The 144,179-nt window shown below is 44.1% G+C and overlaps 1 protein-coding gene and 1 long non-coding RNA gene across 7 annotated transcripts in view; one reads left to right on the top strand and one right to left on the bottom strand.

Annotated features, from left to right (window-relative positions):
- LOC144888677 (uncharacterized) overlaps window positions 1–22,660 on the top strand; it is a 26,689-nt gene extending 4,029 nt beyond the window's left edge. Inside the window, exons 2-6 of the long non-coding RNA XR_013621213.1 lie at window positions 7,216–7,238; window positions 10,000–10,137; window positions 14,411–14,467; window positions 21,318–21,364; window positions 22,030–22,660. This is a non-coding gene — a long non-coding RNA (uncharacterized LOC144888677). The remainder of the gene's footprint in view (window positions 1–7,215; window positions 7,239–9,999; window positions 10,138–14,410; window positions 14,468–21,317; window positions 21,365–22,029) is intronic.
- Window positions 22,661–39,883: 17,223 nt separating this feature from the next.
- On the bottom strand, window positions 39,884–129,832 carry LOC137438673 (myelin protein zero-like protein 3). 6 transcript variants are annotated; one of them, XR_013621214.1, is made up of 7 exons: window positions 128,660–128,807; window positions 128,337–128,515; window positions 58,089–58,150; window positions 50,634–50,785; window positions 48,155–48,383; window positions 43,796–44,571; window positions 39,884–43,669 (listed from the first exon to the last, which is right to left on the bottom strand). XR_013621214.1 is itself a non-coding variant. In XM_078767497.1 (6 exons), exons 3-6 carry the CDS (start codon window positions 110,048–110,050, stop codon window positions 44,321–44,323), a joined length of 684 nt encoding a protein of 227 aa, XP_078623623.1. In that variant the 5' UTR covers window positions 110,051–110,060; window positions 128,337–128,515; window positions 128,660–129,832; the 3' UTR covers window positions 39,884–44,320. The 6 variants fall into 6 exon arrangements, 4 of the variants coding, with proteins under 4 accessions (XP_078623623.1, XP_078623622.1, XP_078623621.1 ...); XR_013621215.1 differs by having other exon boundaries at window positions 39,884–43,768; window positions 43,937–44,571; XM_078767497.1 differs by lacking the exon at window positions 58,089–58,150 and adding an exon at window positions 109,999–110,060 and having other exon boundaries at window positions 39,884–44,571; window positions 128,660–129,832.
- Window positions 129,833–144,179: the final 14,347 nt, after the last annotated feature.

Below are 144,179 nucleotides of genomic sequence, written 5' to 3'. Positions count from 1 at the left end.
GCATTCATGGCTTGGCTTTACGAAGCCGGGCTTTGGACAGGAATTGGCGCACCGAGAGGCATTAGTGAGTAGACTGGGTGATGAGGTTAGTGTTTTGGACCCAAAATTAGAGAAAAACAAAATTTGATGATTGGCAAGGGATTGGCAGTAGTGATTGGCAGATGATGGGCAGTGATTGGCAAATTTTTGATTTGTTGAAATTTGATGTGCAAAATTGGTAGTGAGCGATGGGCCCGGTGGGTAAGGGTGGCATCCCTGCCACCCTTCCCAGTGGGGCAAAGGAGCAATAGATTATGGGGTGTATGGCAGTGAAAACTAGCCCGGGTGGGTTAGGTTATATGGATAGGGCCCTAGAAGATGACAGTAGGTAACGTTAAGTTTAGTTAGTGACTGATACCTGTAGTGGGGACGCAGGTAGATTAGTGTGGATGATAATGACGTGGGAGCGCAATAGTTTAAAGGGACGACTGGGAAGCGCAAGTTTCAGAGGGGAGTAGTTAGCTGAGATGATGCCGTGTGTGTGAGAATTGAACAGGTGTGATTGCACAGGTGTGTGGAGCAGTGTGTGAGTAGTGAGTGTTGTGGATCAGCGCGAATGCGCTTGGGGAGAGAAGGGTGCAGGTGGCACCAGGTGTGAGAGCACAGGTGTGCAAGTACAGGTGTGTGGAATACATGGAGCAGAGAATGAGTGGTGTGGAGAGAGTTGGAGTAAGTGGTACGGAGTGGTGTGCATGGTGCGAAGGTGTGGATGGGGGAAGAGTGGACCCCTTTCACGAGTACCCGGGGCGGGTAGTGTAAGTGTTAGGTAGAGGGTATAGGTAAATGGTGGTTGGATATTGGCATTTGTGGTGCGGTTGCAGAATGGTATTGTGGATGGGTGCATTAGTGTCGTGGAAATGGCTGGGCGTGTAGCCTGTTAGTGTGTGTAGTTGGTTGGGCACTCCACCACTGTGAGGATGTCGGCCAGGTGAGGCCGCAGGTGGGCTCTGGGAGCCGGTAGTTGTGAGTGGGTGCCTGAGGATCCCGGGTGTGGATCGGGCAGCCCAGTGCCAGAGAGGGCACCGAGTGGGGAGAGCGCCAGAGGGCCTTCCCCAGGTAGTTAGGTTAGGGTAAGGAGCAGGTAAGCTCGGAGGCAACTGCAGTGGTGGAGGTGTGCAGGTGGGTAGACCCGCTGGGAGAGGTACACGCCACAGCCCAGAAATTGTGCGAGGGCACCGGGAGATGAATCGGGGGAGTGAGACCCCAAATTGAAAAGCACCACAGTTTGGCCAATGGGAATTGGTTTTTAGAACCCATAGTGTAAGAGGGCCAATGGTTTGGCCGGAGAAAGACCCCGGGTAGTGTAAAATTGTTAAAGTCATTTAGGAGATAGGTAGGATTGATGAACCTGTCGCACCATACGCAGCCACTTACCTGTGGTGATGATGATGACTCCACACCTGTGTTTTCTTTGTTTGTGTTGCAGAAATGAGAATTGCTGTGAGGATTTGTGAGACGCATCACGACGTGGATGAGACATTGGGGTGATTCCATCTCTCCCTCCCTAGGAGGGACTGATGATGAATTGGTGATAGCAAATTATGATGTTGAGTTGGAAATGGCAAATTATGATGTTGAGTTGAAAATGGCAAATTTGATTGGTGAGGAGGGAGAGAAGACGAATTTGGTATATGGGAGGAACGGGGAAGACAGTAGGGATGGTTGTTGATTTGTAAAGTAGATGTTTATGGGTAGTGTTGTGTTTTGTGGATACAGTAAGGGGTAAGGGAGGGGCCATGTAGGTTACCTGGTGGGGGGGGGTGGGGGAGCGTACGGTAGGAACGTACCTGTCTCACCTGGTTCCCATGTGCCCCCAGTGTGCATTACCTTGCATTGCGTGCACTTTTGCGCCCTTACCACCTTACTCACTTGTCTGCTTCTTTTGTCTCCCACTTCCGAGGATCTGGCTTTGGGGCAGAGAGAGAGAGGAGAGAGAGGTGCTGGCTTCGCAGTTGTGGGCCTGCACTTTCGCTGCTTGCTGCTTGGATCGATACACCATATGGACCGCAATGTTTGTGGCCACCCACAATGGACCGCAGTTCTTTTGCGGCCAAGCACCACCCATGGATGGACCTATGGGTCAACGTGGCACCTATGCCATACAAGGTGAACCACTAACAGTTGGCCCCCTGACGGCCACAATAGAGAAATGGACGCGGTTGGCGCCTTTCTTTATTTTTTTGAAAGAGGCAAGAACACCAAGTGCACCACACGAAGGCAAGACCAGCGGCAGAACATCGGCCGGCTGCGACACCACCGGTGATTTATAAACACTTTATTGGTGCACCGGATGGTGCTGACTGTGTGATGGGGTGGTGCTTTTGGTGCTGGGAAGGGGTGCTCTGCACATTATTAAAGGCCGTAGGCCACAGAGCACTCGTGGGTTGGTGTATCGATGCTGGCATGCGTGCTCTCTCTATGCATAACATCTGCATGTGTCCCTCCAAAAACAGGTCCTGGATCGTAGTGTAAATATCAGCGTAGTCTTGTAAATAATGCTCCCTACCGGCTGTATGTTTAGTTTGCGAATTCTTTCCGGATTCGGTTATCCTGTGGGTGTGTTTCTGAGAGGAGAAGGGTGCAACGTCGCAGGGGGACATATTTACTCATTTGTGAATATCTGTAAAACTGTCGCACTCAGGGTAGAGTTAATAGTAGAGGGAACTACATCTGCGTGCCACACTAAAATAGGTAAAAATTTATCGGGTCGGGACGCCCGAGGGTAGAGAAGGGTGCAATGTTGCGAATATGGCATTTGGCCTCCATATCCGCTTGTAAATATTCCCCTATTTCCCCAATACTCCCCAACTATCCCCAATCCCCCATTCCCTAGTCCCATTGCCTGTAAACAACACTCTGTAGAACCGACCTTCCCCTTTTTCCCCCATTAAATGTCGTGCCCAGGTCCACCGCATCTCACGTAGACAACTTTCGGACATCTTGCTAGTTATTCTTAGTCTATGTCAGTTAAGGACTCGTTCCATTAATTCTGACTCTTCGTTGCACCAGAATGTGATTATATGGCACCAGTAGTGAGTTTAGGACCTTCCCATACCTCCTCCCATCTTCTTCCCCAAACAACAACAACTACAACAACAACGGCGCGCGGGGGGAGTGTGCGTCCTCACACCGGCTCGGTTAGCCGCCATGACCATGCGCTCCGACGGGGTTACCACGAAGGGGCTCCTTGTCAGCCCCTCGTCAAGGGGGGAGCCGGTAACCCCCCCGCACGCACCCAATGAGAAGCAACGTGCCGATTCCATCTGGGGCGGAGCTAACGAGCCGAGGGCGTGTCACTCCCCGCCGGATATACGCAGCGACTCACCGGATGTGAGGTCAGATGCGCCTGAACTACGGAGAGCAGAGGAAGCCACCGCCACCCCCAGCGCGACGATACCTCCCCGCATCTTTGGACCGGACCGAACCGGGTCGATTCTGCCCTGAGCCCAGGTGCACCTGGAGCCATCGACTGCCTGCCTTTCCTTGCCATCAATCCCCGTGTGAGTCAGCCTTTTGTCCCGTTTATCTGTCGTCTGTTGGGGTTAATATAAGAGTGTGTCTAAGTGCTTGTCTTTCTATGCTGTACCTCTCATCCCTGTAATCTGAACCTTCCGCACTAATATAACCTCCTCCGGAGGTCTTGAGAACTGAACCCTTGGTGTCGTGTCATTTGAATCCAGCAGTTGTGTCCTTTTCCTTCATTGATCTAGCGTAGCGCGACTAGTCAACGTTCGAGCCTAATCGGGTAAACTGTGCAGACGTGGTCATACCAAACCGCTCGGTAAACTAACATCCACCACCGCGTCTGTAACAATATATATGTGTGTGTGTATTTATTATGTATCCCATTGCCTGTCCGAATTTCTGAGCCATCAGATTATATGTGAACTGCATATAGATTGTTTATAACTCTGCATATGTGATTTCTCCTGGCCATGGCTTCAAGTGTGATTTGTAATATTGCCTTCGATACCCATATGGCCCAATTGTTACCTTTATTCAATACATAACCCATTTACTAACGGTCCCTGCCATTGTTTAATACTCGTCTGAGGGAAATGTGGAGACATTTGAACGTACTATATATAATACTTATGGTGGGTGGTATGGAGAATACACCAGAGACAGACTTAAGAAGGCACCACCAGGTTTTAGAGGAGGGAGACAAGTTTGAAAGTTCATTCTTGAGATTGGACGGATGTTGTTTTCTGAATCTCCTGGGAGTAGACACATTTGAGGGTATACACATCTTACAGGTTATTCTCCTAATTTCTGCTAATTTCTGGAAGGTTCGAATTGGGTGTTTATGCACTTCAAGAAAAGTGATATGAACACATCAGAATGGTATTTGATGACTCAACTGTGCAGTAAAAACCAGTTCTGACTCATGTTGAGAAAAATGAAGAATTGCCTAAAAATAGCATAAAACGGCAAAAGCAATGATGATCAGTGAGTAACAAAGGAAGCAGATTACGCATTGACTATGATAACGTGGCATTTGCAATGGAGATAATTACTGCTGATAATGTGATGCCAAAAGTTTCAGTCATTATAGACGATCATAGTCATGACCTCTGCCACCGTAGGTGGATGGAGGTTATGTTTTCACCCCTGTCTGTTTGTTTGTCTGTCTGTGAACAAGATATCTCAAAAAGTTGTGCACGGATTCGGTGGAAATTTGGCAGAGAGGTATTGTATGTGACAAGGACGAAATGATTAGATTTTGGTGAAGATTCAGATTCGGATCCGGCTAGTAGAATTTTTTATATCTAAATATATAAATATAAACGATCATAGTCATTTCTGACAGTAATTGTGCAACAAAATGGCGCACTGAACTGTATGTCTATGGACAGCGTTTTCCATTGGTTGGAAACTCAGCTGTTTTGACGAGGGACCCGTCTAATTACTTTGTTAAAAATAAATATTCTTTCTAGAAATATTTTAAAACGTGAGATTTCAGTTGTTGGGTGTGAGAGCATGACCCGAGTTAAGCGTGAGTCTTGTGCTAAACGCGTGAGAGTTCACAGGTAAGACTTTGGCAAATTTGAGGATACTTTTCAAAGTTTCTGGAGATTTTGTCACAACAAAAATATTTCCAATCACGAGCCACACATACATTTTTTTCTAGTCAATCTGTACCTTGCTGGAATGTGGACGTACAGGTGTCAGGAGTACACTTATCGTTGTTACACCATTACCATTCCAGTGCGGTAGTTGTTTTGCTGCCACTTCCTTCCACTCTACTCATCTCTTATCTCCGTCTCTCTCTCTCTCCATCTAAATACAATGGGCTTCACTTAAATCAATGCCAAGCTTTCTCAAATCACGATTTCAAACACAAATCTGTTGTAATATTGAAGAAATTTTGATGGTTTTCAGAGACTCTCCAGAGGGACATGCCAAAACATAAGGGAGTCTTGGTGTAGTAATCTCTGTAGTATATTGTCGAGCCAAATCACATCTTCCCCTCATATCAGTGGAAAGGAAAGATGCGTTGTGAGTGTAGTTAGAGCAATCCCATTGTTGTTTCCCTAAATCCCAAACTCCATTCCCAAACTCCATTCCCAAACTCCATTCCCAAACTCCATCCTCAAACTACATTCCCAAACTACATTTCCAAACTCCATTCCCAAACTCCATTCCCAAACTCTATCCTCAAACTCCATCCTCAAACTCCATTCCCAAACTCCATTCCCAAACTCCATTCCCAAACTACATTCCCAAACTACATTCCAAAACTACATTTCCAAACTCCATTCCCAAACTCCATTCCCAAACTCCATTCTCAAACTCCATTCTCAAACTCCATTCCCAAACTCCATTCCCAAACTCCATTCCCAAACTCCATCTTCAAACTCCATTCCCAAACTCCATTCCCAAACTCCATTCCCAAACTCCATCCTCAAACTCCATTCCCAAACTCCATTCCCAAACTCCATTCGCAAACTCCATCCTCAAACTCCATTACCAAACCCCATTCCCAAACTCCATCCCCAAACTCCATCCCCAAACTCCATTCCCAAACTCCATTCCCAAACTCCATCCTCAAACTCCATTCCGAAACTACATTTCCAAACTCCATTCCCAAACTCCATTCCCAAACTCCATTCCCACACACACACACACACACACACACACAAGCTCAACCGACACCGTTCGACGTGCCTCCATAAACTTCCTCCATATCCAAAATGAGCCTTTCAAGGCAACCTCGGCCACCTTGTCACACATCCTCCTTCTTTCTGTCCCACACACTCCCAGCCTAGCAAGAAATGCAGAAAAGGAATTGCCAATATACCCTCTACACCCCACCTCAAATGGCTGACACGAAACGCACCAACCCTTCTCCCGGCACTCTGCCTCCAGCTCACTGTACTTTCCTCCCTTCCTTTCGTGCACCTGCTCCATGTTCTCTTCCCAAGGTACCGACAACTTCCCTAAGATGACCTGTCTTGTTGCACTTGACCAAATGACAATGTCAGGCCGCAACCTTGTCACACAGATCTCCTCTGGGAATACCAATTGTGGCTTTAGGTCTGCCACCACCTGCCAATCACAAGCATCTGACAGCCCTCTTGCTTTCCACCTCCTCCTCCTCCTCCTCTTTCCACCTCTTTCCACTTGGCCCTCTTTGACAAACCACACCTCTCCCCCATCAGTCTCCTTCTCCACTCTTCTCTCTCTCTCGATCTCAGCACCTCTTGTTGCACCATCTGCACCACCACCGCCAGCACCTGATCATGTCGCCACCTGTATCTTCCTGCTGCCAATGCTACTGAGCATGCACTCAGTGCATGCTGCACCGTTCCCACACCTCCAAACAAATAAAATCTCTCCTCCTGCAACAACCCCCACAATCTCAAGTTTACTGGTGACGGAAGCACATCATACGTTGCCCGCAACAGGAAATTCAACAATATTGGCTCCATCCTCCAAATCTCTTGCCACTTCAATATCTTCACCCGCACACCTTCCCACATATATATATATATCTATATATATCTATCTATATATATATTCTTTTCAAATAGAAAACAGTCTTTTCAAATACTCTTCTATCCACTTCTCTAAGAAAGCTGTACCTGGGATGGCATGAACGAGATGCAAATATATTTATCATGGAAAAAAGTAAACGATTTAACTCGTCTTTCTCTTCCCACGATCTCTCCCCAGTGTCTGTGGTGGAGAAATCCTCGGTGAGTGTTTCCCTACCCCCCAACCCCCTTTCCCCTTTGTTTTGTTTAAAATTGCAATTTGCATTGCCCTGCATGTATTCACAGCATGAATTTTGTTTTGATCAAACCTTCTCTCCCTCCCCCTTTCAGTCATGCCATGTGTTGTTTTTTTAATGTCCTTGTTGTGTCATCTTGTACAGACATTTTCAGTTCAATTGTCGTGCAATGGATTTGTGGAGTGCACGTTGTGGCTATTTTATTTATTTATTCATTTTCTTTCTATTAGCCTTACCTCTTCCAGAAGAATGGAAGGCTGTTGTAATTTGTTTGCATCACTGAGCTCGTGAGTCTGTGAGTCTGCAAATTGATCACCTTTAATGTAGATTATTCATTCTCCGATCTCAGTTGATCCTCTGTATACCCTGGCGAAGCTCTGCTGTTAATAGCTCATTCTTTTTTTCTTTCTTTTTATCGATAATGGAATTGAAATAAAGCTGTCTAATTTATCCATAAGCAAGGGAAGGATGCATGGGTTCTGTGCAGCAACTGTGGCGTGCTCATCAACCATCCTGTGAAGCACCTGCGGCGTGCAAATTAATAGGTGCTCTGCAAGGCTTGTGGACTCTATTAGTGCACCAGGGCTGATGGCCTTAGACACAGTTTCACAAAGTTGTCTAATTTAACCCCAAGTTGATTTTGTACCTCGAATGTGGATTTCATCAAAGTTCGGTGAGCCCATTCCCGACTGAAGGCGTGTTTTTCTGCACCGAGATGGGCGAGGTCTACTCTAGTCTAAAGTGCCTTCAGAAAGTATTCACACCCCTTTACTTTTTCACATTTTGTTGTGATGCAGCCTCAATTTAAAATGGATTAAATAAAAAAAGATTCTCACCAATCTACACCTACACAAAAAAACCCGTAATGACAAAGTGAAAAAATGTTTTTAGAAATTTTTACAATATTATTGAAAATGAAATCCAGAAATATCAAATTTACGTAAGTATTCAGCCCCTTGAGTCAATACTTCGTAGAAGCACCCTTGGCAGTGACTACAGCTTTGAGTCTTCTTGGGGATGTCTGTATCAGCTTTGCACATCTGGATTTGGGGAGTTTCTCCCATTCTTCTTTGCAGATTTGCTCAAGCTCTGTCAAGTTGGATGGGGAGCGTCGAGCGTCGCAATCTTCAAGTCTTTCCACAGATTATCAATGGGATTCAAGTCTGGGGTTTGGCTGGGTCACTCAAAGACTTTCACATTCTTGTAAGGAAGCCATTCCAGTGTTGCTTTGGCTGTATGCTTGGGGTCATTGTCCTGGTGGAACGTAAATCTTCGCCTCAGTATAAGGTCTTTTGGATTCTCAAGCAGGTTCTCCTCAAGGATTTGCCTGTGTATGGGTCCATTCATTGTTCCCTCCAACCTTACAAGTCTCGCAGTCCCTGCCACTGAAAAGCATCCCAATAGCATGATGTTGCATCCACCATGCTTCACGGTAGGTATGCTGTTTGATGGGTGATGAGTTGTGCTCGGTTTCCGCCAGAGATAGTGCATTGCATTCAGGCCAGAGAGTTTATTTTTCGTCTCATCAGACCACTGTATCTTTTGCCTCATGGGCTGAGTCTTTCACTTGCCTTTTTTTTACAAACTCGAGGCATGCTGTCCTTTTTCTTCCGTATGGCCCCTCTCCCATAAAGCCTCGAGTAGTGAAGTGTTGCATAGATTGTTGTCTTTTTGGCAGATTCTCCCATTTCAGCCGTCGAACTCTGTAGTTCTGTCAGAGTGGTCATTGGGTTCTTGGTCACCTCCTTGACCAAGGTCCTGCTTGTCTGGTTCTCAGTTAGGTCAGACGGCCAGCTCTAGGAGGAGTCTGGGTTGTTCCATATTCTTTCCATTTCCTAATGATGGAGCTCACTGTGCTCTTGGGGACTTTCAACACTCGATAAATTGTTTTATACCCTTCCCCAGATCTATGCCTCCTCACAATTCTATCTCGAGTTATACAGACAGTTCCTTGGACTTCATGGTAGAGTTTCTGCTCTGACATGCACTGTCAACTGTGGGACCTTGTATAGAAAGGTGTGTTTCTTTGTAAATCATGTCCATTCATTGAATTGGCTACAGGTTGACTTCAATCAAGTTGTAGAGACATCTCAATGATGATCAAAGGAAATTGGATGCACCTGAGCTCAATTTGGAGTGTCATCGCAAAGGAGTTGAATACTTATTGACTCAGAACATTTCAGCTTTTAATTTTTAATTGTTTTGTAACAATTTCAAAATAATAATAAATTCCACTTTGACATTAATGGGGTATTATGTGTAGATCAGTGACAAAAAACAAATTCAATCCATTTCATATTCAGTCTGTAACACAACAAAATGTGAAAAAGTCAAGGGGTGTGAATACTTTCTGAAGGCACTGTTCAGAATTCAGGAAGTTCAGGAAGTCGTTTATTCCAAGGCCTTTATAAATTACATCACACGCAAGCAGCTTGTCACCCATTTTGTTTCTTTGTTACGATGAATACCGACTTTGTTTTTATTTTATTTTATTCTTTAGACCTTTAACCTATTGTTTCTTATTCTGATGTTTTCATCTGATGTCTTTCATATTCTGATATCTTTAAATATATATATTTAGTTGAGCTCTTTTGGAAATGTGTTGATTTGAAATGTAATGTATTTGTTTCGTTTAGATTTTTATTGTTTCCCCACACCTCTTTCCCCAAAACAAAATATTTTTTGTGTTGTTTTGCTTGTTTATTCATTTTCACACATTATCTCAGGATGTTGAAGATGCTATGATCCTGGAAGTGGATTATCAAATAGGTCAATTTTTACGGGAGCAAGTCGTGCCCAAAGCTGTCTTCTACTATACTGGGGAGGCGACGGCACATGAGGCCGACGAGGAAGAACTGGAAGAAGTGAGTATGACAAATTAGTAATCTATATATAATGGAGCAAGCGTTTGTATGTCCACTCAAAACCCACTGGTTGGACAGCTGAGCTAACGCCACCACAATTTTAACTTTTAAAAAATCATACATCTACCATGTTGGTGCTATGGTAAGCCTAAGTCCTCTTCGGAAGTGTCGTATTCACAATCGCCAAAGCCTCTGTATAAGTTTTCAGCTCCGTGTAAAACAACCAAAGTGACAGTTAAAAGGTATCTCCTTTGGAGGCCATTTTTCCCCGCACAGCGGGGGTTGGCCTTTTTTGGGCACCGTGGTCCCCTTTTTGAAGCAATGTTTTTCTGCCGGCTGCCCTTCCTGCCGCCAACCCTGTTAATTGCCTCTTGCGACACAGGGAATTACCAGTGTACTGGTACTCAATTTGCCGACCTCAGAAGGATGACAGGCTGAGTCAACCCCCCTGGCGTTAATTCAGCGATCGACTGGGATTCGAACCCAGGATCCTAGGATCCCAAGCTGGCACCCTAACCGCTAAGCCAACACCAGGCTCAAAGTGACAGTTAAAAGGATCATCAATTATCGAAAGTTTGGAGCCGATAGGCGTAAAGGGCTTTGTGAAGGTGACGGTGCATACTGGCTTCAGGCCTCTGGTATCAGCCTATTGCCCAGTGCAATTGGGAATATCTGAGCTATATAACTATGATGTAATATATGTGCACATTAAGTAGTACGGATATTTTTGCTTCATGTACGTAACCCAGGTTTAAAAAAAAAATTTTTTGGGAGCAATCGAGGCAGCGGTCTGTTGCTTATACATCACCCAAATAAACGGATGTCAGAAGAACAGGTGTTGCATGCTGGAACAAGATCACCCACAAGGTGGATACTCTCCAGTGAATAGAATTGACTTGATGTATATCCATGTATGTTAACCGTTGTGGAAAGCAAGGAGAAACTACCATTTCAGGTGTTAACCCTCCACCGAAGCAAAAGAGTCTATGGCCTCTTTTGCTCCAACAAAGGGTTAACATCCGAAACATCAGCTTCTCCTTCCTTCCCATAGCAGTTAACATACTTGGATAAACATTATGTTAATTCCATACATTGTTGCACCTGTCCCTCCCCAACAACACAGATAGAGACCAGCCTTCACAAGTAAGACTAGTTATTCATTCTGCAAGAAATCATTATCACCTTTTGAGTACGATTCCCTTTTGAGTATGATTGGATGTTTACAATGGTGAAGATTGGATTTTATAAAATTGTGTAAAGAAAGAAGAGCTTGGTCTGCTTTGTTTGACATGGTACGTTGACGTTTTTCTTGCGTAATGTAGTCTTTTGGGGATTACATTTTCTCACGACTTTTCAAAGACTGATAGGGCTCTGCTGCAACTAAAAACAAGAAAGAGCAATCAGATTGCAGAATCAGATTGCAGAATATCATTGGTCACATGGTGTGGCAGCCATATTAGATTTAAGGAAAATATTAATGATATCTCTGAAACTGCCTACCCTATCAATGTGAAATTTTACATATATCATCTAACACCAGTGTTGCATATAGTTTGAAAATGATGACGTCGTAGGTCATGTGGTTTGGCAACCTTCTTGGATGGAAAAAGGAATCTTATCCGATCAACATGAAACTTCAAAACGTGATCCCCTACCCATACATATGCAGAGTGTACATTTTTTAAGGTCATATGTCATGTGATATGTTAGCCATATTAGCTTGAAAGCCGGTAATTAAAAAAGTCCCTTCTGTGAAACCGCTTCACCGATCGATGTGAAACCTCTCATGGCTGGTGAAAATGTGATACTTGAAAACAGCTAAAGGGATTTGAATCAAAATTGTTTATTTTTAGGATGGTGAACGAGGGCATCTACCCGCTGTGGGACTATGCGGAGACATATTGGCGACACAGTCGCATTGCTCTCGTCATATATGACCCTAAGCATGCTGGAATGCAATTTGCTTATTTAACACAAGGGCCACACCTGTGTGGAAGCTGTTGCTTGATGTTCCTCATTTACTCAGGTGTTTCCATTTTTTTGTCCACGACCTGTATGTATTTATTGATGTGTATGTGCGTTTGAAAATCATAGAAAAGAAAAAAAACAGGGCTGGGCTACTTTCCACCAAACATTGCATACAAACTGGATAGTGGTGTATCCCGACCTCTTATTCAGGTTCACTATGTTAACAAATATAATTTCGTTCAAAATTTTGGTAGATTAGCAAAACTATACATTTTTGGAATATTCAGAGCATGAGGAATCCAAAAATTAATGTTTACATTTGCGTAGACACCTTTGCGAAAATGACACTCAGGACAGTGATGAAGATAGTCAGGTTCACTACGTTAACAAATATAATTTCTTTCAAAATTTTGGGATAAGCAAACCTGTACATTTTTGGAATCTTCAGAGCATGGAGAATCTGAAAATCAATGTTGGCATTTGCACAGACACCTGCATGGCCGCCATTTTGGATTTTGAAAATGGCCGCCATAAAATACATATTTTGCGCGACCTCGGCTTCTAGTCAACCTAGAGACTTAATTAAATATGCTAATCCTATGTTTTCTGGGTCAAGGAATCCAATAAAGGCCTCAAAATAATGCTCAGGATTATAGAAAAGCAACAAACAAATTTTGTTACAACAAAATATAACTGTATTACATAATACATGATATTGCAAGTCCTTTGAAGTTATAGGTTGTTATAGGAAGTTATAGGTAGTATCAGATTGAACTATAAATCCTATACACAGGATCTACTAGGTCTATACCGTTCAGGAATATGCTTTTACAGATCTTCATCACTGTCCTGAGTGTCATTTTCGCAAAGGTGTCTACGCAAATGTAAACATTAATTTTTGGATTCCTCGTGCTCTGAATATTCCAAAAATCTATAGTGTTGCTAATCTCCAAAAAATTTGAACGAAAAAACATAGTGAACCTGACTATTTGCATCAAGGAGTTCAAAAAGGGAGGGCGAAATCCTGAGAATTTATACATCTTAGCACAGAAGCCGATATCGCATGTTCATTTGGCCAGATGTTACTTGTATTGTTTTCAACCATCAACCACCTAGACTACGGCAAAATATAACCATTATGGAATGAGTACATTAATGCTGCTGTTTGCGTACTAACTCAGGAATAGTTTAGCAGTTAAATTATCACCATGTGATCAATCCATTAAGGGGGTGGAGGAGGAGGGGATTAGGATTAGTTCCACCTTCTGGCCTGATGATGCCTGCAGTCCAGATGTGGAGGTTTGTGGACAGCATGATGTCCTGTTCACCTTTACCTCTCTGAAGATCTCTCTACCTGTATCTCTTCTCTTGTTTGCCCTTTTTCTTCCTCTTTCTCATCTATTATTCGTTGTAGTACATGTTTATATCAAATTTTAACCTAGAAAAGTTTATTTGATGACTGAGGTTGTAAAAAAAAAACCTTTTTTTTAATACAGATGTAACAGTAGTTGTTTTTTTGTTTTTTTGTTTGTTTGTTTTTAATCCTCTTTTCATTCCGACTGAAATTTCTCGAAATTTGTGACAGATGTAACACAACGAGTTTAGTTTGAATACGAAGCGGATGCGGACGGGATTTTGATGCTTTCTAGTTGTCCCTTTTTGGGTGGTAGGGAGTTGGTGTTCTCAATTGAGCACATCGATCCATGATGCTCAGATCTAAAATTCAAAACTCATTTGAGGTTGTGTCCATCGTCTCCTGATGTATGTGCATGTGTGTTTTTTCGTCGATTTCTCATCATGTCCTTGTTGTGCACTTGATGTGGTGGTGGTGGTTCATGTGCAGCCACCCGGCTTCTGGTTGCATCATTTTCAGTGGGCACGTCTGCCGCTGATGCAATGCCTCTCTATAACCAGTTATCTGGTACTCATTTTGCCGACCTCGGAAGGATGACAGGCTGAGTCAATCGCACCTGGTGTTAATTCAACGGGATTCGAACTCGGGACCTTAGGATCCCAAGCCCACCGTCATAACCATTAGGCCAACACCAGGTATGTGCACTTGATTATATGTGCAATCTTCTGAGCCATAAGCCATTGACAACAAAATTAAAAAAAAGAAAACAAAGCTCAAGGAGGAGCTTGTGCATGGAACCACGTTTGAAAGGATGGTGAGAGCCATGTTTGAAAGTCAAAATCTTGTTTAAATCTGGCAAAGTGTTTTCAAAAGGGATTTGAAGAACTCAAAGGAAAGTTGGTTTGCTGAGATTGTCTTAAATTTATTTGCTGTTTGAATGTTTTGCTGCAGCTTGAATACGAATCAGAAAGTGAAGACTATGAAAGTGATGAATATGATTACGATGAGGTGAGACACAACAACAACACAACATGCATTTTAAAGGCCATTTTCCCAACTAGAGCGGGGGTTAGCCTTGCGGTCCACATGACAATCTTCTCCATTTTGCCCTATTTTCTGCATCTCTCCTTGTTAACCCCCTTGCCCGCATTTCTTCTTCCACCATCTTCAGCCAAGTCTTTCTCGGTCTTCCCCGTCCTCTACTTCCTTCTACATTCATTTCCATCACTCTTCTCAACCAATCACTTTCATCCTTCCTCAACACATGACCAAACCATCTCAACCTGCTCCTCTTCACAACATCAATCACAGGCTCTATTCCCATCATTTTTCGCAATTCATAATTTGTCTTCCTCTCTCTCAACGATACTCCGCACATCCATCGAACCATTCGCATTTCCACCCTTTCCAACCTTCGTTGCTGCTCTACGTTCATTACCCATGTCTCGCTCCCATAAATCATAACACTTCTCACACATGCAGCATACACCTTTCCCTTCAGCTTCAACGACACTCCCCTCATCATCAGCACGCCACTCAGTTCCCGAAACTTATTCCATGCACATCTCACTCCAGCAACCATTGCCGAGTCTGAACCACCTTCTCCATTCAGCATGTCTCCGAGGTAGCAAAATGTTTTCACACCTTCCAGCTTCACGCCGTCTCCAAGATCCAACTCAACATTTCCTCCATCTGCAGCTCCCTCTGTGCACACCTTACATTTGAATGTAGCTGCCACACTGGTTAATGACCCTCTCAGACCACTACATTTTTGATGAACCCACTCAGCGCACATTGTACATTGAATGGGGTTCACTCCGACACCCTTCCTACACACAGCACAGGGCCACTTCCCAGTTCTTTCCACCTCACCACATGCTTTACCACTTGTCATCACCTTCGTCTTTCCGATATTCACCTTCAGACCTTTTGCCTCCATACATTCCTTCCACTTGTTCATCTTTTCCTTCAGTCCATCCATACTTTCCGCAATCAACACCAGATCATCTGCATACAACAACTCCCACGGTAAACCCTCCTTTACGTTCTGAGCCAGCACCTCCATCACAGCTACAAATAGTAGTGGACTCAGTACCGACCCCTGATGCACTCCCACCTTCACCTCAAACTCACCACTGTTCCCGTCCTTCGTCCTTACAGCTGTGCGCGCTCTTTTGTACATTGCCATCACTACTCTGATCAACCATTCCTCCACTCCTAACTTCCTCATTGCCCATGTCAATACTTTGCGTGGAACCCTATTGAATGCTTTCTCCAGATCAACAAACCCAAGAAACAACTTCTTCCTCTTCTCCATGTACTTCTCCTGCAACTGCCTCACAATGAAAAGCGCGTCTGTCGTTCCTCTTCCTGGCATAAATCCAAACTGCATTTCGTCGATTTTCACTTTCTTCCTTATCCTCCTCTCCATCACCCTTTCCAATACCTTCATTCCATGCTCCAATAACTTTATCGCTCGGTACGAGCTACACTCCAGAGGGTCACCTTTCCCCTTGTATAGAGGGACGAGGGTACTCAGTTCCCAATCCACTGGAATGCCACCTTCTTTCACCACCAGATTACAGATCTCTGTCAATCTCTTCACACCCCAACTTCCTGCTGCCTTCAACATATCTCCCACAACTCCCGTCGGCCCTCCCGCTTTTCTGCCCTTCATTGCTTTTATCGCTTCCTCAACTTCCTTCTCAGTTATCTTCTCTGCCGGTCCTAAAACTGGGTTACTCTCTATGTTGCCATCCCATTCATTCTCTGAATTCAACAGCATTTCCATATATCTTTTCCATCTTCCTTTAATTCCATCTGGGTCGACAACGATTTGTCCCACTTCATCCTTCAAGCACCTCATCCCCATCACATCACACCTCTCTTTCGCTATCTGCTTTGCAATCCTGAATACTGCTTTCTGACCCTCTTCCGAATCCAAGCGTTCTCCGAGCATTTTCCTACATGCCTCCTGCGCCTTTGCTACCTCTTTCTTTGCAGCCTTCCTGGCTGCCTTATAACTTTCATGCTCTGCTGTTTCTGCTCCCGTACCCTTCGCCTTCTGCCACTCCTTGAACTTCTACCTCTTCTCGTCAATCCTCTTTCCAACTTCATCATCCCACCACCATGTTTCCGAGTGCCTCGGTGGTCCTTTTGTCCATCCACACACCTCACCAACGGCTCCCAACAAACTAGCTTTCATTGACATCCAACCACTTTCAAGCTCAACCACATCATCCTCGACCCTACTCAGCCTCTCTTTTAATGCCTCCCTTACTGTCACCTCTTTCAACCTCCACACCTTCATTCTCGGTTGGTACTTCACCCGCCGAGCTCTCCTTGCACCTTTCACCCTTGTGTCGCAGACAACCAAGTGGTGCTGTGAAACAGCCTCCTCCCCCGGGATCACCTTTTTGTCCCGGAGGTGCCCCCTGTCTAGCCTACGCACCATCAGGTAGTCAACGGTTGTCGTCGACCCACCTGACGTGTATGTAACAAGCTTATTATCCTCTTTCTGGAACTGAGTATTACAAATCAACAAATCAGCTCCATCAGCAAACTCCAAAATCCTTTCACCTTCTCCATTTTTCACACCATATCCGTAACCCCCATGAACTCCGTCAAAACCATCCATACTCCTTCCCACATGTCCATTTAGGTCTCCTCCTACCACAACACCTTCCTCATCTTTCACGTTTTCCATCAGCTTCTCTATCGCACACCAGAACTTGTCCTTCTCTTCATCGCTTTGACCAACCTGCGGAGCATATCCCGAGATGACGTTCACCAAGAGCTTTCCAATCATCATTTTCACCATCATCAACCTATCACTCACTCTAGTCACACTCACCACACTGTCTACAAACTCCTCAGAAAACAGGACACCAACACCATTCACGCCCTCCAGGCACCCTTGCCACATAAACTTGTATTTCTGTCCCTGCCTACCCTTCACCATTCTCACACCACTTCCCTTCCATCTCATCTCTTGCACACAACATATGTCCACTCTTCTTATGACCAATACTTCCACCACTTCTCCTGATCTCCCTGTCATTGTCCCTACATTCCATGTCCCAAACCTCAGAAACCGATCTCCACTTCGGGCTGTACCCTGCCCATATGTAGTTGTAATTGTCATGGTTCTCTTTTTGAGGCAATGTTTTTATGGCCAGATGCCCTTCCTGACGCCAACCCTCTTAGTCGTCTCTTACGACACGCAGGGATGCGGTGTACCTATTCTAATCCAGGGTAAACACTGGGAAACGTTTAAAACATGGAAATTCTGGGGGGGGGGGGGGGGGGGGGGGAGGGCGTCGTCAGCATCACGGCTGCGGTTTAAACATATTTAAATAATATTTAAACAACACCATGAAAAACAATCTGGGAAAAGTCTCTAAGTGAGAACGTGGATTTGAGAAAGCAGGAGCAGAGGTGGAAGAAAAACGAGATATAGGGGGCGGGGCACAAGTCGAGACGAGGAGGAGAGCGAACAAGCACGTGTCCGGGAGGAGAGAAAGAATTAATATAGAAATTTTTTTTTTGTTTGTTTTGTTTATTTGTTTGTTCTGTTTTCAAAATGCTGGACAAAGAGTAAGATGTTCGTGAGAGGTAGGGGGAAGAAAAGAAAATCAAAGAAACAAGCAAATACTATGAAGGAAAGAACCCATATTCACAAAACACTGACGGAGGGGGGGGGGGGGGGGGGGAGGAAGCCTGGAGAGACCAGGCCGCACGAGGCGCGAACAAAAACACGACTAATTCCACACAAATTTGCAACAACTACAAAACCAAAACCAAATAGAAACACACAATAACACATACACAACAAAATACCCAGCGCAAATTTGACAAAGAAACGAACGGGAAAACACTCAAACTTTGATGCCGTGGAGAGATCGAAGCAAGCCTCGTCGCTCGAGGGACCGGGGACCGGAAGATGAGGTGAGAGCATTCTTTAATTTCACCGCATGCAAAGCAGGGTTGAGCAATTGGCTCGCTCTGTCTACAAACGTCGGTCTATGATCGAGGAACTACTTAATTACAATTTAGTTTTATCTTTTAGGCTGGTTAAAAAAAATTACTGTTTATCATCGCCGCCCGCCCCATAAAAGTCGTCCCCCCTAAAAATCTCTTTTTTTTTTTTTTTTTGCTCGCGAAGTCAGTAAAATCCGTTCCCTGTGTTGAGGAGCTGAGGTACCACAGATGAGTCATATCATATATGCAGTACCTGCAGTAAGAGTCGTACTGCCGAGAAGAGGCCCACTCGGAAGTTCAAGAAGTAGTTGGTATTCTGAAGGAGATGCCAAATATCATCGGCAAACGGGAGAGCCTTACGTGATTATTATTGCTGTGGATTTCTCGTCAAAAATTAAACGAGCGCTACACTACATGTAGTCGTAGGTGATGATAGATACATGAATAAACGGCAACCAACATTCTCTTGGTGTTGAACTCTACTCAACATGTATGAGTGCTATAATAGCAGTAGCTGCTGATTGATAGGTGTATAAACGCGAATGTGGAACTCTAGTCAGTAGCTGCTGATAGATAGATACATCTATGAGTGTTATAATATCAGCAGCTGCTGATAGATAGATACATCTATGAGTGCTATAATAGCAGTAGCTGCTGATAGATAGATACATCTATGAGTGCTATAATAGCAGTAGCTGCTGATTGATAGGTGTATAAACGCGAATGTGGAACTCTAGTCAGTAGCTGCTGATAGATAGATGTATAAATGCGAATCAGACATCCTTTTGATGTGGTTAATGTCCTCTTCCATGTCTGCCAAACTGCTCAATATGCATGTACCGGTACCATGAAGTGATATTTCGTGGCGAGGAATTCTAGTCAAATATGTATGAATGCTATGGCAATAGCTGCTGATAGATACATGTATGGCAACCGGACATTATTCTTAAAAGCCGAAGTTTTGGTCTACCATTGTTATATGTATCAGCAAATATTAAAAGTAAACAGAACTCAATGTGACATACTATAGGTTTCTTAATTTTTTTATTTGAATCGTATCAGTGCATACATACGAAGGTTTACTTGTTTAGAAATCATAACATGATTCATCATATATGTCCGATCAAGTATATTTAAGAAAAAAACATATTGTGCGGTGAATAATCCATTAAAATTTCACTCTGAAAAAAAACAAAAAAACCCTCCCTCCCTACCCACTTTTTTGAAAAAACGTGATGATAAACACGAATTTTTTTTTAACCAGCCTTAAACAATGTGGAACATGAATCGGAACACAAACCTGCAGTTTAGCTGTACTTTGCATCTGAATTTGGCATATTGTATGGAATTTCGTCCTGAGCGCACATGCTCTGACGAGTAAGGTAATTATTTTATTCTGTCTGCCTGTCAAACGACATTCAAAATGATTTTGAACAGGAAACTTAGTGTTTTTAGGGACGTCATAAAGGACACAAACAAGAAGCACGAATAACTAATGTAATGTGTTAAATAAGGTGGTATAAAAGACGGTGTATCAACGGCCTTGAACTTTCGAAAAAGCTTTTTTTTTGACAACCTTTAAAACCTCTTTTTATTTCAATTGAATGATATACGTGAACACCGTAGAATGCAAAATGCCTTATCGGCACTTCCAAAAACCTTTAGTTCAGCAGTACATACTTGGAGAAAATATTATGCCATTTTACACGATCTCAACCAATCAAATGTGCTGCTCGTGCTTAACACTGAGGAATATCGATATTCAGACAAAATCGCAGGTCGAAGGAAATGTAGATAATGCTCAGTAACACGAAGCGAGCGTTGAGAAGACCCTTTTCTGGCCTTTTTCTCAAGACTTTGTGGGGGTAAGGTGTTTGATGAACTCTCTAGTTTAAAAGTGATTTTTTTTGGCATACAAATTATATCCTAATGGAAGGGTGACATGACGGGGCAGAAGACAAATGCTGACATTGGGGATATATATAATCACAACGGGATTGAATGAGCAACAGGATTGGAGTAGGGGGTGGTGAGAGCTTGGAGATGCTTGGGGGGGGGGGGGGGGGCGGGTATGACTACAAAATAATGTGAAGCAGATTTGGTTGTTGTACCTTGACAACCTCTGCAAACTGGACTTCTCAAGGTTCCCAAATTTAAAATTCTGAGATAAGGACCGTGGGATGGGTGTAATGAGCTGCTGTTGAAGGCATGGGGAAAAGTCGTGTTGTTGGAATCGGCCGATGGATGATAGACCACGTGCTTCGGTGAGAAACAAGTTTGCAAAATATGCCTTGTGAAGAAGAAGGTGAAGAATATATCATGATGAAGAATGTGGTATTGCTGATGCCAGAGAAGTAAGGAAATTTAAACATTTTAATCTTTTCAAAAGCTTTTGAAGGAAGAAGCATTTTCTGCAATGAAGATGCGAAAATGATGGAAGAAAAGGATCTACAGGAAATACGGGGTATAAGGCAGAAAGAAAATCATGTCCGAGTGAATTTTTTTGGAAGGGGAGGAGGGGGGGGGGGGGGCGGGCGGATGGGATAACGTTTAAAAGACAAAGCAGAAATTTTTTGGTGAAACGGGATGATAAAACAATCTCAAAACCGAGACAATTAAGCTCTGGCTATGCGAGAAGGCCCAAAGTTGCACGAAAAAGCGAATTCAGTAATTATCGACACGAATCACAATTTATCACGGAAGTGTTTCAATGAAAGCGCAAACAGCTCAAAGAAACGAAGGTATCACAGAAAAACACGATGGGTCCGGTTCAGGAAAACTTGCTCGCTTAGCTTATGGTATTCCCTTTGGTTTTCTTCTCTGGTTTAAAATTCCACCATTCCTGTTGCATAACTTCCTGAAACCGTTTTGATTGCAGGACGTCACAGTGGAAGAAGGCTGTGAAGAGGATAGCTGATCGAAAAGGTAATCCAGCTGTAATTTTCTCATGTTGATAACATCATGCTTGATTGCCAAAATGATTCCTGCGAATCATGGGAAATGATAAAGGGAAATCTTCTCCACTCTTCGGTGAAACCTGGAGGGGCAGGGACGAAGCTGGGGGGTGAGGGGATTGAGAGGGGGCAGGACGAGGTGGAAGTTATGGTGGGAAGGGGTGATGGTGCTGACATGTAGGGTTTTGACACCATAAATGAATGTGAAGGGGAATTATTGTCATGTGCACACAGCCTTTGCAAAATTGATGCCTCAGGATTCCAAGACTGTATAACCTGTGACAGACTTCCTGAGTGGGGTGGTGTTGAGTGTTTTTGGTTGAAGGCATGGAGGAAAGTTTGGCGGTAAGTGAAAGAGGAGGTTGGATGAACTATGTGTTAAGGAGTGAGGAGAGTTTGGGGGAATAAGCCTTGTCTAGGAGGTAAAGGAAGATATTTTGAAGATGATGATGAAGAAGAATGAATGGATATGTTGTTCCTGCTGGAGTAATATACAGAGTAAGGCATTTTACAATACATTTTGGGAGCGTTATTATATTGTTTTTAATGTTGATTTTGACAATGGAGAGTGTACTCACTCTAAAGAAGCCTCATCAATATTTTTCTGCTCGTTTCTTATTCCCTCCCCCATGGCAGATGGAGTTGCTTTTGCATCCTTTGTATTCCCGTGACGTGGATTTTCCATCATAAAAGTTTGTGAAGCATAGGTTTTGGCAGGATATGGGATGGACAATGGACAGATGAGTCATATGGGGTACAAATGTGATTTTTTTTGTTGTTGTTGTTATTTCTCTGCCTGTCATTACTCATTAATCACATTTCCCATTCATAAATGTTGCAATATTGGCTGCTTTGTTAATTACACAATTTGTTTCTTGTTGGAAGGAGAGATGTATTTTTGCAGTGTCTACCTATATTGCTGTCTGGAAAGACAGCTTCGTTGTTTTGAAACCCAAGCTGCTCGTCGTGTATTTGAAAACAAACGGGGTCGTAACCTGGTTTCACCAAAACTAAATATCTGCTTTCATTATTTCGTGTTAATATTTTGAGAACAATTGTTTTGCGTAATCTTGCAATTTGTGCACACATTTTTGTTTGCCATCTCCTTTTCATCTTTTTAGTGGTCTAATATATACAAAGAGAGGCCCGCTATTGTTCTAGTTTGTTCCAAATTCGTGCTTCTTTGTGGGGTTGGCACAGGAGAGAGCATTCTTGGAAAACTTGTGGAGTGAGGTTGTTTGACATGAAATACAAAACTATTTCTCTACCTTGCCTCTCACATTTGTGTCACAATGTAAGTGATTTTCTTCCTTTTCTTCGATATCATTTGACACGGTTTGTGAAGGGAGTGACGAAATGATTGGGGGGGAATTATTTTTGAATGTAATCAAGTGGAGTATTTGAAGTGGGTGGAAAGGGGGTGGGATTAGGGGGGAGGGACTAGGAATGGGAATAGTTGGGGTTGGGGAAGTGGGAAGCAAGGAGTAAACAAACCGAACACACTTGTGCATTGACGGGTATGCTAACGCTTCTCCACCTTGCCGAAGCAATGTGCTTTATGAATGGCTGAGTTAAATGAAACCACGTTTGAGGGAAAATGTAGCTTCTTCCTCTTTCCCCTCCACCCCCACCCTCATTGTATCCTGCCGCCTCTTAAACCGAGTCACTTTTACCGATTTAATCTCCCCCAGGGATTTATCAATCGGGCCAAAATGGTTCACGCAAGTGAGAAGGAGTGAATCAGGCAACACGTGTCTTAAGACTCCGACTGAGTCTGACTTCTCCACCCAACTGCTGAGGGTCACTCCGCTTCAAAGGGAGCGAGACCGTGATTGTCCAGTCTTCAGACATAGAAAAGAGTGAATATGGCCGTGTACAGTTTTTGTCACTTCCCCTGTGGCCATGCACTGTGCCTTACAACGTTCTTCGTTCATGCCACGGCACCAGCAAATGAGGTGGCATGTTGCAGCTGAAGCAATGTCATGTCGGCATGGTATTGCCACCAGTGCCCTCCAAACTAATTATGCGACACCTTGCAGATATCAACTCAAGACCCGGTGTATACCCCGGTTGAGAATAGATCATCCACACAGGAGAGTATGGATCATCTGAGTGGATGATCTGAGATTCTGAGTCCATGTGAGATGGACTCAGATCCATCTGAGTGGATGGTTTAGAATAGGTACACCGTATCCCTGCATGTTGTAAGAGGCGACGAAAAAGGTTGGCGTCAGGAAGTGCATCCGGCCATAAAACATTGCCTCAAAAAGGGATCCATGACAATTACATATGGGCAGGGCACAGCCCGAAGTACCCCGTGGGGGTCCTCACCTCCTCTCGTCAAACATCAAGGTGGGGAACCCGATCGAAGCAAGGGTGGAAATCACTCCATTTATGACCACGAACCGTCTGATGCCCCACGTGGAGATCGGTTTCTGAGGTTTGGGACATGGAATGTAGGGACAAGGACGGAGTTCAGGAGAAGTGGTGGAAGTATTGGTCAGAAGAAGACTGGACATATGTTGTGTGCAGGAGACTAGATGGAAGGGAAGTGGTGTGAGAATGGTGAAGGGTGGGCAGGGACAGAAATACAAGTTTGTGTGGCAAGGGTGCCCAGAAGGCGTGCATGGTGTTGGTGTCCTGTTTTCTGAGGAGTTTGTAGACAGTGTGACTAGAGTGAGTGAAAGGTTGATGATGGTGAAAATGATGATTGGAAAGCTCTTGGCGAACGTCATCTCGGGATATGCTCAGCAGGTCGGTCAGAGCGATGAAGAGGACAAGTTCTGGGATGCAATAGAGAAGCTGATGGAAAACGTGAAAGATGAGGAAGTTGTTGTGGTAGGAGGAGACCTAAATGGACATGTGGGAAGGATTCTAGACAGTTTGGAGGGAGTCCATGGGGGTTACAGATATGGTGTGAGGAATGGAGAAGGTGAAAGGATTTTGGAGTTTGCTGATGGAGCTGGTTTGTTGATTTGTAATACTCAGTTCCAGAAAGCGGACAATAAGCTTGTTATGTACACGTCAGGTGGGTCGACGACAATCGTTGACTACCTGATGGTGTGTAGGCGAGGGGGAACCTCCGGGACACAAAGGTGATCCCGGGGAGGAGGCTGTTTCACAGCACCACTTGGTTGTCTGCGACATAAGGGTGAAAGGTGCGAGGAGAGCTCGGCGGTGAAGTACCAACCGAGAATGAAGGTGTGGAGGTTGAAAGAGGTGACAGTGAGGGAGGCATTAAAAGAGAGGCTGAGTAGGGTAGAGGATGATGTGGTTGAGCTTGAACGTGGTTGGATGTCAATAATAGATAGTCTGTTGGGAGCCGTTGGTGAGGTATGTGGATGGACAAAAGGACCACCAAGGCACTCGGAAACATGGTGGTGGGATGTTGAGGTTGGAAAGAGGATTGACGAGAAGAGGAAGGAGTTCAAGGAATGGCAGAAGGCGAAGGGTACGGGGGCAGACGAGGCAGAGCATGAAAGTTAGAAGGCTGCAAAGAAAGGTACCAAAGGCGCAGGAGGCACATAGGAAAATGTTCGGAGAACGCTTGGATTCCGAAGAGGGTCAGAGAGCGGTATTCAGGATTACAAACCAGATAGCGAAAGAGAGGTGCGATGTGATGTGTGCGAGTTGCTTGAAAGTGCAAGTAAAGTGACAATGTATATTGGGCCTTATTAGGGAGAATTATGTTCATTTTTAACATTTATTTGGCAATACACAATATTTAGTGATTATAGTTAACATAATTAGCATATTTTTGCCATTTTTCAACACATATCTTCATATACAATAAACCGGAAGCGTTCGGCATTTTCCAGAATGTGACGTCACGAAAAGACTTCGCCTGCGAACAGATGATTTATCGCCATCACAAAGCTATCGCGTTGATTTGCCGTGTGATGTTTACCTGATTATTTTTACTTATTGCGTGTTTTTACAATTGTGTAAAATTTACAATTTACAATTTACAAACGTGTAATTTACAATTGACAATGGTACGGAAGTGTGTGGCGTACGGCTGTTCTGCCAGTTATTGTGTGTTATTGTGTGAAGTGTGTTATTGTGATATGTGTGATTATTGTGATACCTGCGCAGTCGTTGCCGACACCAATGACTTTATCAACCCTATGACATCAATATATCCGGAGGAAAGCAGACCATCTATATATCAAGGATCATTTTACCTGTGGCACCTGCATTGGAATCTACTGTTTCACGGTCACTTTATAAAAACCTACCGACATCAACCATCCTACATCATCGGTGAAACCATCCTACAACCAACCTACATCATCGGTGAAACCATCCTACAACCATCCTACATCCATCCTACATCATCGGTGAAACCATCCTACAACCATCCTTTAACCATCCTACATCATCGGTGAAACCATCCTACAACCAACCTACATCATCGGTGAAACCATCCTACAACCATCCTACAACCATCCTACATCCATCCTACATCATCGGTGAAACCATCCTACAACCATGCTTTAACCATCCTACAACCATCCTTTAACCATCCTACATCATCGGTGAAACCATCCTACAACCATCCTACAACCATCCTACATCATCGGTGAAACCATCCTACAACCATCTTACAACCATCCTACATCCATCCTACATCATCGGTGAAACCATCCTACAACCATCCTACATCATCGGTGAAACCATCCTACAACCATCCTACAACCATTGATCCTACATCCATCCTACATCCATCCTACATCATCGGTGAAACCATCCTACAACCATCCTACAACCATCCTACATCCATCCTACAACCATCCTACATCATCGGTGAAACCATCCTACAACCATCCTACAACCATCCTACATCCATCCTACAACCATCCTACATCCATCCTACAACCATCCTACATCCATCCTACATCCATCCTACAACCATCCTACATCCATCCTACAACCATCCTACATCCATCCGACATCATCGGTGAAACTGGACGACAGTTTGGTCAAAGAATCCTTCAGGTAAACCCGTTCCTCATCACTTTAACCAGGTAGGACACACTATTCATCATCACGTGACATTCTGTTTGTGGTTGGGTTCTCCAACTCGAACATGGAGGAGGAACAACTCCCGGAAACTCAACGAACAGGATTTCATCCACAAACTTGGAACGTCCATTGATCAGTGCAAAAGAGTTTGAATGAATTATTCTTTCTGTTTCAATATGACATTACCAATCGGTTCATGACGTATTACCAATCAATACTCATCCTTCGCCATCTTTTCTTTCAGTCTCTTCAATTAATTTCCATCATGATTCTTCTTCCTCCTCTCTCTCCCCATTTCAATCTATTCCCTTCATGATTCTTCCTCCTCTCCTCTCCTTCCCCTTTTCAATCTGTTCCCTTCATGATTCTTCCTCCTCTCCTCTCCCTCCCCTTTTCAATCTGTTCCCTTCAGGATTCTTCCTCCTCTCCTCTCCCTCCCCTTTTAAATCTGTTCCCTTTATAATTCTTCCTCCTCTGCAATTAATTTCCGTCATGATTCTTCTTCCTCCTCTCCCTCCCCCTTTCAATCTATTTCCTTCATAATTCTTCCTCCTCTGCAATTAATTTCCATCATGATTCTTCTTCCTCCTCTCCCTCCCCTTTTCAATCTGAAATCCCAGGTGTTGTGTTATGCAGTTCACATCCATCATTCCCTGAATTCGACGTGCTGTCTGTCCAATCTCGTGACGACACGTCGATTCCCTGACTTTGGCCATTGCTTGGCAGTGACCACATGTACACCTACAACAAAACATGACACTCATCAACACATTATGTTATGTCCATAAGCGGCGATACTTAAAATACTTGTCATTCATGAAAGTATGTACATTTATATTTAGTTAAGAACTCACCAGTCACTGTTTCCCATTTTGGATGCTTCTTCCTCGACATTTGTGTTTCGCGGTCCGCCATTAGCCTGATTAGCGTCGCGCTCCGGCTCGAACATATCGGGTTTAATCCCAGCAAAATCCACATTAAATTCCTCAATCTCTTCTCTGACAAATCCATCGCAAGAACTTCCTCCGAAAATTCCAGCACAAACTCGCTCTCACTCCCACTCAAATCCTCAAATTCCACAAGTATTTCTGCACTCGCTGATGCCATAGTTGTTGACCTCGATAAGCCTATTGTCTTTTCGTGACGTCACAGATGCGCCCCGCCAACTTTTGAAATTCATTCGGGAAATTTCCAGGAAAAAGTGTTTTTCTCATAGCTAAAATAATATTTCAAAGATTTCATTTCAGTAAAACATAACTTCAGGATATATTATATAATAAGGCCCAATATATATTATCACTTTACTTGCACTTGAAGGATGAAGTGGGACAAATCGTTGTGGACCCAGATGGAAAAATGCGGTTCAATGCAGAGAATGAATGGGACGGCAACATAGAGAGTAACCCAGTTTTAGGACCGGCAGAGAAGATAACTGAGAAGGAAGTTGACGAAGTGATAAAAGCAATGAAGAGTAGAAAAGTGGGAGGGCCGACGTGAGTTGTGGGAGATATGTTGAAGGCAGCGGGAAGTTGGGGTGTGAAGAGAATGACAGAGATCTGTAATCTGGTGGTGAAAGAACGCCGCATTCCAGTGGATTGGGAACTGAGTACCCTCGTCCCTCTATACAAGGGGAAAGGTGACCCTCTGGACTGTGGCTCGTATAGAGCGATAAGGTTATTGGAGCATGGAATGAAGGTATTGGAAAGGCTGTTGGAGCAGAGGTTAAGGAAGAAAGTGAAGATCGACGAAATGCAGTTTGGATTTATGTCAGGAAGAGGAACGACAGACGCGCTTTTTATTGTAAGGCTGTTGCAGGAGAAGTACATGGAGAAGAGGAAGAAGTTGTTTCTTGGTTATATTGATCTGGAGAAAGCATTCGATAGGGTTCCACGTGAAGTAGTGACATGGGCATTGAGGAAGTTGGGAGTGGAGGAATGGTTGATCAGAGTAGTGATGGCAATGTACGAGAGAGCGCGCACAGCTGTAAGGACGAAGGACGGGAACAGTGGTGAGTTTGAGTTGATGGTGGGAGTGCATCAGCGGTCGGTACTAAGTCCACAACTATTTGTAGCTGTGATGGAGGTGCTGGCTCGGGACGTAAAGGAGGGTTTACCGTGGGAGTTGTTGTATGCAGATGATCTGGTGTTGATTGGGGAGAGTGTAGCTGGACTGAAGGAGAAGATGAACAAGTGGAAGGAATGTATGGAGGCAAAATGTCTGAAGGTGAATATCGGAAAGACGAAGGTGATGGCAAGTGGTAAAGCATGTGGTGAGGTGGAAAGAACTGGGAAGTGGCCGTGTGCTGTGTGCAGGAAGGGTGTCGAAGTGAACTCCATTCAATGTACAATGTGCGCTGAGTGGGTTCATCAAAAATGTAGTGCTTTCAGAGGGTCATTAACCAGTGTGGCAGCTACATTCAAGTGTAAGGTGTGCACAGAGGGAGCTGCAAATGGAGGAAATGTTGAGTTGGATCTTGGAGACGGCGTGAAGCTGGAAGGTGTGAAAACATTTTGCTACCTCGGAGACAGGCTGAATGGAGAAGGTGGATCAGACTCAGCAACGGTTGCTGGAGTGAGATGTGCATGGAAGAAGTTTCGGGAACTGAGTGGCGTGCTGACGAGGAGGGGAGTGTCGTTGAAGCCGAAGGGAAAGGTGTATGCTGCATGCGTGAGAAGCGTTGTGATTTATGGGAGCGAGACATGGGTAATGAATGTAGAGCAGCAACGAAGGCTGGAAAGGGTGGAAATGCGAATGGTTCGGTGGATGTGTGGAGTATCGTTGAGAGAATGAATGAATGAATGAATTGCGAAAGATGATGGGAATAGAGCCTGTGATGGATGCTGTGAAGAGAAACAGGTCGAGATGGTTTGGTCATGTGTTGAGGAAGGATGAAAGTGACTGGTTGAGAAGAGTGATGGAAATGAATGTAGAAGGGAGTAGAGGACGGGGAAGACCAAGAAAGACTTGGCTAATGGTGGTGGAAGAAGAAATGCGGGCAAGGGGGTTAACAAGGGGAGATGCAGAAAATAGGGCAAAATGGAGAAGATTGTCATGGGCCCGCAAGGCTAACCCTCGCTCTAGCAGGGAAAATGGCCTTAAAATGCCTGTTGTTGTTGTTGTTTGCAGATGTCAACTACTCCATCACCCAAAACCCAATTATAAAATATATCCTTGCCAAATTAATGGGCTATATGCCTTCCAGGGCAGATGTGAAGTCGCATGTGACTAGGTGGAGCATTCAAACATTAACAACAAACATTACAAATGTTTTCATTCCTGCAAGCCCATGGTTTCACTTTTACCTGGAAGGTGTGGTCAGCTAACCCGGCTACCAGGTAGCCCTATGATGAGTTGGTGGGGGTGTTGCAGTGTGTTGTGCACAGTGCAAAACAGTCACAAATTGAGGGTTTCCTGCTCCCAGTACCACATTAGCTCCCTTCTCTGTATCCCTGTCGGAGGGGATCACACAAATGGTCACCACGGGGGTCCTCCTACGCTGTGGCCAACAGATTCTGACCCTCTCTGCGAGTTCTCATCCCAGTCACTCGCTGGACTGCTGGGTGTGAGGCAGGGTGAGGGGCTGCTGTCCTCACTCTCTTTAAGAGCCTCATCCACCTGTGGACACACAACTTCCATCCCCATAAACCCTTCACAAAATACAACTTCCATACCCACAAACCCTACACCAAATATTCCATCCATGGCTGCCATTAATTTGACCTATGTAGTATGTATACTTTCTTTACCTCACCTGATGTGGCTTATAGTAAGGTGGCTTAATGAAATATTTTGGAAATACCATTTCCTGGTGGACAAATGTGAAAAAATTCCCATGAATGTTCATCATGTCATATTGATTAATTCCATAAGGTTTGCCACGCAGAAATAGTACAATGAAACCTTAGTGGGAGATACTGAAATTCAACATAGGATATTACCCACAGATATGACAAATGTCCTCAGTCAGTCTTTTCATAACAAGTTATTGGAAATAAAGCTCTCTGTCTGCGGCTCTTCTCACATCAGACGAACAGGGGAACGAGGATACGATGCCGGCCCACAACCGCTTCCACCAGAACCGAGGTCCAGAACGTCAAGACAGGGGGGAAATCGTCAGCGCTCAACCATCTTTCACCAAAGTCCGATACCAAAGGGGTCAGATGTCGGTTAGCGCGTTCTTTTATCGGCCGTCTCGTGACGTCATCTGTGCCTCTCCACCAATGCCCGCAGGCCACCACTGCATGCTCAGCTCTCCATCAATCCACACACAGGCCGCTTCTGACATCATCAGTCGAACCCGCTTACCGTTGGTCAACTCCCACCCAATCACTGTCCTGGGCGTGGATCTCGGCCTGCCTGAGCAATGTGTGCCTGCCAAGTGGGATTGTCAATCCTTGTGCTTGATGCCTGGCTTCCGGTTGGTTTTTATTATTAAGTGTGGTTTAATGGGCACTTTCTCACTAGTGTCTATGCTCTATGGTGTGGTGCCATAAAGGACAAAGGATAGATCACATCGGGAACGACGAACAGGGAAGTACTTAACTTAATCCCTGAGCTAAATAACATGCCCCGCCCCCTCGTGACGAGACGAAGATACACCTTAATCTGACATCCGAGCTAAACAGGTCCTCTACTAATATACTGGTGGTGGTTCTTCTTCACGACAGTCGGGGCATGTTACCTACACAAATATACCTGACTCTACATATCACTACCCCACCGACATAACAATATTCATATGTGATGACTGTAAATAGGGAGACAATGGCAGACAATATCTCTAGTCTTAATGTTTTAGGCATTTTTATTCATAGTTGCTGTTCAATATTTCAATTATCTTGTGAAAATTTTGGACCTTTAGTAATTGCTAAGTGATTTGTAAGATGTATGAATTCATCTATCTTCTATCTATCTATCTTTCTATATATATATAAAACATTAAAAGAAAGTTTTTGTTTGTTACTTGCCGGAAAAGATTCCGGCAAGTATGTTGATCGGTTGGTTTGTCTGTCTGTTTGTCTGTGCGCAGCACTACGTCTACACCGTTGCACATAGAATCGCCAAACTTTACACACATATTTGTCTTGCCCTGGAATAGACCGTGCCCAATTTTTAACTCTCTCGGCCCGAGGCGTCCATTATGACATCATAATTTGACTAGTACAAAACTTCATCCAATCAAGATGCAATTTCTTGAGCGACATGATGGCATAAACTGGTGGAGGAAAAAAAAAAATCATGACGTCATCGGTCACGTGGTTTGGCCGCCATCTTGGAAAAACCGAAAAACTTTGCACCTCTATTTCTCTGAAAGTGCTGAATAGAAAAAATTGAGACATGGCTCATTGTAAAGAACTCTTCATGGGGAATAAAATATGTTAATGATGATGTCATTGGTGCCTCCATTATGACATAATTCGACAAGTTCAAAACTTCATTCGATCAAGATGAAATTTCTTGAGCATCATCGAGGAATAAATTAGTTTAGAAAACAAATAATGATGACGTCATCAGTCACGTGGTTCGGCCGTCATATTTGTCCAAAATGGCCAATAAAAAAGTACATTCCGGCAAGTCCTCGGTCTCTGACCGATTTTTCATTTGTTTCTTTGTTTGTTTGTCCACACGCTAATCTCCTGAACGGTGAAAGATAGGAGAAAACCTCTTTAACAAAAAATGTTGGGACGGCCCCCGGGAAGGTTATAGGCTAGGTGGCGAAGCCGCTTCGGCCGGGCTGAGCCCATTTCGCAATTAAAAGCTAAGCTGAATTATAGGAGTCGATCTTCTACGACTGCGAGTAAAAGCTGAATTACAGTAGTAAATTCATTCAAAAAGAGCAAAAAATGTCAGTACGGGCCCCAGGAAGGTTATAGGCTAGGTGGCGAGGCCGGTCGAGGCCGCTTCGGCCGGGCTGGGTCCATTTTGCAATTAAAAGCGAAGCTGAATTATTGTAGTCAATTTTCTACGGCCGTGAGTAAAAGTTGAATTATAGTAGTAAATTCATTCAAAAAGAACTCGGGCAACGCCTGATGCTTTCGGCTGGTCTACTGTATAAGAGAGATGTCTATCTGTGTGTGTGTCTGTCTGTCTGTGTGTCGCCTTTTCTCTCAGAGATGGCTGAACGGATCTTCGTCAAACTTTCAGAGGTTCATCAGTGAGTGCCTGGGAGTGTGTTAGGCAAAAAAAAAAAAAAAAAAAAATTGAAAAATAAAATCGTTTTTTTGGAGTTAAAAAAGAAAAATCTTTCGATAGTACCTAAGCTTTTAAAAATTTGTCAGTTATATACAAGTACACATTCGCATAAATAAATACAAAACAATTACCAGGCATTTGAACACAAATAAATCAAACAATTCCGGAAGTGTACGAAGTTGGTAGTACGGCTTCTTCTTCTTCCTGTTTGTCGTCACACTTAATGCAGAAATGGGTTGAACGCCACATTCACCAGCATATATTTAATGAAAAGGTGATGAAACCCCTTCCTCCCCTTCCTCTCCTGCCTCCCTTCCTCCCCCCTTCCCTCCTCCCTCACTTCCCTCCTCCTTCCCCCCTCCCCCCCTCCTCTCCCCCCGCACTCCCCTTCCCCCCCATCCCCCTCCTCCCTTCACCCCCTATCTTCCCCTCCCCCATCCGGCAACACCGTACTTCTGCTGGTCATATATAATTTAGAGCAGTATCGTTTTTGGAATTTTTTTTATTTTCCATTTTTGATGGCTAACCTTTTGAAATTAATCATCGTACCGTAATGAAATTCTGTGGAATATTTGGTGCGTTTTTGTATACTATGTCGAGGCTTGTAAAAGAGTAACACACAGAACATATAACAAAGGAAGCAGGAGACACGAGAGGGCGAGAGAGAGAAGAACAACAACACTGAGGAACATGGACATCAGGAGATCTGTGGAAGAGAGAGTGCTGCGGAGAGGTACATGGGATAAACAAGATGGACACTACAGGGGATTTCAGGAAAGAAAACAGGGAATTTGATGGAGGTGGATTTGGGGTGGATTAATGGGGGTAGAAAAGATCATGGGTTCGGATGGGGGATCATCATATGAGATGGTGGTGAACAGCTGTTGGACCTGGGGGAAAGAGTGGGATTGAAGAGAGTGAGGGAGTTTGTGCCAGAGGTGGGAAAAAGAGGAATGGAAGAGTGAAGGTGAGCAGAGAGTCTTGATTTTGGCATTTTCACCAAAAGAGGGTTGCCAATATCTCAATCGGTAACTATGGGTGGAAACACAAAATCTCAATTTTATTGAGCTATTACCGAACCCGCGAATGTTTCCACATACATTAATTAGCGAAACTTCAAAGGCCGAACCCGTGAATGTGCTTACATGTGGAGAGCGAACAGTTTTGTATGGGTGGAAACTCATCATTGTATTGAGAAATTTATGAAACCTATGAAAATTTATGATGAGTGAGGTGTGGAGAGGAGATGGGTGAGGGGTGGAGAGGAGATGAGTGATGGGTGGAGAGGATATGAGTGAGGGGTGAAGAGATGAGTGAGGGGTGGAGAGGAGATGAGGGAGGGGTGGAGAGGATATGAGTGAGGGGTGAAGAGATGAGTGAGGAGAGGAGAGGAGATGAGTGAGGAGAGGAGATGAGTGAGGGGTGGAGAGGAGATGAGTGAGGGGTCACATATTATGTGAAGTAAATAAATTGTGTAGATTAACTCATTTCTGGATCTGATGAATTGGCAGTAGCCATTTTGGAAAACTGAAAGTGCAGCATCTAACTCGAGTCCAAATGTCATACATGTCCCTGGGAGCCCGTGGGTTTCCCATGGGTGCCTCACGAGTCCATATTATAAAAGGTGTTGTGCCTGACTGTCTGTTTGCTTGTTTGTCATGTTATGACTTGAGAACAGATAAACGGATTTCATTAAATCCAACTACGAAGCCTGGTGTTGGCTTAGCGGTTAGGGTGCCGGCTTGGGATCCTATGATCCTGGGTTCGAATACCGGTCGATCACTGAATTAACACCAGGTGGGTTGACTCAGCCTGTCATCCTTCCGAGGTCGGCAAATTGAGGACCAGTTCACTGGTAATTCCCTGTGTCGCAAGAGGCGACTAACAGGGTTGGCGGCAGGAAGGGCATCCGGCCATAAAACATTGCTTCAAAAAGGGGACTACGGTGCCCAAAAAAGGCCAATCCCTGCTCTGTGGGGAAAAATGGCCTCTAAAAGGTGGTTTGTATTAAATCCAACTACGGTGGATTCAAGGAACTTCCGGGTAGGTTCGTGACGCAATTAAAAAAAATTGTTCTTTGGGCACACGTGACGAAACTGCAAATGCCAACTTGCGACATTGGTTATCCCCAAAATCCCCACACATATGGCAGGATCTTCCAGGATTCCTTTTTTGTTCTTGCTCCATAGGTTAGCCATCACAGCTATGCAGAGGAAAGAGAAAGCCCCGTTTTTTAGCATCTACACAAAGGCAGAGACGAGGAGGCCTCAGAGTATGTTTCCTGGCATGGCCCGTTCCTAACATGTACCCGAGACAGTTTCATCAACAGAAACAAGAGGCGGGAGGGTGAGAAATTGTTTTTATTTTGATCTTCTTGGTGTGCTGTCGTATATTATTCACAATTCAGCATCTACAAAGGCCGTGATGAATATATCATTAACACTCTTCGCTTCCTGAGTGTGCAGCTCGGCCAATACCTATCTATACACTGCCTAATTTTATTTTTTCTTATTAACAAAGTCTGTTTTTTTTGCAATTACACAAAGATTGGTATTCCTGTCAGCGAAGCAACGGGTTTTATATTCTCGTATATATAATAGCCGGCGAAGCCGGTGTTGTGAATGAACGCGTACGTATTATGTTGAAAAGCCAGATGTTGCTGGATCCTTTGAGAATTTCGAAGCTTTGACGCACCAAATCGCTCCATGGAGGCCGCCATCTTGCGGATGCGGAAGTATGCATAAACAATATTGCGAAAAAGTTCAAAAGGAGTTTGTTTCACCCCTCTTTTTTTGATTCACAATCTTATGTTGAAAAGCCAGATTTTTCTGGATCCTTTGAGAATTTCGAAGCTTTGACGCACCAAATCGCTCCATGGAGGCCGCCATCTTGCGGATGCAGAAGTTTGCATAAACAATTGCGAAAAAGTTCAATAGGTGTTTGTTTCACCCGTCTTTTTTTGATTCACAATCTTGTGTTGAAAAGCCAGATTTTGCTGGATCCTTTGAGAATTTCGAAGCTTTGCCGCACCAAATCGCTCCATGGAGGTCGCCATCTTGCGGATGCGGAAGTATGTATAAAAAATTGCGAAAAAGTTCAATAGGCGCCCACAGAACTACGCAACTTCCGGTTATTGTACCCTTCGCGACAACAGTTGCTCCATGGAGGAGTTGGTTATACAACAGTCGTGACTCTGGGGCATTTTCGAAATTTTTCTCTTCTTTAGTGGTAGACCTAAAAAGCCGAACTAGGCTTCAATCCCATGCTCCCATGCTCAGTAAGTTTGTCTGATTTATGATGTTGTCCTGCACCTACCGGTATAAGCGGCTTACATAAAGAAAGAAAGCTCGGTTTGATTAACGACAGTCACACATTGCCGTTGAAACGGCGCTATCGTCTGATCTGTCGGCACTGATCTTACTGCAAGCTAACTTCTTCTGGTGGAGGAAGCCGCAGTGCCCGGAGAGAACCAGCCCTGACAGCGACTGAAGTTAGAGGACGACACACATTCTGTGAAAACGTATGTTAAGCCCAGTTAAAATTTCTTAAAATAGGCCCGAAGCTGGCACATCGTATAGTTACTTCCTTTAGCTTCTTGTGACATTTATTGTATGTAGGTATTGGGGAGGACTGTCTGCTCTTCTCTTTTACCAAGTCTTACCAGGTAGGGCAAAGGGGGGCATTAAGCTCCAGGGGGCATTAGGCTCCACTACATTGTAAATGCATTATATTTATCTTCAAGATTTACAATGTAGTGGAGCCTAATGCCCCCAGGAGCTTAATGCCCCCCTTTGTCCTACAGTACCTACTACACCTACCTACTCCCAACTACCTAACCTACTTATGCCATACTGATGGGTAAAATAGTGGCAAGAGGCTTTGGCTTCGCCGGCTCATTGCGGCTTTGCAGTCGGGTACGAGTATATATTGCCCGCCCAGACCGATTCCACATAATGACCCAAATTCAGTCACAATTCTTTAAGATATGTTTTGTGAAAGTCTCTCTTCAAGGAGCACAATCATGAATTTTTTTTGAAGAGATATGTTTTTGAAAATGATATCTCTGAACCATTAGTACAAAATAACTTTTTTGGGGAGAATAATAAGCTGGATAAATCGTGTTTTAAAATCAGACTATTTTCACTTCCGTTAGGCAAGCTACTTCCTTCTGGCTATTCGTGTGATGTCACAGCCGCACAACCCATTGACGGATGTGTACGTCTGCTTTCATCACAAGTTATTCTCGTGTTCAAGATGCCGATGTGCCAACCGTTTAACTGTTCCAATCATAAGAACTCAGAAGCCGTTTTTTTACATCCCTGACCCACAAAAACATCGTCAATGATCTTATACTTTGTGGTTGAAAATCCTAGGAGCAACCAAATTCAACATCAAAACGTATGTTCATTCAAAATATCGTGTTGTTTGCGAAGACCACTTCGAGCCATCAGCGTTCGTATTTGATCACCAGACGATCACTAACTGGGAAACGAGCCTCGGAAATCGCTGAAACACGATGCCATACCGACACTTTTCAGCCACAAATCCTACACAGTTGCCCCATCACGACCCTCTATGGTTCAGAAACATGCTCAAATACAAAGACAGGTAAGTCTTTTTATTTTCACTATTTTTCCATAATATTATCTTTTATAACTTTGTCGATGTCGCTAGTTGCGTAGAGACATTCCACTAGTATTGTACATACTATTTTATATTCAGCGAGTATAATACAGAGGTACCGCTACGCCTTCTCCCCACACGTCTCCTTGCCTCCGCTCAATCAACTAGACACATTTTATTCATGATTTTTTACAATAAACCATTTCTTTTCCATAAAGATATATGATCAAAAGGGTTCTTCCCCTTTCTCTACCAGTAAGTAAAAGTCGTCATTGATTGGTTGGGATATTATTGCTTTTAGCTTCTACAACTACAGCTTCCAGAGCTGTCTGCCCAGCCTACCAGCTCGTATTCTACCATTGCTGGTGGAGTGTACTGGGCTATACACGGGCGAGAGTTACGTGTTGATTTGAAGCCAGGCCCATGTGAGCCAAGCTCAGAGCTAATCCGCAAATAGTTATCTTCGTTCTGATCCGGAAGTAAACACACGATCACGAACATTCACTGGTTTGATAATATCTCAATAAAATCGTGATTTTGAGTTGCCACCTGAAGAATGCTGCTTTTATCCATCCAAAGATGGGTGGGAAGTGTTAATTTGTGATTGGAATGATGCTGTTTAGGATTAAAATATAGAGACATTGAGTTTAAAGCAGAGTTGGGAAATGATATGAGGGTTTCCACCTATGACATTCGCAGTTTCGTAATTTGGCAAATTTTATGAACAATTCTGAAATTATACCTTTAGAAACAAAATATTTTGTAATGCGAAATTTACAAGGAATGTGTATGTGCTAATTTGCCGGGTAAATTGACGGTGTATGTGCTGTGGCGTCATGCGTATAGACTGAAGTAGCTCACTTGCATAACGGACGTGAAAATAGTCCGATTTTAAAACACGATTATCCAGCTTATTAACCTCCCCCAAAAAATTATTTTTGTGCTAATGGGTCAAGGATATAATCCTCCAAAACATCTGTTCAAAAAATTTCATGATTGTGTCCCTTTGAACACCCTCAGTAATTATGTGAATGAATTGAACATCGAACTTTCAAATCGAGGGATACAGTACACAAGATGGATGGGTAGTGATGAGAGTGGAAATGATGTGATTATGAACTCTCACCTTTACTGAAGGGAAGATTGAGGTGGAATGCAGTAATAAGGAAGTAATTTATCAGCTGTGTGAAAAGGAGCCATAAGGACAAAGGATTGGAGGTGATTAGAAGCCATTTTGTTTTGTGTAGCTTCGGAGGAGCAGGTAACTATAAAAAGGTTGTGAGAGAAAAACCAGGTGAGATGCACAGTAGGCTTGAGGATGCCGACCTGTTTGAATTGAAGGATGACCAGACCTTGTGCATTGGGCCTGTTGATAGTCCTAATTGTAGTGCAAAGAAATTTGAAAAATTATTTGAAAGTACAATTACGTTTAATTAATGAACGTTTAATTAATGAGAGTTGTTTTTTCTTGAATGAATATATTAAAATGAAGATTTAAATGTTTTTTGTGTCCTTGTGTGCTGGATTGGCCCCCACCACCCCTCCCCCCCCCCCCCAAAAACAGCGATGTGATTGTCATATATCACGTGACCCGCCACGTCATCTCGAGGATACTTTTGCTGCGGACTTATGTCCTTATGTTTATGTGTGGCTTACGTACGCTCTGAACTCTGAAAAAGTATAAAAAGTACAGTAAAAAAAAAAGTAATTGGAATGCCAGCTCTGATTTAGATTCTAGATGTGTTGTTGCTGGTTCTAGCAATACTGTACATCCAAAGATGGTGTGAGTATACATGTTTTCCCACAATATCCAGCTGTAAGGAAAATATGAATAGCCAAGGTAAAACTTACCAGAGGAAGGTGGCGTGGCCCAACTGCTTCAAGCACCATTTGCAGCATCCATTTTCAAGATGATTCGTACGACACCAGCCTGTATTCCCAGTTTGAGATTATTTTTATTTTTATTTTTTTTTTTTTGTATACAAGATCGAGGCTCGTGAAAGAGCAATGAGTAAATTGAAGCGGTTAAAAGCCGACGCGATCCCCACGAAGGTTGGAGATCATTTCAATCGCAGGGAAAATAAGAAAATGGACAGAAAATCCATGAAAAAGGGGCCATTCAAAAATTACGTAACGCATGGGGGGGGGGGGGGGGGAGGAGGAGGTGTATGTCCAAATGTTACGGAGTGTAACAGGGGGTGTGTGACCAGGTGTTACAGGAGAGGTTGTCCAAGCATTATGGAATGTTATGGGGGTATGGAGGTGTATGAGTGTTACCCAGGGGGAGGGGGTGGGTGGAGTTATGGAGTGTTACCCAGGGGGGAGGGGGTGGGTGAGGTTATGGAGTGTTACCCAGGGGGGAGGGGTGGGTGGAGTTATGGAGTGTTACCCAGGGGGGAGGGGTGGGTGGAGTTATGGAGTGTTACCCAGGGGGGAGGGGGTGGGTGAAGTTATGGAGTGTTACCCAGGGGGGAGGGGGTGGGTGGAGTTATGGAGTGTTACCCAGGGGGGAGGGGGTGGGTGGAGTTATGGAGTGTTACCCAGGGGGAGGGGGTGGGTGGAATGCATGTCCAGGCATTATGGAGTGTTACGTTGAGAGGGGATGTTTCCAGTGCTTTTATGTAACGCAAATTAATCAATCAATGACGACTTTGTTCCAGGTACCCTTTATTTGAAGATAAAAATATTTAATGATACATGTATTATATTCAATACATTAACGTCCTGCTCGACTGCAGTTTCATGGTCTGATTTGTGTTCAAAATATAACCTTCAGTTGAAATCAAATTGTTCATCAATTATACATTAATATTCTTTGTTGTGATCCACGTAAAAACATCGAAATTGTCTTGGAAATTCTTACGTTTGTACACAGACAGACAGACAGACAGACAAATTGAACCAATTTCTTAACCCCGGTTTTCAATTTGCGAGCTCAGGATAATTATTTTCTTTATCCTAAAGCAATGTACGTAATATCAAATTAAAATACACCAATTCTATGTATACGGTATATGCATGTATGTAATATATGTATTATATTTATTTATGTATTTTATATAACTATGCAACAGAAAAACAACAATTACATCAATGTTTACAGTCTTTGTTTACAAAAGTTTACAATGTTCTTTCGCGAATTTACAAGTTTATCAAAAACAACAATCCCTTTATTATCAAATGTTATTATTATTATCAAATGTTTTACAAGTTTGTTCTGTTTACAGTTTACAATGTTTCGCACTGATATCGGCTTTCCATAAGGAGTAAAATTAACGTAGGACACAGGTAATCAACTTCAACTTGTCATCATGACATCAATATACGTATAATATGAAACCAGAACCATGATGCTGCTGGTTGTTCATGTGCAGCCTTGGTTGCATCATTTTTCCACTGATGCAGTGTCCCAGTCACCTGGTACTCATTTTGCTGACCTCAGAAGGATGACACGCTGAGTCGACCCATCTAGTGTTAATTCAACGGCACGACAGGGGGCTCGAACTCAGGGCCTTAACATCTCAAGCCAACCACCTTAACCATTAAGCCAACACCGGGTAAAACCATGATGACACTCTGGCTGTAGTGGGTGGCAAAAGGTTCTGAGGAGTTTCCAATGGACGGTTCAAAAGTTCACAGCTGCGAGATTTGCTGATGGGAAGACGTACTCGGGAAGACGATGTAAGAGACCGACGTCCAAGCTCACAATTGTAATTTGTTTTTGTTCAAATGCTTCCCTAACCATTCATTCATGTCTCCAACACCTTTCCTACAACTGAGGTCAAGCCAACAAGTTTATAGTTTCTCAATTCTTATCCAATATAATTCGATTATTCGTGGTGGTCCGGTGGGGTCAGCCTCCGGCCAAGGTTATATCAAAACGAGCCGATTCGTCACACGGTCTTTTAATTTTCCTTCTTCTTTTGAGTTTTATAACGTTTTCAAAGGCACGACGCTCTCCACCTGGTCTCTGCGGGCCAACTGAGGGAGCCAAAGAGGGGGGGGGGGGCGGTCACGTCCGGATTCACCCTGTAACAGAACCTACCCTTCGTGGTGGTGTCCCACTGGGATTGCCATTTTTTAACGATCTTGTCCCTGCCCGCATTCACAATTTCAGACGGTCCCAAAGGGATTTGGGTGACACATTCGGATGTGATTGCACACTTGGCTGCAAGATCGCAGGCCTCGTTCCCTCCGATGCACACATGAGCGGGGATCCAGCACAGATTGACTACAGATCCTCTCCAACTAGCAATGTTGATCAGGTGCAGTACTTCGAGCACCGGGTCAAATCTGCATCCTTCCTGCAGAGACTCTAGTGCCTTAAGTGCAGAGAGGGAATCAGAAAAGATCACAGCACTGAGAGGGTTCAACTCGATTATCCATTCGAGTGCCAATACGATAGCAAAGAGTTCCGCTGCGAAGACGGAGAGATGATCAGATAACCTCTTAGCCTTTGTCACCTAAACATCAGGGATACATATTGCCGCCGCAGTTCTCCCAAGGGAAGGGACTTTGGAACCATCCGTGTAAACGTGGAGAGATTGACTCCAAACCGAATGGATGGATGAACTCGATCGCCTGGATGCATGAAGCAGAGGGGTTATCCTTGTCAACTCCACCCCCATAGATCCAGGTGGATTTGAGGCAGAGTAAGAGTCCAGGGGGCCAGATTGGAACTTTATTGACGGACTCAATGGGCAAGGAGTCCGGACCCATTTCACCCGCTATCCGTCTGCAGGCCATCCCGAAGGGAGCGGAATTTAGATTTTGGCCCCATGCCTCATATTCCCAACAGTCTGCAAAAACAGCTTGGACTGGGTGATTGGTCCCAGAGGATATAGATTTGGCCCAGAATTTTAGCCGGGACACCTCCCAGCAGAGGGAGAGAGGCATCTCCCTGGCCTCCACCAAAAGGGCAGAGATCGGTGAACTCACGAAAGCGCCCAGACAGACACGCAGGGATTCAGCCTGAATGGCTTCAAGTTTGCTGCTTTTTGTTTTGACATGTCAGAAAAAAACATCATCCAGATGAGGGTGGATAAGGGCTTTGTACAGGAGAAAAAGACTTCCCTGGTGGGCTCCCCAGGAAGTGCCAGTGAGGCATCGAATTAGATTTAGGCCCTTGGCGCATTTGACTGCGACCTTCTTAACGTGGGAGCTCCACCATCACGGATTGTTGAACCCAATATGAGGCCGTGAAAAATTACCTAACGCTATTTTTTAGTAATGTAAGCTCAATAGGCAAGTAGTTATAATATGTAAGGATAATAGTTAGTTACTTATTCGAATTCCCGGATCTTCATGGAGGAACTTCTGGTGGTTGGATTTTAGGCGCGAAGAGGAACCGGAAGTGTGGCCTTGAGGCGCTAATTTCAAGTTCAACTCGCTTGACGCCCCCCCCCCCTCCCCAACCCCCTCGAGTCTGCCTATATATAGTACTGGTGTTACATTTGCTATTCTCCAATCCAATGGTACCTGTCCTGACTCCGTTTACATCCCGCTTATCTATGCTGCCATCAATATATTTTCTCTCTGTTTAAGTTGCTTCTTGCACTCAGCTACCATGATTTTTAATGCAACTGTAGTGGTTACCTTATTCACATGTCGCGGTTACCTTATTCACTTGTCGCGGTTAACTTATCCGCATGTGACGGTTACCATTACGATGGGTTTGGTCTAACCCACGGACACCGGTTTTTGGCTGTGTCGTCGTGACGCACGCGCGGCTGTTGGAGCCACGCCCTCCGAAGAGGGTTCTTGGTTTTATATAAGCCATTACGACTTCCGTCCGCGAGCAGTTGCTGGAGATTTCTGTACAATAAACAACCTTTTGTACCCAACGAAATGGCCTCTTCTTGTCGTCCTCGGCAACCGCTAAACTGGTGACCCCGTTGCCCCCAAACATATTCGGGGGCCAAATGAACAGGGCAGGATTGCGACCGCAATTTCTTCCACAAGACCTAAACTCGAACTGCCGGAGTTTTAGCAACGACGAGCGGCCATGTGGTTCGCGCATCGCGCTCGGTTCCTCCTCTACGACTAGAGGGGCGAACCAGCTCCGGGACCCTCCGAAGGAACGCCGTTACGGGGTGTTGGCGGCATGGCTACTTCGTCGCCTTCGCGCACACAGGCCGAGTACTGCTGCTCGTCGCCTCCGTGCACACAGGCCGGGCACGGCTACTTCGTCGCCTTCGCGCACATAGGCCGAGCACCGCTGCTCGTCGCCTCCGCGCACACAGGCCGAGTACTGCTGCTCGTCACCTTCGCACACACAGGCCGAGTACTGCTACTTCGTCGCCTCCGCGCACACAGGCCGAGTACTGCTGCTCGCCACTCCTACTACTGCTCCTACGGCGCATCCCGAGGCTGATGCTCCTGCAACTACAGCTACTACCGCTGCTCATCTCTTGCGCACGCCTGGCTGCTTTGTTACCTCTGCGCGCACTGGAGCCTCGTTGTCTTCGCATGCACTGCTGCTCGCCACTCCCGCAATTCCTACTGCTGCAACTACAGCTACTACCGCTGCTCATCTCTTGCGCACGCCTGGCTGCTTTGTTACCTTCGCACGCACTGGAGCCTCGTCTTCGCGCGCACTGCTGCTTGCCACTCCCGCAATTCCTACTGCTGCAACTACAACTGCCACCGCTGCTCAGCACCCGCGGCCCGGCTCTGTTCCACCCGCGGCCCGGCTCTGTTCCACCCGCGGCCCGGCTCTGTTCCACCCGCGGCCCGGCTCTGTTCCACCCGCGAACTACGTACACGCCCATGGCGTGCCTTCTGGGGGGGCGCATGTAGTGGTTACCTTATTCACATGTCGCGGTTACCTTATTCACTTGTCGCGGTTAACTTATCCGCATGTGCCGGTTACCATTACGATGGGTTTGGTCTAACCCACGCACACGGGTTTTTGGCTGTGTCGTCGTGACGCACGCGCGACTGTTGGAGCCACGCCCTCCGAAGAGGGTTCTTGGTTTTATATAAGCTGTTACGACTTCCGTTCGCGAGCAGTTGCTGGAGATTTCTGTACAATAAACAACCTTTTGTACCCAACGAAATGGCCTCTTCTTGTCGTCTTCGGCAACCGCTAAACAACAAACTTTTCAGGTGGAATTAGTTCCTTTTCAACGTCTTTTTGATTTGTTGATTCATTGTTGCAACCCCCACTCTGGTTTTCCTGTTCCTTGGTACTCGGTCTTTGATCCCTTCTCTTTTTGCGGATTGTTTTTATGATAATCACACGTAGAATGATGGTGATGCAGACGACTGGAAGACAGAGACCACTCAGCAGAAACAGCAACAACAATGGAGGTCTGGAAACCTTGTCCTGTCCATTATCTGAGGAAAGAATAAAAAGATGTTAATGCTCATCAAGCCATGGTAGGTAATACAGCATTTGTGAATAAGGATTAAAATCAGCTTTGATGACCATCTGATTGGTAAATTATGATGCTCACTGCCAAATGCTAAAATTGTGAGTGTTTTTATTCTTTCTATGCAATAACATCTTTGCTGATATTGAGCAGATCTTTTTGGGGGGACGAGGGACATTGAGTTTGCATCTCGCCACGTCTTGATGAGGGACATTGACTTTGTATCTAACCACGTCTTGATGAGGGACATTGAGTTTGCATCTAACCACGTCTTGATGAGGGACATTCATTTTGCATCTAACCACGTCTTAATGAGGGACATTGAGTTTGCATCTCGCCACGTCTTGATGAGGGACATTGAGTTTGCATCTAACCACGTCTTGATGATGGACATTGGGTTTGCATATAACCACGTCTTGATGAGGGACATTGAGTTTGCATCTAACCACGTCTTGATGAGGGACATTGGGTTTGCATCTAACCACGTCTTGATGAGGGACATTGAGTTTGCATCTAATCATGTCTTGATGAGGGACATTGAGTTTGCATCTAACCACGTCTTGATGAGGGACATTGAGTTTGCATCTAACCACGTCTTGATGAGGGACATTGGGTTTGCATCTAACCACATCTTGATGAGGGACATTGAGTTTGCATCTAACCACGTCTTGATGATGGACATTGGGTTTGCATATAACCATGTCTTGATGAGGGACATTGAGTTTGCATCTAACCACGTCTTGATGAGGGACATTGAGTTTGCATCTAATCATGTCTTGATGAGGGACATTGAGTTTGCATATAACCACGTCTTGATGATGGACATTGGGTTTGCATATAATCACGTCTTGATGAGGGACATTGAGTTTGCATCTAACCACGTCTTGATGAGGGACATTGGGTTTGCATCTAACCACGTCTTGATGAGGGACATTGAGTTTGCATCTAACCATGTCTTCTGGTCACTCAGTTTAACAGTAAAATATTTTATGTTCATTTCCACTTGTAAAATTTGGGAAATAGTTGGACCAATTTATTGACATCCCAAGTTGGAATTGAAATTGTAACATTTGATTAACATAGGGACCGGGTTTGTAGTATTGTGCGGGATGTTTTTTATAACTATGATTTTGTTGTTTGTCTTTCTAATGATTTTTTACTGTTATTCTCAAGTACATGCATTGACGTACTGGATGACTGTTTAACCGGGTAACAGAGGTAATGATGACATGTTTGCAAAATGAAACAGGAGTGCACAATATATTGTTATGTCGGTAGGGTAGAACAATATCTAGAGTCAGGTAGATCTGAATAGGTAACATGCTTCGTCTGTCGCGATAGGGAATCTACCTGTAATAAGTTCCATGTGTAGTCCGGTTTGTCGGGTAAGAGTATACCTGTGAACATACCAGGATGTTCGGGTGTTAGATAGTGTAGGGATTAAGAATAAACCCCTGTGTGTCACACCTGGTAAACAAACCTTTGTCCCTTATGGCAATGCACACCTGTAGACACTTAGACAGACCCTTTAGTACACGCAGTAATTAAATTCCCTTCCCTGACAATGACTTTGGAAGAAAACGGACAGGAAACCAGGCCAGGACACCGCCGATGATGGCTGCCGCCGGTCGCATCACGAACTTGCATAGCAACTAAGAAGGAGGTTCGGTGGAAGGCGCTGATTGGGTGGAGCGCCAAGGCTGACGTCGTAACCCAGGTTATATAAGGGCGCGCCGAACGACATTTTCTCTCTTGCTCTTGCTCTAGGCTCTTGCGCAGCTCGAACCCTTGTGCTGTTTGGGTCTGGACGTGCTTGAAGCTCTTGCGCTTATTCTTGGTCTTGAGAGGTCCTATTGGTCGTTGGTTCACCATCTGCGTGGTGCTTGGAGCGGTGCTCGGTGCTTTCGGTGCTGTGAACGGGCGGGACCTCGTGTGCTCACGGAGAGGGCGTTGGCTCGGGCCTGCGTGGTGCTTTGGAGCTTGGAGCGAGGGACCTCGTGGTGTGCAGCGGAGCTTGGAGCCAAGTGGGGACGACAGACCACAGACAGATAAGGACGCACCACAGAACATTACATGACGATTCTTTTCCTTTAATTCATTTTCCTGTGTCTCGTTTCTGAAGTGAGGTGTCTGGGATCCCAATTTAGGCCCATTATTTGATTACCGTCGCGTTTCTTGTTATCGGGTGCCGTGAATAAATCTCTATTTTTATACCTTCTAATCTTGCTTGTTCGAGTTAATTAATTCCCTGCAGCTGCCGTCGGTCCGCTGAAGTTAAGCGCTTTTACCACAGCTTCCAATTCCCTTCTTCCTCCCGCGTTTTATAGCTGAATCCGTGTTTGGTCGTCGCCTCAAGTAAATCCGTTCTGATCCATCCGTGGTCCCTGGTGTTAACCGGAAGGGTCCGCGCGACAATATTTTCCACAGCCCTGTTCCAGTGAGTAAAGGATTTACTCCCAGGGAAATGGGTTAATAAGTTAAAACAAATGGAGAGTCATTTTATTCTTCTTCTTTTCGGGCACAATTATTCTCACGTTCTTGTGGGGTTGCCAATGGGAGGTTTTCGGCAAACGTTTTGTCGTCCTTGTCCAGGCGTGATGCTCGACTAAGTACTGTAGTTCTCTCTTTCTCCCTTTCTGATGTATCATACTCTTCACAGAGCATCAGTGCTGCTGAAGCAGCTTCCTGAGCAAGAGTTATGCTGGATGGTTTGCCATTGCCTTCCCAGTAGTTAGGGCAGGAATTTGTAATTTGTTCATGATACTGATGATAGGTCATCTACTCTTCGCGAAGGACACTGTGAGATCTTTAACATCCACCAATGAATGCTGCCAGATCAGATGGGGCGCCCAGTTTAATGTCCATCAGAGGGACGACACACACACACACATCGATGATCATTGGGATGACAGTTTATAGCTGAGCAGTGGTTCGAACCCAGGGGAGACAGTTTAGAGTTGAGCGTGCGTACCTCCACAGTCTGGAGTCCAGAGTCGAGAACATTCTGCCAGCCCATCCATAAATGGAATGCACATAGTTCAAATGCATATTTCATTAAAAAAATTACTTTATCTAAATTTTAGAATAAAACTAGAACGCCACTCTGTAGAGCGCATACTCCCGCCGTGGGTGGCCGCTGCTGAGCCCTATCTTCCAATGGTAAAAAAATCCTTCAAAAAATTCCTGGATCCGGAATAATATCCTGAGGTTCACCAAAAACTAATCAATTCTTCCTTATCCAAAGGGCAATCATCCCACCAACTTTCATCCAAATCCGTTCAGAACTTTTCCAGATATCTTGTTCACAAACACACGAACATATGAACACACATACACACACACGGACGGACACGATCGAATGCATTACTCCCTCGTGGGAGTAAGATCGAGATTTTGGGAAAGAATTTATTGTGATTGAATGAATATGTATGAATGAAGAAATGTTAATGGAAGATGACATGATGAAGAAGGCAATACAATGATTAGGGTTGATGGGGCATGTGGGGAGACTTTAGGTTTGAAGTTCAGTATCTTGATTAAACACTGACCTGGAGATTGAGGAACACCACGCGTGCCCTTGGTAACGTTTAGAACCACGCTGTGAAACAAGATGTCCTGGTATTTTTGAACTTGACAGAAAAATGACCCCGAGTCTTGCTTGGTGATGTTAGAAATCACAAGAGATGCATTCCCAGCAAGAAAGTTTCCAGGACAAGACAACCTGCCAGAGAACTGCCTGTCCAGGTTATCCACAGGCCAACCAAAGTCCATGAATATCTGAAGGAAATTCAGGAGAAAGAGAGACTTATCAAACAATGTAAAGAATGACAGTTGACTTCGAAGAAAGGATAATCTCATAAACCCTTGAATAGTTTTATATATAATTTAATCTGGTACTCGTAATGTTACATTCTCCTCATCCCAACCTGTTGACAGGTGTGAAAACATAACCTCAATCCAACTTCGGTGACACAGGTAACAAGACGCATGCTTATATGGTTACCTTTGTTCAAGCTCTTCATAATGAGATGCTGATCCACATGGAATTTTGTGAGTGTAATGCATAGACCTGATGTGGAACCAACATGATTAGCTCATCTGGACTTTAGTCTGGTGAGCTTATGCGATCAAGCAGTGTCTACAGGTAAGTCAGTAAGTGAGTGAGCAGGTGAATGAGTGTGTAAACAGTTCAGTCATTAATTATCGCTTGAACCAAACACACAATTTCGATTAAACTTGGCCACAAGCTTCATATCTGATGCCAAACGAAGATGTATTGACCACATAAAAATCTGCGCTCATTAAGAGGGTCTACAGGGGAGGGGGTTTGATCCCCTCCAAAATAGGTATTTGCTCTCTTCTCTCAAACTACACACATGAGTTTGATGAAACTGGACTACAACCTTCATCAAAAGTTTGTTCACGGCATTAAAAAAATCTGGGGTTTGGCCCCCAAAATATGTATTTACTTTCTTCTCCATTACATATGTTGTGCGTCATCCACACCGAGTAGTCGTTCCCTGGTTCTACTTGGTGAACCCATGGGCAGGGGCACCGCCAGGGATTTTGGGCCCCATGAAAAGATATCACAATCACAATGGGCCCCTATGAAGCACGCGCGCACATTTTTCCCCCGACTTTTTGCCAGGAGGTTGAAGCAATGCTTATATTTCTGCATACAGTATGGAATTCACTATTTGATGCAAGACGGATACCCACACAAGAAATGTGCTAAAGGCCATCTTTTACAGTCTAAATGTCATTTTAATGGTAAGAATTACAACATACATTAACCTCTTCAATTAAAATAAATTAACATTATCATCTTGACAATGATATAAAAAACAAAATAATAAAATCAGCAGCAGAGTATACATACAAGTATACATAGTAAGTGTAGTGATCCAATATCCATAGCCATGCCATTTAGTTATCACTGGTCCTTGCTCAGCCTCACACACCAAGAGTCCAGCGCCGAGCCTTGTTGCTGGCAAAGTCACTGATCAAGACTTTGAAGTCCAGCTTTCTGGCCAACTGACTTTCAATGGACAGCATGGCAAGACTGCAAAGCCTGGTTAATAATTTAATATTGAGAATTTTTACCTAATGTTCGAATACTTTTTAGGGCCCTTGTCAGTGCAGGGCCCTTGGAATCAACCTAACTTCCCCCCCCCCCCCTTACAGCACTCCTGCCCATGGGTATTGGCCCTATTTTTATCTGACTTCAACCTCCGTGATTCGCCCTCGTTCCTTTTGATCTGGAGAGTCTTCCATCATAATTACCGATATTGGAGTGATGAGAATCCCAATTGAACTGATGCATCTCATCTTCAGCACGGTCCAATAATTATGGTGTGGTGTGCTGTCCATGGTGACGTTGTTCGGCCATTACTTTTAAGAAGAGAAAAATAAATTTCCGGTACTATCTGGCTTTGTTAGAAGGCGGTTTTGCTTCCTTAATTGGATGTTTTGGTTCCTTTTCTCAATCACAGCTTAAGCACAAATGAGAAAAGTGTGGTTTCTACAGGATGGGGGCACCACCACATTATCCCACGACTGTCCAAAACCAGCTGGATGAAACAATACCTCTGAGGTGATATGATACCGTAGCCGGTAGAATGGCCCCTACGTAGTCAATATCGAACAGCATTAGACTTTTACCTTTGGGAACACTGAAATATGTGGTTTATAGCATGAGATCAAGCAGTGTAGCAGATTTGAAGGAAAACATTCGGAAGGAATGTGCTGACATCCGTCTTTCCTTCTTAAGAAATGTTCAGAGAAACATACGTGCAATAATTATGTGTGTGCAAGTTAGTGGGAATCAATTTTAATATTTAATAAATAAAATGTAAAAGGTGTATTTTTTTTGTGGGTCGAGTAATTCTGAGACACCCAACTGGTGAGAAATGTATTACTGTGCAAATTTATCATTGCAGATAACCAGCATGGATACCACAATCAAATCAATCATTTGTACTCATTCATGAAACATTTCAAATCTTCATTCATATACATAACACTGACCTCTCTGCGATCTCCCGTTTCTGGCTCCCATAGCCAGATTACACTTGGCTTTTCAGATTCCGGTTCGAAAAGGCACTCGATTGTGATACGTGTACCTTCAATTACATTCATTTTATCATTTCTGCTTCCCTTATTTGCCAGAGTCAAAGAAGCTGTGGAGCACACAAATGAAGTGCAATTTAATAAAGGCTCAATTAGTAATCCTACCAAGCAATTTTAATTACTCATGTCCTTCCTTACAGTTGTTTGTAGACAGTGTGGTGAGTGTGACTAGAGTGAGTGATAGGTTGATGATGGTGAGAATGATGATTGGAAAGCTCTTGGTGAACGTCATCTCGGGATATGCTCCGCAGGTTGGTCGGAGCGATGAAGAGAAGGACAAGTTCTGGTGTGCAATAGAGAAGCTGATGGAAAACGTGAAAGATAAGGAAGTTGTTGTGGTAGGAGGAGACCTAAATGGACATGTGGGAAGGAGTATGGATGGTTTTGAGGGAGTTCATGGGGGTTACGGATATGGTGTGAGAAATGGAGAAGGTGAAAGGATTTTGGAGTTTGCTGATGGAGCTGATTTGTTGATTTGTAATACTCAGTTCCAGAAAGAGGATAATAAGCTTGTTACATACACTTCAGGTGGGTTGACGACAACAGTTGACTACCTGATGGTGCATAGGCGAGAAAGGGGGCACCTCCGGGACACAAAGGTGATCCCGGGGGAGGAGGCTGTTTCACCGCACCACTTGGTTGTCTTCGACATAAGGTTGAAAGGTGCGAGGAGAGCTCGGCAGGTGGAGTACCAACCGAGAATGAAGGTGTGGAGGTTGAAAGAGGTGACAGTGAGGGAGGCTTTAAAAGAGAGGCTGAGTAGGGCAGAGGATGATGTGGTTGAGCTTGAAAGTGGTTGGATGTCAATGAAACATAGTCTGTTGGGAGCCATTGGTGAGGTATGTGGATGGACAAAAGGACCACCGAGGGACTCGGAAACATGGTGGTGGGATGATGAAGTTGGAAAGAAGATTGACGAGAAGAGGAAGAAGTTCAAGGAGTGGCAGAAGGCGAAAGGTACGGGGGCAGAAAAGGAAGAGCATGAAAGTTATAAGGCAGCCAAGAAGGCTGCAAAGAAAGAGGTAGCAAAGGCGCAGGAGGCATGTAGAAAAATGTTCGGAGAAAGCTTGGATTTGGAAGGGAGTCAGAGAGCGGTATTCAGGATTGCAAAGCAGATAGCGAAAGAGAGGTGTGATGTGATGGGGGTGAGTTGCTTGAAGGATGAAGTGGGACAAATCGTTGTGGACCCAGATGGAATTAAAGGAAGATGGAAGAGATATATGGAAATACTGTTGAATGCAGAGAATGAATGGGATGGCAACATAGAGAGTAACCCAGTTTTAGGACCGGCAGAGAAGATAACCGAGAAGGAAGTTGAGGAAGCGATTAAAGCAATGAAGAGTAGAAAAGTGGGAGGGCCGACGGGAGTTGTGGGAGATATGTTGAAGGCAGCAGGAAATTGGGGTGTGAAGAGAATGACAGAGACCTGCAATCTGGTGGTGAAAGAAGGCCGCATTCCAGTGGATTGGGAACTGAGTACCCTTGTCCCTCTATACAAGGGGAAAGGTGACCCTCTGGACTGTGTCTCGTATCGAGCGATAAAGTTATTGGAGCATGGAATGAAGGTATTGGAAAGGTTGTTGGAGAGGAGGATAAGGAAGAAAGTAAAGATTGACGAAATGCAGTTTGGATTTATGCCAGGAAGAGGAACGACAGATGCACTTTTTATTGTGAGGCAGTTGCAGGAGAAGTACATGGAGAAGAGGAAGAAGTTGTTTCTTGGGTTTGTTGATCTGGAGAAAGCAGTCGACAGGGTTCCACGTGAAGTAGTGACATGGGCATTGAGGAAGTTAGGAGTGGAGGAATGGTTGATCAGAGTAGTGATGGCAATGTACAAAAGAGCGCGCACAGCTGTAAGGACGAAGGACGGGAACAGTGGTGAGTTTGAGGTGAAGGTGGGAGTGCATCAGGGGTCGGTACTAAGTCCACTACTATTTGTAGCTGTGATGGAGGTGCTGGCTCGGAACGTAAAGGAGGGTTTACCGTGGGAGTTGTTGTATGCAGATGATCTGGTGTTGATTGCAGAAAGTATGGATGGACTGAAGGAGAAGATGAACAAGTGGAAGGAATGTATGGAGACGAAAGGTCTGAAGGTGAATATCGGAAAAACAAAGGTGATGGCAAGTGGTAAAGCATGTGGTGAGGTGGAAAGAACTGGGAAGTGGCCATGTGCTGTGTGCAGGAAGGGTGTCGGAGTGAACCCCATTCAATGTACAATGTGCGCTGAGTGGGTTCATCAAAAATGTAGTGGTTTGAGAGGGTCATTAACCAGTGTGGCAGCTACATTCAAGTGCAAGGTGTGCACAGAGGGAGCTGCAGATGGAGGAAATGTTGAGTTGCATCTTGGAGATGGCGTGAAGCTGAAAGGTGTGAAAACATTTTGTTACCTAGGAGATATGCTGAATGGAGAAGGTGGATCAGACTCAGCAACGGTTACTAGAGTGAGATGTGCATGGAAGAAGTTTCGGGAACTGAGTGGCATGCTGACGAGGAGGGGAGTGTCGTTGAAGCTGAAGGGAAAGGTGTATGCTGCATGTGTGAGAAGTGTTATGATTTATGGGAGCGAGACATTTGTAATGAACGTAGAGCAGCAACGAAGGCTGGAAAGGGTGGAAATGCGAATGGTTTGGTGGATGTGTGGAGTATCGTTGAGAGAGAGGAAGCCGAAAGATGATGGGAATAGAGCCTGTGATGGATGCTGTGAAGAGAAACAGTTTGAGATGGTTTGGTCACGTGTTGAGGAAGGATGAAAGTGACTGGTTGAAAAGAGTGATGGAAATGAATGTGGAAGGAAGTAGAGGAAGGGGAAGACCGAGAAAGACTTGGCTGAAGATGGTGGAAGAAGAAATGCGGGCAAGGGGGTTAACAAGGGGAGATGCAGAAAATAGGGCAAAATGGAGAAGATTGTCATGGGGACCGCAAGGCTCACCCCCGCTCTTGCAGGGAAAATGGCCTTTAAAATGCCTGTTGTTGTGTTGTTGTGTACTTCTTTAAAGTCATTTCGGTATATAGAGTACATCATCCTACCAGCTGTATGTTGGTAACAGTTTTTCTTTTCTTTTTGCTTTTCAATTCCTTCAAGCTTTCAAACAATGAATCAAAATGCCACATGCCTAACGCTGCTTTACAGAGTCGGAAATTGTACTCCAACTCAGTTATCTGACCAAGTTTGTCGAGAAACCCGAACTTCTCCGAGGTATTCAAGGACACACCTGCACTTTGAGAAGATGTGTCTTGAGTAAAGTTCATCAAACAATAATTATGAAATTTTTTCGAATAATGTGGGAATTTCTAATGTTTGGGTCTAAGTTTTAAAATCCAAACGCATTATTCGACTTTAACTGTGGGCTGGAAATTATCTTCAATGGTTTGAAACATTACCAAGTGAATTATTGCACATATAATTGCTTATACAAATATCAATCATATAAAACAAGATTGGAAGCAGTTTCGGCAATATAACATTTCACTCTGGAAAGCTACATATACATGCGGATGGATGAGTTGTCAATTTGATATCAGAGAAAATGAATAACATTTCTCCGATTTGTTCAATAAATCACGATGCTCCAGGTATATGGTGTCATGTGGGGGTGTGGATCCTCGGTGGTGTATTAGGGTAATTTTGCAACAGGTTCTCCAAAGCCATTAGTGCCTTTGGAGACTCCTTAAGCATGTCTGGAAAAACACAACCCATGTATGCAAACCAAAGTCAAGGTTTACACAGTTGTTGTCATCCCCAGCCCCTTTATGGTGCTGACTCATGAGTCACAATTATTATTATTATTATTATTATTATTTTTTTGTATGCAAGATCGAGGCTCGTGAAAGAGCTAACATTAATCACACAAAAAGTCAAACCGACACAAACCGACACATAAAACACAAAATAAGGGGAGTGGTAGACAAGATGGGGAGAGAGGTGGAAGGACACAAACACAACATTTGAGAGCAGGGACATCGAGAGAACTGGGAGGGAGAGGGCTTGGTGGGAGGTGGGAGAGGTATAAAACATATGGACACTGCAAGGACTTCCAGGAAAGAAGTTGGAATTTCGAAAAAAATGGATCTGGGGTGAATTAGCGGGGGTAGAAAAGATCAAGGTTTTGGATGGGGGAAGATAAGAGATGGTGGTGAACAGCTGTTTTAAAGACCTGGAGGGAGGAGTGGGATTGAAGGGAATGGGGGAGTTTGTTCCAGAGGCGGGAAAAAAGGGGAATGAAAGAGTGAAGGTGAGCAGAGAGCCTAGATTTTGGCAGTTTATCCATAAGAGGGTTGCTGGCAGATCTTGTGTGACCTGTAGGAATATTTGGGGGACACAGCACAGAGAGAGCTGGGGGAGCAAGGCCGGAGAGGAGTCGGTAGAAGACAGAAAGACCACCAACCTGCCTGCGGTGAGTCAGTGAAAGGCCCTCGGAGTTAGCTTCTCCGCAGGAGATTCCAATGATTCTGAAAGCTTTGGCTTCAACAGCGTGAAGACGAGCTAGGTGTGAGGCAGGAGCACCAGCCCAGAGGGGGGAGCAGTATTCCATTGAGCTGCGGATGAAAGCCTTGTATGTGGTGAGGAGCTCAGGTGTGCCAAGGAAGGACTTCACACGATGCAGGATGCCCAGTCGGCGACTGGCTTTGGAGGCCAGCTTGGCAATGTGGTTTTCCAAGAAAGATCATGGCAGATAGTGAGACCCAAAAGTTTGAGCGACAGAACTTCTTGGAGAGGATTGTTGAGAAAGTAGATGGGATAGTGGGGCGGCTTAGCCCAAATATTCAAAAGAATTGTGCATTTTGTGATACAAGCACCAAATTTGGCACAAATGTACATTAATATGTTGCGAACATTTTCAGATATTGGGCCACTTGAAATTCCGTAATTTTTTTTTTCAAATTTTTTCAAATTTCGTAATTTCAAATTTTTCGGGTGACACCGTCACAATTTCGGTCTTCGAGGCCGGCCGATAGGCAAAGTGTGACCGGAAGGGACGAGGTTCTCCTGACCACGTGGCCCTCGATCTGGGAAGCGAGAGGCGTTCCATTAGTGGACGCGCCCCTCACGCCCGACTTTTGGGCGGCCCCGGCAGGCCGTTTGTTTTGACGTTCCGTGACAGGCCCCGCACCCCCACCTCCGGGCCGACCGGAAGCTTGTGCTGAGTACATCATACCTGAACAACTCAGTGAGGCAGAACACAGCAGTGCACACCAGGGTGACCCCTTCAGTGCATAAACCAATTAACCTGTCCACTGCAGGGCATATAGAAATGAAGTTATTTTCTGCATATAATAATAATATAAGTTCAGTTCTATATAACAATTTCTGTTATCACCACTACCACTACAACTACCACTACTACAAGCTTTGTCTGGAATTTTGTGGACTAACAGACAAACAGACATACAGACAAGCTGGGATCAAAACATTACCTCCTTCCACCATTGAGTGTAGAGGTAAACATCATGGAAATTATATCATGCCCTAGATTTAATTAATGCTTACCCGTGTATTTGCTTCACTGGTTCACAAGGTCTTTTGCATACATGTAATTCAGACTCTCGTCTTCATTGCTGACCACACAATGTTCGCAACATATTAATGTACATTTGTGCCAAATTTGGTGCTTGTATCACAAAATGCACAATTCTTTTGAATATTTGGGCTAAGCCGCCCCACTATATCGGCCGGCCTCGAAGACCGAAATTGTGACGGTGTCACCCGAAAAATTTGAAATTACGAAATTTGAAAAAAAAAATTACGGAATTTCAAGTGGCCCAATATCTGAAAATGTTCGCAACATATTAATGTACATTTGTGCCAAATTTGGTGCTTGTATCACAAAATGCACAACAGGTTTGCTATGCTGCTACACTAGGAGGGTTTCCCAGTCGGTCTTTTCGGAGAGACATAGTAAGAGTGTGAGATTTGTCAGGATTGAAAGACAGCACATTGCTGGCATTGTGCCTCCTTGACTGCTTCCTTCAACGCTGTCTCCGCACCATTCTCAAAATCCGATGGCAATACTTTGACAATGTGGAGGTGCTAATAAAGATCCAACAACACCAGCATAGAGGCCATTCTCCTGCAGCTCAGCTGAGTTAGGCAGGCCATGTGGTCCAGATGGACGAAGATCTCCTGTCCAAGGTTGTGCTGCATTGGGAGTTGAGCACTGGAAAATGCTGTCGAGGGGCTCCATATAAATGTTAAAAAAATTCACTGAAGAAGTCTCTCTCGATCTGAAATATCAACCATCAACTATGGAAAACACAGGCTGTAGACCATGCTGCCTGGCAACTTCATATCAAGTGTGCAACAGTCCACTTTGAAAACGAGAGAGCTGTGATCTGAGATCGCTGATGGTTCCCACTTTAGCCAGCTCGTAGTATTAGCCAATTGGTCCAACTTGAAATTATTCCTTGTAATGAAAACAAGCGTATCTTTTTTTTCAAAAAGCGGGCAACCACGGACATCAAGACTAAAAATGCTTAATGCCTCCCTCTGGGAACCATAATAATAGGAAATGAAATAATGGAAAAATGAAACAATGAAAAATGGAAAACTAATTAAATAATAAAAATGCTGTTATTGAAATTTTTTTATTTTAAATAATTGATTTTTTTTTAAATAAATAATAAAAAATTTAATATTTGAAACTTGAAATTTCTTAATTGGAAAATCAAATGATTGAATAAAAAATCATTAAAATGAAATTTAAAAAATTATTCTTCAAAAGGTGGGACACCAAGACAACACTTAATGACTCCCTCCGGGAACCAGAAATAACTAAATAATTGAAATTAACATGCTTGGAATTTGGGGAAAAAAAATACATAATTATAATTTTTTTACAAAGATATAAATACAAAGACCCTCGGTCTTTCAAGGGAAACTTAAATAAATGATAAATTACATAATTCCTTAAAAACAATTAAATTATGGATCTTCAAAAAGCAGGACACCACAAACACCAAGACTAAACACTTCAAGCAGACGTACAGGTTCAGCCTTTGCGGTCAGATTTGTCTCAAGTCTCAAGAATTTGTCATGTCAGTCACCTTCGGGGCCTGCCATTGCCAACCACTTTCCTCATATCTTTGTCTGCTAAGAACTACCAACAACAAGTGTAATGGGGATTACTATTGTTCATCTCCTTGGCTTCGTGGTAATGTGGTAATGACGTGGTAATGGTAATGCTTCGTGGTAATGACGGTATGGCAGGCAGGACTTCCATTGACACCTGTCAATCATTTTGAGCTGCAAGTCATCCCTCCTTTTAAACCAATCACTCAACTACCCCCTTCTTTTTATGATGCATTGATTCAACTTATTTATATTTTAAAAAACATACCAGTTATTCAAATTCTTACCACATTGAAGAAGAAAAGCGGTTGATATTGTGATGAGCATCCACCATTCCATATTGCGTTCCCTGCAATCAGAATAGCAGTTAGATTGCTGTTAATCTTTCTTTGAGCCCCCACACTCTCCCATTTTCCACCACATAATTTATTGTCCCCCGTCGCACCACGAAGCGAAAGGGGGACTATGGTTTTCCCGTCCGTCCGTGCGTGCGGACGTGCGTGCGTGCGTGCATACGTGCGTGCGTAAGCGAAGGACCGAATTCTAATTTGGTGTGTGGGTGCAACCCACGTCAAAATCCAAGATGGCCGCCGCCACGTATGTCTGAACCTTGTGAGCGGAATATCTTGAAAAATAAGCGAAGTACCAACTTCTAATCTGGTGTGTGGGTGTATCGGCATAAGGGAGAACGCTATTGAAAATTGGGTCGCCACATCAAAATCCAAGATGGCCGCCTCCATGTATGTCTGAACCCTGTGAGCAGCCCATTGTGGGCGGAGCCACGCCCGAAAAAGATGTCTTTTTAGGGGGTAATCGAGTTCAAGCCACATCTTCTCCGAGGGGTTTGGTGGAATCTGACAGGGGTTTCGATATTTGGTTAGGCGAATGTCATGTGTCTAGTCCCACGGAGCTCAAATTTTTTTTCTTTTTTTAAATTTATTTATTTCTTTTATGTTTTTCATTTCATTTTTCACCGAATTTTCGGTATTGTGTAGCTAACCAACCTCAGAACTGATTATACATTATTTTCTATCATTTCAAGGTCAGTAACCTTCGTTTTGACATTTCCAGGCCTGGCCTGTCCGGGCCTGTTTCGGTTATAGTCCGTCCTTTGTCATTGAATACCGCTCGCTCGTGAACCATCGTCGTCTCCTGACTTATCTCTCATTTGCATCACTTTGTAAATACCAGCTTCAGAGATGAGGTTTGAGAAATGCTTTATCCTGTCTTACTGACGACTCGTGGTGCCTCAATGATGCAATTCCCATTGTGTTTCTTGCTGGCCAACTGGTAAAAGAATGTCTGACTCTGTGTTGTCAGGAGCTCTTTGTCCCCCTATCTTCTCCCTCCCTTCACACTTCCACTTCAAAGACAGCCCGACCCTGCTTTGTCCTTTGTCCTCATTCACTATAAAGGGAGTAAAGTCAGCCGAATTGACAGAAGATTTTGTGGATACGTTTGTGTTGAGTCCTGTTTGGGTACGCCTTTATTCTACTGCTAAACTGTGTTTTAATCCTTATTATATTCGAGTGAATCTTCTCCAGAGAATTGAATCTTTGAAAGTGTTCTTGATGTGTGGACATTCAATCTGTTTACATCTCCGACAGACATCTGTTTTCAGACTGGGTCTGGATTTCGCTTCTGAGGAAATATCCCAATGGATTCACATTGACATTGAGAATTATATTCCTTCACGTACCTATCAGATAAAGGCTCATTTTCAACCCTAGTTCATTCCTGCTTGTGCGGCAGCAATTGCTCATCGTAACCATTTTTTCAAGCAGTACCATTTGCTGTGGACCTTTGATTCAAAGGTGCTGTTTTGTGAAGCTAGCAATTGCTGTAAGATACTTCTGCCGGATTGCCAACAATGTTGTTAACCACAACAACTCCTCTATGCTGCCTCTCTTTCATGGTCCTGAGGTTCTTTCCGCCCCTTTGGATGAGGCCAATTTTTTGCAGAGCAATTTTCCTTGAACTCCTCACTTAACGATGATGGACATTCCCTTCCTGGTTTTTTTTTATCCGACACAGATAAGGTTATTTCTGGCCCCCTTGTCACTCCTGAGAATGATGCCATAATTATTCATTCGATGGATGTCACAAAAGCTACTGGTCCTGATGAGATTCCTGTAGTTGTATTGCAAAGGTGTGCCCTGAACCTGTACCAATTCTTGCCAAGCTGTATAATATGTGCTTGGCCGACTCGGTGTTTGCCTCATCATGGAAAATGGCTTCTGTTGTCCCTGCTTTTAAGGCAGTTGGTGAGCGTTCTCTGGCTATTATTTACCACTCCATTAGTCTTCTTCCTGTGATTTATATGATCTTTCAATGCTTTATCAATCACCAGTGGGCCCGTCGATCCGTTGGACCAAATTTTCCAATTGTCTTTCACCACCTTGTAGCATACCTGCCTGCCGTACTGTGGGGATATTTTGGCTCTTCGGGGTCTTTTGGATCCTTCTTAACTTTTGGGTCCTCAGGGACTTTTGTGTCGTTGGGGACTTTTGGGTCTTTTGGATTCTCAGTCTTTTGGGTCATCAGGGACTTTTGGATCATCTGGGTCTTTTGAGTCCTCGTGGACTTTTGGGTCTTCAGGGACTTTTGGGTCATCTGGTTTTTTCGGTCCTCATGGACTTTGGGATCTTGTGAGTATTTTGGGTCATCTGGGTCTTTTGGGTCCTTGGGGACTTTTGGGGCATCTGGGTCTTTTGAGTCCTTGGGGACTTTTGGGCCATCTGGGTGTTTTGGTCCTTGGTGTCTTTTGGGTTATCTGGGTCTTTTGGGTCCTCTGGACTTTTGGGTCCTCTGGACATTTGGGTCTTCGGGGACCTTTGGGTCTTTTGGGGCCTCAGGGACTTTTTCGGTCTTCTGGGAGTTTTTTGGTCTTCTGGTCTTTGGGTTTTCAGTGTCTTTTGGGTCTTAAGGGTATTTTGCGGCCTAAAGGATCTTGGGATTCTTGCGTGGGGCGCTAAGGGGGTTTAAAGGGTGTTGAAAGGTCGCAGGGGTGTATTGTAGATAAGCTTCTTTCTCACCTTGAGGACAATGAACTTCTTACTGACCGTTTGTATGACTTTCGCCATTCTAGGTCGACGGGCGACTTGTTCTCCCGATCATTTTGACAGAGCCTTAGATTTTATGGGTGAGACCTGCTGAGTAGCTTTGAATATTCCAAATGCCTTGTTAAGGGTGTGGCATGAGAGACATACAGTATTGTACTGTGCAAGTTATATGGTGTGTCGGGTGGAATGTTCTTCATAATTTCTGCTTTCCTTTGTGACCGAAAGTTGAAGGTGGGCCTTGATGGCCAATCATCCTATATTTGCTCTGGAAATTCTGGTGTTCCTCAAGGTTCTGTTGTTGGTCCTACCCTCTTCATGGTATATATGGACTTGGACTTGTCTGATAATGACTTGACTTCATGGACTTGTCTGATAATGTTCCATCGCAGCTTACCATATATGCCGATGATTCCACAGTCTACCTTGTATCCCCGAAACAAGTAACACTTCTCGTAGTGAGGTTTGTACTTCACTAAATAATGATTTAGAGAACGTGTTGAAGTGGTATCATGAGTGACTGGTAACCTTCAATGCCAAGAGAATAAATTGCTGTCCCTGTCTCGTTTTCGACTCAGGTTTTTTTTCCTCCTGTGCACATTGGTCCTTTGATCTTGCTGGAAGCATGAAACCTGTGTCTCCTTGGTCTTGATATCTTCCCCAATCTCAGCTGGAAGAAGTATATATCAGGCATTGCAGAGTGCTTCCATGCGACTTGGTTGTCTCTATCAAGCGTACAAATATCGACCTCCAGATGCTATCCTCTATTTGTATAAAATAACTATACACCCCCTTATGGGTTCCTGTTGCCACATTTGGGCTGGAGCACCAGCCTGTCATCTGTCCTTATTTGACAGGCTCCAGAAGTGTGTAGTCAATTTGATTGGAGTAGAGCTCGACTCCTCCCTACAAGCCTTTCACATCGTAGGTCTGTTGCTACTCTAAGTTTGTTTTACAGATATTTTCATGGTAATTGTTGCTCTGCTCTTTCCAACCTGGTACCCTCTGTCAGGGTCTTTGGTCTGGAGACCCCTCTTCCCACCACTTCGCACCTATACACTCTGGCCACACCTAGGTGTAGAACAAAGAGTTCTGGACACATTCTCGGTTTCTGCTCAGGTTTGTCGCATTTTCCCACTTGCTGTATCAATTTGGAATTCTTTGCCGGTCACTTTCTTCCCACATCTTCTGATCCATTTTCTTTCAATAACTATAATAATATAAATTTCTACCTCCTTCATCTTTGATCGTTATTTTTTCTTTTCTTTTGTAGCCCGAAGCATATAGTAACTTTAGCCTTGTGTAGGACAAATTTCAATAACAACAAACAAAATCGTAATGCCATCGCCCAATGTAAATACAGGTTCAGGTAACTAAATCTACAACTACATATATAACCATAACAGGTATGGGTATTGGAAATTCCAAAATATCATTATTTACCAGAAATACCTTTAAAATAGAAAGAACGAGCTTTGTTTGTGCAGGATAGAGCACTTTGTTCCGAGGAAGGGTTAACACCCGAAACGTGAGATTATCCTTTCTTCCCATTCTGGTTACATTACCTCGATCAATGTTCTATTAATTCCATTCCATCCATTGTTCTACTTTTAAAATACCTCTCTGAATCACGTCGTACCACTTGATTGCATCAATGTTGGTCTTACCAACAATCTTTCTCCTGTGGGAACCTGAACATCAATCATGTGTGGACAAAACATGAGATTTTTATTTTTTTTTGTATACAAGATCGAGGCTCGTGTAAGAGCTAACATCAATCACACAAAAAACAAACGTACACACAAAACATACAATAGAGGGAGCGGGAGACAATATGGGGGGAGAGAAGGAAGCACACAAGTACAACAGCAGATAACAGGGACATCGGGAGATCTGTAGGAGGGAGAGGGCTTGGGGGGAAGAGGCATGGGAAGGGGTTGGGGGGTGGGAGAGGCATAAAACACATGGACACTGCTAGAACTTCCAGGAAAGAAGTCGGAATTTCCAAAAAAGTGGATGTGGTGGTGAAATAACGGGGGCAGAATTTAACCCGATTGACCTAAAATTTAAAGATTTTGCATCCCAGGTCACTTAATTGGTTCACTAATCAAAAGGTAAGAGTCGATTATTTTATGCCTCCGCCCACGAAGGTGGCCTGAGGCATTATGTTTTTGGATGTCCGTCCATCCTTACGTCCGTACGTCTGTACAGGCTAAACCTCGTTTTTCTCAGCAACCACATGTCCGATTGAGATAAAACTTTCAGGGTAGGAGTGACACCGACGCAGAATGTTTTATTGCTAATTCTGATGCCATAGGTCACGTGGTATGGCAGCCATCTTGGATTAAATGCAAATGATTAAAAAATTATTTCTTGGAAACTGCTGAATGGAAAAACTTGAAATTTGGCACACTGTCAAGTACTCCCAATGGGGAACAAAAGCATGATAATGATGACATCATCGGTGAAGTGGTATACCAGCCAAAAATGTTTCAATTGAATGCCTTATTCTAAAAATCTGAAATTGCATGCACATGATCTGTGACCCATTTTTATTGAAATATGAAATTCATGACATTGTAGGTCACATGGTTTGGCAGCCATATTGGATTTAACCTAAAACCTTACAAAAACATATTCTCCTAAACCACCAAAGCGACCAACTCAAAGCTTTACGTGTGTCATTGACTAGGCATAGCGATTAAAGATGACCACGAAAACGTCATTGGTCACATGTTGTGGCAGTCACATTGGATTGAAGGAAAATATTAAATAATTGTATCTCTGAAACCGCTTACCCTATCGATGTGAAATTTTACAAATATCATCTAACATCATTGTTGCATATAGTTTGAAAATGATGTCGTAGGTCACGTGGTTTGGCAACCATCTTCGATAGAAAAATGAACCTTATCCAATCAACATGAAACTTCACAAACGTGATCCCCTACCCATACATATGCAGAGTCTACATTTTTAAGGTCATCTGTCACGTGGTGTGGCAGCCATATTAGCTTGAAAGCCGATAACTAAAAAAGTCCCTTCTCTGAAACCACTTCACCGATCGATGTGAAACCTGTCATGGCTGGTGAAAATGTGATACTTGAAAACAAATAGCTGAAGAGATTTAAATCAAAATTGTTCATTTTTAGTACAGTGAACGAGGACATCTACCCGTTGTGTGACTATGCAGAGGCATATTGGCTCACAGTCGCATTGCTCTAGTTTTCAGATCAAAAGGTCAAAGATCAAGGTTGCATAAAATCCTCAAAATAAAGTTTAAGAATTTGCATTGGGTCACAGAATTGGTTCACCTTGAGAACGGCTGAAGGGATCTTAGTCGAACTTGGTGCAGGTATGTATAATGAGGTAAAGATGAACTGATTCGATTTTGGGGTCACAAGGTCAAAGGTCAGAGGTCATGTTAGGTAAAAATCCTGTTACCGCGATAATGTGTGAACCAGTGATGGGATTTTGACTAAAGTTGGTACAAGTATGTATTATGATGCTAAGATGACCTGACTAGATTTTGGCGTCAAGAGGTCAAAGGTCAAAGTCTGTAATAGGCCTATTACTTGAAAACAGCTGAATGGATCTAATTCAAACTTGGTACAAGTATGTATAATGATGTAAAGATTAACTGATTCGATTGTGGGGTCAAGAGGTCGAAGGTCAAATTTCAGATATCCCTCCAGGTAAATATTCTGTTACCGAGCTAACTTGTGAACCAGTCATGGGATTTTCACTAAATTTAGTATAATTATATATTATGATGCAAAGATAAACTGATTCAATTTCGGGGTCATGAGGTCAAAAAGCAGAGGTCGTGTTAAGTTACAATTACTTTGTTACCATGATAACTTAAGAACGGCTGATGGGATCTTAGTCAAACTTGGAGTAGGTATATTTAATGAGGTAAAGATGAACTGATTATATTTTGGGGTCATGAGGTCAAAAAGCAGAGGTCGTGTTAAGTTACAATTACTTTGTTACCATGATAACTTAAGAACGGCTGATGGGATCTTAGTCAAACTTGGAGTAGGTATATTTAATGAGGTAAAGATGAACTGATTATATTTTGGGGGCATGAGGTTAAAGGTCAGATGTCATGTTAAGTAAAAATTATGTTGCCACGCCAAGTCCTGAACCAGTGATGGGATTTTGAACAAACTTTGTATAAGTATATATGACGCAAAGATTAGCTGATTGGATTATGGCATCAACAGATCAAAGGTCAGAGGTCATGTCAGGTAAAAATTGAATAACTTGAGAAAAGCTGAATTGATTCAAATCAAATTAGTACAGCTATTATAATGATGTAATAATGTGGGCGGAGGCATATCGGTCGACGTCATGACGTCAAAGAGTGTCGTTCTACTTTTCAAACTGTTTCTGTTATTTAAGCATACGGAAGAAGACATCTGAGTACAAACGGACGCGGACGTGCTTTGCATTTTCAGATGCTTTCAAGTTAGTATTGTACAACTTCTCCCATGGTTTAGCTTCCTCTGATCTCTCAGCCCTTGGACTTTACCCAGCTCCTCCAGTAATCTCTTCCTAAAGTCCTTAGTGCACACTTCCGCTCTTTTGTTCCTCTTTTCTCCTGCTTGTGGAACCAGTTTCCTGAGGCTGTTCTCGTCTGCAAGACGAGACTAGCTTTCCAGCTGCCAGTTCATAGCCTCAGTCAGCTTGCGCTTCCAGGAGCCTCCAGGGGAGACGCACAAAGGCACAGAAACAAAGCTAAACAAGTGAAAGCATTTTATCGTAAGGGAATCGTCCTGTTATGAGGTCCTACTGGGGAGGTTCAGGCGCACAAAAACGTGTTCGGTAACTTCAGTTGTAGAAAACATGAATTCACTGTGCAACATGACCTTCATTTAACTAATTTAACCTGTGTGTGTGTATATATATATATATATCATATAATTATTGAAAGTCTTAATATCTACATTTTTTCCAAACGTGTAGGGGATATACAATGACTTACCAGAACTCTATCCGAAGTTCCTTTCTTGGGAGATTCTATAGATTTCGACTCCGCTTCGCACCTGACTCGATAATCTCGATCTTTGTACTTTCAGCAATCTTGACAATCGCAGCCGCAAGGGAGATGCGTGGGTTGATACAGAACCACAATGGGGTTCGAACCAGTCCTGGGACCTCCGAACCTTTCCACTGCGAGCAATATGCAATATCTGCCGAGGATTCAAAGAACGCAAACTACTGATTCACCCGTTGACGATGGACCAGTGTTTATCATGTGATGTGGGAGAGTGTTGTGGACGTGAGACATTGGCGCACGGCCACGCCCACCGCTCGTCACCAATGTTATGATGTGAAATAAGTCATGAAGTCCTTTCCCCGAAATTATGCTGGCCTAACATTTCAAGGACATTGCAATGTTTTTGTAGGTACAGCATCATACTATCATAATATATCAGAGGCTAGTATGTCATTAAAGTAATTCTAGGCCCTTAATGCAATGTGATGGACGCCGCTCAGTTGCATATTCCAGCCTTAGTGTCAAATAGTGAACTTTGAAGTCCAAAAGGGCATTCTGAAAGTTCAATGTAGAATCCTGAACCTGACATCTGGTTCCTTAAGTTTTTGGCAAACCTTCAGAAACAATAAAAAGGTCCATTCTGGGTACATTGTGTTTATAATGTGTCCATTCTGGGTATTTACTGTTGTACTTGTGTGCTTTCCTCTGTCTCCCGCTCCCTTTATTGTATGTTTTGTGTGTCCGTTTGTTGTTGGTGTTTTTTGTGATTGATGTTAGCTCTTACACGAACCTCGATCTCGTACAAAAAAAAAAAAAGGTAAAAACTTTAAATCCCAAAGTCAACCGAGTTCCACTGGTAAGTATATGACAGCTTCGATGTGCATACCTGTACGTTCTCCTGCCAGTCCTCCAGCATAAATACCCGTGAATGAACAACATCGCACAAAATATTTCGAATAAAATGAAAAGAGGAAATGAAACTTGTGACGTCATCATCCCAGCTTCCTAAGCATTGTCATTGAAGACTGGAAAAACGATCTGGCTGGGATTTACTAACCCAGAAAACACTTACAATAGTTACTTCCTGGTGTTGCTGGAAATTCTAACCTCAGACACATTTAAAACCAGAGCTCTTTCACGAGCCTCGATTCAGTATATATATTTTAAAAAAGGACATTAAAAAAAAAACGACGTCATGCTGGTTTGTGTTTATGTTTCTGTACCAAGCATGGCGTAAGCAATACCCTGATCCTTCCTGTTCCACTTACATGTAAATGTCAACCAGAAACCTATTTCCTGCTTCGTTTTGTGTCGGCTTGTTCGTTTGGTCAACAAATCAATGTCAAGGGTGAACTGGGAAGTAAAATCATGTCTTTGTGAGCTGTGGTGGAAAGAATGAAATGAGTAGAACAGAAACAAGTACAGATACATTCAAAGTACACCGCCCCCATGCCAAATAATTAAATATCCAACAGCGCGGCATTGCCGGGGCGCCTCCGGAGCCCGGCAATACCGAAGTGCAGCTCATTGAGGCTGCATTGGGAGGGAGAGGTGGACACTAATTGATTGATTAATTGTATAATTAAAATCGATAAAAGATTATCACAAAATATTTTCTTAATCAATTGGCTAATAGCATAACTAAACCACTAGTGCTTCATCCGAAGATGTATCTTATAGAAATTTAATCAAATAAGTCATTAATAAAAAATTAAAAAATTAATTGATTAATCAATAAGTAATTCATCGATTAATCAATAAATAATGAATCGATTAAATGATTAATCAATAAATCAAAAATATCCTTGAGAGCTACATCACGTGGTCACTGTCATGTCCAAATATTAGCTTCCCAGCTCAAAAGGTGCCTGAGATATTGGCCAAATGAGAAAGAAAATAAATAAATGATTAATAATGAAAATAAATAAATAATAATCATTAAAAAATTAAATTATCAATCAATTCGGTCACAGAACACATAAACCACCACCTTTCATCAGAATCTGTAACTGGAATATTTTTATTTTTTTTAGTAATTAATCTAATAATTAAATAATTAATCGATTAATTGATTAATCAATAAATCAAAAATATCCTTGATAGCCACATCACTTGGTCACTCATGTCCAAATATTAGCTTCTGAGCTCAAAAGGTGCCTCAGATATTGGCCAAATGAGAAAGAAAATAAATAAATGATTAATAATGAAAATAAATAAATAATAATCATAAAATCATTAAATTATTAATCAATTCGGTCAGAGAACACATAAACCACCACCATTTCATCAGAATCTGTAACTTAAAAAAAAATTTTTTTGTCATTAATCAAATAATAAAATAATTAATCGATTAATGGATTAATTAATAAATTAAAAAAAGCCTTTGCAGCCAAATCACCTGGTCATTGGCATGTCCAAATATCAGCTTCCTAACTCAAAAGGTGCCTGAGTCAATGGTCAGAAGAGAAAGGAAATTTGATTAATTAAATAAGTACTTCATTAATCGCTAATAAATAATTAAATAACTCCTCAATTAATTGATTAATCAAAAAACAAAAAATACCGTGTTTGACAAAGGACTTCCTCACTATTGTGCCGAAATTTAAGCTTCCTAGCTCAAAGGATGGCTGAGATATCGCCCGGACAAACAAACAAACAAACAAGAAAGAAAGAAAACAAGTACAGATACATTCAAAGTACACCGCCCCCATGCCAAATAATTAAATATCCTACAGCGCGGCATTGCCGGGGCGCCTCCGGCGCCCGGCAATACCGCAGTGCAGCTCATTGAGGCTGCATTGGGAGGGAGAGGTGTACACTAATTGATTGATTAATTGTATAATTAAAATCAATAAAAGATTATCACAAAATATTTTCATAATCAAATCAATTGGCTAATAGCATAACTAAACCACTAGTGCTTCATCCGAAGATGTATCTTTTAGAAATTTAATTAAATGTCATTTATAAATAATTAAATAATTAATTGATTACTCAATAAATAATAATTAATCGATTAATCAATAAATAATTAATAGATTAAATGATTAATCAATAAATCAAAAAATATCCTTGATAGCCACATCACTTGGTCACTGTCATGTCCAAATATTAGCTTCCCAGCTCAAAAGGTGCCTGAGATATTGGTCAAATGAGAAAGAAAATAAATAAATGATTAATAATGAAAATAAACAAATAATAATCATTAAAAAATTTAATTATTAATCCATTTGGTCAGAGAACACATAAACTACCACTATTTCATCAGAATCTGTAACTAAAAAAAAAAAAATTTTTTAGTCATTAATCGAATAATTAAATAATTAATCGATTACTTGATAAATTAATAAATCATGAATAGCCTTTGCAGCCAAATCACCTGGTCATTGGCATGTCCAAATATCAGCTTCCTAACTCAAAAGGTGCCTGAGTTAATGGTCAGAAGAGAAAGGAAATTTGATTAATTAAATAAGTACTTAATTAATCGCTAATAATTAAATAACTCCTCAATTTATTGATTAATCAAAAAAATATATATACTGTTTTTGACAAAGGACTTGCTCACTATTGTGCCGAAATTTCAGCTTCCTAGCTCAAAGGATGGCTGAGATATCGTCCGGACAACCAAGAAAGAAAACAAACAAACAAGAAAGCAAGAAACCAGAGTGAAAACTGAGTACTCTCTTTCAGCGTGCGTTACTGCCGAGCCCCCTTTGGTGCCCGGCAATGACGATTTGCAATGCCTGGAGATGGCATAGGAAAGGAGCGGTGTACAACAAGAAAACAAGAAACCAGAGTGAAAACTGAGTACTCTCTTTCAGCGTGCGTCACTGCCGAGCCCCCTTTGGTGCCTGGCAGTGACGATTTGCAATGCCTGGAGATGGCATAGGAAAGGAGCGGTGTACAACAAGAAAACAAGAAACCAGAGTGAAAACTGAGTACTCTCTTTCAGCGTGCGTCACTGCCGAGCCCCCTTTGGTGCCCGGCAATGACGATTTGCAATGCCTGGAGATGGCATAGGAAAGGAGCGGTGTACAACAAACAATCAGAGTGAAAACTGAGTGCTCCCTTTCAGCATGCGTCACTGCTGAGCCCCCTTCGGTGCCCAGCAATGACGATTTGCAATGCCTGGAGATGGCATAGGAAAGGAGCAGTGTACAACAAGTACAGATACATTCAAAGTACACCGCCCCCTTGCCAAATAATTAAATATCCTACAGCGCGGCATTGTCGGGGCGCTTCCGGCGCCCGGCAATACCGCAGTGCAGCTCATCGAGGCTGCATTGCGAGGGAGAGGTGTAGGCTAATTGATGGATTAATTGTATAATTAAAATCAATAAAAGATTATCACAAAATATTTTCTTAATCAATTGGCTAATAGCATAACGAAACCACTAGTGCTTCATCCGAAGATGTATCTTTTTGAAATTTAATTAAATAAGTCATATTTAATCTTATTTAAACCACTAGTGCCTCCCTGCTCTCTCTCCACTTATCATTGCAACAATAAACTCCTCCCTGTCTACAGGCATCGTCCCACCTTCCCTCAAAATTGCTGCTGTTACCCCCATTCTAAAAAAACCTGGTCTAAACCCTGACACCCTAAACAACTTCAGACCCATCTCCAACCTACCCTTTCTGTCAAAAGTTTTGGAACGCGCTGTAGCCACTCAACTCAAACATCATCTCTCTGCCAATAACTTGTATGAAACATTCCAATCCGGATTCCGCTCCAACCACAGTACTGAAACTGCTCTCCTCAAAATCACCAACGACCTTCTCCTCTCCTCTGACGCTGGCAACCTCAACATTCTCGTCCTCCTCGACCTCAGCGCTGCCTTTGACACCATCGATCACACTATCCTCCTCACCCGACTTGAATCCACCTTTAACGTCACCGGCACTGCCCTCTCTTGGATTAAATCATACCTCTCTGACAGATGCCAGTTCATCTCCATCAATAACTGCAAATCCCCCACTGCTCCCCTCCCCCAAGGTGTCCCCCAAGGTTCAGTTCTTGGCCCCCTCCTCTTCATCCTTTACCTGTCCCCGCTCGGTCACTTAATCCGCCGTCATGGTCTCCAATTCCACTGCTTCGCCGATGACATCCAGCTTTTCATCTCCACCAAGTCCGTCTCCACCGACACCCACTCTATCCTGACAAACTGCATCACTGAAATTAAATCCTGGCTTCAAATCAACTTCCTCAAGCTTAACTGTGATAAATCTGAAATAATCATCATTGGCCCAAAAACGCTCACAAAATCCACCCATAACTTTGCCCTCAACATCGACGGTATCCCAGTATCCACCTCCCCTCACATCCGGAATCTTGGCGTCATCTTTGACCAAACCCTTTCCTTCGACAAATACACTAAACAGATCACAAAGTCAGCCTTCTTTCACCTGAAAAACATTGCCCGTCTCCGCTCATCCCTCTCCTCCACGGCTGCAGAAACCCTCATCCACGCCTTCATCACCTCCCGTCTGGACTACTGCAATAGCCTCCTCTATGGTTCACCCTCAAAAATCACCAATAAACTCCAATACATTCAGAACTCCGCTGCCCGTCTACTCACTCATTCCCGGACCCGTGACCACATCACCCCCGTCCTTTACAAGCTTCACTGGCTCCCCATCCCCCAGAGAATCCAGTACAAAATCCTCCTCTTGACATACAAAGCCCTCCATAACCTGGCCCCATCCTACCTGGCTGACCTCCTCTCCAGACACACTCCCACCCGCAACCTCCGCTCTGCTGGTACCAACCTCCTGACCCCCTCCATCCGGACCAAATTCAGATCCTGGGGGGACAGGGCCTTCTCCATCGCTGCTCCCACCCTCTGGAACTCACTACCTCACACCATCAGAGACTCCTCCTCACTCACCACATTCAAAACATCACTAAAGACCCACCTGTTCAACGCTGCATTCAACATTCAACCCACAGCATTTAACCCCTGACTATCTCTTCTCCTTCTCCCTCCTTTTGCTTTAAATATTTCCCTATTGATTCTTGTCTTGTCTTTTTGATTCTTGTCTTATATATATGCCGTATATCGCTGCTGTTTGTTTTCTTGATTCTTGTCTTTTTGCAATTGTTGTTTTCATGTATTGTTATGCATTATGTTTTCCACTCTGTCAAAGCGCCTTTGGGCTTCTGGAAAAGCGCTATACAAAATAAATGAATTATTATTATTATTATTAATAAAAAATTAAAAAATTAATTGATTAATCAATAAATAATTAATCGATTAATCAATAAATAATTAATCGATTAAATGATTAATCAATAAATCAAAATAATCTTTATAGCCACATACTTGGTCACTGTCTTGTCCAAATATTAGCTTCCCAGCTCAAAAGGTGCCTGAGACATTGGCCAAATGAGAAAGAAAATAAATAAATGATTAATAATGAAAATAAACAAATAATAATCATTAAAAAATTAAATAATTAATCATTTCGGTCACAGAACACGAAAACCACCACCATTTCTTCAGAATCTGTGACTTAAAAAAAAATTTTTTAGTCATTAATCAAATAATTAAATAATTAATCGATTAATTGATTGATTAATTAATAAATCAAAAATAGCCTTTGCAGCCAAATCACCTGGTCATTGGCATGTCCAAATATCAGCTTCCTAACTCAAAAGGTGCCTGAGTTAATGGTCAGAAGAGAAAGGAAATTTAATTAATTAAATAAGTACTTAATTAATCGCTAATAATTAAATAACTCCTCAATTAATTGATTAATCAAAAAACAAAAAATACTGTTTTTGACAAAGGACTTGCTCACTACTGTGCCGAAATTTCAGCTTCCAAGCTTAAAGGATGGCTGAGATATCGTCCGGACAAACAAACAAGAAAACAAGAAAACAAGAAAGCAAGAAAGAAAACAACCAGAGTGAAAACTGAGTACTCCCTTTCAGCGTGCGTCACTGCCGAGACCCCTTCGGTGCCCAGCAATGACGATTTGCAATGCCTGGAGATGGCATAGGAAAGGTGCGGTGTACAACAAGAAAGAAAACAACCAGAGTGAAAACTGAGTACACCCTTTCAGCGGGCGTCACTGCCGAGCCCCATTCGGTGCCCGGCAATGACGATTTGCAATGCCTGGAGATGGCATAGGAAAGGTGCGGTGTACAACAACCAGAGTGAAAACTGAGTACTCCCTTTCAGCGTGCGTCACTGCCGAGCCCCATTCGGTGCCCGGAAATGACGATTTGCAATGCCTGGAGATGGCATAGGAAAGGTGCGGTGTACAACAACCAGAGTGAAAACTGAGTACTCCCTTTCAGCGTCCGTCACTGCCGAGCCCCCTTCAGTGCCCTGCAATGACGATTTGCAATGCCTGGAGATGGCATAGGAAAGGTGCAGTGTACAACAATCATGTTAAATATAAACTCACCTGCAGGGCATTACATTACAGGCATACTCAGATGTCGCACCAGATTAGGTTTACTATTCCTTCCAAATGTATCTTGTTTATTCAGTCAACCAATAATTTGAAAAAGTTGTTATTTGTCTTTTCAGTTTTTCTTGCTTCCTTTGATGTGAATGATTAGCTCATGGGTTGCACTTAGCAATTCACAATAATTCATTATTAAATCATATTTTCACTTCCAGAATAAACTTATTCTCACTTTCTTTTGTTTACATGAGGTGGCTTTTACTTCCTGAGAATCTCGAGGGGTTAAAAGGTCTAAAAAGTATTGAGGGTCTAAAGTAAAAGTTCTAAGAGGTCTAGGGTTTTAAGGGTCTGAATGTCAGAAGGGTCTAAAGTCCAAGGTCTGTATGGGTCTAAATTCTCTAAAAGGTCTGAGGGATCTTAAAGGTTTCAAAGGTACGTTGCAATAGTACATAGTTAACGCGACACCACACGTGAACAGTCAGGTGACAAGATGGCACCTGCTAAGTTAACAAACTCCAGTATTTCATGGCTCAGCTAATATTCAGCCTCCCCCAAAAGGAAGTAATCCATCAAATGTGACAGGTGAGGCCACCACCACGTTCTCGCCCCTCCCCACTTCCCGGACAAAACCCTGCAAAGACCCTACTTCGCCAATCTACTCAGCTTTGGGGCAGAGGGATGGGATATATGTGTGCAGTGTGTATGAATAATAATATGATATACATATATATTGTTACGGAACCCAACGTCGGCCTCTTTCCCCCTTATCGAGGGGGGATTAATCCCCTCGTCTATGACTGACCGACGTGGTGTTAATTAATTTGATTATTAATTTTAATGTTAATGTTAATTAATTATTAATCCCCGTGCCAACATCCCACCACGGTGACCCCCAGTCCTACGTCCCCCCAGCACTTCGCACAGCGGAGTATGTTTTTGTGCGTCACGACGCACATCGGGGGCCACTCAGGCCGCCGTACGACGGGCCCTTCCAGGTGCTGCGACGGGATGACAAGTCGTTCGTCATCGACATCGGCGGCAGGTCGGACCGGATTGCGGTGGACCGCCTCAAGCCGGCGCACGTGGACGTCGACCACCCACCACGGGTGGCCCTTCCGCCGCAGCGAGGCCGCCCCCCGTCCACGGTGCCCCCCACTCGACCGCCCACCACCACACCAGACCCCCTCCCACGACCCGCCAGGGGTCGCTTTGGCCGGGTCATCAGGACCCCCCTCAAATTGACCCTGCCGGTGCAAGTCGATTCTGGGGGGACGTGTGTAGCGGCTACCGCTGGGTTTTCACAATCGCCTTGCACCTATCAAGGACGCGGAGCGATCACCATGCCGGGCTCGTCCAGGACGTCCGGGCAGGCTCGCCCTCAACTTGCCAGGCCGCAGCCAGGACGCTGGGCCACGCCCCCTCTCGCCTTTCCTGGGCAAACGCTCCGGGATAATATGTATATACATTGCTGCCCGATAAACGGGCTTTTCAGAGTGCCTGAGTGTTTGGTTTGATTAAAGCAACTCGGATGAATTCCAGCTTTTTGTCGCGTCCATTCTTCCGATCGACGTGGGAGCCCCAGCTCCTTCACTATGATATGATATTTCGCTCACGAGGTTCAGACATACATGGAGGTGGCCATCTTGGATTTTGACGTGACGACCCAATTTACAATAGCGTTCTTCCTTATGCCGAGATACACCCACCCACCAAATTAGAAGTTGGTACTTCGATTATTTTTCAAGATATTTCGCTCACAAGGTTCAGACATATATATGGTGGCGGCCATCTTGGATTTTGACGTGGCGACCCGATTTTAAACAGCGTTCTTCCTTATGCCGAGATACACCTACACACCAAATTAGAAGTTGGTACTTTGCTTATTTTTCAAGATATTCATCTCAAAAGGTTCAGACATACATGGCGGCGGCCATCTTGGATTTTGACGTGGCGACCCAATTTTCAATAGCGTTCTTCCTTATGCCTAGATACACCTACACACCAGATTAGAAGTTGGTACTTCGCTTATTTTTCAAGATATTCATCTCACAAGGTTCAGACATACATGGCATCAGACATACATGGCTGTGGCCATCTTGGATTTTGACGTGGGTTGCACCCACACACCAAATTCGAATGCGGTCCTTCGCTTGCGCACGCACGGACGCATGCACGCAAACACGCCCGCACGCACACACGGACGGACGGACGGACACACGGACGGAGGGGAAAACCATAGTCCCCCTTTCGCTCCGCTGTGCGACGGGGGACAATAAATGCAAATGCGCCAAAGCAGTTTTACCTGATTTAAGATGATTGGAGATTTCGGTGAAAACAATCACATTCTCAAAGTGTTTCACAAAGACTTGTAATGTTTTAAAACTCACCTTGGTTACCAAACTCAGGTGCCCATATGAACATCTTCATCTGTCATGGCATGTGGAGAACAACAAACCATCACCAAATAGCTCGGCTCAGGTTGGGTGGACTTTGGACAGGTGGAGTGTTAAACACGCAATTCTGAACTTATCTGATTCTCGGTTCAGTTGTGTATCAACTCACTTAATGTTTCGAATTTCCATCTGAACCATCATCAAAAGCGGGGTTAAACGATCGGGTGCTTGCATATGTCTGCCGTACATGTGGCATACATACAGTATGTGCGTGTCTGTATTTTTACAAATCATTTTTTCGGCAACCGTTGGTCCGATTGACACGAAATTTTCACCATAGGATCGCCTCTGCCTGTAGAATTTTATATTCATAATTATGACGTCATAGGTGACGTGGTATGGACCAGTCACCGACTAGGCATCCTCCATTGTGCACAGTCATTACTTGGAAAAACTGAGCTCTGAACCACTTACAAAACTTTCATCCGCAGCTCAATGGAATACTGCTCTCCCCTCTGGGCTGGTGCTCCTGCCTCCCACCGAGCTCGGCTTCACGCTGTAGAAACCAAAGCATTCAGAATCATTGGAATCTCCCGCGATGAAGCTGATTCTGAGGGCCTTTCACTTTCTCACCGCAGGCAGGTTGGCGGTCTTCCTATCTCCTACCGACTCCTTTCTGGCCTTGCACCCCACCCCCTACCTGCTCTGTTTGTGCTCTGCCCTCCTCCCTCCCCTAATATTTCTGCAGGACACACAAGATCTGTCAGCAACCTCCTTCTGGTGAAACTAACAAAATCAAGACTCTCTTCTCACCACTTTCATTCCTCTTTTCTCCCGCCTCTGGAACAAACTCCCCCACTCCCTTCAATCCCACTCCTCCCTTCAGGTCTTTAAAACAGCTGTTCACCACCATCTCATATCTTCCCCCATTCAAAACCTTGATCTTTTCTACCCCCTTTTATCAACCTCAAGCTCCATTTACAAGCTCCTCCTATCAACCTCAAGCTCCATTTACAAGCTCCTCCTATCAACCTCAAGCTCCATTTACAAGCTCCTCCTATCAACCTCAAGCTCCATTTACAAGCTCCTCCTAACAACCTCAAGCTCCATTTACAAGCTCCTCTTATCAACCTCAAGCTCCATTTACAAGCTCCTCCTATCAACCTCAAGCTCTATTTACAAGCTCCTCCTATCAACCACAAGCTCCTCCGAACAACTCAAGCTCCATTTACAAGCTCCTCCTATTAACCTCAAGCTCCTCCTAACAACCACAAGCTCCATTTAGAAGCTCCTCCTATCAACCTCAAGCTCCTCCTATCAACCTCAAGCTCCATTTACAAGCTCCTCCTATCAACCTCAAGCTCCATTTACAAGCTCCTCCTATCAACCTCAAGCTCCTCCCTACAACTCAAGCTCCATTTACAAGCTCCTCTGCCTTTGCCAGGTCTTGTTTTTAGTCTTACTGGGTGTGTCACACAAAATCTTCACCTAAACGAGCTCAGGTGGTAGAGCCGGTTTCGTCGCTTACAACCCAACATGAACAGGAATTGCTGATTGCATGTCTTGACAGATTTATAATGGGTAATTCTAAAGGGTTCTGAAGGGTAATTCTAAAGGGTTCTGAAGGGTAATTCTAAAGGGTTCTGAAGGGTAATTCTAAAGGGTTCTGAAGGGTAATTCTAAAGGGTTCTGAAGGGTAATTCTAAATGGTTGTGATGGGTAATTCTAAAGGGTTCTAAAGGGTTCTGAAGGGTAAGTCTAAAGGGTTCTGAAGGGTAATTCTAAAGGGTAATTATGAAGGGATATACAGGATAATTATAAAGGATTCAAAAGGGTTCTGAAGGGTAATTCCAGAGGGGGATTGTAAAGGGTGATTGATTATACAGGGTGATTCTAAAGGGGGATTATAATGGGTGTTTGATTATGGTTTTATAAACCTTATGATAGATTATGATAATCATAGATTATGATAATTTTACAGATAAACAAGGGGTGATTATAATGGGTGATTGATTATAATGGGTGATTCTAAAGGGTGATCGATTATAATGGGTGATTGATTATAATGGGTGATTCCAAAGGGTGATTATAATGGGTGATTATAAACGGTGATTGATTATAAAGGGTGATTCTAAAGGTTGATTCTAAAGGGTGATTATAATGGGTGATTATAATGGGTGATTATAAAGGGTGATTGATTATAAAGGGTGATTCTGAAGGGTGATTATAAAGGGTGATTATAAAGAGTGACCATAATGGATGATTATAAAGGGTGATTGAATATATTGGGTGATTGATTATAATGGGTGATTCCAAAGGGTGATTGATCATAAAGGTTGATTCTAAAGGGTGATTATAATGGGTGATTATAAAGAGTGACCATAATGGATGATTATAAAGGGTGATTGATTATAATGGGTGATTGATTATAATGGGTGATTAGAAAGAGTGACCATAATGGATGATTATAAAGGGTGATTGATTATAATGGGTGATTGATTATAATGGGTGATTGATTATAATGGGTGATTGATTTATAATGGGTGATTGATTATCATGGGTGATTCCAAAGGGTGATTGATCATAAAGGTTGATTCTAAAGGGTGATTATAATGGGTGATTATAATGGGTGATTATAAAGAGTGACCATAATGGATGATTATAAAGGGTGATTGATTATAATGGGTGATTGATTATAATGGGTGATTATAAAGAGTGACCATAATGGATGATTATAAAGGGTGATTGATTATAATGGGTGATTGATTATAATGGGTGATTGATTATAATGGGTGATTGATTATAATGGGTGATTGATTATAATGGGTGATTCTAAAGGGTGATTGATTATAATGGGTGATTGATTCTAAAGGGTGATTGATTATAAAGGGTGATTATAATGGGTGATTATAAAGAGTGACTCTAATGGGTGATTATAAAGAGTGATTATAATTGGTGATTACAATGGGTCCTTACAATGGGTGATTATAATGGGTGATAATAAAGGGTGATTATAATGTGTGATTCTAAAAGGTGATTGATTATAAAGGGTGATTCTAAAGGGTGATTGATTCTAAAGGGTGATTCTAAAGGGTGATTGATTATAAAGGGTGATTATAAAGGGTGATTCTAAAGGGTGATTCTAAAAGGTGATTGATTATAAAGGGTGATTCTAAAAGGTGATTGATTATAAAGGGTGATTCTAAAGGGTGATTCTAAAAGGTGATTGATTTATAAAGGGTGATTCTAAAAGCTGATTGATTATAAAGGGTGATTCTAAAGGGTGATTCTAAAAGGTGATTGATTATAAAGGGTGATTCTAAAAGCTGATTGATTATAAAGGGTGATTCTAAAAGGTGATTGATTATAAAGGGTGATTGATTATAAAGGGTGATTCTAAAAGGTGATTGATTATAAAGGGTGATTGATTATAAAGGGTGATTGATTATAAAGGGTGATTCTAAAAGGTGATTGATTATAAATTGTGATTCTAAAGGGTGATTCTAAAAGGTGATTGATTATAAACGGTGATTGATTTATAAAGGGTGATTGATTATAAACGGTGATTGATTATAAAGGGTGATTCTAAAAGGTGATTGATTATAAATTGTGATTCTAAAGGGTGATTCTAAAAGGTGATTGATTATAAACGGTGATTGATTATAAACGGTGATTGATTATAAACGGTGATTGATTATAAAGGGTGATTCTAAAGGGTGATTATAAAGAGTGACTATAATGGGTGATTATAAAGAGTGATTATAATTGGTGATTACAATGGGTGATTACAATGGGTGATTATAATAGGTGATAATAAAGGGTGATTATAAATGCTGATTATAATGGGTGATTATAAAGAGTAATTCTAATGGGTTATTATAAAGGGTGATTATAATGTGTGATTCTAAAAGGTGATTGATTATAAAGGGTGATTCTAAAGGGTGATTGATTATAAAGGGTGATTCTTAATCAAGGGTTCTTAACCTTTTTCCCTGTCAAGACCCCAAACGGATTGCCCACAATGTCCCCATACCCCCTTCGCCAGCCTGTTGGCTGACCAAGGCGCACCAAAGGTGCACATCGCTCGGGGGGACTGGGGGCATGTAGCCCAATAATTTTTTGGGATTTCTTGGTGCTCTGTGGTGCATTCTGAGGGGTGTTTTTACTTTAATTGCCTATTTTTTTGGATGAAAATTGGTAAGTTATTATCCAGAAAATGGGCCAAGTTTGGGGATTGGCGCCTGATTACCAGTCCCATTAGGTTCCAGTGTGACTTCAAAATATCTCAATAGCTTCGTTTTATACAGTTAGTTTAGTTTCAATATATTTAAAGTTGATATTTCATTGAATTTATTATAATTTATTACGAGTCCCATACCCCCATATTTTGGTCCCCATACCCCCAAAGGGGTATGGATACCCCAGGATAAGAACCCCAGTTCTAAAGGGTGATTATAATGGGTGATTCCAATGGATGATTATAATGGGTGATTATAAAGAGTGATTTTAATGGATGATTATAATGGGTGATTATAAAGTGATTATAATGGGTGATTATAATGGGTGATAATAAAGGGTGATTTTAAAGTGATTATAAATGCTGTTTATAATGGGTGATTATAATGGATGATTATAATGGGTGATTACAATGGGTGATTACAATGGGTGATTATAATGGGTGATTACAATGGGTGATTACAATGGGTGATTATAATGGGTGATAATAAAGGGTGATTTTAAAGAGTGATTATAATGGGTGATTATAATGGATGATTATAATGGGTGATTACAATGGGTGATTATAATGGGTGATTATAATGGGTGATTCTAAAGGGTGATTATAATGGGTGTTTATAATGGGTGATTATAATGGGTGATTATAAAGGGTGATTATAATGGGTGATTCTAAAGGGTGATTATAATGGGTGATTATAAAGAGTGATTATAATGGGTGATCATAATGGGTGATTATAATGGGTGATTTTAAAGAGTGATTATAAATGCTGATTATAATGGGTGATTAGAATGGGTGATTCCAAAGGGTGATTATAATGGGTGATTATCAAGAGTGATTATAATGGGTGATTATAATGGGTGATTATAATGGGTGATTATAATGGGTGATTATAAAGGGTGATTATAATGGGTGATTCTAAAGGGTGATTATAATGGGTGTTCATACACTTCACAGAGCCTCTGTGCTGCCAAAGCATCTTCCTGAGCAAGAGTTACACTGGGTGGTTTGCCATTGCCTTCACAGTAGTAGTTAGGGCAGGAATTTGGAATTTGTTCCTGGAGCCAGTGATAGCTCACCTGCACTTCTTGAAGGGCACAGTGACAGGGGGGTCTTTAGGGCCTACCAACTAATACCAGCAGACTAGACACCCGTTTAACGTCCATCCGACGGACAGCACACACATTAGTGGATCACCCTGCCTGTGAAACACCGGGATGACAGTTTATAGCTGGGTCGGGATTCGAACCCAGGCTAGACTGCTTAGAGGTGAGTGTGCATACCTGTAGGCTATCCTGCCAGTCCAGTGGAAGATGATAAACGTTGATATATGGTAGATATGGGCACTACATTTCTGTAACATTCTAACATTGTAACATTCTAACATTTCTGTAACATTCTAACATTGTAACATTCTAACATTGTAACATTCTAACATTTCTGTAACATTCTAACATTGTAACATTCTAATCTAACATTGTAACATTGTAACATTTCTGTAACATTCTAACATTGTAACATTCTAATCTAACATTGTAACATTGTAACATTTCTGTAACATTCTGTAACAATAGTGATTATAATGGGTGATTCTAAAGGGTGATTATAATGGGTGATTGTGGTAGATATGGGCCCTGTCCAGGATAATGGAGACAGGGGGACTTACGAAGACAGGGGGACAGGGGACTGTGTATATACATATGGCATGTCGTGTGTATAAATGGTCTTGGCTATAGAAACTGTGTAGAAATGGCACTTGAGGACTGTGAGAGATAGGTTGAAGCAACAGATTGCTACTTTGTAGGAGTAGGCCTCAAGCTGACACCGTGTATCGTTCAATCCCGTTCTGAGGTCAGAGAGACTAAAAAATAATCACTGGTAATCTGAGTACGTGCCGAGTTGTAGCACATACAAAAGGTTTAACTATCAGATCCTGCCAGTTTGAAAGTTTTCCACGCGTTTATGTCGCACTACTTTGTCTTGCATCGAAGGCACTAATCTTGAATCTAGGCCTATCAGAACACTTGCTTGGGTCACATGACATACAAAATGGCGGCATACAGGATGACCAAGGTAGTGGCTGACACGCTTTCTACAATTCCTGGATGGACAGCCTTCCATCTTGAGCTTCATCAGAACGACACGTTGGAAAAGTCAGCCATCCATTACCTACCTGTCATAGAATCCTCGCCTACCGAAATGTCCACCGTAAATGAAATTCTGAATAAGAGTCGAGAAATATCCGATCGACTGGATTTACCGCAAATGATCCTCGTTTTTTTCCAGGCCATTTATTCAAAGGTCCAGCAGATCAGGTGGAAAGACGAAGCCTTGACCAATCGGTTTATAGTCAGGCTTGGAGAATTCCACACAGCAATGGCCTTTCTAGCCATTATCGGAAAACGATTTGCAGATGCCGGAATGAAAGACATACCGATCGAATCAGAAGTGGTAGCTGAGGGTGCCATCAATGGCGTAGTGAGCGGTCATCACTATAATGGAAGCATGAGATCCCACAAACTCTTAGCCGAAGGGCTCCGGAGACTACGTTTCGAGGCTTTCCTCGAATCTTTGTCGGAGGACGAAGAGCGACGCGCTCTCGCAATCGTGGGCGACGTTGCTGATGTCTATCCCAGTGAGGAATTTCTCAGCCTGTCGTCTGGCGATGCGTTCACCACATTGTTATCTGCCTTCAATTCGTTTGTTCAGCGGCAAGGTGAAGAGAATCCCAAGTTTGCATTTTGGTCGTCGTACATCGAGATGGTCCAGCTGCTGTTATTATTCATCAGGGGAACTCGTGAGTCCGACTGGAATCTTCATGTGTCTGCTATACGGCACATGCTCCCTTGGTTTTTCCTCGTACGATCGATTTAATTATGCTCGATACCTGCCCGCTTATTGGCTGGAGATGGTCATTGTCCCCCTAACTCACCCCGAGGTTCACAAATCTGTGACCTCGCATGGTCAATGGACCGTTCAGCGGACAGGCACAGGGTTCTCGTCAATTGCTTGTGACCAGGCAATCGAGCAAACTCTGAACAGAGATTCAAAAACACCAGGGGGGTTGACAGGAATTACCTTGAATCGTGGTGCTGTCCAAAGATGGATACTGAGCCAAAATGAACGGCTGGCCATTGTCCGCCAATGCGAAGCTATGACTGATACTTCTCGAGACCGTCAGGTCAGGAAGGAACTCGGCCACAGCAGAATTATCGCCGACGAAAAGTCAGTCGGAAACATCGTGTCAGTCATCGAGTCTATGCAGAATCCCTTTGATTCCCACCTTACAGAACTGACAAGCATCAGTTCAGGTGTTGTGGCCATCAGTGAGGTCCAACACGACCGGATCTCAGCCAATGGGATTGGTGAGAGGAGCATGTACGAATTCCTTGACAACCGTTTGATAAATCCGTCAGTAGATTTCTTTGCACCCCTCAAGGCATTGAAGCTGAAAACATTTTCAAATCTGGGGAAATCGAAGGCAAATCAAAGTCAGGTAAGGAGATCATGTTACGCAATGACGAGCAGTTATTTTCCAGACTGCTTATTATTGCACAGAACAGGAACATCGATCTGCATGAGATTCTGTGCTATTCACCGTCTCCTGTCTCGCTGCCTCTTGCGACAGCTGATGGCTCCATGGCAAAGACAACGAAGTCCGCCTTACTTGATGCAATTGAAAGCTCCAAGGACTACTTGGTTTCAACAGTGCCTGATGATGGTGCCCTAATCATCGATGGTATGGGCCTTCTGCATAGCGTGCGACATTCAGTTTCGAGTTTTGGCGAACTAGCCGATGCTGTGCTGTCTCGACTCATCCAGCTGACGAAGAAGCTGAAATGCAATCGGGTGGACTTTGTCACCGACACATACCCAGCTGTCAGCGTGAAAAATGCTGAGAGGACGCGTCGTGGCGATGGTGGGAAACAGACGTTCTGCATTCACAACAAACACCAGAAAACTCCAACGCAGTGGAAAAAGTTCCTTGCAAACGGGAAAAACAAGGAAGCCCTAGTTGAGTTTCTGGTCACTGAATGGCAGGGTGCTGATTTCGGCGCAGTCAGAGGCGACATCAGTATCTACATCGCTCATGGAAATGCTTTTTAACAGTCGCTAATGCTGTTCATAACATTAAACAAAGAAATTTGGAGGAATCCCGACATCCATGAGGTACGCTTTACTGACAGAACTGAGTGAAGATCTACTGTAATCTATATACCCCACATGGGTTGGGTAAATAACATGACCCTTCCTGCCGGGCCTATATGTACTGTGTCGTTGGAAGAGACGTAACGCCGATGCTTTTGATATTTCATGGTCATTTTAACAATCGGTTTGTTTGTGTTTCACACTGAATGAAAAATGTAAAGGTAGAGCATAGCGATTGTGATATATGACACGTTTGACGATATGTTCAGCCTGAACAAAATTATGATGTTATAATGGAGGCACATATGACATCATCATAAACACATGTTATTCCACATGGAGAGTTCTTGACAATGAGCCACGTCTCAATTTTTTCTCGGCAGTGCTTTTGGAGAAAGAGGTGCAATTTTTTTTCGTTTTTTCCAAGATGGCGGCCGAACCACGTGACCAATGACGTAATCATTATTCTTTTCTCCACCAGTTTATGCCTCCATGATGCTCAAGAAATTTCATCTTTATCGGCTGACGTTTTGTACTTGTCGAATTATGACATCATAATGGAGACACCTATGACATCATCATTAACATATTTTATTCCCCATGGAGAGTTCTTTACAATGAGCCATGTCTCAATTTTTCTATTCAGCACTTTCTGAGATATAGAGGTGCAAAGTTTTTCGATTTTTCCAAGATGGCGGCCGAACCACATGACCTATGATGTCATAATTATCATTAAAAAATTCTACCTATATTTCCAGGGATCTGAAAAAAGGACTCAAATGCAATACCCTCTCCTCAGGCGAGGGTAATAATAGACACACAATATGTTCATTCTAAATGAACGAATGAATGAAAACCTTTATTGCCAGGGAAGGAATTTGTGTTGCCCACAAATGGGCACAACATTTAAACGTAGACACATCAAATCACAACAATTAATAGTACATAAGCATAGGACCATCACCATCCTGACAGGAGTAATACATTGTCAGTGGACTCCCTCCTATGGAGGAGGGGTCCAATTGTATGACCATGCATTGTGGCCCTTCGGGGTCAAGATGCATATGTTTGAATGACCATGTGCTTCAGCCTTTGGGTTGAGGTGCATGTGTAATGTTAATGGGACAGCCTTGATAGACGTTGTGCCTTGGCCGTGGGGTCAAGGTGCACGTCCAATGCTGTTTAAATGTTTGATTTTTTAAAACCTTTTTTATTATAAAAAAGGCAGGCCTTAGTGCTGGCCTCATAAGCACCATCACATCCATGTCATTCAATAATCATATTGCCAGATGCTGCACATTATAGACCGTTGTACTTATTGGTGATGCTGTTATATGATGCTGTTTAGGATTAAAATATAGAGACATTGAGTTTAAAGCAGAGTTGGGAAATGATATGAGGGTTTCCACCTATGACATTCGCAGTTTCGTAATTTGGCAAATTTTATGAACAATTCTGAAATTATACCTATAGAAACAAAATATTTTGTAATGCGAAATTTACAAGAAATGTGTATGTGCTAATTTGCCGGGTAAATTGACTGTGTATGTGCTGTGACGTCATGCGTATAGACTGAACTACACTACTCACAATAAGTTAGGGATATTGTGGGAGTGTTTATTTTTTTTTATAGGGGTTAGGGTTAGGGTATTGAAATCAAGAATGCTGTGTTTTTTCACACATTAATAACCATAGAATTAGGACCAACAACTTTTTTCAACATAATTAATACACAAAATCAACCACACCGAAGAACCTGCCAATATCCCTAACTTATTGTGAGTAGTGTAGCTCACTTGCATAACGGACGTGAAAATAGTCCGATTTTAATATATTTTAATTTTAATAGTCCCTCCCCCCCTCTTCTCCCCTCCCCCTCCCCCTCCCCCCCTCTCATCCCCTCCCCCCCTCTCATCCCCTCCCCCCCATTCCTCTCCCCCTCCCCTCCCCTTCCCCTCCCCCTCCCCTCCCCTTCCCCTCCCCTCCCCCGCCTGGCAATGCCGGGTACTTCTGCTAGTCAACAATATATTGTACACTGCGGTTGGTTTTGACATGTCAGAAAAAAACATCATCCAGATGAGTAGTGTAGGCTGTTATGTCATTTCGTGTTATTTTTTAGTTAAAAGCAAAATTCCACTTGATTCCTTGTCTTTGGGGTGTCACATGTTCGAAAAAATAGGTTGTTAATTTTTTAAAATGGATTAAGGGTGTCAAATCCAAGATGGCCGCCAAAATATATAAATTCCATTAAAACTGGTATTCTGAACACAGTATGAGGTCCAAATTAATGATAATACCCATAATTTCAATACCAAGGAGTTCAAAAACAATTAATTTCAATATGGCAGTCAAATTCAAAATGGTGGAAAAATCCAAGATGGCCGCCACTTCTTAAATAACCACAGTACAAAAACCTAATGTTCTTGATAACACAAATTGTGAATGATGAAATAGGTCCATTTTGGTGGTAATGCCCACATAAGTAATGCTAGGCCGTTGGGGAAACATGTTACTGATTCGTTGAAATCGGTGGATGCCAGCCATAGTGAGAAATAGTGAGAAAATCCAATATGGCTACCACTGTTTTACACAAAGGTCCATATTGCTATAACAATGATAGCGTAATGTAATTTCCTGTTTGACCATATTTAAATATTCCTGTCTCACAATCATCTGTTTTACCTTACAAGTCCTCGTGTTCATCTCCCACAATGTTCTGAGCTGATTGTTCATTGTTGCTACAGCCGTAGTTCAAACAGCTACAGACCTCTGTGCATGGGAGTTTATTGCTGTGGCAACTACAGGAGTTTCCTTTGCATCCTGATTTGCAGCCACATTTTACCAGCTTAGTCACGGCCTCTGGTGCTGGAGGGTTCAAACACATCACCGGAAGAAATCTATTTTCCTCTGACTTCCATCCATAGTCAGTGGGAGAAGGAAGGGACGGTTGACTTTCGCATGCCTGCATCCATATCATTGCAATATAATGTGCTCGCAGAATGTGTGGTGTCAATGATCCAGAGGTTGGAGGCAGACTCTCTCCCTCGGCCTGTCGATTTGAGTACAAGAACCATCGTAGTGCATTTACTTTGGTGTGTGTTTTGGATCTGTACAACAAGCAAACGAACCTTTCCAGTTGGTCAATTGCGTTTGGAGAGGGTGTAGCAGCAGACTTACCAAGTGAAGCAAGTGAATCCAGTATCATATCATCGCAGGACATGAACACCTTCGTACACCAGTCCTTTGTCCTGCCGGCGAACCTGCCACACATATCTGATCCTGTGAAAGAATGAAACCCGAGAATAGCCGAGGCGCGGTTAACTCCTAACTTTTCAAAGATAGGTTTGACTGCAATTTTCCTATTCAGTTTTCCTTTTCCGGTAAGGAAATATGTCTCAGCAGGTAGCTGTGGATACATGTGGATCATCAGCATGAAGACATCGGTATCTGGAGAGTCTATTACAAGTTCTACATCGCCGTTAACTGTTAGGGCATGGAGCAAGAGTAACGTATCCGCTTCTTCATGACCGTGTTTTACCAATTCATCAGGCACACTTACATTGCCTTTTGTCTCAGTGCCGAAGGTTACCATGAACTTCTTCAATTTGTTGGCAGAGCTGTTGCTGTGATCCAGAGTCGTTGCAGCTAAATACTCTACAAGTTCTGCCTTGGTTTTGACACTTGAAAGGAAGTCCTTCAAGGAAATATTCTGGATCAGTGTACTATCTTGGATGTGATAGTAGGTCGAGTTTCCCTTTGTTCTCTTTTTGCTCATTTGCTCTTTCAGAGAACTTTCGACGTATCTGTCAAATACCAGTCTTACTTCGTCGTAGTTAGCTGCAATCCTGATAAGCTTTTCAAGAAATGACATGGCAAAATCACTGCATGTTTTCATTTTGTCTGTCCTGGAGATGGAGTTAACGAGGGCCATGCCATCTATGACTACAACTTTAAATTTCTCAGACATGTCGGACATGTCAGTTGAAGCTTCTTGCTCAGGCTGCGCTTCTTGTACTTCAGGCGCCTCGGCTTGGGGTGGTACTTCAGTTTGGGAGTTTTCACTCAATACTTGGTCGCCAGAAACACTCGGTATGGCATTAGCTGGATCGCTTGTGGCTTCTGTTGGGCTAGGTTGCTCCTTGGTAACTAGCACTTCAAGATGATGAAGGACCTTAGCCTTGTCATATGCTAGGAGAAGTGACCCATCCGAAGCGAAAAGGGCACGTGGAACAATTCCAAATTCATACTTCCCAATACAGTCCTTTAGATCAAGGTCTGGACGGCTTCTTGATGCTACTATAAACCTCTGTAGGAGTCCTCGTTCTTCTTTGACTTTAATGAGTTTGTCACCTGCTTTCACTTTCTTCACTGTGTTGGCACTTTTGAAAGTGCCTATGTTCTTTCTCTTCATTGGATCCCACACTGAAAGTTTTCCTTCTGTAAGGCGTTCTTTGACAAATGTCTGGAACAACTGTTGTCCGATGGCATCGCGGTCTACTATGTCCTTTGTTACCTTTTCATCAATTACTTTCTTGGTAAGAAGGTTACACAGGTCACTCTCATCGGTTACGAATGGGTCTCCATGAACAACAAATACCTCTGTCAATCTAGCGGAATTTCTCATTACTCGGGTGGACTTTCCCCCTGTGATCTCGTGGTGTTGGTCTCTGGTATCAGCACCTTCCATGCCATATTCTCTTTGAAACTCCTCTACTAGATTAGACAAGTCAGGTGCAATCAGGAAGAAACGGTCTAGAGCTCTCTCAATTTGGGTTATTCCAGTAATGCCTCCAATGACCTTGAGTTTGCGGTTCTCCTGCTCAATTCCGTGATCTGGACCTATTGAAGTGAATGCAGCAATCCCCTTCGTCACACAGAAATTTCCTTTCAGGAGTTCTGCCCAGACATCTGGAAAAACTTGTTCTGTTTGCTGCATTGTTGACAGGTACAAAGGGAGCAAACGTGCGTAGTTCAGGTGGTCGTGAGCAAAGAAGTACTTGATAAGAGCTTCAGTGCTTTCCATATGCAGCAGCAGGTCCCGTTGTCTGGTAGCTCTAATATACTGAAGGATAGTTTCAAACTGCCTCAAGTAGTTATGGATGTAGTGTTGAATTGGTGCTGGATTGCTTTCAAACTGTCCCAACTTTGTGAGTTTATCTCTAGATTCGAACATGGTCATGGTTTCTCTGACGGCATCTCTGAGGTTTTGACGGTTGCCTGTGTTCATGCTGATATCTTTCTGATATGCTTTTTCCAAATCAATGGACGCTTCACTTAGGAACACTTTCTCTTCTGGTGCTCTTGTTAGGAACCTGTCAAAGTAGAGATGGTATAGAGCAAGCAATGTTACAGTATGTGCTTCTAGGGACCTGTAGAGATGTTTTCCATTTAGGATTTGCGTTACGGTTGTTGGAGAATATAGTCCAGCTTCGACCCAAGCCTGGTCAATGCCGCTTCCTTCTGCCATATTGAAATTGAATTTGAATTTGACTGCCATATTGAAATTAATTGTTTTTGAACTCCTTGGTATTGAAATTATGGGTATTATCATTAATTTGGACCTCATACTGTGTTCAGAATACCAGTTTTAATGGGATTTATATATTTTGGCGGCCATCTTGGATTTGACACCCTTAATCCGTTTAAAAAAATTAACAACCTATTTTTTCGAACATGTGACACCCCAAAGACAAGGAATCAAGTGGAGTGGAATTTTGCTTTTAACAAAAAAAAAACACGACAGCCATTTTTAAGACATAGCAGCCTACACTAGAGGGTGGATAAGGGCTTTGTACCAGGAGAAAAAGACTTCCCTGGTGGGCTCCCCAGGAAGTGCCAGTGAGGCATCGAATTAGATTTCGGCCCTTGGCGCATTTGACTGCGACCTTAACGTGGGAGCCCCACCATCACATGGTCACGGATTGTTGAACCCAATATGAGGCCGTTGAAAAATTACCTAACGCTATTTTTTAGTAATGTAAGCTCAATAGGTAAGTAGTTATAATATGTGAGGATAATAGTTAGTTACTTATTCGAATTCCCGGATCTTCATGGAGGAACTTCCGGTGGTTGGTTTTTAGGCGCGAAGAGGAACCGGAAGTGTGGCCTTGAGGCGCTAATTTCAAGTTCAACTCGCTTGACGCCCCCCCTCCCCGACCCCCTCGAGTCCGCCAAAATATAGTACTGGTGTTACATTTGCTATTCTCCAATCCAATGGTACCTGTCCTGACTGTCCGTTTACATCCCGCTGATCTATGCGACCCTCAATATATTTTCGCTCTGTTTAAGTTGCTTCTTGCACTCAGCTGCCATGATTGTTAAAGTAACAAACTTTGCAGGTGGAATTAGTTCCTTTTCAACGTCTTTTTGATTTGTTGATTCATTGTTGCATCCCCCACTCTGGTTTTCCTGTTCCTTGGTACTCGGTCTTTGATCCCTTCTCTTTTTGCGGATTGTTTTAATGATAATCACACTTAGAATGATACAGACGACTTGAAGACAGAGACCACTCAGCAGAAACAGCAACAACAATGGAGGTCTGGAAACCTTGTCCTGTCCATTATCTGAGGAAAGAATAAAAAGATGTTAATGCTCATCAAGCCATGGTAGGTAATACAGGATTTGTGAATAAGGATTAAAATCAGCTTTGATGACCATCTGATTGGTAAATTATGATGCTCACGGCCAAATGCGAAAATTGTGAGTGTTTTTATTCTTTCTGTGCAATGACATCTTTGCTGATATTGAGCAGATCTTTTTGGGGGGGGGGGGGGGGGGGGTGAGGGGTGGGCGAGGGACATTGAGTTTGCATCTCGCCACGTCTTGATGAGGGACATTGAGTTTGCATCTAACCACGTCTTGATGATGGACATTGGGTTTGCATCTAAGCACATCTTGATGAGGGACATTCATTTTGCATCTAACCACGTCTTGATGAGGGACATTGAGTTTGCATGTAACCACGTCTTGAGGGACATTGACTTTGTATCTAACCATGTCTTGATGAGGGACATTGAGTTTGCATCTAACCATGTCTTGATGAGGGACATTTATTTTGCATCTAACCACGTCTTGATGAGGGACATTGAGTTTGCATCTCGCCACGTCTTGATGAGGGACATTGAGTTTGCATCTAACCACGTCTTGATGATGGACATTGGGTTTGCATATAACCACGTCTTGATGAGGGACATTGAGTTTGCATCTAACCACGTCTTGATGAGGGACATTGAGTTTGCATCTAATCATGTCTTGATGAGGGACATTGAGTTTGCATCTAACCACATCTTGATGAGGGACATTGAGTTTGCATCTAACCACGTCTTCATGAGGGACATTGGGTTTGCATCTAACCACGTCTTGATGATGGACATTGGGTTTGCATATAACCACGTCTTGATGAGGGACATTGAGTTTGCATCTAACCACGTCTTGATGAGGGACATTGGGTTTGCATCTAACCACGTCTTGATGAGGTTCATTGAGTTTGCATCTAACCACGTCTTGATGAGGGACATTGAGTTTGCATCTAACCACGTCTTGATGAGGGACATTGAGTTTGCATCTAACCACGTCTTGATGAGGGACATTGAGTTTGCATCTAACCATGTCTTCTGGTCACTCAGTTTAACAGTAAAATATTTTATGTTTATTTCCACTTGTAAAATTTGGGAAATAGTTGGACCAATTTATTGACATCCCAAGTTGGAATTGAAATCGTAACATTTGATTAACATAGGGACCGGGTTTGTAGTATTGTGCGGTATGTTTTTTATAACTATGATTTTGTTGTTTGTCTTTCTAATGATTTTTTACTGTTATTCTCAAGTACATGCATTGACGTACTGGATGACTGTTTAACTGGGTAACAGAGGTAATGATGACATGTTTGCAAAATGAAACAGGAGTGCACAATATAATGTTATGTCGGTAGGGTAGAGCAATATCTAGAGTCAGGTAGATCTGAATAGGTAACATACTTCGTCTGTCGCGATAGGGAATCTACCTGTGATAAGTTCCATGTGTAGTCCGATTTGTCGGGTAAGAGTATACCTGTGAACATACCAGGATGTTCGGGTGTTAGATTGTGTAGGGATTAAGAATAAACCCCTGTGTGTCACACCTGGTAATCAAACCTTTGTCCCTTATAGCAATGCACACCTGTAGACACTTAGACAGGCCCTTTAGTACACGCAGTAATTAAATTCCCTTCCCTGACAATGACTTTGGAAGAAAACAGACAGGAAACCAGGCCAGGACACCGCCGATGATGGCTGCCACCGGTTGCATCACGAACTTGCATCACGAACTTGCATAGCAACTAAGAAGGAGGTTCGGTGGAAGGCGCTGATTGGGTGGAGCGCCAAGGCTGACGTCGTAACCCAGGTTATATAAGGGCGCGCCGAACGACATTTTCTCTCTTGCTCTTGCTCTAGGCTCTTGCACAGCTCTAACCCTTGTGCTCTTTGGGTCTGGATGTGCTTGAAGCTCTTGCGCTTATTCTTGGTCTTGAGAGGTCCTATTGGTCGTTGGTTCACCATCTGCGTGGTGCTTGGAGCGGTGCTCGGTGCTTTCGGTGCTGTGAAGGGGCGGGACCTCGTGTGCGCACGGAGAGGGCGTTGGCTCGGGCCTGCGTGGTGCTTTGGAGCTTGGGGCGAGGGACCTCATGGTGTGCAGCGGAGCTTGGAGCCAAGTGGGGACGACAGACCACAGACAGATAAGGACGCACCACAGAACATTACACGACGATTCCTTTCCTTTAATTCATTTTCCTGTGTCTCGTTTCTGAAGTGAGGTGTCTGGGATCCCAATTTAGGCCCATTATTTGATTACCGTCGCGTTCCTTGTTATCGGGTGCCGTGAATAAATCTCTATTTTTGTACCTTCTAATCTTGCTTGTTCGAGTTCATTAATTCCCTGCAGCTGCCGTCGGTCGGCTGAAGTTGAGCGCTTTTACCACAGCTTCCAATTCCCTTCTTCCTCCCGCGTTTGATAGCTGAATCCGTGTTTGGTCGTCGCCTCAAGTAAATCCGTTCTGGTCCATCCGTGGTCCCTGGTGTTAACCGGAAGGGTCCGCGCGACAATATTTTCCACAGCCCCGTTCCAGTGAGTAAAGGATTTACTCCCAGGGAAATGGGTTAATAAGTTAAAACAAATGGAGAGTCATTTTATTCTTCTTCTTCTTTTCGGGCACAATTATTCTCACGTTCTTGTGGGGTTGCCCATGGGAGGTTTTCGGCAAAAGTTTTGTCGTCCTTCTTGTCCAGGCGTGATGCTCGACTAAGCACTGTAGTTCTCTCTTTCTCCCTTTCTGATGTATCATACTGTTACAGACACGACTTTGATGTTATGGTGGGCCGAGCGGAATGGCCGCCGTGTCCGCACAAGTTACCCGATTATACCCGACGTTGACCAAATCGCGCTGTGCTAAATCAATTGAGGAAAGGACACAACGGCTGGGTTAAAATGACACGACACCAAGGGTTCAGTTCTCAAGACCTCCGGAGGAGGTTATAATATTGCGGAAGGTTTGATTACAGGAATGAGAGGGACAGCATAGAAAGATAGGCACTTAGACACACTTATCTTATTCCCGACAGACCACAGATAAACAGGACAAATCTGACTCACACGGGGATTGATGGCAAGGAAAGCGGGCAGTCGATGGCTCAAGGTGCACCTTGGCTCAGGGACAGAATCGACCCGGTCCGGTCCAGTAGATGCGGGGAGGTCGCTCAGCGCTCGGAGGTCGCGACTTGTCTCTTCTTCAAGCTCGGGGCGCATCTGACGTCACGTCCGGCAAGTCGCTGCGTATATCCGGCGGGGAGTGACACGCCCTCGGCTTGTTAGCTCCGCCCCAGATGGAATCGGCCCGTTGCGTCTTACTGGCTGCGGGGGGTTACCGGGCTCCGCCCCTGACGAGGAGCTGACAGCCAGCCCCTTCGTGGTAACCCCGTGGGCGCACATGGCAATGGCGGCTAACCAAGCCGGTGTGAGGACGCACACTCCCCGCGCCGTCGCCGCGCCGCCCCCCTCTGCTGTTGTAGTTGTTGTTTCTTCATGGGGAAGAGATGCGGGGAGGTATGGGGAGGTCCTAAACTCACTACTGGTGCCATACAATCACATTCTGGTGCAACGAAGAGTCAGAATTAATGGAAACGAGTCCTTAACTGACATAGACTAAGAATAACTAGCAAGATGTCCGAAAGTTGTCTACGTGAGATGCGGTGAACCTGGGCACGACATTTAATGGGGGAAATAGGGGAAGGTCGGTTCTACAGAGTGTTGTTTACAGACAATGGGACTAGGGAATGGGGGATTGGGGATAGTTGGGGAGTATTGGGGAAATAGGGGAATATTTACAAGCGGATATGGAGGCCAAATTCCATATTCGCAACAATACTGTCGCGTAACCGTGATTAACACCACCGTTACGGATGACCGATTGCGAGACTTTAACTCCCGAGGCGAACACTCAATGGCGGACTCACGTTCAACACCAACGCGCGAAATGGCGGGACGCAGCGAAGGCTCCGCAGCCTTATCTATTAAAATGAAACACCCAGGAAACTGCGTTCAAATATGTACAGAAAATAATATAAGGATTTATTATTAAAAGTAAAGCCAGTGAAAAAGCACGCGCCGGTAATCTAATAACTAAATCGGGACGTCCCCACACGACTGATATCAAACACAAAACGAGGGAGATTAATACGAAAATAACAAGTCACGTCGTGTACAGTGTACGCGGATTCGGGCTTATCTGTCTTTGTCGTCTTTGTGGCTGCCGTCCAACACCGCTCCTTTCGGCCCGATCGCACACCTCGCTCCAAGTTCCACGGCCCTCTGCCTCCGCCTCCAAGCGCCACCAGGCCTCGTCGGTCCAACGCAGGGCTGCACGAAGCAACCAAAAACCAAGTGCCAACTGCCAACTGCTGAGTGCCGAGTGCCAACTGCCAACTGCAACGAGCTGTGGTCACGAACTGTAGAAAATGGCACGAACCGTCAACTGCCACGAGCTCTCACTTCTCTCAACTGCCACTCCGGTACCGAACTGGGACGCTCTACTCAACTGTTCAACGAACTGGGACGACTCGAGATCAGATCGCAACTCAACTCAACTGGCGAAAATGGCGTCCGACCGTCGCATATATCTCTCCCCGATGACGTCACATTCGCGCACTCCTCAGCCAATCATATGGTCCCAGCTCGCCGGTCACGCCCTCTACGGCATGCGACTCCTAACATCTCCCCCGTTACGCGACCCTGCGGTCCTGGCATAACACGTGCCGGCCAGGTTTGTAGGCCTTTGGAGGTGTACACGGTGGCGGCCAGCCGTGGCGGTGTTTTTGGCCTGGTTTCCTGTCAATTTAATACGAAGTCCTTGTCAGGGAAAGGGGATTATTTAATGTTGCGCTAAGGACCTAACTAATGTTTATGTGGTTTGCAGTGCCATAAAGGACAAAGGTTTGATTACTAGGTGATACTCACAGGGGCGTTACCTTTAATCCCTCACTATTTAACACTCGAATCTCCAGGTAGATTCACACTCATACATCTTACCCCGACAAACGCCTGAACATCAATAACTTATTACATGTAGAGTCCCTGTCACGACAGCCGAATACCTACCTATTCAGATCTACCTAGCTCTAGATGTTGCATTACCAAATTCATAACACAGCCCCCCCCCTGGAACCGTAGCTCCTGCAAGGTTCACCGCAGGGCTACCATTCCAGCCTTAACACTTACTGTCACACACTTAATTAACCTACGAAATAAATCAGGAAGGGCTGTGGGAAGTGAGTCGGACTACCTACCTACACTTCCTTAACATGCTGAACCCCTTAACCATCATGCAAGTATGTACATCTTCTTCGTTGTTCCTGTGGAGGGAGGAAACAACAACACACAACACTAACTTAACCACAAAACTTAACCATCTTTCCAACACTCAAAACTCTAACCTTTGTACATACCCCGGTCTACAGACCGTGTCCCCCGGTGGATGCCACAAGACTCAACCTTACCTGCGGGGCCATCCCCAATGCATCCCCCCTAAATTTCCACGGGCCCTGTCCAGATGTTACAGGTGAGTGACACGGCTCGGTGGATTTCGCCCACATTCATGCAACACAGACCCCTTAACCACTCATTCTCATTCCATAGGTCATCAAGGCATTGCAAAAATCAACAAAGCACTTATTCCCAATACACCCCCTGCAGGACCATGGCATTGATGTCATTCACGTGTGTGTGCATTCCTCAACTAGGCAGCGGGGAGGTACCGCACAAAAGATGGTGGGGGCGCATCAGGCTGTGGTGCCCGCAGTCCCAAAAACAAGTCAACCGACTTACAAATTCATTGCCCCCCCCCCCCCCTTTACCTCTTGGCCCCATGACAGCCCAACAGCCCCTTTCCGCCGTTACCTCGCCGGTGAGGGTCTCCACACACACCAGGCTCCTTTGCCTCCTGCTTTCGCGCAGCAACACGGGTCACCGGGGGACTTCCTCACCCCGCGGCGCCCAACCAGGCCCTCCACCGACGAGCTCCAATTTCCAGTTACCACCGGCTGCCAGGGGTAATTGCCGCAGAGGGGGGCCCGCAGGCATCGCTCCTCAGAGCTTGCTCTGTACCTGCGGACACACACACCTTCCCCACCCACAAGACCCCAAAACACACTTCCTCCCCCACTGCCATTCAATTCTCCACACAACTCAGCACAATTCAGTACAATTCCATAGATGGTGTAAAAGGTGTTACAAGGCTTGCCATGGCCTGCTACATGTGAAATTCCCCCAGTTCACATTTAAACCATCACATCTTCCCAAAAGCACATTTCCAAAAGCACAATTATCACCCCTCATTATCTCCAATAATCATCACACACTCTCTAGGTTCCACTCTCACGACCACATCAAAACACCTAACCACAACACAAAAACATACGCCACCCACAAGACACTGTGGCTCCCATTCCATCCCCTCACCGGCCATGTCATCACTCGCACTCACCTCCCAACTCCAAATTACATGTCCCCAATTTCCCAAAGCAAATCCTGAAGCCTGGGACAGTACTCCTCAAAGCACTCACCTTAAGTGCAGGTAGTTGCAGGTTGGTCAGGTTCAAGGGTGTCATCCACCACACCTAATTTCCCCCTCACCCTTCCAATCCACTCCGGAGCCTCCCGACCCATGTAGGAGCTCAATCTATCCCCGTGAACTATCTGTGGAAGGGTATGTGGGCCCATCTGAATTTTGAACACCACATCAGTTACTTGCCGAAGCACCACCCCAGGGCCCTTCCAAGGTGAAGTGAGTTTTGGGCACACCCCCTTCCTTCTCCGGGGCCAGTAGAGCCAAACAAGGTCTCCGGGAAGGAAACGAGGTGTGTGAGCCCGAGCGTCATACCGCGTTTTCATCTGCGAAGAAGCCACCCCAATTTGCTTCCTCGCAAACTCATGAGCCTTTTCCATGCTCGCTTTCAAATTGGTTGCGTAGCTCTCCACAGTTGGCTCACCCGGTTCCCCTGGTGACGGTCCCATCAACAAATCTGTGGGGACTCGCATCTCCCTACCGAACATCAACAAGGCGGGGGTGCACCGAGTGGTCGCATGCTGGGCGGTCCGGTATGCCATCAATATAAAGGGAAGGTGCTCGTCCCAATCCTGTTGGTTTTCAGATGTAAAGAGGGCCAATTGTGTCAACAGTGTCCGGTTGAACCTCTCTACCATCCCATCCGATTGAGGCCTAAGGGGAGTCGTCCGGGTCTTATGAATTTGGAGGAGCTCGCACACCGACCGCAGGAGGGCAGATTCAAAGTTCCGGCCCTGGTCAGTGTGCAGCTCCCTTGGGACGCCAAATCGGGAGAAGAATCCCTCAACTAGTACTTGAGCTACCAGCCGGGCTTCCTGGTTGGGCAATGGGTAGGCCTCTGGCCACTTGGTGAAGTAATCCATTGCCACCATAATGTACCGATTCCCTCGGCGGGTGGCTGGCAGGGGCCCCACCACATCTACTGCCACCCGCTCGAGCGGTGCCCCGACATTGTACACCTGGAGCGGGGCCTTGCGCGCACGTGGGGGTCCCTTCTTACCGCGGCAGAGGTCGCAGGATCTCACCCAATTTTGAATGTCTCTGCCCGAATTCACCCAGTAGAACCTCTGTCGTAATTTGGACAAAGTCTTGGCCACGCCCAAATGTCCCATTGTCCTAGTCCCATGCACGTGCCCCATAACCACTTCCTTCAATTTGTTAGGTACAATTATCAACCAGGAAGCTACATCACCCATTGGTGTCACCCACTTTCTGAACAAATAGCCCTCTTTCAACCCCAACATCTGCCACTGTGCCCAATAGGCCTTTACCTGGGCTCCGTGTGGAGCAATCTCCTCCCAAGAGGGTCTTTTGTCCTCCTCTAGCCACTGAAAAAGGGGCCCCAAAACGGGATCCTCCCTTTGACTCTCTTGCCAATTCACATCGCCCAATTCCTGTGGGGGTTGTGGCAAAGTTCGCCTGGTCACTCTCGCTGCATATAGGCATGCATCAATTTGGCCCTGCCCAATTGGATCCTTGGCTTCTTGTCTATCACAAAATTTACACTGTGCATCCCAACAGGGGCGCCGAGAGAGAGCGTCTGCATTGGCATGTGCTTTGCCAGGCCGATGTTGCACAGTGAAATTATACTGCTGCAGCCTCTCAAGCCACCTTGCAATTTGTCCCTCCGGCTCTTTGAACCGAAGGAGCCATTGCAAGGAGGCATGATCCACTCGGATCACAAACTCCCTCCCATAAAGGTAAGGGTGAAAGTGTCCAACTGCAGACAGCAAGGCCAATAGTTCTTTGCGGGTAACGCAATAATTTCGTTCGGGCCTCGAAAGTGCCCGACTGTAATACGCAATAGCCCTCTCGACTCCCTGTTGCATTTGTGACAACACAGCTCCCAATCCCTCCTGGCTCGCATCTGTGTCCAGGATGTAATTGCCATCATCTGTCGGGTATGCCAAAACTGGGGCCTCCACCAGACGTTGTTTTAAGTGACTGAATGCCTCGATGCAGCTCTCTGACCATACAAATTTGGCTCCTTTCTCTGTCAATTTGTGCAAAGGTCTTGCAATTTCCGCGAAATTTGCCACAAATCTTCTGTAGTACGAGCAGAGGCCCAAAAATCCTCGGACCTCCCTTACATTTTTAGGGGCGGGCCACTCTTTTACAGATTTTACCTTTCCTGGGTCAGTGGCCACGCCGCTCTCACTGATCACGTGACCCAGGTAAGTCACTTCCCTCCTGAAAATTTCACACTTGCTCGGATTTAATTTCAACCCGGCACCCCTTAATCTCCCAAATACGTCTGACAAATTTTCGACAGCCTGTTCAAATGTGGGAGCGTGGACCAATACATCATCCAAATAGACGAGGCAAGTCTGCCACGGTAAGCCAATTAAAACACGTTCCATCAGACGCTCAAACGTGGCAGGGGCATTGCACAATCCAAAGGGCATGACGACAAACTGCCAGAGACCCTTTCCTGTGGTGAACGCCGTTTTCTCCCTCGCCTCTTTATCCATTTCCACCTGCCAATAACCGCTCTTTAAATCCAACGTGGAGAACCACGTTGAGCCTGAAACGGCATCGAGGGTGTCATCGATCCTTGGCAGGGGATACGAGTCCTTGAGTGTCACATGATTGAGCTGGCGGTAATCCACACAGAACCGAGTGGTCCCATCTTTCTTCTTCACCAGCACAATGGGTGACACCCAAGGACTCACCGAGGGCTCGATAAATCCGGCTCTTTCCATTTTGCTCACCTGTTCCTCTGCCTCCTCTTTCTTAGCGAAAGGGAGCCGCCTCGGCGGTTGGCGAACAGGCCGAGCCTCGCCAGTACTAATTTTGTGCCTGACGAGACTCGTGCGTCCAACATCCTCGGGGGAGAGAGAAAAAACACCCAAGTTCTTACCAACCAAATTGTGCAACGTCTCTACCTGCTCCGATGTTAGGCCCTCTTCAGAGCGTGTCATCATGTCCCGCACTCCCTCTGACCAATCACATTTCCCCAAATTTTGCCCTCCTTCCGGCTGTACTGGCAAGCATGTGGATCCACCTCCTCCGGTGACCTCTACTACACTACTGCATTTGGCTACGATGGCTCCGCCCCTTATAGTGCGGGGGCTGTCGGACAAGTTGAGCAGCCTGACTGCCAGCATAGGCCCACGGGTGTCTATGAGGGTGCGACCCACCATTAATTCCTCCGTCCCCTGCGAGGACCACGACTCCACTAGCCCCAGCTGGCCAATGGGTTGAGCACCTGCTGCTAACTCTGCCATCACGACTCTCTCGGACCTGGGAGGCACGGTCACAGTGCGCGGCACCTCCAGCCACGTCCCCTGCACCTCCTCGTCATCCCCCAGTCCCATTAACTGCAGCCTCTCGGTGCCCAACCACATATGACCACGCCCAAGGTCTAATTGGCAGTCATGTTCCACCAGGAAACTCAGTCCCAACAGACACTGATCGCACACCCCCGCCACCCACACAACCACGCTGACCTCCAGGCCACCCAACTCCATCCTCACCACTCCGCGTCCCAATATTGGTGCCGTTGCCCCCGTAGCCAGTTGAAGGCTGTGTCCTTCTACCCTATCAATTTTGTCCCAGCCTCCAACACTCTGGTCTAGCACACCCGGATTGATAATGGTGTCACTGGCTCCAGTGTCCACCACAGCCTCACAAAATTCTCCCTCAATTTTGCATCTAACCCTTAGATTACCCGTGCCAATTTGTCCGCAATTCACTACTTCCATCAAAGGAGGGCGCTTCTCCACACACTTGCCAGCCGAGCATGGCCCCGTATGCTCGGCTCGTTCTAGTTTCCCGCACACTCTACCGCTATTGGCCCAGGCGGAGGTGGTGGTCCTCTGTCTGGCACCTGTGGACCTCCTCTGTCTGGCACCTGCGGACCTACTGGGGGCCCCCTCCTTTCTGGACTGCGAAGCCTGTCAGGAGGTGGGGGCCCATATGGTTGCCGACAATTCCTCTGACTGTGCCCTCTTCTCCCACATCTAAAACAAGTCCCCAAGAACGGACCCCTCTGGTAGCCAGGCGGAGCCCCCCTTTCTCCCGGCCCAGCCCGATAAAAATCAGGCCGTCCCGATGACCAACCTGGACCACCCTGTCGTGACTCGCTCCCTGCAAATGGTCCCCCCATCAAATTTGTCAGCTGGCGGCTGATCCCCCTTAACATTCGCCCGATGTCATCCTCTGGCTTTTCCCGATCCCGCACCTCGGTCTGCCGTACCGTCACAGGTGCCCTCTCCGATGCGCGGTTCGACCTTCTCAAAAAGGTCAGTCTCGCCGCGCATTCCGCTGCCCGGTGCACCGTGGGTGGGTCCTGTAACTCCACCAACGTCCGGACCTCAGGATCAGGGAGAGCCGCCATAAATTTTTCTATCGCCAGCTTGTCCCACGCCTGTGCTGGTAGGTCCCTGTATGCTATCCTCACAGACTGGTATATATCCTGGGCCAGCTCCTGCAACGTCTCATTAGGCTTTTGCCTGCGATGCAGCAGCTGTGCCCTGACCAGGTCGCACCTTGCGCCTGTCCCGTACCTGTTATTCAAGGCCTCACAAATGGCCTTGCTGGTCAATATTCCCTCTGGGACTACGTTCAACACGTCGGCGGCTGACCCACGCAGTGTCGCCACCAGATTCCCCATGCGCTCCCGCTCTCCCCAACCATTGAGCTGAGACACGCACTCAAATTGTGTCAGGAAAGCCTCGAGGCTCCCTGATCCGTCAAAATGTACGAGGGGGATTGTTTTTCCAGAGACTCTATTCCCCGATTCCTCTCTGTCCAAATCCAGTCCGGGGCCAAAACACCCCCCCAACTGGGTATTCCGTTTCGGAGCCTCTGGTGTCCAAATGTGGCTCGTGGTGAGGGTCTCCTGGGTCCCCTTAATCTGGTCCTGAAAATGTTTAACCGACCTACTCACCTCTTCCTTCAGGCTCTCTTGAACCCGACCAACCTCCTTCTTGATGGTATTGTCCCAGATCTCCAGTCGCTCCTGCATAAAATCACTCACCCTTTCATTATCCATTAGTGGCCCCCACAGGCCTTTCTCAATTAACCCTTGCTCCTGCTCTTTTATGCGGGTTTCCAACCCCCTCACCTCCTCGGCCAATTTGCCCCCCTGTCGGTTGAGCAGTCCCCATTCCTCACTCTGCTGTAGCATTCTGGCATCCACCCGGCCCCGATAGCCTTCCAGGTCCCCATTTGCTTTATCAATTCGAGCATTTGTGGCACCAATCTGACCCTCCAACTTTTCCCCCATTTGGACAGCCTGCGTCACGCCCTCCTCTATTTTTGACATTAATTCTTCCCGTTTCAATTCAATTTCCACCCCTATGGCTTTTTCCATCTCCCCCATTTGAGTTTCTACTTTACCCTCAAATTTCCCCAGTCTGTCCGTAATTTGGTTTTGCACTCTCCCTTCTATGCCATCAATTCGTTCCCCCAGCTGCTGTGCCATTTCCCCAATTTTTCCTTCCAATTGTTCATTCCTTTCCTTTATTTCATTCCCTTGTTCATTCATTTGTTCATTCATCACCTCCATTTTTCCCTCCAATCCATCGATTTTGCTGTCCATCCCTTCGATTTGTTCTTTCAATCCCTCCTTTAATCCTTCAATTTTATCACTCTGGGCATTCAGTTCCCCTTTTAACCCATCAATTTTATTTCCCATTCCTTCAATGTGTCCCTCCAATCGATCACTCATTCCCTTCATTCCTTCCCTCCATTCCTTCCCCTGTGACTTCATTTGTTCATTCAATTCCCGACTGGCTCGCTCACTCTGTGCGTTCATGTCTCCCCGAATTTCTGCAAGGTTTCGCTCACCCTGAGCATCAATTAATTCCTTTAAAAATTTCATTAAAGCCTGGTCGTCTCTCGGGGCCGTCCCAGCGGCGGGGAAAGTTCCAACGCTATCCTCCTTATCCCCCATTTCCGGCTCACTCCCGACGCTGACGGAGGCCTCGCTGCGTACTTCCATCTCGTCAATTTCCGACATCCGCTTTCCGGAAGATTGTTTCCCGCGCGCGTATTTATTTTAATAATTCCAGTAACACAATTTAAATTTGACGAAGACGCGATATCGCGCTCCGTATGCCCAATTGATTATTAAATTTCTCCGCCTCGCCTATCCAAATTTTGCGTTCGAACGTCGGACGCAATGTACGCCCGACCGTGTCGATGTCTCGCCGCGGACAAAAAAATTTGTCCGACGGATTCGAATCCTACACTCCTGACACCACTTGTCGCGTAACCGTGATTAACACCACCGTTACGGATGACCGATTGCGAGACTTTAACTCCCGAGGCGAACACTCAATGGCGGACTCACGTTCAACACCAACGCGCGAAATGGCGGGACGCAGCGAAGGCTCCGCAGCCTTATCTATTAAAATGAAACACCCAGGAAACTGCGTTCAAATATGTACAGAAAATAATATAAGGATTTATTATTAAAAGTAAAGCCAGTGAAAAAGCACGCGCCGGTAATCTAATAACTAAATCGGGACGTCCCCACACGACTGATATCAAACACAAAACGAGGGAGATTAATACGAAAATAACAAGTCACGTCGTGTACAGTGTACGCGGATTCGGGCTTATCTGTCTTTGTCGTCTTTGTGGCTGCCGTCCAACACCGCTCCTTTCGGCCCGATCGCACACCTCGCTCCAAGTTCCACGGCCCTCTGCCTCCGCCTCCAAGCGCCACCAGGCCTCGTCGGTCCAACGCAGGGCTGCACGAAGCAACCAAAAACCAAGTGCCAACTGCCAACTGCTGAGTGCCGAGTGCCAACTGCCAACTGCAACGAGCTGTGGTCACGAACTGTAGAAAATGGCACGAACCGTCAACTGCCACGAGCTCTCACTTCTCTCAACTGCCACTCCGGTACCGAACTGGGACGCTCTACTCAACTGTTCAACGAACTGGGACGACTCGAGATCAGATCGCAACTCAACTCAACTGGCGAAAATGGCGTCCGACCGTCGCATATATCTCTCCCCGATGACGTCACATTCGCGCACTCCTCAGCCAATCATATGGTCCCAGCTCGCCGGTCACGCCCTCTACGGCATGCGACTCCTAACATCTCCCCCGTTACGCGACCCTGCGGTCCTGGCATAACACGTGCCGGCCAGGTTTGTAGGCCTTTGGAGGTGTACACGGTGGCGGCCAGCCGTGGCGGTGTTTTTGGCCTGGTTTCCTGTCAATTTAATACGAAGTCCTTGTCAGGGAAAGGGGATTATTTAATGTTGCGCTAAGGACCTAACTAATGTTTATGTGGTTTGCAGTGCCATAAAGGACAAAGGTTTGATTACTAGGTGATACTCACAGGGGCGTTACCTTTAATCCCTCACTATTTAACACTCGAATCTCCAGGTAGATTCACACTCATACATCTTACCCCGACAAACGCCTGAACATCAATAACTTATTACATGTAGAGTCCCTGTCACGACAGCCGAATACCTACCTATTCAGATCTACCTAGCTCTAGATGTTGCATTACCAAATTCATAACAATACTCTTCACAGAGCATCAGTGCTGCTGAAGCAGCTTCCTGAGCAAGAGTTATGCTGGATGTTTGCCATTGCCTTCCCAGCAGTAGTTACGGCAGGAATTTGTAATTTGTTCATGATACTGGTGATAGCTCATCTACTCTTCGCGAAGGACACTGTGAGGTCTTTAACATCCACCAATGAATGCTGCCAGATGGGACGCCCAGTTTAATGTCCATCAGAGGGACGACACACACACACACATCGATGATCATTGGGATGACAGTTTATAGCTGAGCAGTGGTTCGAACCCAAGGGGAGACAGTTTAGAGTTGAGTGTGCGTACCTCCACAGTCTGGAGTCCAGAGTCGAGAACATTCTGCCAGCCCATCCATAAATGGAATGCACATAGTTCAAATGCACATTTCATTAAAAAAATTACTTTATCTAAATTTTAGAATAAAACTAGAACGCCACTCTGTAGAGCGCATACTCCCGCCGTGGGTGGCCGCTGCTGAGCCCTATCTTCCAATGGTAAAAAATCCTTCAAAAAATTCCTGGATCCGGAATAATATCCTGAGGTTCACCAAAAACAAATCAATTCTTCCTTATCCCAAGGGCAATCATCCCACCAACTTTCATCCAAATCCGTTCAGAACTTTTCCAGATATCTTGTTCACAAACACACGAACACACATACACACACGGACGGACACGATCGAATGCATTACTCCCTCGTGGGAGTAAGATCGAGATTTTGGGAAAGAATTTATTGTGATTGATTGAATATGTATGAATGAAGAAATGTTCATGGAAGATGACGTGAGGAAGAAGGCAATACAATGATTAGGGTTGATGGGGCATGTGGGGAGACTATAGGTTTGAAGTTCAGTATCTTGATTAAATACTGACCTGGAGATTGAGGAACACCACGCGTGCCCTTGGTAACGTTTAGAACCACGCTGTGAAACAAGATGACCTGGTATTTTTGAACTTGACAGAAAAATGTCCCCGAGTCTTGCTTGGTGATGTTAGAAATCTCAAGAGATGCATTCCCAGCAAGAAAGTTTCCAGGACAAGACAACCTGCCAGAGAACTGCCTGTCCAGGTTATCCACAGGCCAACCAAAGTCCATGAATATCTGAAGGAAATTCAGGAGAAAGAGAGACTTATCAAACAATGTAAAGAATGACAGTTGACTTCGAAGAAAGGATAATCTCATAAACCCTTGAATTGTTTTATATATAATTTAATCTGGTACTCGTAATGTTACATTCTCCTCATCCCAACCTGTTGACAGGGGTGAAAACATAACCTCAATCCAACTTCGGTGACACAGGTAACAAAAACGCATGCTTATATGGTTACCTTTGTTCAAGCTCTTCATAATGAGATGCTGATCCACATGGAATTTTGTGAGTATAATGCATAGACCTGATGTGGAACAAACATGATAAGCTCATCTGGACTTTAGTCTGGTGAGCTTATGCGATCAAGCAGTGTCTGCAGGTAATTCAGTGAGTGAGTGAGCAGGTGAATGAGTCTGTAAACAGTTTAGTCATTATCGCTTGAACCAAACACACAATTTCGATTAAACTTGGCCACACGCTTCATATCTGATGCCAAACGAAGATGTATTGACCACATAAAAATCTGCGCTCATTAAGAGGGTCTACAGGGGAGGGGGTTTGATCCCCTCCAAAATAGGTATTTGCTCTCTTCTCTGAAACTACACACATGAGTTTGATGAAACTGGACTACAACCTTCATCAAAAGTTTGTTCATGGCATTAAATTTTTTTGGGGTTTGGCCCCCAAAATATGTATTTACTTTCTTCTCCATTACATATGTTGTGCGTCATCCACACCGACTAGTCGTTCACTGGTTCTACTTGGTGAACCCATGGGTATTGGCCCTATTTTTATCTGACTTCAACCTCAGTGATTAGGCCTCGTTCCTTTTGATCTGGAGAGTCTTCCATAATAATTACCGATATTTGAGTGATGAGAATCCCAATTGAACTGATGCATCTCATCTTCAGTACGGTCCAATAATTATGGTGTGGTGTGCTGTCGATGGTGACGTTGTTCGGCCATTACTTTTAAGAAGAGAAAAACAAGTTTCCGGTACTATCTGGCTATGTTAAAAGGCGGTTTTGCTTCCTTAATTGGATGTTTTGGTTCCTTTTCTCAATCACAGCTTTAGCACAAATGAGAAAAGTGTGGTTTCAACAGGATGGGGGCACCACCACATTATCCCACGACTGTCCAAAACCAGCTGGATGAAACAATACCTCTGAGGTGATATGATACCGTCGCCGGTAGAATGGCCCCTACGTAGTCAATATCGAACAGCACTGGACTTTTATCTTTGGGAACACTGAAATATGTGGTTTATAGCATGAGATCAAGCAGTGTAGCAGATTTGAAGGAAAACATTCGGAAGGAATGTGCTGACATCCGTCTTTCCTTCTGAAGAAACGTTCAGAGAAACATGTGTGCAATAATTATGTTTGTGCAAGTTGGTGGGAATCAATTTTAATATTTAATAAATAAAATGTAAAAGGTGTATTTTTTTTGTGGGTCGAGTAATTCTGAGACACCCAACTGGAGAGAAATGTATTACTGTGCAAATTTATCATTGCAGATAACCAGCATGGATACCACAATCAAATAAATCATTTGTACTCATTCATGAAACATTTCAAATCTTCATTCATATACATAACACTGACCTCTCTGCGATCTCCCGTTTCTGGCTCCCATAGCCAGATTACACTTGGCTTTTCAGATTCCGGTTTGAAAAGGCACTTGATTGTGATACATGTACCTTCAATTGCATTCATTATATAATTTCTGCTTTCGTTATTTGCCAGAGTCAGAGAAGCTGTGGAGCACACAAATGAAGTGCAATTTAATAAAGGCTCAATTAGTAATCCGACAACGTAATTTTAATTCCTCGTGTACTTCCTTAAGGTCATTTAGGTATATGGACTACAGGTACATCATCCTACCAGCTGGATGTTGGTAACAGTTTTTCTTTTCTTTTTGCTTTTCAATTCCTTCAAGGTTTCAAACAATGAATCAAAATGCCACATGCCTAACGCTGCTTTACAGAGTCGGAAATTGTACTCCAACTCAGTTATCTGACCAAGTTTGTCGAGAAACCCGAACTTCTCCGAGGTATTGAAGGACACACCTGCACTTTACTCAAGACACATCTTCTCAAAGTTCATCAAACAATAATTATGAAATGTTTTCGAATAATGTGGGAATTTCTAATGCTCGGGTCTGAGTTTTAAAATCCAAACGCATTATTCGACTTTATCTGTGAGCTGGAAATTCTCATCAATAGTTTGAAACATTACCAAGTGAATTATTGCACATATAATTGCTTATGCAAATATCAATCATATAAAACAAGATTGGAAGCAGTTTAGGCAATATAACATTTCACTCTGGAAAGCTACATATACATACGGATGAATCAATCCGTATGTATATGTCAATTTGATATCAGAGAGAATGAATAACATTTCTCCGATTTGTTCAATAAATCACGATGCTCCAGGTATATGGTGTCATGTGGGGGTGTGGATCCTAGGTGGTGTATTAGGGTAATTTTGCAACAGGTTCTCCAAAGCCAGTTGTGCCTTTGGAGACTCCTTAAGCATGTCTGGAAAAACACAACCCATGTATGCAAACCAAAGTCAAGGTTTACACAGTTGTTGTCATCCCCAGCCCCTTTATGTGCTGACTCATGAGTCACATTGCTGGCATTGTGCCTCCTTGACTGCTTCCTTCAACGCTGTCTCCGCACCATTCTCAAAATCCGATGGCAATACTTTGACAATGTGGAGGTGCTAATAAAGATCCAACAACACCAGCATAGAGGCCATTCTCCTGTAGACTCAGCTGAGTTAGGCAGGCCATGTGGTCCAGATGGACGAAGATCTCCTTTCCAAGGTTGTGCTGCATTGGGAGTTGAGCACTGGAAAATGCAGTAGAGGGGCTCCATATAAATGTTTAACAAATTCACTGAAGAAGTCTCTCTCGATCTGAAATATCATCCATCAACTATGGAAAACAGGCTGTAGACCATGCTGCCTGGCAACTTCATATCAAGTGTGCAACAGTCCACTTTGAAAACGAGAGAGCTGTGATCTGAGATCGCTGATTGTTTCCACTTTAGCCAACTCGTAGTATTAGCCAATTGGTCCAACTTGAAATTATTCCATGTAATGAAAACAAACATATCTTTTTTTTTTCAAAAAGCGGGCAACCACTTTGGTGGAGAGGGCGTTGGCTCGGGTGAGAGAGGGCGTTGGCCTGGAAATAGTTGTACACCTATAGAAATAGATTGACAGTACACCTGTCAATCTCACACATGTGCCCAGAGCCCCAACGATGCACAACCGCATCTACATATCTCTCATTTGCAGCACTTTTTAAATACCAGCTTAAGAGATGAGATTTGAGAAATACTTTATCCTGTCTTACCGATGACTCGTGGTGCCTCAATGATGCAATTTTATGATGCATCAAGACTAAAAATGCTTATTGCCTCCCTCTGGGAACCATAATAATAGGAAATGAAATAATGGAAAAATGAAATAATCAAAAAGGGGAAACTAATTAAATAATAAAAATGCTGTGATTGAATTTTTTTTTTTTAATAATTGATTTAAAAAAAAAAAAAAAAAAAAATTTAATATTTGAAACTTGAAATTTCTTAATTGGAAAATCAAATGATTGAATAAAAAATCATTAAAATTAAATTAAAAAAAATTATTCTTCAAAAGGTGGGACACGAAGACAACACTTAAGGACTCCATCCGGGAACCAGAAATAACTAAATAATTGAAATTAACATGCTTGGAATTTGGGAAAAAATAAATAGATAATTATAATTTTTTACAAAGATATAAATACAAAGACCCTCGGTCTTTCAAGGGAAACTTAAATAAATGATAAATGACATAATTCCTTAAAAAAATTAAATTATGGATCTTCAAAAAGCAGGACACCACAAACACCAAGACTAAACACTTCAATCAGACGTACAGGTTCAGCCTTTGCGGTCAGATTTGTCTCAAGTCTCAAGAATTGGTCATGTCAGTCACCTTCGGGGCCTGCCATTGCCAACCACTTTCCTAATATCTTTGTCTGCCAAGAACTACCAACAACAAGTGCAATGGGGATTCCTCTTGTTCATCTCCTTGGCGTTGTGGTAATGTGGTAATGTGTGAGTGCACCTGCCAATTATTTTGAGCTGCAAGTCATCCCTCCTTTTAAACCAACCACTCAACAACCCCCTCCTTTTTATGATGCATTGATTCAACTTATTTATCAAAAAAAAACATACCAGTTATTCAAATTCTTACCACATTGAAGAAGAAAAGCCGTTGAAATTGTGATGAGCATCCACCATTCCATGTTGCATTCCCTGCAATCAGAATAGCAGTTAGATTGTTTTAAATCTTTCTTTGAGCCCCCGCACCCCACCATTTTCCACCATATTATTTATTTCACATATTTTACCGATTATGCAAATGAGAGCTCAAGATATATTCTAGTGCTTTTTATTTGTTTTTAAACATTGTAGTGATAACGTTTCTTCCGAGAACAATCTCTTCTCTCCTGACTACCAAACATCAAACAAGCGTAAACATTCCAGAGGTAACGATCATTTCATTATCTTTGAGTAATTTGAATGGGTAATGTTGATATCAACTGGAAAAGCTGCAATCTTATTACCGGGTTTTTTCTGGTCCTGGCGTCCTGCCGAAGTCTGTTGTATTCATTTATGGTCCTCATCCTCCCCTCTTGTATGCAAATATTCCCCTATAGTCCTCATGGAAACCAAAAACTTTGTGCAAATGTCTTGTTACATGACCCTTTCTTTTTAACTGGTAAACTATAATGTTTTAGTTGCACGAATGATAGAGTTTGTAAAAGATTGAGAGAAACAAGTGTATTTAGTGTTTTGAATTCATCTTACTAGAAACACTCGATCCCTTTGGGAGCAACCTGGGAAGTGGTGGATTAACGCACGCAGGGCATGTGCCCAGAGCCCCAAGCTCAATGAGGGTCCCGGGCAGAGGCGGCGTGAGAGTCATGTAACTCATGCAATGGCATGGTGGCTCAGGATAACGAGAGATGACAGATGAATGAGACCAATCGTGGTTCATAAGCTTTCGAGATGAGACCGAGTGTATGTCTCACTTTGCCACCCTCGGTCTCATCTCAAAAGATTTTCAAGATTTTCGATTTTCATGCGATAGCAAGCTGATTGGTAATGGAACACCTTAACATCGCATTTTCTTTTCCAAGCTTTGCCTCCAATTTGTAACTTGGATCACTCAACTGTTTCTGTACATATTTCATATTCTCGACCCACATTCCATCGTTTTCACTGTACTCTTTTTCACTTTTGGAAGGCTGATTGGGATGGATTTTTCTCTTTTCTGGCTGATCCATGGACATGTGCGAGTCCATTTTGGACTTCCAAATATTTCTCTTTCTAGTCGGCAAGTTATTACCTGCATCTCGAAATTCGATATTTGTTCCCCATCCTAAATTAATTGTGAGTGCTCGTGAGTGAAACACTCTAATTCCTTACGATTGTAGAAATACTTTAGTGATAATTTTTACAATTAATCTGAAGGATGTTGCATTATAGTTTATTTGAATTGTATTGTGATAGTGTTTGAAATACCTAATGATACATGTGGGAATGAGTGGTCACATTGTACCAGGCGTCTGCAATCTCGGGGATTGGTCTGTTCTGCAAAGGCCGTTGACCACAAATTTGCACTAGAACAAATGATTACCTCCCTTCAAGTTTGAAGTCATTGTACTATTTTGTGTAACGTTTGCCTTGTGACAATATATGTTTAAATTGAGTTCAGCGGAGACTGCATTGTTGCCAGCCTGGTGAAGAAATTGTCTTTATAATGGAAACCGCATCTACATATCTCTCATTTGCATCACTTTGTAAATACCAGCTTAAGAGATGGGGTTTGAGAAATGCTTTATCCTGTCTTACTGACGACTCGTGATGCCTCAATGATGCAATTCCCATTTTGTTTCTTGCTGGCCAACTGGTAAAATAATTTCTGACTCGGTGTTATCAGGAGCTCTTTGTCCCCCTATGTTCTCCCTCCCTTCACACTTCCACTTCAAAGACAGCCTGACCCTTCTTTGTCCTTTGTCCTCATTCACTGTAAAGGGAGTGAAGTCAGCCGAATTGACAGAAGATTTTGTGGATACGTTTGTGTTGAGTCCTGTTTGGGAAAGCCAATATAGTACTGTTATACTGTGTTATAATCCTTATTATATTCGAGTTTTTTTTTTTTTTTTTTTTTTTTGTATACAACATCGAGGCTCGTGAAAGAGCTAACATTAATCACACAAAAAGACAAACCGACACACAAAACACAAAAAACAAGGGGAGCGGCAGACAAGATGGGGAGAGAGGGGGAAGGACACAAACACAACATTTGAGAGCAGGGACATCGGGAGGACTTGGGGGGAGGTGGGAGAGGAATAAAACATATGAACACTGCAAGGACTCTGGGCTGGAGTGATCACCTTGATGGGAGCCTTTTTTGCCTGTTTGGCAGAAGATGGATTTTGGAGTTTGAATTCATTGTCCCCTGAATCGGAGCTTTCAATCTCAGACTCATCATCATCATCATCATCATCATCAACCACAGCCGATGTTGATGGAACAGATTGCATTGCTGTTCGAGTCTCAGCAGCATGTTTCTTCTTTCTTTTATCTTCATTCTCAAGCCTGATACGCTTTCTGTTCTCCTTCACTGCCAGAGTGTTGTCCACAGATCCCATACGTGAACTTGACGGAGCCTCACGCTGCATGATAAGGAATGCTTTGTCTTCTTCATTCGTTATTTTCTCAAGCGCATCATTTGGTGAGATATCGAAGAGGGATTGAAGATCATCTTTGAACATCTGCTCCTTCACTCTATAGTTTTCGAATGTCTTCGTTCTATTTTTCTTTACCAGTTTGTAGGCATCATACAACTTCAAAAGTTGGCGCTCACAGGAATCTACTCTCTGCACTGGAATTCGTGCTTTCTCCCAGTATGCACACACAGCTTGTACACTAAGTTTGGCACTTTCACAAACTGTATGGTGTTCTTGTATGTGATGGTACACCATTTTCTGCAATGTGTGTCCTTTGGTTGGTAGTCAACCACATATTGTTTCCTTTTCAGACTTGCCCAGCAACCAAACTGTGGAAGAGCTGCGAGTTTCTGCCATCTGAAAAAAACAGGATAAATTAAAAATGTTGTTTTTTGAGCAACCTCTAAATAAGTTCCAATTGACCTCATATTTGGTTCTTATGATCTTTATAAACATAGCAACAAGGACAGCCTTGTGGAGCATGGATTGTTAATAGTATTAAATATTACATATATCTGTGGACCACCCTACTCCTCACTTAACGATGATGGATTGGGAGATCTCGCGAGATCTTGGAGAAGACGGCAGGGTTTTTCGGTCTCCACGGTCTCCACGTTTTCAAAGTGAAGTCTGTTCATAATTGTATTTTGTCGAAACTGTATTTATCTTTCGGTGTGTGAACTTATCGTGTGCCCCTTGGAAGTTCTCGGTGTTTATCTTTCATAAATTAATCGTTTGTTTGCCGCGTCGCTAGCGAGGCCTTGCAGCCTCAGGCTTCCCCCTCCCCCGTCGAAGGTTGTTCCTTCCTTCGCTGTTTTGCTAGGTTTGTTGATTTTCCCTTCTCCCCCAAACTTCACCAAACATCTACTCTTTGTCTAACGTTGTAACCCCCCGCACCCCCACCCCCCCTGAAAAACAAAACAAAAAACAAACAAACTTTTATTTCCCTTTCTCCACGTGTGCTTTTGTTCCATCGTGCGCCTCTGTCCATGTGCGCTGTCCCGCCCCGCCCCCATTATCGCCCTGCCTTCCACCTTTTGCCCTGTTCAAGTGACTCGTGGTGTCCCTCTCGGCTCCCTCTCCACGTTGGTATTTTTGTGAATATTAGATTGTTCTTGTATTAGAATCTTGTATTAGATTGAATCTGTTTAAATATTATTTAACTCTGTTTAACCTTTCCCCTTCAGTGTTTTATTCAGTGGTATATTACAACACGCTGTTTTTCTTCCTATTTAAGGCTTTTCTCAATTTCCTCTCCAACTCATTCCACTTCAAAAAAAAAAATTCAATATCTTATACGTCTCCCTCACTACATGGTCTAAATTCACATTCATTCCATCCCTCCTCCATCGTTCTGAATTGGATTGCTAACTTGAAAATCACAACAAACCCAATTTGTTATCAATGTTCGTCTTTCATTTATCATCCACTTTCTAAACTCCCCTCTTGCCCCTCCCCTCCAAATCCCCCCCCTTGCCCCTCCACTCCTGAACTCCCCCCTTGCCCTTCCCCTCCTAAACTCCCCCCTTGCCCCTCCCCTTCTAAACTCCCCCCTTTCCCCTCCCCTCCTAAACTCCCCTCTCACACCCCCCCCTTCAAAACTCCCCCCCAACCCCTCCCATTCAAATCTCCCCCCATACCATTCCTCTCCAATTCTCCCTCCTCCCCCCTCCTCCTCTTCCTCAAAGCTGCCTCCTCCCCACTTCGTCTCCCTTCTATCTCATACCTCCACCACCCCCAACCTGCTACTTTCCTCTGCCCCCCCTCAAACAACCCCTCACTGTGCCTCATCCCTTCACCATCAAACCTTTCATCCTCCTCATCCTTCCCTTTCTTGGAACTCTTCTGTAATCTCTGACACACTATCAACTGCTCTCCCTACCTCCCCCTCTCATCCTTCATCTTACCCTACTCCTCCCCTCCCCTGTCCTGTACCCGATGCTCCCCCTCTCTCTTCATTCACGGTATGGACCTCAAACATCCGGGGCCTTCGCTCAAACCTGACTGATCTCTCCATACAGGTTGCTTCTGACAATCCAGACTTGATATGCTTAACAGAGACTTTCCTCCTTCAAGATGTCTCTGATTCCTTAATATCTCTTCCTGGTTACTCCCTCCTCCGGTATGATAGACCTGAGCCTCGTCCTGGTGGTGGGGTGGCTATCTTTATCAAAAACTCTTCCTCGCTCTCCTTGCACTGCCCTCTCTCCTCCTCACCCCCAGGAGTACCTCTGGCTACGGCTTCCTCTCCGCTCCCACCTTTTGTTCATATGTGTTCTGTACCGTCCCCCAAACAGTGATGACTCCATTTACATTTCACTGTCTGACAACATGGACCAACTTCTATCCACTCATCCCAACTCTCTCTTCCTCATATGTGGTGACTTCAACTGTCATCATGCCACCTGGTTGGGTGTGGGTTCCTCTCTCACCAGTCATGGCACCTCAGCAAAGGACTTCTGTGACTCACTGGGATTGACACAATCTGTCAATTTCCCGACCCGGATCTCAGCCAATGGAGTATCTTCTCTTCTAGACTTGGTGATGACAAACTTCCCTGCTAATGTCTGCTGCTCTTCTTCTGCTCCAATCGGTTCTGCTGATCATGTGCTTGTCAAAGTGGACATCTCTCTGGCCATTCTCAGAGAGCCTCCTCAGCGTCGACGAGTCTGGCATTTCACTCAGGCCGACTGGGATGGTCTTCAAGCAGCCATCAATCGTCTGGATTGGTCTCCCATCTCCACTGCCTCTGACATCAATTCTTCCTGGGAATTCTTCCAAAGGAAACTGATCTCTCTCATGCACAGATTTATCCCATCTCGTCTTCAGTTGTCTTACCCTTCCTCCCGTCCATGGTACACTGAATCTTGTGGTGAGGCAGTTGCCCTGAAACAACTTGCCTCTGCCTCTTGGAAGGCTAATCCAACTGAAGGCAATCTCAGTTCCTTCCACCAAGCTCGGAACAAGTGTGTGTCTACCCTCAGGAGTGCCAGGAAGCACTATCTCTCCTCACTCAAGAATGAACTCTCAAACCTGTCTCCTTCCTCCAAATCCTGGTGGCGTCTGGTCAAATCCGTTTCTGGTGTTTGTTCCCCCTCCATCCCCTCCCTTACCTCAAATGGCTACACAGTTGACACCGCACGTGACAAAGCCGAATGCCACAACTCTGTGTTTGCCTCAAAATCTTGTGTCCCAAACCCATCTCTCTCTGTTCCCACCTTTCCCAGTCGAACCCAACTGCTCCTGGACTCTGTGTCCTTCTCTCCTGACAAGGTGGAGGAGTTTTTGTCGAACCTCGACTCTGATTCTGCAACTGGACCAGACGGCATCAGCCCACGGGTCCTAAAATCCTGCTCTGCCGCTCTATCTCACCCTCTCTCTGTGCTTTTCACCCTATCTTTTGCTCAAGGTCATCTGCCAGCATCCTGGAAATCAGCAAACATTACCGCTTTACACAAAAAAGGTGCAAAAACAGATCCTTGCAACTACAGACCAATCAGCCTGCTCCCAATTATCAGCAAAGTCATGGAATCCATCATTGCTTCGGATATGAAATCTTTCCTCTTCTCCAATGGCTTGATCTCTGATCATCAATTTGGTTTCAGACAAGGTCACTCTACTCTGGACAGGCTGCTTCTGCTGTCTCAACAATGGATGGAGGTCCTCAATGCCAAACAGGAAATCAGAGCTGTCTCCCTTGACATATCACGTGCCTTCAATACGGTCTGGCACCCAGCTCTGCTCACCAAACTCTCCTCCTATGGTATCCATGGAAATCTCCATGCATGGCTTGCGGACTTCCTCTCTGGTCGTAGTCAACGTGTGGCCCTGAATGGATTTCTCTCATCTCCCCTTCCTGTTCAGGCTGGAGTTCCCCAAGGCAGTGTGCTGGGCCCTGTGCTTTTTCTGGTCTTTATCAATGATCTCTCCGACTCTCTGGAAAATCCTCTCTATCTCTTTGCTGATGACTGCACTCTCTGCCGCTCCATTCCTCTTCCCTCAGATTGGCAGTCTGCAGCCTCCTCACTCTCTGAAGACCTGGACAAAATCACAGACTGTTCAAACAAGTGGAACATGTCTTTCAATCCTGACAAATCTCACACTCTTATTATGTCTCTCCGAAAAGATCGACTGGAGAACCCTCCCATCTACTTTCTCAACAATCCTCTCCAAGAAGTTCTGTCGCTCAAGCTTTTGGGTCTCACTATCTGCCATGATCTTTCTTGGGAAAACCACATTTCCAAGCTGGCCTCCAAAGCCAGTCGCCGACTGGGCATCCTCCGTCGTTTCGAAGTCCTTCCTAGGCACACCTGAGCTCCTCACCACATACAAGGCTTTCATCCGCAGCTCAATGGAATACTGTTCTCCCCTATGGGCTGGTGCTCCTGCCTCACACCTAGCTCGGCTTCACGCTGTTGAAACCAAAGCTTTCAGAATCATTGGAATCTCCCGCGATGAAGCTATCTCTGAGGGCCTTTCACTCACTCACCGCAGGCAGGTAGGTGGTCTTACTGTCTTCTACCGACTCCTCTCCGGCCTTGCTCCCCCAGCGCTCTCTGTGCTCTGTCCCCCAAATATTCCTACAGGTCGCACAAGATCTGCCAGCAACCCTCTGATGGTTAAACTGCCGAAATCTCGGCTCTCTGCTCACCTTCACTCTTTCATTCCTCTTTTCTCCCGCCTCTGGAACAAACTCCCACACTCCCTTCAATCCCACTCCTCCCTCCAGGTCTTTAAAACAGCTGTTCACCACCATCTCTTATCTTCCCCCATCCAAAACCTTGATCTTTTCTACCCCCACTAATTCACCCCAGATCCACCTTGTTTGAAATTCCAACTTCTTTCCTGGAAGTCCTGGCAGTGTCCATATGTTTTATACCTATCCCACCCCCCCCTTCCCATGCCTCCCCCCCAAAGCCCTCACCCTCCCACAGATCTCTCGATGTCTCCATGTCTCTCGGTCCCTGCTCTCAATTGTTGTGTTTGTGTCCTTCCCCCTCTCTCCCCATCTTGTCTACCGCTCCCGATGTTATTTGTTTTATGTGTCGGTTTGTCGGTTTGTCTTTCTGTGTGATTAATGTTCGTTCTTTCACGAGCCTCGTTCTTGTATACAAAAAAAAAAAAAAAAAATGGACATTCCCTTCCTGGTTTTCCATCTCACACAGATAAGGTTATTTCTGGCCCCCTTGTCACTCCTAAGAATGATGCCATAATTATTCATTCGTTGGATGCCACAAAAGCTACTGGTCCTGATGGGATTCCTGTAGTTGTATTGCAAAGGTGTGCCCTGAACCTGTACAAATTCTTGCCAAGCTATAAAATATGTGCTTGGCCGACTCGGTGTTTGCCTCATCATGGAAAATGGCTTCCGTTGTCCCTGCTTTTAAGGCAGTTGGTGAGCGTTCTCTGGCTGCTATTTACCACTCCATTAGTCTTCTTCCTGTGATTTATATGATCTTTCAATGCTTTATCAATCACTAGTGGGCCCGTCGATCCGTTGGACCAAATTTTCCAATTGTCTTTCACCACCTTGTAGCATACCTGCCTGCCGTTCTGTGGGGATATTTTGGCTCCTCGGGGTATTTTGGGTCCTTCTTAACTTTTGGATCCTCAGGGACTTTTGGGTCGTTGGGGACTTTTGGGTCTTTTGGATTCTCAGTCTTTTGGGTCATCGGGGACTTTTGGGTCATCTGGGTCTTATGAGTCTTCGTGGACTTTTGGGTCTTCAGGGACGTTTGGGTCCTCGGGGACTTTTGGGTCTTTTGAGTTCTCAGGGACGTTTGGGTCATCAGGGACTTTTGGGTCATCTGAGTTTTTTGGGTCCTCATGGACTTTGGGATCTTGTGAGTATTTTGGGTCATCTGGGTCTTTTGGGTCCTCAGGGACTTTTGGGCCATCTGGGTGCTTTGGTCCTTGGTGTCTTTTGGGTCATCTGGGTCTTTTGGGTCCTCTGGACTTTTGGGTCTTCGGGGACCTTTGGGGCTTTTGGGTCTTCAGGGATTTTTTTTTTCGGTCTTCTGGGAGTTTTTGGTCTTCTGGTCTTTGGGTTTTCAGTGTCTTTTGGGTCTTAAGGGTATTTTGCGGCCTAAAGGTTCTTGGGAGGGGCGTTAAGGGGGTTTAAAGGGTGTTGAAAGGTTGCAGGGGTGTATAGTAGATAAGCTTCTTTCTCACCTTGAGGACAATGAACTTCTTACTGACCGTTTGTATGACTTTCGCCATTCTAGGTCGACGGGCGACTTGTTCTCCCGATCATTTTGACAGAGCCTTAGATTTTAGGGGTGAGACCTGTTGAGTGGCTTTGAATATTCCAAAGGCCTTGTTAAGGGTGTGGCATGAGAGACATACAGTATTGTACTGTGCAAGTTATATGGTGTGTTCGGTGCAATGTTCTTCATAATTTCTGCTTTCCTTTCTGACCGAAAGTTGAAGGTGGGCCTTGATGGCCAATCATCCCATATTTGCTCTGTAAATTCTGGTGTTCCTCAAGGTTCTGTTGTTGGTCCTACCCTCTTCATGGTATATATCAATGACTAGTCTGATAATGTTCCATCCCAGCTTACCATATATGCCGATGATTCCACACTCTCCCTTGTATCCCCTAAACAAGTAACACTTCTCGAAGTGAGGTTTGTACTTCACTAAATAATGATTTAGAGAACGTGTTGAAGTGGTATCATGAGTGACTGGTAACCTTCAATGCCAAGAGAATAAATTGCTGTCCCTGTCTCGTTTTCGACTCAGGTTTTTTTTCCTCCTGTGCACATTGGTCCTTTGATCTTGCTGGAAGCATCAAACCTGTGTCTCCTTGGTCTTGATATCTTCCCCAATCTCAGCTGGGAGAAGTATATATCAGGCATTGCAGAGTGCTTCCATGCGAGTTGGTTGTCTCTATCAAGCCCAGAAACATCGACCTCCAGATGCTATCCTCTATTTGTATAAAATAACAATACACCCCCTTATGGGTTCCTGTTGCGACATTTGGGCTGGAGCACCAGCCTGTCATCTGTCCTTATTTGACAGGCTCCAGAAGTGTGTAGTCAATTTGATTGGAGTAGAGCTCTACTCCTCCCTACAAGCCTTTCACATCGTAGGTCTGTTGCTATTCCAAGTTTGTTTTACAGATATTTTCATGGTAATTGCTCCTCTGCTCTTTCCAACCTGGTACCCTCTGTCAGGGTCTTTGGTCTGGAGACCCCTCTTCCCACCACTTCGCACCTATACACTCTGGCCACACCTAGGTGTAGAACAAAGAGTTCTGGACACATTCTCGGTTTCTGCCCATACCAGGTTTGTCGCATTTTCCCACTTGCTGTATCAATTTGGAATTCTTTGCCGGTCACTTTCTTCCCACATCTTCTGATCCATTTTCTTTCAATAACTATAATAATATAAATTTCTACCTCCTTCATCTTTGATCGTTATTTTTTTCTTTTCTTTTGTAGCCCGAAGCATATTGTTGCGAATATGGAATTTGACCTCCATATCCGCTTGTAAATATTCCCCTATCTTCTCCGATACTCCCCAACTCTCCCCTTACCCCATTCCCTAGTCCCATTGTCTGTAAACAACACCCATTAGAGCCGATCTTCCCCTTCATTCCCCCATTAAATGTCGTGCCCAGGTCCCCCGCACCACACGTAGACAATTATAGGACATCTTGCTAGTTATTCTTAATCTATGTCAGTTAAGGACTTGTTTCCATTAATTATGACTCTTCGTTGCACCAGAATGTGATGATATGGCACCAGTAGGAGTTTAGGACCTTCCCATACCTCCCCGCATCTCTTCCCATCATCTCAAGCTCCAACAACAACAACAACAACAGCGGCTTTGCGTCCTCACTCCGGCTCGGTTGGCCGCCATTGAACATGTGCTCGACGGGGTTACCCAGAAGGGGGCTCCCTGTCGGCCCCTCGTCAAGGGCGGAGCCGGTAACCCCCGCACCCAATGAGAAGCCATGGGCCGATGCCATATGGGGCGGAGCTAACGAGAGAGGGCGTGACTCCCCGCCGGATATACGCGGCCCCGCGCCGGACGTGACGTGAGATGCGCCCCGAGCTTGGAAGGACAAGACGCCACCCTCCCGAGCGCTGAGCGACCTCCCCGGCATCTCCACCAAAGTCGCGACCCACGAGCGCTGAGCGACCTCCCCGCATCTGCTGGACACCACCGTACGTGATTCTGTCCCTGAGCCAGGTGCACCTGAGCCATCGACTGCCGCTTTCCTGGCCATCAAACCCCGTGTGAGTGAGCCTTGTCCCGTTTATCTGTGGTCTGTCTAGGGTTAATATAAGAGTGTGTCTAAGTGCCCACCTTCCTATGTTTCCCTCTTGTCCCTGTAATCTAACCTTTTCCGCCTTAATATAACCTCCTCCGGAGGTCTTGAGAACTGAACCCCTGGTGTCGTATTGTGTCATTGTAATCCAGCCGGGTGTCTTCTTTTCCTTATTGAGCCAGCATCGCGCGATTCGTCAACGTCGAGTATAGTCGGGTAATTTGTGCGGACACGACGGCCATTCCGCTCGGCCCACCTTAACATCAAAGTCGTGTCTGTAACAATTGGTGTCAGGAGTGGGATTCGAGGCCCGACCAAATTTTGAAAAAAAAAACGAATAGAGGAAAAAAAAAAATTTGGTCAAAATTTGGAGCGGCCGAAATTTGTATTTGTTTTACGAAACTCGAAGTTTGCAAGTCGCGCTATGGCGGATCAAGACGGCTGGGGTCCGGTAGGGGAGAGTGAAGTAGGGTCGATCCAGGACCAAAATGAGGGACAGGAGGAGAGCGAAGCAGTGAGGGCGGCAGGTTCGCAAAATAGCGCCGTCACGCACGAAGAAGCGGGCGCGCAAAATGGCGCCTCGCTGATCACCGCGCCAGCGACCGTGGCAGCGCCCCTGGTGGATTCGAACCTTTTCCTCCTGCAAATGGGGGCCCTTATGGAGAGGCTAGAAGCAAAAATGGGGGTAATGGGAAACGAAATGGGGGTAATGAGGGACGAAGCGAGGGGTACCAGTGAGGGGTTAGACAATAATTTTAAGGGATTAGACAAGAAATTTGGGAAGTTAGACAATAATTTTGAGGAGTTAGACAAGAAATTTGGGAAGTTAGACAATAATTTTGAGGAGTTGGACAAGAAATTTGGGAAGTTAGACAATAATTTTGAGGGGTTAGACAACGGGATAAAAGAGGTGAGAAATGGGTTAATAGGGTTAGAAAACAGTATGGAAGGCAAATTGAGGGACATGAGGGACCAAGCGGAAAGGGAAGTTAAACAAATGGAGCAGCAGATAGAGGGGGTCAGAATGGGGGTAGAAACCAAACTGGATGCTCACAGGGAGGAAATGGAGCAGATGAGGGTGGCATCTGGGCAGGAGATGCAAGTGATGGGAGAGGAGATCAGAAGAGGAGTGAGTGAGGAGGTCGGAGGAGTGCGCGAGGAGGTGAGGCACTGTGAGGAGCACATGGAAAAGGAGGTGAGAAAGGGGACTGTAAAGTTACAAGGGGGCATAGAGGACCTGACGCAGGAGGTGGAGCAGCTGACGGTGGGACAGACGGAGTTAGTGGAGCAGGTTCAAAGGAACACTGCGGTATTAGGAGGTTTAAAGGCGACACAGAAAGAACTAAAAGATGACTTGGTAGCGACGAAGAGGGAATGTCAGATGGTACGTGAGGGACTGACAACGAGGTTGGACGAGGTGATAGAGGTAATGGAGACGAAGGACCGGCAGGTGAGGACGCACATGGAAACGGTCAAGGTAGCCTTGGAGGATGAGCTTGAGGAGACGTACCGGGGAATAAAAGAGGTGAGGCACAAATTAGAAGAAGTGGAAGAAGGGGTGAGCGAAATTAAGAAGCGACGGAGAGGGGATAACAAAGAGATAAAAGAGGAGATAAAAGAATTGGTCCAAAGTCTGTGTTTGGATCGTGATGATGTGCTCATTAACCGGATGAGGGATTCGCAGGTGATGGAGGAGAAGCGAAGAGGAAGAAGACCTGGTGTAAGTGGTGACCAATATGGTCGTGCGTATGATGCGCCAGGGGATTTAATAAGCTTGGGGGTCGAGATAGACCCGGGTGTTCGTGAGAGGCCGTTGGTGAAGTGTGCGACTGGTCTGGTGTGCGAAAGAGGAGGTGTGCAAGAAAGTCCGACTCTGGGGTGTGTGAGGAAAAAGTGCGTGCCAAGGAGTGAGGGTGCTGGCGAGAGTGAGTCGGTCGTAGCGCGTGTGCGAGGGAGCACATGGAAGCGCGGTGTGGTGAGTGTTACAGAGGGTGTGACGGGAGAGTGTGCGCAAGAGTGTGCGCGAGAAAGGTGTGTAACGGACAGGTGCCTGAGGAAAGAGTGCGCTGTCAAAGGCAAGGAAGAATGCACACCTGTGGGGAGTGTTACAGAGGGTGTCACGCAAGAGTGTGCGCGAGAAAGGTGTGTGACGGACAGGTGCATGAGGAAAGAGTGCGCTGTCAAGAGTAAGGGTGAGTGCGCTGTCAGGAATGGAGGTGAAAGTAGTGAGAGTGACATGGAGCGTGAGTTAGTTGTGACAGGTGAGCGAGGATGTACACCTGGGATGGAAGGATGCACACCTGGAATGGTAGAGCGTGAGTGGGAATGCACGCTGGAGTTGGTGGTGAGGCACGTGGTTGGGTGTGCGAATGAGGGCACACCTGTGATTGTCACAGAGGAGGTGACAGAGGAGGGGGCGCGAAGCGGTGTGTTGGTGAGGTGTGCTACCAACGAATGTGTGCCAAAGTGTTCGGTGGTCAGGTGTGTGACCAAGGCTGTGAGTGGAATGGGTGTACCTGGGTGTGTAAGGAACGGTACAAGGAGAATGGGAACAGCTGCATGTATGAGCAAGGAACGGGCTGCGGGGTGTAAGCATGCAGGTGAAGCATCGACGTTACACGGGTTAAAGGTCAGGTCGACTTTTAGCCGAAGCGGGTCCTCGGTGCGTGCCGGGCTTCGCGTGCCGCGAGAACCAGCGGGGATCCGAGCCACGGCGGGTTCGAAAGAACCGCCGTGCGCGACCCACGCTGGGCCTCGCTTTGAACGGCCGCGTCCAGGCTCCACTAGGCGGAGCTGGCAGCCCGATAGAAAGGGTCGTCATGGCGACCACTTTTTGGTGAGACGTGCCGGCAGGTCGAGATCGGGGCATTGGATGGCTCCACGCCGAGGTGATGCGTGGGATCTCGGCCCGGGTAAGCCCCCGTCCCTGCACCGAATGCGGGACGCATCCAGCCGCTGGCACAAAACAACCAGCACCCATTGCTTGGCTTTACGAAGCCGGGCTTTGGACAGGGATTGGCGCACCGAGAGGTATTAGTGAATCGACTGGGTGATGAGGTTAGTGTTTTGGACCCAAAATTGGAGAAAAACAAAATTTGATGATTGGCAAGGGATTGGCAGTAGTGATTGGCAGATGATGGGCAGTGATTGGCAAATTTTTAATTTGTTGAAATTTGATGTGCAAAATTGGTAGTGAGAGACCCCCGATGTGGTGGGATGGCAAATCCACCATCCTTCCCCATGGTGGGGCAAAGGAGCAATAGCTTATGGGGTGTATGGCAGTGAAAACTAGCCCGGGTGGGTTAGGATATTGTGTGTAGGGATCTAGAAGATGACATTAGGTAACGTTAAGATTAGTTAGTGACTGATACCTGTAGTGGGGACGCAGGTAGATTAGTATGGATGATAATGACGAGGGAGCGCAATAGTTTAAAGGGACGACTGGGAAGCGCAAGTTTCAGAAGGGAGTAGTTAGCTGAGATGATGCCGTGTTTGTGAGAATTGAACAGGTGTGTGGAGCAGTGTATGAGTAGTGAGTGTGTGGATCAGCGCGAATGCGCTTGGGGAGAGAAGGGTGCAGGTGGCACCAGGTGTGAGAGCACAGGTGTGCAGGTACAGGTGTGTGGAGAGAGTTGGAGTGAGTGGTACGGAGTGGTGTGCATGGTGCGAAGGTGTGGATGGGGGAAGGGTGGACCCCTTTCACGAGTACCCGGGGCGGGTAGTGTAAGTGTTAGGTAGAGGGTACAGGTAAATTGTGGTTGGATATTGGCATTTGTGGTGCGGTTGCAGAATGGTGTTGTGAATGGGTGCATTAGTGTTGTGGAAATGGCTGGGCGTGTAGCCTGTTAGTGTGTGTAGTTGGTTGGGCACTCCACCACTGTGAGGATGTCGGCCAGGTGAGGCCGCAGGTGGGCTCTGGGAGCCGGTAGTTGTGAGTGGGTGCCTGAGGATCCCGGGTGTGGATCGGGCAGCCCAGTGCCAGAGAGGGCACGGAGTGGGGAGAGAGCCAGAGGGCCTTCCCCAGGTAGTTAGGTTAGGGTGAGGAGCAGGTAAGCTCGGAGGCAACTGCAGTGGTGGAGGTGTGCAGGTGGGTAGACCCACTGGGAGAGGTACACGCCGCAGCCCAGAAATTGTGCGAGGGCACCGGGAGATGAATCGGGGGAGTGAGACCCCAAATTGAAGAGCACCACAGTTTGGCCAATGGGAATTGGTTTTTAGAACCCATAGCGTAAGAGGGCCAATGGTTTGGCCGGAGAAAGACCCCGGGTAGTGTAAAGTTGTTAAAGTCATTTAGGAAATAGTTAGGATTGATGAACCTGTCGCACCATACGCAGCCACTTGCCTGTGGTGATGATGATGACTCCACACCTGTGTTTTCTTTGTTTGTTGCAGGAAATGAGATTGCTGTTGGATTTGTGAGACGCATCACGACGTGGATGAGACATTGGGGTGATTCCATCTCTCCCTCCCTAGGAGGGACTGATGATGAATTGGTGATGGCAAATTTTGATGTTGAGTTGGAGATGGCAAATTTTGATGAGAGTTGAAAATGGCAAATTTGATTGGTTAGGAGGGAGAGAAGACGAATTTGGTATATGGGAGGAACGGGGAAGACAGTAGGGATGTTTGTTGATTTGTAAAGTAGATGTTTATGGGTAGTGTTGTGTTGTGTGGATACAGTAAGGGGTAAGGGAGGGGCCATGTAGGTTACCTGGTGGGGGGGGCGTACGGTAGGAACGTACCTGTCTCACCTGGTTCCCATGTGCCCCCAGTGTGCATCACCTTGCATTGCGTGCACTTTTGCGCCCTTACCACCTTGCTCACTTGTCTTGTTTTTGTCTCCCACCTCCGAGGATCTGGCTTTGGGGTAGAGAGAGAGGAGAGAGAGGTGCTGGCGACGCAGTTGTGGGCCTGCACTTTCGCTGCTTGCTGCCGGGATCGATACACCATATGGACCGCAATGTTTGTGGCCACCCACGATGGACCGCAGTTCGTTTGCGGCCAAGCACCACCCGGGGATGGACCTATGGGTCAACGTGGCACCTATGCCATACAGGTGAACCACTTTTAAGTAACACCAAGTGCACCACAAGAAGAGCAAGAGACACCTGCAGGGTTAGGGGTTGTTGAAGTTATTTTTATTTCATTGAACAATGGTGACTGCACCGATTGGTGGTGGGGTGGTGCTTTTGATGCTGGGAAAGGGTGCTCTGCACGTTATTAAAGGGCCGTCGGCCACAGAGCACTCGTGGGTTGGTGTATCGATGTTGGCAAGCGCGCTCTCTCTATGCATAACATCTGCATGTGTTCCTCCAAAGACAGGTCCTGGATCGTAGTGTAAATAGCAGCGTAGTCTTGTAAATAATGCTCCCTACCGGCTGTATGTTTAGTTTGAGAATTCTTTCCGGATTCGGTTATCCTGTGGGTGTGTTTCTGAGAGGAGAAGGGTGCAACGTCGCAGGGGGACATATTTACTCATTTGTGAATATCTGTAAAACTGTCGCACTCAGGGTAGAGTTAATAGTAGAGGGAACTACATTGCGTGCCACACTAAAGTAGGTAAAAATTTATCGGGTCGGGACGCCCCGAGGGTAGAAAAGGGTGCAATGTTGCGAATATGGAATTTGACCTCCATATCCGCTTGTAAATATTCCCCTATCTTCTCCGATACTCCCCAACTCTCCCCTTACCCCATTCCCTAGTCCCATTGTCTGTAAACAACACCCATTAGAGCCGATCTTCCCCTTCATTCCCCCATTAAATGTCGTGCCCAGGTCCCCCGCACCACACGTAGACAATTATAGGACATCTTGCTAGTTATTCTTAATCTATGTCAGTTAAGGACTTGTTTCCATTAATTATGACTCTTCGTTGCACCAGAATGTGATGATATGGCACCAGTAGGAGTTTAGGACCTTCCCATACCTCCCCGCATCTCTTCCCATCATCTCAAGCTCCAACAACAACAACAACAACAGCGGCTTTGCGTCCTCACTCCGGCTCGGTTGGCCGCCATTGAACATGTGCTCGACGGGGTTACCCAGAAGGGGGCTCCCTGTCGGCCCCTCGTCAAGGGCGGAGCCGGTAACCCCCGCACCCAATGAGAAGCCATGGGCCGATGCCATATGGGGCGGAGCTAACGAGAGAGGGCGTGACTCCCCGCCGGATATACGCGGCCCCGCGCCGGACGTGACGTGAGATGCGCCCCGAGCTTGGAAGGACAAGACGCCACCCTCCCGAGCGCTGAGCGACCTCCCCGGCATCTCCACCAAAGTCGCGACCCACGAGCGCTGAGCGACCTCCCCGCATCTGCTGGACACCACCGTACGTGATTCTGTCCCTGAGCCAGGTGCACCTGAGCCATCGACTGCCGCTTTCCTGGCCATCAAACCCCGTGTGAGTGAGCCTTGTCCCGTTTATCTGTGGTCTGTCTAGGGTTAATATAAGAGTGTGTCTAAGTGCCCACCTTCCTATGTTTCCCTCTTGTCCCTGTAATCTAACCTTTTCCGCCTTAATATAACCTCCTCCGGAGGTCTTGAGAACTGAACCCCTGGTGTCGTATTGTGTCATTGTAATCCAGCCGGGTGTCTTCTTTTCCTTATTGAGCCAGCATCGCGCGATTCGTCAACGTCGAGTATAGTCGGGTAATTTGTGCGGACACGACGGCCATTCCGCTCGGCCCACCTTAACATCAAAGTCGTGTCTGTAACAATATAGTAACTTTAGCCTTGTGTAGGACAAATTTCAATAACAACAAACAAAATCGTAATGCCATCGCCCAATGTAATTACAGGTTCAGGTAACTAAATCTACAACTACATATATAACCATAACAGGTATGGGTATTGGAAATTCCAAAATATCATTATTTACCAGAAATACCTTTAAAATAGAAAGAACGAGCTTTGTTTGTGCAGGATAGAGCACTTTGTTCCGAGGAAGGGTTAACACCCGAAACGTGAGATTATCCTTTCTCCCCATTCTGGTTACATTACCTCGATCTATGTTCTATTAATTCCATTCCATCCATTGTTCTACTTTTAAAATACCTCTCTGAATCACTTCGTACCACTTGATTGCATCAATGTTGGTCTTACCAACAATCTTTCTCCTGTGGGAACCTGAACATCAATCATGTGTGGACAAAACATGGGATTTTTTTTTTTTTTGTGTACAAGGTCGAGGCTCGTGTAAGAGCTAACATCAATCACACAAAAAACAAACGGATACACAAAACATACAATAGAGGGAGCGGGAGACAATATGGGGGGAGAGAAGGAAGCACACAAGTACAACAGCAGATAACAGGGACATCGGGAGATCTGTAGGAGGGAGAGGGCTTTGGGGGAGGAGGCATGGGAAGATGAGGGGGGTGGGGGAGAGGCATAAAACACATGGACACTGCTAGAACTTCCAGGGAAGAAGTCGGAATTTCCAAAAAAGTGGATCTGGTGGTGAATTAACGGGGGCAGAAGAGATCTGGAAGGAGGCGTGGGATTGAAGATCGTGCACTTTTACCTTCTTTGTTTGAATCGCTATGCTTTGTTTGTTGGATCAACCTCGGTTGGATTCCCACGTCGGTTCGAATGCGTCGTCGTTGGTTCTAACACACCGACCAACACTCGTCCGATTTCACTCCTTGTTCCCAGGTCAGGTGGAATATGTCGATCAACGTTGCTTCGATTCCATCCTTTGTTCTATGCAAAGAAGAAATGAACAAATGAAGCAGGATTTGGACCGACATTTGCAGCATTATGAACCGTGAGTTCAGGAAAGAAGATGAAATGATCCTGGGTCCACAGAGATGGAGGACTCGGTAAGTCGCGCATTTCATCACTTACCTGTGTGTGCTGAGCCCCAGGTCTCACCCAAACTCCTCGATGCAGGTCGGGCTCTTTCAACATGACACCAGAACCTGATGTTCGCCATCCTCTGCCTTATATAAAGCGGTAAACCTTCATGGTGAGTGTGATGACGGCCAATGAACATGCAGCACCATAACCACGCCTCGTAATTTGAATATAAACCGGTTTCCACATTTCCCGAAACTGAAGCATGATACTCACCTGACCTGTTATCCAATATGTTTATTTTAGCCTGCAGGTGTTTTGTCGCAGAAGAAGCGAAATCTCTTTTCTGATGCGAAAATGTCACCACACCTGTTTACAAATGTTAATTTAAATTAGCACAAAGGGCACTAAGGTGAGGTAAACATTGAAACCTTTCCTCATTCCTTTGATTATAAAGCGAAATCTTCATCTGCAGCACAAAATCTTCTTTGAAGATCGAACTTCTCACCAATAATTTGTTTTTAAACAAAACCTCGGAAAGTCTCATTGAGGAGTTTTTGTTAAATGTTTATTTTAAATTCCATTACAATAAGTGAACTGCACTTTTATAATAACCTGCCTCAGGTCCCAAGTTGTTACCCCCGATATCTGCATTGTGAAAATATTTACCGATAAATTATTGTAAAGTTCAAGGAGAGTAAATGATGCAAACACAGCAGAGAATTTACAAGTGAAGACGAAAAGGAGGTTTTGTTAAAGGTTTCCGAGTGATGGAGGATGTTCACAGATTATTACAAGGACATGATCCAAAGGTAGAGATAACTTATGGACAATATCATCAAGGAAGGCTTGATACAAGGTAACAAGACAGGCAATGTTAACAGGTTTCAGGTTAAGTTCAGATCTATTTAACAAAGGGAAGTTTAACTTCATTGCTGAGAAATGCAATAAAATGCGCCAAAGCAGTTTTACCTGATTTAAGATGATTGGAGATTTTGGTCAAAACAATCGCATTCTCAAAGTGTTTCACAAAGACTTGTAATGTTTTAAAACTCACCTTGGTTACCAAACTCAGGTGTCCATATGAACATCTTCATCTGCCATGGCATGTGGAGAACAACAAACCATCACCAAACAGCTCGGCTCAGGTTGAGTGGACTTTGGACAGGTGGAGTGTTAAACACGCAATTCTGAACTTATCTGATTCTCCGTTCAGTTGTGTATCAACTCACTTAATGTTTCGAATTTCCATCTGAACCATCATCAAAAGCGGGGTTAAGCGATCGGGTGCTTGCATATGTCTGCCGTACATGTGGCATACATACAGTATGTGCGTGTCTGCGTTTTTACAAATCATATTTTCGGCAACCATTGGTCCGATTGACACGAAATTTTCACCATAGGATCGCCTCTGCCTGTAGACTTTTATATTCATAATTATGACGTCATAGGTGAGGTGGTACGGACCCGTCACCAACTAGGCATCCTCCATTGTGCAAAGTCCTTACTTGGAACAACTGAGCTCTGAACCACTTACAAAACTTTAATCCATAGATTGATGGAGTACTGCTCTCCCCTCTGGGCTGGTGCTCCTGCCTCCCACCGAGCTCGGCTTCACGCTGTACAAACTAAAGGTTTCATAATCATTGGAATCTCCCGCGATGAAACTGGTTCTGAGGGCCTTTTACTCACTCACCGCAGACAGGTTGGTTGTCTTCCTATGTCCTACCGACTCCTTTCTGGCCTTGCACCCCCTACCTGCTCTGTCTGTGCTCTGCCCTCCTCCCTCCCCTAATATTTCTGCAGGACACACAAGATCTGTCAAGAACCTCCTTCTGGTGAAACTACCAAAATCAAGACTCTCTTCTCACCACTTTCATTCCTCTTTTCTCCCGCCTGTGGAACAAACTCCCTCACTCTCTCCAATCCCACTCCTCCCTCCAGGTCTTTAAAACAGCTGTTCACCACCATCTCATATCTTCCCCCATCCAAAACCTTGATCTTTTCTACCCCCTTTTACCAACCTCAAGCTCCTCCTATCAACCTCAAGCTCCTCCTATCAACCTCAATAGTCAGGCAGCTTAGCAGCATATTTATCGAAAATGGGGAACGGCTTGACAAAAGCGCCATTTTTATTTTGGTGGTCCATTAGACCATATACAATAGATTTAGGACCGGAGGCAAGAAATATACAGTGTTCTTCACCTTTTTATTGGACAAAAACCAATTATGTATATATTTTCACCAAGGAGGCTAACCTTTATTTCATGACGTGCAGTGTTATTTGTAAAACGTTTGCATGCCTGCATAACAAATCTTACGCTTCCATGTAATAATAATTAGTAATATAATACCGAGTGTTCATACAAATGTGTTATACTTGTGCCTCGCGCACCTCTCATATATCTAACACGTACACAACTACAAGGATGTAATGACAATATAGCTTTAGAACAGACAACACGTTGTTCAAGGTAATTTGTCCAGCAATTTATGTATTTACGATTTTAGTCCAACTCCAATAGCTGATGATTTATTTGCATCAATGTATTGCTCGATATTATGCTGTGCGAGTCGTATTTGCGCAAAGTCAAACACTGTATATGTCTTACCTCCGGTCCTAATTCTATTGCATATGGTCCAATGAACGACTAAAATAAAAATAGTACTTTTGTAAAGTCGTTCCCCCAAAAATTGCTTAGCTGCCCAACTACAAGCTCCTCCTATCAACCTCAAGCTCCTCCTATCAACCTCACGCTCCTCATATCAACCTCAAGCTCCTCTGCCTTTGCCAGGTCTTGTTTTTAGTCTTGCTGGGTCTATCACACACATTCCTCACCTGAACGAGCTCAGGTGGGAGAGCCGGTTAAGTCGCTTCCAACCCAACATGAACAGGAATGACTGATTGTCTTGTCTTGTCAGAAATGTCCTGTCAGAAATCTAAAGGGTAATTCTAAAGGGTTCTGAAGGGTAATTCTAAAGGGTTCTAAAGGGTAATTCTAAATGGTTCTGAAGGGTAATTCTAAAGGGTTCTGAAGGGTAATTCTAAAGGGTTCTAAAGGGTAATTCTAAAGGGTTCTGAAGGGTAATTCTAAATGGTTCTGAAGGGTAATTCTAAAGGGTTCTAAAGGGTAATTCTAAAGGGTTCTGAAGGGTAATTCTAAATGGTTCTGAAGGGTAATTCTAAAGGGTTCTGAAGGGTAATTCTAAAGGGTTCTAAAGGGTAATTCTAAAGGGTTCTGAAGGGTAATTCTAAATGGTTCTAAAGGGTAATTCTAAAGGGTTCTGAAGGGTTCTGAAGGGTAATTCTAAAGGGTTCTAAAGGGTAATTCTAAAGGGTTCTGAAGGGTAATTCTAAATGGTTCTAAAGGGTAATTCTAAAGGGTGCTGAAGGGTAATTCTAAAGGGTGCTGATGGGTAATTCTAAAGGGCTCTGATGGGTAATTATAAAGGGTTCTGAAGGGTAATTATAAAGGGTTCTAAAGGGTAATTCTAAAGGGTTCTGAAGGGTAATTCTAAATGGTTCTGAAGGGTAATTCTAAAGGGTTCTGAAGGGTAATTCTAAAGGGTTCTGAAGGGTAATTCTAAATGGTTCTAAAGGGTAATTCTAAAGGGTTCTGAAGGGTTCTGAAGGGTAATTCTAAAGGGTTCTAAAGGGTAATTCTAAAGGGTTCTGAAGGGTAATTCTAAAGGGTTCTGAAGGGTAATTCTAAAGGGTTCTGAAGGGTAATTCTAAAGGGTTCCAAAGGGTAATTCTAAAGGGTTCTGAAGGGTAATTCTAAATGGTTCTAAAGGGTAATTCTAAAGGGTGCTGAAGGGTAATTCTAAAGGGTGCTGATGGGTAATTCTAAAGGGTGCTGAAGGGTAATTATAAAGGGTGCTGATGGGTAATTCTAAAGGGTGCTGATGGGTAATTCTAAAGGGTGCTGAAGGGTAATTCTAAAGGGTGCTGAAGGGTAATTCTAAAGGGTGCTGATGGGTAATTCTAAAGGGTGCTGATGGGTAATTCTAAAGGGTGCCGATGGGTAATTCTAAAGGATGCCGAAGGGTAATTCTAAAGGGTTCTGAAGGGTAATTATAAAGGGTTCTGATGGGTAATTCTAAAGGGTTCTGAAGGGTAATTCTAAAGGGTGCTGATGGGTAATTCTAAACAGTGCTGAAGGGTAATTCTAAAGGGTGCTGATGGGTAATTCTAAAGGGTGCTGATGGGTAATTCTAAAGGGTGCTGAAGGGTAATTCTAAAGGGTTCTGAAGGGTAATTATAAAGGGTTCTGATGGGTAATTCTAAAGGGTGCTGATGGGTAATTCTAAAGGGTGCTGATGGGTAATTCTAAAGGGTGCTGATGGGTAATTCTAAAGGGTGCTGATGGGTAATTCTAAAGGGTGCTGAAGGGTAATTCTAAAGGGTTCTGAAGGGTAATTCTAAAGGGTTCTGATGGGTAATTCTAAAGGGTTCTGAAGGGTAATTCTAAATGGTTCTGAAGGGTAATTATAAAGGGTTCTGAAGGGTAATTCTAAAGGGTTCTGAAGGGTAATTCTAAAGGGCTCTGATGGGTAATTATAAAGGGTTCTGAAGGGTAATTATAAAGGGTTCTGAAGGGTAATTATAAAGGGTTCTGATGGGTAATTCTAAAGGGTTCTGAAGGGTAATTCTAAATGGTTCTGAAGTATAATTCTAAATAGTTCTGAAGGGTAATTCTAAATGGTTCTGAAGGGTAATTCTAAAGGGTTCTGAAGGGTAATTCTAAATGGTTCTGAAGGGTAATTCTAAAGGGTTCTGATGGGTAATTCTAAAGGGTTCTGAAGGGTAATTCTAAATGGTTCTGAAGGGTAATTATAAAGGGTTCTGAAGGGTAATTCTAAAGGGTTCTGAAGGGTAATTCTAAAGGGTTCTGATGGGTAATTATAAAGGGTTCTGAAGGGTAATTATAAAGGGTTCTGAAGGGTAATTATAAAGGGTTCTGATGGGTAATTCTAAAGGGTTCTGAAGGGTAATTCTAAAGGGTGCTGATGGGTAATTCTAAACAGTGCTGAAGGGTAATTCTAAAGGGTGCTGATGGGTAATTCTAAAGGGTGCTGATGGGTAATTCTAAAGGGTGCTGATGGGTAATTATAAAGGGTTCTGATGGGTAATTATAAAGGGTTCTGAAGGGTAATTATAAAGGGTTCTGATGGGTAATTCTAAAGGGTTCTGAAGGGTAATTCTAAAGGGTTCTGATGGGTAATTCTAAAAGGTTCTGAAGGGTAATTCTAAAGGATTCTGAAGGGTAATTATAAAGGGTTCTGATGGGTAATTATAAAGGGTTCTGATGGGTAATTCTAAAGGGTTCTGAAGGGTAATTATAAAGGGTAATTCTAAAGGATTCTGAAGGGTAATTCTAAAGGGTTATGAAGGGTAATTCTAAAGGGTTGTGATGGGTAATTCTGAAGGGTAATTCTAAAGGGTACTGAAGGGTAATTCTAAAGGGTTCTGAAGGATAATTCTAATGGGTTCTGATGGGTAATTCTAAAGGATTCTGAAGGGTAATTCTAAATGGTTCTGAAGTATAATTCTAAATAGTTCTGAAGGGTAATTCTAAAGGGTTCTGATGGGTAATTCTAAAGGGTTCTGAAGGGTAATTCTAAATGGTTCTGAAGGGTAATTCTAAATGGTTCTGAAGGGTAATTCTAAAGGGTTCTGAAGGGTAATTCTAACGGGTTCTGAAGGGTAATTCTAAATGGTTCTGAAGGGTAATTCTAAAGGGTTCTGAAGGGTAATTCTAAAGGGTTCTGATGGGTAATTCTAAAGGGTTCTGAAGGGTAATTCTAAAGGGTTCTGAAGGGTAATTCTAAATGGTTCTGATGGGTAATTCTAAAGGGTTCTGAAGGGTAATTCCAAAGGGTTCTGAAGGGTAATTCTAAAGGGTTCTGAAGGGTAATTCTAAAGGGTTCTGAAGGGTAATTCTAAATGGTTCTGAAGGGTAATTCTAAAGGGTTCTGAAGGGTAATTCTAAAGGGTTCTGAAGGGTAATTCTAAAGGGTTCTGAAGGGTAATTCTAAAGGGTTCTTAAGGGTAATTCTAAATGGTTCTGAAGGGTAATTCTAAAGGGTTCTGAAGGGTAATTCTAAAGGGTTCTGAAGGGTAATTCTAAAGGGTTCTGAAGGGTAATTCTAAAGGGTTCTGAAGGGTAATTCTAAAGGGTTCTGAAGGGTAATTCTAAAGGGTTCTGAAGGGTAATTCTAAAGGGTTCTGAAGGGTAATTCTAAATGGTTCTGATGGGTAATTCTAAAGGGTTCTGAAGGGTAATTCCAAAGGGTTCTGAAGGGTAATTTTAAAGTGTTCTGAAGGGTAATTCTAAAGGGTTCTGAAGGGTAATTCTAAAGGGTTCTTAAGGGTAATTCTAAATGGTTCTGAAGGGTAATTCTAAAGGGTTCTGAAGGGTAATTCTAAAGGGTTCTGAAGGGTAATTCTAAAGGGTTCTGAAGGGTAATTCTAAAGGGTTCTGAAGGGTAATTCTAAAGGGTTCTGAAGGGTATTTCTAAATGGTTCTGAAGGGTAATTCTAAAGGGTTCTGAAGGGTAATTCTAAAGGGTTCTGAAGGGTAATTCTAAAGGGTTCTGAAGGGTAATTCTAAATAGTTCTGAAGGGTAATTCTAAAGGGTTCTGATGGGTAATTCTAAAGGGTTCTGAAGGGTAATTCTAACGGGTTCTGAAGGGTAATTCTAAAGGGTTCTGAAGGGTAATTCTAAATGGTTCTGAAGGGTAATTCTAAAGGGTTCTGAAGGGTAATTCTAAAGGGTAATTCTAAATGGTTCTGAAGGGTAATTCTAAAGGGTTCTGAAGGGTAATTCTAAAGGGTTCTGAAGGGTAATTCTAAAGGGTTGTGATGGGTAATTCTAAAGGGTTCTGAAGGGTAATTCCAAAGGGTTCTGAAGGGTAATTCTAAAGGGTTCTGAATGGTAATTCTAAAGGGTTCTGAAGGGTAATTCTAAAGGGTTCTGAAGGGTAATTCTAAAGGCTTCTGAAGTGTAATTCTAAAGGGTTCTGAAGGGTAATTCTAAATGGTTCTGAAGGGTAATTCTAAAGGGTTCTGAAGGGTAATTCTAAAGGGTTCTAAAGGGTAATTCTAAAGGGTTCTGAAGGGTAATTCTCAATAGTTTTGAAGGGTAATTCTAAATGGTTCTGAAGGGTAATTATAAATGGTTCTGAAGGGTAATTCTAAAGGGATCTGAAGGGTAATTCTAAATGGTTCTGAAGGGTAATTCTAAAGGGTTCTGAAGGGTAATTCTAAAGGGTTCTAAAGGGTAATTCTAAATGGTTCTGAAGGGTAATTCTCAATAGTTCTGAAGGGTAATTCTAAAGGGTTCTGAAGGGTAATTCTAAAGGGTTCTAAAGGGTAATTCTAAATGGTTCTGAAGGGTAATTCTAAAGGGTTCAAAAGGGTAATTCTGAAGGGTTCTGAAGGGTAATTCTAAAGGGTTCTAAAGGGTAATTCTAAAGGGTTCTGATGGGTAATTCCAAAGGGTTGTGATGGGTAATTATAAAGGGTTCTGATGGGTAATTCTAAAGGGTGCTGAAGGGTAATTCTAAAGGGTGCTGAAGGGTAATTCTAAAGGGTGCTGATGGGTAATTCTAAAGGGTGCTGAAGGGTAATTCTAAAGGGTGCTGAAGGGTAATTCTAAACAGTGCTGAAGGGTAATTCTAAAGGGTGCTGATGGGTAATTCTAAAGGGTGCTGATGGGTAATTCTAAAGGGTGCTGATGGGTAATTCTAAAGGGTGCTGAAGGGTAATTCTAAAGGGTTCTGAAGGGTAATTCTAAAGGGTTCTGAAGGGTAATTCTAAAGGGTTCTGAAGGGTAATTCTAAAGGGTTCTAAAGGGTAATTCTAAAGGGTTCTGAAGGGTAATTCTTAATGGTTCTGAAGGGTAATTCTAAAGGGTTCTGAAGGGTAATTCTAAAGGGTTCTGAAGGGTAAATCTAAAGGGTTCTGAAGGGTAATTCTAAAGGGTTCTAAAGGGTAATTCTAAAGGGTTCTGAAGGGTAATTCTAAATGGTTCTAAAGGGTAATTCTAAAGGGTGCTGAAGGGTAATTCTAAAGGGTGCTGATGGGTAATTCTAAAGGGTGCTGATGGGTAATTCTAAAGGGTGCTGAAGGGTAATTCTAAAGGGTGCTGATGGGTAATTCTAAAGGGTGCTGATGGGTAATTCTAAAGGGTGCTGAAGGGTAATTCTAAAGGGTGCTGATGGGTAATTCTAAAGGGTGCTGAAGGGTAATTCTAAAGGGTGCTGAAGGGTAATTCTAAACAGTGCTGAAGGGTAATTCTAAAGGGTGCTGATGGGTAATTCTAAAGGGTGCTGATGGGTAATTCTAAAGGGTGCTGATGGGTAATTCTAAAGGATGCTGAAGGGTAATTCTAAAGGGTTCTGAAGGGTAATTATAAAGGGTTCTGAAGGGTAATTCTAAAGGGTTCTAAAGGGTAATTCTAATGGGTTCTGAAGGGTAATTCTAAGTGGTTCTGAAGGGTAATTCTAAAGGGTTCTGAAGGGTAATTCTAAAGGGTTCTGAAGGGTAATTCTAAAGGGTTCTGAAGGGTAATTCTAAAGGGTTCTAAAGGGTAATTCTAAAGGGTTCTGAAGGGTAATTCTAAATGGTTCTAAAGGGTAATTCTAAAGGGTGCTGAAGGGTAATTCTAAAGGGTGCTGATGGGTAATTCTAAAGGGTGCTGAAGGGTAATTCTAAAGGGTGCTGATGGGTAATTCTAAAGGGTGCTGATGGGTAATTCTAAAGGGTGCTGAAGGGTAATTCTAAAGGGTGCTGAAGGGTAATTCTAAAGGGTGCTGAAGGGTAATTCTAAAGGGTGCTGATGGGTAATTCTAAAGGGTGCTGATGGGTAATTCTAAAGGGTGCCGATGGGTAATTCTAAAGGATGCCGAAGGGTAATTCTAAAGGGTTCTGAAGGGTAATTATAAAGGGTTCTGATGGGTAATTCTAAAGGGTTCTGAAGGGTAATTCTAAAGGGTGCTGATGGGTAATTCTAAACAGTGCTGAAGGGTAATTCTAAAGGGTGCTGATGGGTAATTCTAAAGGGTGCTGATGGGTAATTCTAAAGGGTGCTGAAGGGTAATTCTAAAGGGTTCTGAAGGGTAATTATAAAGGGTTCTGATGGGTAATTCTAAAGGGTGCTGATGGGTAATTCTAAAGGGTGCTGATGGGTAATTCTAAAGGGTGCTGATGGGTAATTCTAAAGGGTGCTGATGGGTAATTCTAAAGGGTGCTGATGGGTAATTCTAAAGGGTGCTGAAGGGTAATTCTAAAGGGTTCTGACGGGTAATTCTCAAGGGTTCTGAAGGGTAATTCTAAATGGTTCTGAAGGGTAATTCTAAAGGGTTCTTAAGGGTAATTCTAAAGGGTTCTGAAGGGTAATTATAAAGGGTTCTGATGGGTAATTCTAAAGGGTTCTGAAGGGTAATTCTAAAGGGTGCTGATGGGTAATTCTAAACAGTGCTGAAGGGTAATTCTAAAGGGTGCTCATGGGTAATTCTAAAGGGTGCTGATGGGTAATTCTAAAGGGTGCTGAAGGGTAATTCTAAAGGGTTCTGAAGGGTAATTATAAAGGGTTCTGATGGGTAATTCTAAAGGGTGCTGATGGGTAATTCTAAAGGGTGCTGATGGGTAATTCTAAAGGGTGCTGATGGGTAATTCTAAAGGGTGCTGATGGGTAATTCTAAAGGGTGCTGATGGGTAATTCTAAACAGTGCTGAAGGGTAATTCTAAAGGGTGCTGATGGGTAATTCTAAAGGGTGCTGATGGGTAATTCTAAAGGGTGCTGATGGGTAATTCTAAAGGGTGCTGAAGGGTAATTCTAAAGGGTTCTGAAGGGTAATTATAAAGGGTTCTGAAGGGTAATTCTAAAGGGTTCTGAAGGGTAATTCTAAAGGGTTCTGATGGGTAATTATAAAGGGTTCTGAAGGGTAATTATAAAGGGTTCTGAAGGGTAATTATAAAGGGTTCTGATGGGTAATTCTAAAAGGTTCTGAAGGGTAATTCTAAAGGGTTCTGAAGGGTAATTCTAAAGGATTCTGAAGGGTAATTATAAAGGGTTCTGATGGGTAATTATAAAGGGTTCTGATGGGTAATTCTAAAGGGTTCTGAAAGGTAATTCTAAAGGGTTCTGAAGGGTAATTATAAAGGGTAATTCTAAAGGATTCTGAAGGGTAATTCTAAAGGGTTATGAAGGGTAATTCTAAAGGGTTGTGATGGGTAATTCTGAAGGGTAATTCTAAAGGGTACTGAAGGGTAATTCTAAAGGGTTCTGAAGGATAATTCTAATGGGTTCTGATGGGTAATTCTGAAGGGTAATTCTAAAGGATTCTGAAGGGTAATTCTAAATGGTTCTGAAGGGTAATTCTAAAGGGTTCTAAAGGGTAATTCTAAATGGTTCTGAAGTATAATTCTAAATAGTTCTGAAGGGTAATTCTAAAGGGTTCTGATGGGTAATTCTAAAGGGTTCTGAAGGGTAATTCTAAAGGGTTCTGAAGGGTAATTCTAAAGGCTTCTGAAGGGTAATTCTAAATGGTTCTTAAGGGTAATTCTAAAGGGTTCTGAAGGGTAATTCTAAATGGTTCTGAAGGGTAATTCTAAAGGGTTCTGAAGGGTAATTCTAAATGGTTCTGAAGGGTAATTCTAAAGGGTTCTGAAGGGTAATTCTGAAGGGTAATTCTAACGGGTTCTGAAGGGTAATTCTAAATGGTTCTGAAGGGTAATTCTAAAGGGTTCTGAAGGGTAATTCTAAAGGGTTCTGATGGGTAATTCTAAAGGGTTCTGAAGGGTAATTCTAAAGGGTTCTGAAGGGTAATTCTAAATGGTTCTGATGGGTAATTCTAAAGGGTTCTGAAGGGTAATTCCAAAGGGTTCTGAAGGGTAATTCTAAAGGGTTCTGAAGGGTAATTCTAAAGGGTTCTGAAGGGTAATTCTAAATGGTTCTGAAGGGTAATTCTAAAGGGTTCTGAAGGGTAATTCTAAAGGGTTCTTAAGGGTAATTCTAAATGGTTCTGAAGGGTAATTCTAAAGGGTTCTGAAGGGTAATTCTAAAGGGTTCTGAAGGGTAATTCTAAAGGGTTCTGAAGGGTAATTCTAAAGGGTTCTGAAGGGTAATTCTAAAGGGTTCTGAAGGGTAATTCTAAAGGGTTCTGAAGGGTAATTCTAAATGGTTCTGATGGGTAATTCTAAAGGGTTCTGAAGGGTAATTTTAAAGTGTTCTGAAGGGTAATTCTAAAGGGTTCTGAAGGGTAATTCTAAAGGGTCCTTAAGGGTAATTCTAAATGGTTCTGAAGGGTAATTCTAAAGGGTTCTGAAGGGTAATTCTAAAGGGTTCTGAAGGGTAATTCTAAAGGGTTCTGAAGGGTAATTCTAAAGGGTTCTGAAGGGTAATTCTAAAGGGTTCTGAAGGGTAATTCTAAAGGGTTCTGAAGGGTAATTCTAAATGGTTCTGAAGGGTAATTCTAAAGGGTTCTGAAGGGTAATTCTAAAGGGTTCTGAAGGGTAATTCTAAAGGGTTCTGAAGGGTAATTCTAAAGGGTTCTGAAGTGTAATTCTAAAGGGTTCTGAAGTGTAATTCTAAAGGGTTCTGAAGGGTAATTCTAAATAGTTCTGAAGGGTAATTCTAAAGAGTTCTGAACGGTAATTATAAATGGTTCTGATGGGTAATTCTAAAGGGTTCTGAAGGGTAATTCTAACGGGTTCTGAAGGGTAATTCTAAAGGGTTCTGAAGGGTAATTCTAAATGGTTCTGAAGGGTAATTCTAAAGGGTTCTGAAGGGTAATTCTAAAGGGTTCTGAAGGGTAATTCTAAAGGGTTCTGAAGGGTAATTCTAAAGGGTTCTGATGGGTAATTCTAAAGGGTTCTGAAGGGTAATTCCAAAGGGTTCTGAAGGGTAATTCTAAAGGGTTCTGAATGGTAATTCTAAAGGGTTCTGAAGGGTAATTCTAAAGGGTTCTGAAGGGTAATTCTCAAGGCTTCTGAAGTGTAATTCTAAAGGGTTCTGAAGGGTAATTCTAAAGGGTAATTCTAAAGGGTGCTGAAGGGTAATTCTAAACAGTGCTGAAGGGTAATTCTAAAGGGTGCTGATGGGTAATTCTAAAGGGTGCTGATGGGTAATTCTAAAGGGTGCTGATGGGTAATTCTAAAGGGTGCTGAAGAGTAAATCTAAAGGGTTCTGAAGGGTAATTCTAAAGGGTTCTGAAGGGTAATTCTAAAGGGTTCTGAAGGGTAATTCTAAAGGGTTCTAAAGGGTAATTCTAAAGGGTTCTGAAGGGTAATTCTTAATGGTTCTGAAGGGTAATTCTAAAGGGTTCTGAAGGGTAATTCTAAAGGGTTCTGAAGGGTAAATCTAAAGGGTTCTGAAGGGTAATTCTAAAGGGTTCTAAAGGGTAATTCTAAAGGGTTCTGAAGGGTAATTCTAAATGGTTCTAAAGGGTAATTCTAAAGGGTGCTGAAGGGTAATTCTAAAGGGTGCTGATGGGTAATTCTAAAGGGTGCTGATGGGTAATTCTAAAGGGTGCTGAAGGATAATTCTAAAGGGTGCTGATGGGTAATTCTAAAGGGTGCTGATGGGTAATTCTAAAGGGTGCTGAAGGGTAATTCTAAAGGGTGCTGATGGGTAATTCTAAAGGGTGCTGAAGGGTAATTCTAAAGGGTGCTGAAGAGTAATTCTAAACAGTGCTGAAGGGTAATTCTAAAGGGTGCTGATGGGTAATTCTAAAGGGTGCTGATGGGTAATTCTAAAGGGTGCTGATGGGTAATTCTAAAGGATGCTGAAGGGTAATTCTAAAGGGTTCTGAAGGGTAATTATAAAGGGTTCTGATGGGTAATTCTAAAGGGTTCTGAAGGGTAATTCTAAAGGGTGCTGATGGGTAATTCTAAACAGTGCTGAAGGGTAATTCTAAAGGGTGCTGATGGGTAATTCTAAAGGGTGCTGATGGGTAATTCTAAAGGGTGCTGAAGGGTAATTCTAAAGGGTTCTGAAGGGTAATTATAAAGGGTTCTGATGGGTAATTCTAAAGGGTGCTGATGGGTAATTCTAAAGGGTGCTGATGGGTAATTCTAAAGGGTGCTGATCGGTAATTCTAAAGGGTGCTGATGGGTAATTCTAAAGGGTGCTGATGGGTAATTCTAAAGGGTGCTGAAGGGTAATTCTAAAGGGTTCTGAAGGGTAATTCTAAAGGGTTCTGAAGGGTAATTCTAAATGGTTCTGAAGGGTAATTCTAAAGGGTTCTTAAGGGTAATTCTAAAGGGTTCTGAAGGGTAATTATAAAGGGTTCTGATGGGTAATTCTAAAGGGTTCTGAAGGGTAATTCTAAAGGGTGCTGATGGGTAATTCTAAACAGTGCTGAAGGGTAATTCTAAAGGGTGCTGATGGGTAATTCTAAAGGGTGCTGATGGGTAATTCTAAAGGGTGCTGAAGGGTAATTCTAAAGGGTTCTGAAGGGTAATTATAAAGGGTTCTGATGGGTAATTCTAAAGGGTGCTGATGGGTAATTCTAAAGGGTGCTGATGGGTAATTCTAAAGGGTGCTGATGGGTAATTCTTAAGGGTGCTGATTGGTAATTCTAAAGGGTGCTGATGGGTAATTCTAAACAGTGCTGAAGGGTAATTCTAAAGGGTGCTGATGGGTAATTCTAAAGGGTGCTGATGGGTAATTCTAAAGGGTGCTGATGGGTAATTCTAAACGGTGCTGATGGGTAATTCTAAAGGGTGCTGAAGGGTAATTCTAAAGGGTTCTGAAGGGTAATTCTAAAGGGTTCTGAAGGGTAATTCTAAAGGGTTCTGAAGGGTAATTCTAAAGGGTTCTGATGGGTAATTATAAAGGGTTCTGAAGGGTAATTATAAAGGGTTCTGAAGAGTAATTATAAAGGGTTCTGAAGGGTAATTATAAAGGGTTCTGATGGGTAATTCTAAAAGGTTCTGAAGGGTAATTCTAAAGGGTTCTGAAGGGTAATTCTAAAGGATTCTGAAGGGTAATTATAAAGGGTTCTGATGGGTAATTATAAAGGGTTCTGATGGGTAATTCTAAAGGGTTCTGAAGGGTAATTCTAAAGGGTTCTGAAGGGTAATTATAAAGGGTAATTCTAAAGGATTCTGAAGGGTAATTCTAAAGGGTAATTCTAAAGGGTTATGAAGGGTAATTCTAAAGGGTTGTGATGGGTAATTCTGAAGGGTAATTCTAAAGGGTTCTGAAGGGTAATTCTAAAGGGTTCTGAAGGATAATTCTAATGGGTTCTGATGGGTAATTCTGAAGGGTAATTCTAAAGGATTCTGAAGGGTAATTCTAAATGGTTCTGAATTGTAATTCTAAAGGGTTCTAAAGGGTAATTCTAAATGGTTCAGAAGGGTAATTCTAAATAGTTCTGAAGGGTAATTCTAAAGGGTTCTGATGGGTAATTCTAAAGGGTTCTGAAGGGTAATTCTAAAGGGTTCTGAAGGGTAATTCTAAAGGCTTCTGAAGGGTAATTCTAAATGGTTCTGAAGGGTAATTCTAAATGGTTCTGAAGGCTAATTCTAAAGGGTTCTGAAGGGTAATTCTGAAGGGTAATACTAACGGGTTCTGAAGGGTAATTCTAAATGGTTCTGAAGGGTAATTCTAAAGGGTTCTGAAGGGTAATTCTAAAGGGTTCTGATGGGTAATTCTAAAGGGTTCTGAAGGGTAATTCTAAAGGGTTCTGAAGGGTAATTCTAAATGGATCTGATGGGTAATTCTAAAGGGTTCTGAAGGGTAATTCCAAAGGGTTCTGAAGGGTAATTCTAAAGGGTTCTAAAGGGTAATTCTAAAGGGTTCTGAAGGGTAATTCTTAATGGTTCTGAAGGGTAATTCTAAAGGGTTCTGAAGGGTAATTCTAAAGGGTTCTGAAGGGTAAATCTAAAGGGTTCTGAAGGGTAATTCAAAGGGTTCTAAAGGGTAATTCTAAAGGGTTCTGAAGGGTAATTCTAAATGGTTCTAAAGGGTAATTCTAAAGGGTGCTGAAGGGTAATTCTAAAGGGTGCTGATGGGTAATTCTAAAGGGTGCTGATGGGTAATTCTAAAGGGTGCTGAAGGATAATTCTAAAGGGTGCTGATGGGTAATTCTAAAGGGTGCTGATGGGTAATTCTAAAGGGTGCTGAAGGGTAATTCTAAAGGGTGCTGATGGGTAATTCTAAAGGGTGCTGAAGGGTAATTCTAAAGGGTGCTGAAGGGTAATTCTAAACAGTGCTGAAGGGTAATTCTAAAGGGTGCTGATGGGTAATTCTAAAGGGTGCTGATGGGTAATTCTAAAGGGTGCTGATGGGTAATTCTAAAGGATGCTGAAGGGTAATTCTAAAGGGTTCTGAAAGGTAATTATAAAGGGTTCTGATGGGTAATTCTAAAGGGTTCTGAAGGGTAATTCTAAAGGGTGCTGATGGGTAATTCTAAAGGATGCTGAAGGGTAATTCTAAAGGGTTCTGAAAGGTAATTATAAAGGGTTCTGATGGGTAATTCTAAAGGGTTCTGAAGGGTAATTCTAAATGGATCTGATGGGTAATTCTAAAGGGTTCTGAAGGGTAATTCCAAAGGGTT

This window comes from Myxine glutinosa, chromosome 13 (assembly GCF_964187855.1).
Source record: "Myxine glutinosa chromosome 13, kmMyxGlut1.1, whole genome shotgun sequence".
NCBI classification, from domain to species: Eukaryota; Metazoa; Chordata; class Myxini; order Myxiniformes; family Myxinidae; genus Myxine; species Myxine glutinosa.
Note: the sequence above shows the minus strand (reverse complement) of the source record. Positions and strands in the feature narration are given on the sequence as shown.

What these genes read in the sequence shown, in the direction of transcription:
- LOC137438673 (XM_078767495.1), bottom strand. Translation starts at nt 110,050, where the DNA reads ATGGAATGGTGGATGCTCATCACAATTTCAACGGCTTTTCTTCTTCAA. An exon ending in GGCTTTTCTTCTTCAATGTG is followed by an intron (nt 107,502 to 109,998) that starts GTAAGAATTTGA and finishes TGTGCTCCACAG; the next exon opens with CTTCTCTGACTCTGGCAAAT. An exon ending in TGGTGTTCCTCAATCTCCAG is followed by an intron (nt 90,618 to 105,527) that starts GTCAGTATTTAA and finishes TTCTTTCCTCAG; the next exon opens with ATAATGGACAGGACAAGGTT.